We start from the raw sequence: 110,711 nt of genomic DNA on the forward strand, positions 1-110,711 counted from the left end.
TCTCCGCCTTCAGCCTCAAAGTCCCAGGCTTCATCGCAGCCCTCCAACCCTCTGGCTCCCCATTTGTCATCTGTTGCTCCAGCTCCTTCGCAGTCTTCCGGGTCCCTGTCTCCGACTCAGCTCAGCTGTCACATGAGCCATTAGCTCCACCTCACCCCTCCTGACCTCGGTTATCACCCCTAGCACTCTGATCCACCTTGGGCCTTCCAGTCCCTAGCTCCATCTAGGCATGAGCATCCCCTGTCTCCTCCTCCAGCCTTGGCTCCTTGCTCCCTCATCTCAACCATGGCTTTTGGCTCTGTTAGTCATCAACTCCACTCATCTAGCTTCATCTCGACCCTCCATCCCTCTGGCTCTGTCAGGCTCTGCCTTTGTGCTCCATTGCTCCAGCTCCACCACGATCCTTCTGGGTCCCCGTCTCTGCCTCAGTCACGTGAGCCATCAACTCAGCCTCAGCCTTCCGGTATCACCCTGGATTTCTGTCTGCTCGCCTCCACCTGGGTCTCCACCTCCAGCAGCTCCATCTCCATCGTTCGTCCCCATGGTGTCGTCAAAGCCTTTCCACCATGGTTTTTCCCTGTGTTTTGCCTGCCCCTTGTCCACCTCCAGAGCCCCCTCCCTCCTCAGATGTGCTTTTACGGGATGAGGAGCTGCTTTCCTGGAAGGGGTGCTGATGTCAGGGTTATATTCTGTTTTGATTTAGTTTTCACAGTGTTTCTGCTTGCCTATGTTGCCACAGTACCTTGTGATCTGCTATGTCATTTTAAGGCAATACTTGTGCAGATATTCTATTTGAACACAAAAACAAAATACTGATTTTTCATTACCAATATATATATTTAAAATAAGTGCAAATTATTGTCTTGCTGCTGTTTAGAGTTGGTGAATGAACTTTAAGTCAGCTGGAAAGCTCAAGTTCTTTAAATCCATTACAGCATGTTATGTCTATTAAAAAACAAATGTGTGAGGAGCCCTAACTGACTGTGTCACATTAGGCTAATAACATTATGTCATTATCAAGCAGAAAAGAAAAGAAAAGAAACATGATTTTCCTCCCAACAGTCACAGTACGTATTGCTTTCTTAGATGTCTTTTAAACCCCCTGTACTGAAATGAATGTTTTCCATCCATTTACTAAGGGCTACTGATTACACATATTACTGCCATCCTTTTCTTCTCTCCTCCTCTTTATTTTTATCCAAATGCTGGCATAATGTACATTTAAGAGGTCATGTAAACACTTAAAAAGCATTCCTACAAAATCTAAGAACTGTGCATTGTTACTGCCATCTAGAGGCAATTTGTAAAACCATTCGGTTTATTTTTCCTTTGACAGATTTGGTTTAATTAAAGGGATATCCTAAGAGATTTTTCACACTGATATACAGTCCTGTCAGCAGACTGAAAAGACAGCAAACATTTGCATTAACCAATTATTAGTATAATAATAAATATACTGCCCTAGACTGACACTAAACAAACTAAGTGAAACTAAGCAAACACATGGTGGCCTGCCAAATAGAAATGCAAATAAAATCTGTGTGCGTGTACAGTAAATAAAGGACAGGAAGTGACATTTTCATTTCCGCTATTAAATCTGACATACATCTAATATAAAGTCCTTATATAAAATCAGCAAATGAACAGCTGCCCAAAATATTCTAATAGTATTCATACACAAAATAAAGATATGTCATATATTATTAAAAAAATATTAACTATATTAACTATTATAAATAAAAATAAATATTATAAATAATATACTATTTATAATAACTCATATGATGATTGTGGTTATTATATTATTTATTACATTATATATAAATAACATACACATTTTATTTATATGGATTTACATTAATTGGGGCTAAATATTGTAATACACATAAATTAATATATGAATTATTATACAATAACATGATTAGTACTACTACTACTACTACTAATAATAATAATAATAGTAATGTATTATATTATAGTGTAGATTACATTGTTACACTATTGATGTACAATCATGTTGATGTACATACATTATATATAAACAATGTACATGATAAATAAATATATTAATTGCTAATAAATAACTGATTTCTATTTTAATATATTTTGAAATGTAATTTATTCCTGTGATTTCAAAGCTGAATTTTTAGTATCATTACTCCAGTCACATGATATTTCAGAAATCATTTAAATATTCTGAAAAAAAACAAACAAAAAAAAACATTTGTTATTATTATTATGTTAACAAAGGTTGGTAGAATTTTTTTTCAGGTTTCTTTGATGAATAGAAAGCATCCTTACTAAATAAAAGTATTAATTTCTATAATTTCTTTCCCTCCCCAAAAAAATAAAATAAAATACAATTTTATATAATATTATAAAAGCTTTTAATTTCAGATAAATGCTGGATCTTATAAATCTTTGGATCTTTCAATTCATCAAAGAATTACTCAACTGTTTAAATACTGATACAAATAATAATAATAATAATAAAAATTTTCTTGAACAGCAAATAAGCATATTAGAAGGATTTCTGAAGGATCATGTGACAATGAAGACTGTAGTAATGATGCTGAAAATTTAGCTTTGATCACAGTAAAATATATTTAAATATTTCATATTTAATATTTAATTCAAAAAGAAGTAAAAAAAATATTTTGTTTTGCCATACTTTGGATCAAATAAATGCAGGCTTAGTGAGCAGAAGAGACTTACTTAAAAAAAAAAAAAAAAAAAACATTAAAATCGTACTCTTTAAAAGCGTTTGACTGTTAGTGTACATTACACATATATGAATTATCATACAATATTATTATGATTAGTACTACTAACACCGCCACCAACAACAATAACATATTATATTACAGTATATATTACATTTTCACTATTGATGTACACTAATATACATTATAAATAAATATATGAATTATACAAAAACAACAATGTATTATATTACAGTAATAATGTATTATACCACGCTACAATAGCCTTAAAAGTTCACTGACCATAATCTGAACCTTGTTTTATTTGTGCACAGCCATGAAGAACTACCACGAGGGGGCGCAAAACACCACTTAATTGCAAACACGTTAATACAAGTGCGTTTCTTCAGTTTGTGCTTATAAAACATGTAACCGACTCAACAGGTATCCACAACTAGGACACCTGTGTATATGATACATATATTTTCCATTTCCGTCATGTCCTGTCGTGTTATGCTCAGTGTATATATATAAAAATCACTGGCCGTTTTTACCTCTGAGCACTTAACCGCGTGCCTTACGTGTTTCACCAGTTGCATGAACTGATGTCATAATTTGACGATTATTTCCCACGAACATGTCGAACAACACACCAGAGAAACGTGACGGGGCTGGATTTCCACCGAGGGGCCGAACCAATAGCGGCTCGTAAACCCGAGTCACTCATTCTGGTAATCCGTACACGTGTCATTGCTCTGCCCAATGGAAGAGACGAGAGGCGGAAAAATCAGCGCGTCTACTGTGACTGCTCCTCATCTCAAACTTCACAGCGAGGCATAATGGGCTCCTAGACGGCTGAAATCAGGGATTGTTTACGCTTCTGGACTACCATCGACTTCACTCAACCTTTAGGATGGAATAAAGTGCAGCTATGGTGGTGAATTCTGTGCATTGGTTTCGCAAAGGGCTGCGGCTTCATGATAATCCGGCTTTGCAGGAAACTCTCAATGGCGCGGATACTGTACGGTGTGTTTATATTTTGGACCCGTGGTTTGCAGGCTCGGCCAACGTGGGAGTTAACAGATGGAGGTTCGTGCCTTTTGTTTGAGTGTTTAGTTTTTAGTTAAAAACAGACATATGTTGGAAAGTTCAGCGTAATTGTGAACGCTAGATATGGTGGCGCGTAACTACGCAGCTCCTTTGCACAGCCGCTGTTATGTTTTGGCCCTGACATGCGCGGACTCAGTGTTGCATGGTGTTTTCTAGTGCTCTGCTATGTCATTTTAAGGCAATACTTCTGCGCATATCTTATTTAAGCACAAAAAGGAAGTACTGACTTTTTATTACCCATATATATTATGAAAAGCGTAAATTATTGACTCGCGTAAAGGGGCCCAACTGCTGTTTAGAGCAGGTGAACGAACTTTACAAGTCAGCTGGACGCTTAAGTCCAACTGCTCTAAATCCAATGGAGTATGTTAGTTCTGTTTTTAAAAAAAATCCGTGGTGAATTAATTAATCTTTAATTGCTTGAAATGTATATAATTGTGCTGGTGCCGTGACCGCGTTCTGACCATTAAGCTATATGGAAGCTAACAGGCTAGTCGTTTTGCTCACGCCCACTTGGTTTTATATAACAGCTAAAATTACCAATTTCATTACTGCGTCATTGAAAGTGTCTGTCGGTGAGGTCAAACGCACGCAGTTTGGAGAACAAAATTCTAAAAACGTGCGTGAAACAGATTCCAAATTCGATAGCGCGAGTCACGTGACAGAACGGTCCCGTTTTCACGTGTGCTGCCTTAACCACGCACGCTGTGAAATGAATTGTGTGAATGAATGAATAACCAAGCAATAAAAGAAGTATTTTTAATGTGTATCGGAGCATTGTCGTGAAATCTGCCAAAACGCGGTCAGGCTTTTGAATTATTTTATTGAAGATAGTTTGAGTTTGTAAACATCCATTTCTGCTTGTGCAATTATAAAACAAACTTATATGAGGTAATAATATAAACGCGGTGCATGCTGAATCCGACAATAAGAGTTTTATAAAATATATGTTTAAAACATTCTCGTTGGGGGTTTTGATTCATTCCAGTGACTCAAATCTTTTGAATCAATTGGTCAATGAGTCTGTCAGTTGGTGGCAACGACCAGTGTTTTATAAACGAGTCAATTGAATCATTCTCTCAAAAGATGAGATCAAAATACATTTTATTCACCGCTACCTATTTTAAATTGTATGTTAGAATTTTATTAAATGCAGGATGAATAGTATATGTGTGGCTTTCCCTGGAAATCCTATTTCAGTTTGGCCAACCACAAACATATTTTGTTCCTCAGACAGTTTTTTGCACTCTTCTCCTTGATTTGTTATAACTTTTGTCAGTCTGTAGTACTCCAAATTTTGTTCTTGGTCCGACCGATTAGTACAGCCCAAAACATGGCATTAATTGACCATTTTCAGTAGCGATATTCAGCAAAATATGCGAGTTTTGTTCGGTTTTGTGGCATTGTTTACGTTCAGTGCCGCCAATATAGCCGACTGATGAAAACACTCTATAACAACCGATGAAGATTTGAGTAATCAGTGCAATGTGCTATTAAATTACGCAACTTGTAGTAAATAAATTTCACATTTTCTCTCTGGCAGATTTTTACTGGAATCTTTAGAGGATTTGGACACAAGTTTGAGGAAACTGAATTCAAGGCTTTTTGTGGTGCGAGGACAACCAACAGATGTTTTCCCAAGACTCTTCAAGGTCTGTATTCATCTCAAGATATTTGTCTTTTGTCTTTTAGTCTCACTTTGGCTTTTAAAATCTAAACAGTTGCGTCTCATAATTTAAAACATGGCAAGTTTCCACTGGTTTCTGAGGAAATTCTGGTGCACAAGTTTTTTATGTCCAAGTGCGTACAATGGTTAGTGGATCTGGCGTAGCATATTTTAAGATAAGCATGTTTTTAATATATCTACAGTGATGTTAGTGGGGTTATCACTAGTTGGTTCATCTCTAAGTGATGACTTGTTAAAGTTTTTTTTCTGCAAAACTATTAAGAAATTGCAAATTTTTTTTTTTTTTTTTTTTTTTTGGTAGCCAGTTTAGCAGCCGGTTTAAACAGATAATACATTTGAACATTGATTTAAAACATATTACAAAGTATCAACCTCTGGCTAATTAGTTTAGCAAACATTAGGTCTGGTTTGGTTGCTATGGACCCATAATATACACAGTGCGGTGTAGTCTGCTGGAAAGAGCACAGAGGAAGCAGTGGGTGTTGTGATCACTGGTCCTCCACTGCATCAGTGTAAGAATTATCCTTAAGGTAGTACATTCATCAAAATAATGTTCGTTTTCCAGTGTTGCCCATTCATGCAGGACATGATTAAAGAATGCAATGTGACAAGGATGGTGTTATTGTTCTATAAAGATAAGACTAATAAAATCAAAGTGGTATGGTCTCCATGGAGGATGATGAGTTATTTCTCATGTGTTTGAGGTTGTCAACGAGTTGCATCATTTTCATTGCATCATACAGTCTGTGTTTTTTTTTTATATTACAAGTACACAGGCACTCACAATTGTGGGACCAACAAATTTTGTTAATTATCTTGAAATAAGTCTCTTATTTTCTCCAAGGCTGCAGTTATTGATCATAAACACAGTAATGCAGTAATATTGTGTAGGGCTGGGTTTTGACACACATTTCACGATTCGATTACCAACTCGATTCGATATCAACTAAAGCTGTAAAATATATATGAGAATCTTCAAACATGAATTAAACATTAAAGAACAATAAAAATAATGAATGTTATATGGTACATATATTTAGCAAAATGCTCCCTTTCTAGAGTTCATTTTTCTAGCTGACTAACGAGTTTATGCTCAGCGAATATGTTTTTTTTTTCTCTGAGGACAATGTGACATTACGAGACATTGTGTACAAGCTGTTATATTGACGTTTTTTCGTGGTTAAAACACAGATTGAGCGATTACATTAGACAGGATACGTATTTTCATTAAGTTGTACGCTTTCTTTTAACATACCTTCGGATGTATATTTATCTTTGTTTCATGCTGAAACTGATATTAAAGCGGAGGAGACGATCAGTTCAGATGCCGCTTCTCTTCTATTACACATTGTTTAAATGCGTAATAAAATGGACAGAATTTAAAATCTGAGACTTCGTTCATATCAAAAATAACAAAGCACAGAGCTTATTGCGATTTATTGGATGGGAGATGCGGTACAATGCTAACATTAACTAAAAAAGGCTAGACTAATCGATTCTTGTGATTTAGGAATTGATATTGTTTTGTAAAAACGACAATCGATTAAAACCAAGAAATGTAGATTTTTTTTTTTTTTTTTTTGACCCAGCCCTAAAATATCAGTTAGTGAAATATTAGAAATATATTATTCAGAAATCATTCTAATATTCTCATTTGGAGATTGAGAAACATTGATAATAGTATACTACTATCATTGTTGTAAATAGTTGTTGCTTAGTATTTTTGGGAAAACAGTTTTTACAAATGAGCGTAAGTAGAAGAAAAATCACTATAAAACTTAATGACTCTTCCATGAGTTAAGATTTAATTCATTTCCATGACATTTTCTATGAAATTGGATTTCAGCACCAAACTGCTTTGATTATTTTGGTTGAAACTGAGTTGAAGCATAACATTTTCAGAGTAAAATTTTGTGAGATGCCTTGTGTTACTGAATGGAAAAAAATAAAATAAATAAATCGATTAAAAAACATTTTCATATTAGAACAAAAGTTTGGGGTCAATTATTATTTTATTTAATTTTATTCAGCAAGATGCATTAAATTGATCAATGTGACAGTTAAAGACAAAATATTTCTATGTGAAAATAAATGCTGTTCTTTCAAAGTTTCTATTGCCCCAAAGAATCCTGAAACAAAATTTAACTGGCTCAAAACTGCTCACTCTGAAAACTGTGCAATCTCTATACATTTATTTTTCAAATCCTAGCCTTTTTTTCTTATTCTGTAATTATGAGCAACTGTAAAAGTAATGGAAATTCATTGCTGGAAAGGTGTGGGAACCCGGAGTAATATAAGTGTTTATTAACTAAGCTTGCTAAGGCAGTCATCTCTTTACTATTGTGCATCCTTGGGTTAGGGATTTGAATAGTTCTCTAAACCCAAAGTAATAAACCTCAATGCATCCCTCAGCTCTTAAATTTCTCATTTAGATGCTAAAGTAATTTTGTATTCAGCTAAACATCTGAGTCCTGATTGATTTACACCAGCATTATAGAGTAGTTTGTTACGAAAGATCTCATTTGCATGCAGTCGGAGCAGTATTCTCTCTCTCATGCACAGCAGTGCAACAGTCAAGTGGCTTGCTTAAACCCCTTGACTGGTTAATAGCGCTGTTTATGTAAAGGGGGTGAGGGTACCAGCACATCAACTCTTCAAAGTGCACTTGTATAACCAAGAAGTCACAGAATTAGCTACAGTACACTTCTTCTGAACAGCTGAGCAGCATGGCATCTGTTTGTGATGATTACCTGAGCGATATGTGAAAGGATATTAAAAATGGTTTTCCTTTTCAGGACTTTTTTTTTTTTTTTTTTAAAGTAATATAACACAGTTACTATATCACCAGATGTACTTGCTGTCAAAAGAAGCAGATTGTCAGTGATGTTAACTCCCAAGAATTTCAACATCAGTTTTATATAACAACTTTTTTTGTTTTTTTGTTTGTTTTTTAAAAATACAGTGATTTTTTTGTGCGACTAGAAATAATGGGTCAAGATACGACACCTTGATGTGGTTCTAGTTACTTTTAAAATTTGAATCATTCTTTAACATAAATCGAATCTGTCTTTTTCAGGAGTGGAATGTCACACGTCTCACGTTTGAATACGACTCTGAGCCTTATGGCAAAGAAAGAGATGCAGCCATCATTAAAATGGCTCAGGAATACGGTGTGGAAACCATGGTACGAAACACTCACACGCTCTACAATCCAGACAGGTGGGTACTTAACTGCACTCGCACCCATTCCTCACAGAAAACTGATGCGCACACACTCACAGACGCAATAAAATATAGGTGAAATTTATTTGTCTATAAATGTCTGTATTAAATTCACTCAAGTATTTTAGTATTTGACAGGTAGTGTATTAACATTTTTTATTGAGCTTGTTTTACTAGTGACGACTATTTATAAGTACTTTAAGAGGTTTTATTATGATTGTTCACTACTGTTTAAAAGTTTAGGGTCAGAGTGATTTTAAATATAGTTAAAGGAAATCTCTTATGCTCACCAAGTACTGTAAAATGTTAATATTGTGATATTACAAATTAAACTATTTTCTTACATATTTTAAAATATATTTTGATGCAAAGCTGAATTTTCAGCATCATTACTTGGGTCTTCAGTGTCACATGATCCTTCAGAAATCAGTTTAATATGCTGATTTGCTGCTCAGGAAATGTTAATGTTAGCCACATGTTTATTAATAAACCATATAAATCATAATATTATTTATATGATATGAAAAAAGCTCAATAATGAGTTTTTAATTGTCTACATAGCCTAACAAGCGCTCAAGTGCATGCTAAAAAAAAAGCTTTCCACAGCACACCGGCAGATACAATAATTATGAATGTGTCTGGGAAAAACTGCAAGGAGACTGCATTAGCGTTTAAATAATTTATTGATAAACTAGCATTTTCTTCGTTTTCGGCTTAAGAGATGAGGACACTGAGTTGTCATCTCTGCACTCTATATATATTTTTTTCTTGTCAGCAAGGCAGGTATACACAGAGTTTCGAAGTTTCGCACTGAAGTTCACAGAGACCGAGACGGCAGAAAGCGCATCCTTTTTGCTTTACTTATTTTACAAAAGCGCAAGTTTTGTTGTTAAAGTGAGTGCACAGATATAAACATAGTCTTTACAGATTCAAAAGATGTATTTCTTTTATCTCTATGGCCAAAAATGACGGAGTATTTTAAGAGCAAGTAATTGAAATAGAAATCTTTGGTAACATTATATATGTTGGTAACACTGCAATAAGGTGTCGTTTAGTTAACAAATTAACTAATGTTAATAACTTTAACAAACAATGCGTTTATTTCAGTGTTTATTAATCTTTGTTAACGTTAGTTGTAAAAATACAGTTGATCATTGTTAATTCATGTTAGTTCACAGTGCATGAACTAATGTTAACAAACAACTTTTGATTTTAATAATGCATTAGTAAATCCTGAAATTAACTAAGATTAATAAATGCTGTAGAAGTATTGTTCATTCTTAATGTTAACTCTTGAAACCTTATTGTAAAGTGTTACCTATGTCTTTACTATCACTTTTGATCAGCTGCTTAAAAAATATTTTTTTTTCTTCTTCCAAGGAAAAAAAAAAACTCGTTGACCTTATGATTTTGAGCAGTAGTTTACATGAGTCAGAACAGTCAACATAGACGTAGTGAGTGCTTTGATGTCCATGTCAGACATGCAGTCATTTTACAGTTTGGTGTATAGGTTTTCAAAAATAAAACATTTATCGCATTCTGAGTTTAGATAAATGAAAACATATTCCCCTCACAGACTTGATAAGCATGAGAGTACAGTATTATAATTCCAATATTGCATTATTTACATATTCAGATTTTCAGAAATGTGGCCGTCACAAGTGCAGCTAAATGAGTGCTCTCATCGAACAGCATTGAGAGACACTTTATCATATGACGCACTGCTCCAAACTCACTTGGGTCTCAATCCCCGTCATAGGGAATCTGTTTTAGATTCGTTTGAGTTCAGTGTGGCCATGGGTTTGACACGGCGCCTACGTTTCACATTTGCATGTCATTTTAGTCCGTTAATGACCAGCCGTTATATAAGAGTTATTGGAGAAACCAATCTAAAATTCATTACCACTTTCTGATTGGGCAGTTATTTGATATTACATAATTTCAGAAATTCATCTTTTGTTCATTACTCATGCACCTTTCACCCATCAGACTAGGTAGGCAATGTTCTATATTGGCTCTTTTTTCTGCATTATTGTTTTTACTAAAATCTGCATGAATCTCATTTAACCTATTAATGTGAGTAGAGAATGTGTCAATCATTGGTTTGATTTACAGCCATAATTGTGAGGTTTTTTTTAATAAGAGTTTAATAATTCAATAGTTTAATAATTTATCAATTTCATAGCTTTAATGGAGTTACATAGTAGTTTAATGGATAATACATAGTAGTATTATTTCCAGCTGTTATTTAGCTGGAAATGTATAGTTGGTAATGCATATGTGTGCAAATATATAGTATTATTTATTATTTAAAAAAAAAACACCTATTATATTTACAGTTGTATAATTATCAGCTATTATTTTATATAATTATAAAATAATTAAAAATGTATATATTTTATAAAACGGGTGTAATTTATAAATACTATATATATATATATATATATATATATATATATATATATATATAATACATATATATTATGTATGTATATGTATGTTTTTCAGCTGTTACAAGTTGTATTTATTTATCATAAATATATTTATGTATGTATTTACTAACATAAAGTTCAAATAAAAAATTGTATTAGGGACAGTGAAAATGTTGTCAGTAGGACAGGTACAAATCTGAACTTCTGAGCCAACTACTAGAACACGTCATGGGGCAGCGTTCCCTAATCATTGACCAGATTCCTCAGTAAACTTTGCCAGCACTTTTAGCATAATGTGACATAACACTGAACTATGTGCTACCGTGATCATGGCCTGCACTTGTTTTTATGTGCAACTCACATTCTGTATCTCATGCCTTTCTTGAGAGCATTACCAAACAGGAGAGAATGACTCTCCCCTTTTCAGATCATTGTGCAGATACCACTACTCCTGACGTGTAATGTAAAACAAGTGGCCTTTTGCGTAGGTTACATAAATGGGATGGATGTTGGTAATACGCCCAGACTCTACGTCTCATTCAGAGGGGAAGAGAATGAGCCAGCATGCATAAGCGTGTGTGAATGCATGTGCGGGTGTGCATATGACGTCTGTCGCTCTCCTGGAAGATATGAGACTCGCTGCTGCCATCTGTGGGTGGAAAGTGGCCCTGGCGGTCACACTGCAAAACATGTGCTGTGAGAGGGAGGGTGAAATAGCTCAGCATGCAAGTCACCACTGCAAACATGTGCGAGCTGAGCGCCGGGCTTTTCCTAACAAGCACGCGGGTGCCCCCTGATTCCACACCGTGCCGAGAAAACCGGCCAATGGTAGGGGCTCCACCCCTGACGGATATAGACAGTTGTATAAGATCAGGACTATAAATAAGGGACAGGCTGTTAATGTGTTAAGGCTGTTGTTTCTCTCTTAGAGGAGCCAATGAGACTATTAGCTCCACTCTTAGAGTCGGACAGGCATATGCGCTTGCATTTGGAGAATGTGGGGAAGTGTGTTACCTTCGGACACGCTGCCATGCAAACTTTCCTAGTTGATCAAATATGACTTTAATGACCTTGTTTCCTGAAGAATAAAACTGGGCTTTTGCCAAGCCGGGTATTTGAAACAGATCAGTATAATAGAATGTTCTAGAACTGGTGTGTCCTACAGTATAATCAAGCAAGGTTGTATTAATATCAATAAGGGCAACAAGTGGTTCAGATTTGTACTTGTCCCATCACATCATTTTATATTTTATTTTAAATAATATAATTAAATAATGTTTATTTAATTTATACTACCGTTAAGCAGTTCGGGTTTTTGTAGGAATGTTTTTCAAACAAGTGTTTTATACTCTACAAGGCTGCATTTATTTAATTTAACAAATAAAATACAGTAAAACTGCAGTGTTGTGAAATATTACAATTTGAAATGACTGTTTTCTATTTGAATATATTTTAAAATGTAATTTATTCCTGAAATGGCAAAGCTGAATTTTTGATCTTCATTGTTGTTAGATGCCTCATGCAATCATTCCCATATGGTGATTTGGTGCTTGAGAAACATCTATTTTTTTTTTTCTTTTTTCTTTCTTTCAGGATTTGATGAATAGAATGTTTAAAAGAACAGCATTTGTAAGATTAAATGTGTCTTTACTCAATAAATGTACTCCTTTCAAAAAAAAAAAAATCCTACTCAAAAACTTACCAGCCCATATATTCTTAGAGTAGTGTAATGTGCAACATTTGTTCATGGATGTTTAAATTAATTTATTACACTTGCCAGTAGATGCAAGTTAAATAATCGAGGGTCCCAGAATCAAGCCTTGAGGGACAACTCAAAAAAGTAATAAATGTACTTCTACTAGGACATTTGACTAAACTTATTTTTCTGATGATCTTAATGGTCCTTTTGATCTAAAGGTTGATGCTTAAAAGTAGTTGTGGAGATAAATATACGGTGTCTAAATTTGAATTTATTTGCAAAACTAATTAAAATCGATAAGTTGTTCCAGATGCAAAAGCATACATGGGAACTTCAGTGCTTATAAAGAAGTATGACAGGTAAAATGTGGCAGTAATGATATAGTATGAGAATTAATTATCAGTGTGCCCTGTGGAATATGTATGTATGGTTATAAAAGACATACTGTAGAACTGCCACAGCATAGTAAAAATAATTTTTGTGATAATTTTCACAACCTCTTGCACTTATCCAGCTGAGGAGATGCTCTAGTCCACCCCTCTCATTTTGTGATAGAATGTTTAAAAGAACAGCATTTGTAATATTAAATGTTCTTACCCAAAAAAATGTACTCCTGTACTCCTGTACTACCAAAAAAAAAAAAAAGTTACTGGCCATATATATTCTTAAAGTAGTGTAATCATTGATGTTTAAATCAAATAATTCCACTTGCTAATAGATGAATTTAAGTTGAATAACAGATGGGCCCAGAATCGAGCCTTGGGGGACACCACAAAAAAGTGATAAATCTACTCTACTAGCACATTTGACTAAACTTATTTTTCTTATGATTTTAAGGGGCCTTTTGATCTAAAGGTTGATGTTGAAATGCTTGAAAGTAGTTGTGTAGATAAATATACGGTGCCTAAATTTGAATGTCCTTGCAAAAGTAATTAAAATCGATATGTTGGTCCAGATAGTGATGCAAATGAAATATGCATGTCTAGTTATAAAAGACAGACTGTAGAACTGCCACAGCATGGTAAAAAGAATACTTTGTGATAATTTTCACAGTCCTTGCACTTGTCCAGCTCAAGAGATGCTAGTCCACCCCTTTCGCTCTTAATAGAATGTTTAAAAGAACAACATTTGTAATATTAACTGAGTACTTATTCAATAAATGTACTCCTTTCCTAAAAAAAAAAAAATAAACTTACTGGCCCCAATATATTCTTACAGTAGTGTAATGTCCAACGTATGTTCATGGATGTTTAAATCAAATAATTACATTTGCCAATAGATAGATTTAAGTTGAATAATAGAGGGGCCCAGAATCGAGCCTTGGGGGACACCACAAAAAAGTGATAAATATAGTCTACTAGCAACTTCACTCAACTTATTTTTCTTATAAAAAAGGTCATTTTTGAAATGCTTGAAAGTAGTTGTGGACATAAATATACATATGTCTATATGTCTAAATTTGAATTTATTTTCAAAACTAATTAAAATCAATAAGTTGGTCCAGATAGCGCTTATAAAAGACAGAACAGTTTATTCTTACAATAGTGTAATGTACAACATACGTTCATGCCCTTGAAGAAAATGCATTTATTTTTTGTAAATGTTGTTGTTGTTGTTTGATCCACAAAGGTAAAACATGTGACCCAGGTCCACAAAACCAACCATAAGGGTTTCATTTATTCAACTGAAAGTTGTCCAAGTTTTTAGCAATGCATATTACTAATCAAAAATTAAGTTTTGATATAATTACGGTAGAAAATTTACAAAATATCTTCATGGAACATGATCTTTACTTAATATCCTAATGATTTTTGGCATAAAAGAAAAATCAATAATTTTGACCCATACAGTGTATTTTTGGCTATTGCTACAAATATACCAGTGCTACTTATGACTGCTTTTTTTTGGTACAGAGTCATATATTGGGTCTCTGACAGCCCTATTAGTTCTCTCAAACTTGTACTGAAAATGAGCTCAGTTATGCCTTTGAATTTTTTTTATTTTTTTTTTTATCTACACTCTTTAAACAATCAGTCAACAAGATAAAATCCAAACTGGTTCAAAACGAAGACATTTCTCTTTTTGAGTTCTATTAATATTCAACTTTGGAGCGAAAATAGCTGCTTTTAAGGTAGTGAAATCTAAGACATGTTTTTGCTTTTCCCTCAGGATCATAGAAATGAACAACCACAGCCCCCCCTCTCACCTTCAAAAGATTTCAAGCCATTGTGAATCGACTCGAACTTCCCAGGAAACCGTTGCCAACCATTACTCAAGAGCAAATGGCCAGGTGTCGGACACAGATTTCGGACAATCATGATGAACATTATGGTGTACCCTCTCTTGAGGAGCTGGGTTTTAAGACTCAGGGTGACAGCTCACATGTATGGAAAGGTGGGGAGACAGAAGCCCTGGAAAGATTAAACAAACACTTAGACAGAAAGGTGAGACATTACGTTTTAATAATGACTGTTGACTTCTTAAGTAATGAATGAATGAATGGTTGTATATGCCTGTCAAAAATAGTTATTTTTCATTTTAATTATCTTCTTTTTTTAATATTTGATTTAATCACTTTATTTTGATGCAGGCCTGGGTAGCAAATTTCGAGAGGCCTAGAATAACCGCTCAATCACTGTTCGCAAGCCCAACTGGACTTAGTCCCTACCTACGATTCGGCTGTCTGTCATGTCGCGTGTTTTACTACAATCTGCGGGACCTTTATATGAAGGTAAGTCATCGCTATTTTATGGCATTGTTGGTAGTCTAGAGATGTGGAAGTTTAGTAGTTTAATTTTTAGCAGTAGCTGGTGTAGAAATGATGAATGCAAACAGTTGAGGTCAAAAGTTTTCATACACCTTGCAGAATCTGCAAAATGTTAATTTTTTTCCACAATAAGAGGGATCATACAAAATGCATGTTATAGTTCATTTAGTACTGACCTGAATAAGATATTTCACATAAAAAAACATTACATGTAGTCCACAAGAGAAAATAGTAGTTGAATTTATAAAAACGACCCCGTTCAAAAGTTTACATACGCTTGATTCTTAATACTGTGTTGTTACCTGAGTGATCCACAGCTTTTTGTGTAGTGATGGTTGTTCATCTTTGTTTTTGTTTTTTTTTAGCATTTTTGTGTATTTGAACCTTTCCCAACAATGACTGTATGATTTTGAGATTCATTTTTTTCACACTGAGGAACACTGAGGGGCTCATATGCAACTATTACAGAAGGTTCAAACGCTCACTGATGCTTCAGAAGGAAAAACAATGCATTAAGAGCTGGGGGGGTGAAAACTTTTGAACAGAAGATGTGTACATTTTTTCTTATTTTGCCTAAATATCATATTTTTTTCATTTAGTACTGCCCTTTAGAATCTACAGAAGATACTTACATGTTTCCCAGAAAACAAAATAAGTGACATTTCCCCTGATCTTCAAATTCAAAAAGTTTTCACCCCCCTCAGTTGTCCTCAGCGTGAAAAGATGGATCTTAAAATCATACAGTAATTGTTTGAAAGGGTTCAAAAACACAAAAATGCTGAAAAACCAAAGAATTTGTGGGACCTGAAGGATTTTCTTCTGAAGAACAGCAGGCAGTTTAACTGTTCTGGACAAATGAGGGACTTATGAACAACTATCACTAAACAAAAAAAAAAAAAAAACAGCCATGGAATATTTAGGTTAACTTTTGAACGGGGTCATTTTTATAAATTCAACTATTAATTTCTCTTGTGGATTATATGTATACATCTTTTACGTTAAATATCTTATTCAGGTCAGTACTAAATAAAAAACAACATGCATTTTGTATGATCCCTCTTATTTTGGTAAAATAATTGACAATTTGCAGATTCTTCAAGGTATATGTAAACTTTTGACCTCAACTTTGTTCAAATCAAATAATTACACTTGCCAATAGATGCATTTAGGTTGAATAATAAAGGGTCCCAGAATCAGGCCTTGGGGGACCCCACCAAATAAAAAGTGATAAATATACTCTACTAGCCAAATTTCTCAACACACCTTGACTGAACTTTATTCTTATGATTTTAAAAGTCCTTTTGATCTAAAGGTTTTGGAGTAGTTAAAATGGCAGTAATAATACAGTAAGAAAATTAATTATGGGTGTGTCCTGTAAAACTGCAAAACTGCCACAGCGTAGTAAAATGAATATTTCGTGACAATATTAATGACCTCTTGCACTTATGCAGTTGCGGAGACGCTCCAGTCCACCCCTTTCGCTCTTCGGCCAGCTGCTGTGGCGAGAGTTTTTCTACACGGCGGCCACCAACAACCCCAACTTTGACCGTATGGAGGGAAACCCCATCTGCGTGCAGATCCCCTGGGATCACAATCCCGAGGCACTGGCTAAATGGGCAGAAGGTCGGACAGGCTTCCCTTGGATCGATGCCATCATGACCCAGCTAAGACAAGAAGGCTGGATCCACCACCTGGCCAGACACGCCGTAGCTTGTTTCCTCACTCGTGGAGACTTGTGGATCAGCTGGGAAAGTGGAATGAAAGTAAATGAGATGATAGAACTTCCCCTTCTAATTTTTTTAATCTCCATTTCCCTTTCTTAAACTCTCTCTCTTTCTTTCAGGTGTTTGAGGAGCTGTTGTTGGATGCGGACTGGAGCGTGAACGCAGGCAGCTGGATGTGGCTGTCCTGCAGTGCGTTTTTTCAGCAGTTCTTTCACTGTTACTGTCCCGTGGGCTTTGGCCGCAGGACAGATCCCAGCGGAGACTACATCAGGTACACAAACCGGCCCTGAACCACACCTAAGCACGTCTTGCGTCACTGGCTGGTGTTATATATTTTGAGAGTTTCGTAGATTTGTGTTGCATAAAGGCTTATGTAAACCGCAGGTTTATGCTTTTCCACTGTGCATATTCAAAAGAACTGCTGTGACATTGTGAAGACTTCTAAATTAGAAACAACAGAAGAATACCTTGGAAAAGAACAAGCTTGTCAACTGTTCAGAAATTATGAAGTGCTTTTTATACTAATGTCATCTATTTTGCAATCTGTTATAAAACACTTACATTCTCGCTCACAGGAGGTACATCCCGAAGTTAAAAGACTATCCTAACCGCTACATCTACGAGCCATGGAACGCTCCAGAATCGGTGCAGAAAGCAGCCAACTGCATTGTGGGTGTGGACTATCCTAAGCCTATGATCAACCATGCTGAGAGCAGCCGGCTCAACATCGAACGGATGAAGCAGGTTTACCAGCAGCTGTCACACTACAGAGGCCTTAGTGAGTAATACACAGTGAACCTATCAATCATGACATAAGGTTTATTACAGCCCTCTTATAGAGGGAATAGGAAATTACAGCTTTTTTTTCAACAACTAAAATATGCTTCTAATGATGCTGAGTGCTTGTGTAAGGGGTTATTCAAGCAGTTTCAGTCATTTACAGTACAGTAATTTACTGTCATTTCTTACTAAATCTCTTTGACCCTGTAGCTCTAAGAACTGTAATTACGCAGTTTGTTTTCGACCCGATGGAGTTTGTAGATAGTTTGTGGTTAGATTGCATAGAGAAGCAAACATGCTTGCCTAACACGCAGTGGAAAATATTACATATGCACAGGAAGTATTAGCTCAAAATTGATTGCAAATGATGCACCAAGTAAAAAAGCTTTTTAAACCTGGCATTTTAAAGAAGTTCATTTCCAGAACAGTACTTTTTACAGATACAAAGGGGTACTCACCCCTTTGTAATCCAAGATGTTCATGTGTTTCTTTAGTTTTAAAGAAATTGTTTTTTTGAGGTAAACATGTAATTTTTTTTTTCTTTTAGTGGTGCCCGCAAGTTTGAACTTCCAAAATGCAGTTTAAATGCAGCTTCAAAGGGCTCTAAATGATCAACAGCCGAGGAATATGGGTCTTATCTAATGAAACAATCAGTTATTTTCTAAAAAATATTACAGTTTGTATACTTTTTAACCTCAAATGCTCATCTTGTCTAGCTCTGTGTGAACTCTGTGTATTCTGGATCAAGACCGTTAGGGTAGGTCGAAAAACTCCCATTTCATTTTCTCCTCCAACTTCAAAATCGTCCAACGTCACTGCAGAAGTACCAATCCAGTGTTTACGAAAAGAGCGTGCAAAGAAGATCAAACAACCTTTACAAAAAAGGTAAAACAGCAATGTAGGACTATTTTGAAGTTGGTGGAAAAAATGAGATGGGAGTTTTTAGACATACCCCAACTGTCATGAACCGGAATACACAGAGTTCACGCAGAGCTAGACAAGACAAGCATTTGAGGTTAAAAAGTATATAAATTGTCAAAGAATTTTGAAAATACCTGATTGTTTCGCTAGATAAGACCCTAATTCCTTGGCTGGGATTGTTTAGTGCCCTTTGAAGCTGCATTTAAACTGTATTTTGGAAGTTCAAACTCAGGGGCACCATAGAAGTCCATTATATGGATAGAAATCCTGAAATGTTTTCCTCAAAAAACAATTTCTTTATGACAGAAGAAAGAACACATGAACATCTTGGATAGGGTGAGTAAATTATCCGTAAGTTTTTGTTTTTGAAGTGAGCTCCTTTAACAGATAAAACATCTGCTTTGATTACAATTTTTAGATTGTTGTTAAATAACATTCTAAAAAAACGAGGCTTGTTGAAGCTAAAAGAGGTCTTGCTACGTAAGGACAGGTGATTATAGTGTGTCCTCGAAAAAAGATATTGCATTTCAGTAACAGATAAAATAGATAATGTCAGTAAATGTACAACCTAGTTCATCAAAGAGAACAAAATTTCATCAAAACATCCTCCTCTCTGTTCTCGGCAGGTTTGCTCGCCTCAGTTCCTACGATCCAGGAAGAAGCGGAGCCTCCCATGTCAGATGACTCTCAGGCCAGCAGCAGCACTGCTGGTGAGACACGTCAATCGTCTATCATACTTACAGGATTCAGTGTGCAGCTTTGCGTTTTTTCTTATGCTTTGTTTTTATCTGTATAGCAGTATGTAACTACACTCCCTGATCTCACAATTAAAGTTTTACAATGCCAAAGAAAATCGATGCGTAAATCAGATGTCACCCTTAAACGGATAGTTCACCCAAAAATGAAAGTTCTGTCATTAATTACTCACCCTCATGTCGTTCCAAACCCATAAGACATTCATCTTCGGAAAACAAATTGAGATATTTATAATAAAATCTGAGAGCTTTCTGACTCTGCATAGACAGCAATGCAACTGACATGTTCAAGGCCTAGAAAGGTAGTAAAGACATCATTAAAATAGTGTTGCAATATCGTTGCTGTCTATGCAGGTCAGAAAGCTCTTGGATTTCATCGAAAATCTCTTAATTTGAGTTCTGAAGATGAATTATTGTCCCTTTAATGTTAATAGCTAATCATCCTTTTGCTCCTAAAACTAAACAAACATTTATTCTTGTCAGGATAGTACCTTTGCTAAAGCACCATCATGTTTTCTACAGGTCAACCCTCCAGTCCCACCCCATCACCACACCAGCCCACGCCTGCACCATCAACCCCACCCAACTCGGAGCCCTCCACCCCAAACACAAGCCCGTCAGCGGCTGCCCCTGGGGCCCACGCCCAAAGGAAGAGGGTCCGACCCTCTGGGCTCCCGAGCAAACAGAAGTCAAAAGTCAAGCACACCAACCAAGCCAAAGGAGTCGAGCAGAAGACTGATGAGAAGCAGTGACCACAGGTACCAGCCAGTGTTATAAAACCTGTAATGTTTTTAGTGATTGCTGTAATGATGATGATGATGATGATGATGATAATAACTGTTTATGTAATCAAAATAACAATATTATTTTAATTATTAATGATTGTTAAATGAGCATAATATAATAATATTTTTTTATTTATTCATTTTTCAAAACAACTATTATACTTTAAAATAAAGATTATTAGACATTATAACTTCTGTAATCAAAATAACAATATTATTATTGTAATTGTTAAATGAGCATAATGTAATATTTGTATTTATACATTTTTCAAAATAACTATACTTTAAAAATAAAAATTATTATAATTGTATTTATATATACATAAAATATTTTTAAAAAATGTTGTTGTTGTTTTTTTCAAATTAAGAAGCACATTTAAAATGGGAAAAAATCCAGTTTTAAAACTTAAAATAATTAATATAAATGTTATAATATAAATTTAACTTTTTTCAAATTAAAAAAGAATACAAATAAAAATGTAAAGTACATATTTAAAGTTTAGACAAATCCACTTAAGTTTAAGTTATTAATAATAATAATAATTTTATAATAATTATTTTGTATACTTATATTTTTAGTTTTTAATATACATTTTTTATTTTACAATTAAAAAGCACATTTAAAAAGGAGAAAGTCCTGTTTTTAAGCTTAAAATAATACTTTATAATAATAAAATAATAATTTATAGTAATTATTTGTATATTTCTATTTTTTCATTTGTATTGTTTTTTTAATTTGAAAAGTGAAAAAAGCATCTGTATGAAATGGAGAATTTAGTTTAAAATATAGAAAATCCTTTTACACAATTTTTGTGTAAAATGTTTGTTAAATAATTCATAATAATTGTATAATAATAATAATAATAATAATAATTTATATATTTATATATATTTTTTTTATTTTACAATTTAAAAAGCACATTTAAAATGGAGAAAGTCCTGTTTTTAAGCTTAAAATAATTCTTCATAATTTATAATAATTATTTGTATATTTCTGTTTTTTCATTTGTATTTTTTTTTTTTTTTTAAATGAAAAAGTATGTATATGAAATGGAGAATTTAGTTTTAAATGTAAAATAATTCATAATACTTTTATTATAATTTGTTTTTATATTTAAAACTTTTTATTTTACAATTAAAAAGCACATTTAAAATATAGAAAATCCTTCTAAACAATTTCTGTGTAAAATTTGTGTAAAATAATTCATAATAATTTTATAATAATAATAATTGATATATTTATATTCATTTATTTTTATTTTACAATTAAAAAGCATGTATTTAAAATGAAGGATCCTATTCTTAAGCTTAAAATAATTCATAACTTCATTATAATAACTATTTCTGTTTGTTTATGTGTATTATGTATATATGTGTATGTATATGTATATATGAATGAATCTCTTGTTCATAATTGTCAACAAATTAAAAAGCATAATTGAGAAGTCTAGTTATTAAGCCTTGAAACTACTTTTTAAGCCAAGTCAGTCATTTTAATAGCTTCGGTTGAATGAATATGTATCTGGTTACTAGTGTGGTGTTTCATGATGAGGTGTGTGGGAGCTATTTCATAAACCAGCTTTAATTCTTTCTCTTTTTATTTGGCTAAATCCCACAACTCAATTAAGCATATACAGTTGGGGGTAAAATGAACCAACTGATAGTGATGAAGAATTATATTTCTGCCCCCTTCAGGATGAGACTGCATTTACGGTCCCATATCCAAGGAAGTCGGAGGCGTCCACCTCCTTGAACCATCCGACAAACAAACGGCAGGAGAAAAGTGTGAAATGGCGCCACCTTTCGCAGAAGAACAGAAACGGCAACAACAAAAGAATTAACGCTGCAGTTCCGTCAAGGCGTGTTACAAATCCAGGGCTTGTTTGTCAAACATCCATAATCAAAAAAAAGAGCTGCTTTTGTTTCAGTTTTGGCCTGCTCAACTAAACATGATTGTATGAAGATACAGATCTGTATCAGATGTGTCGTTCTCCCGGCACTGCGATCTGACAGAAATCTAACGGATGTCGCCGTCGAAAACGAGCGATTCGCCGACACAAGTATTGGTGGAATCTAGCCAAATTTTATGCAAGTCGAGTTTGTGGTTTGATAAGAGAAATGAGGGAACAGTTGAAGATGCGGCCTACAGTGTTCTGACCACGTGAATTTGAGAATTGTAATTTTTGTATGAAGTCTGGTGTAGATGAACTCTATAATTGCTTGCAAGCTACAAGCAACTAGTTCGCACAAGCAATGAAGAATTTTACTTCTTCGGTTTCTTGGTTCGGTAATTTATCCCTATCAATATCCGCTTTGTGTATGTAACTCCGAATGCAAACATTTCATTGCCACTGGCTGCACTAAAGTTTTCCATATTTAACAGTATCCTCAGTTTATAATTCAATAAGCTTGATTTATTTACCAAGTGATTCATTTGAATATTTTCTAACAGACGACGAGGATTAATTGTACATTCCACTAATGTGTGCGTTCATTATAATTTAACAGTTTAAGTTCTCTCCGGCAATGTGGAACAGCTTTATTTATTTTTCGTCCCTTTTTTTTCTTCTTTTTTGTATTGTATAAAAGAGTTTATTTTCATTAAAAGGCTGACGGGATTGTTAAGCTGTTCTGTTTGTAGGCAGTAATTTATTTAAGCCTTTTCACTGCATGCTTCTGTCAGCGACAAACAATGTTTCTGCGATATATTGCATCTACGATGTTTCGATGTAGATTACAATATATCAAATAAATTTCTTGAACCGATTTGAAACACATTTGAGGTTGTTTGTTTTTCTTTATTATGAAAACTTTATTAAGTTTGTTTGCTTGTAGAAGAAAGGTGTGCTTTTATTTTGTGATCAGAGTTTAAGTTTTTAAATGCATTTAGATTTTTAGATAAATCCCATGGATCTACACTGAAGGATGGACCAGAGCCATATCCAGGTATCACATGATCAGGGTGTGGGCACTTTTGACTTAACCACATGGAAACACCTAGCAACCGTTTAATAATTCCCTATCAACCACTCAACACCCCAGCATGCTGATGGAAACTCCAGCAGTCTAGTTTTAGTTGTGAGAAACACTTCAGTCAGCACTAGAGGGCGCCAAATGGACCTAATGTTTGTATTTTTTTAACAAGTATATGAAAAAGGGCTGCTCATTTGCATTAAGTGATTAAAATTGAATATATTTATAGTCATAAATCTGTTCATTTATACATTTTTCCAAATGTTCAGATGTCTGTTTTTATGGTTGCCCAGTCTCTCTCTCTCTTTCACTCTTGTGTGTGTACTTAAATATTTATATACACATATATACATATGATATATATATATATATATATATATATATATATATATAAAATTTTATTTATATTTATATATATGTATGTATGTGTGTGTGTATATATATATATATATATATATATATATATATGTATGTATGTATGTATGTATGTATATATATATATATTTATATATATTTATATATATGTATGTATATATATATATATATATATATATATAATTTTTATATATATTTATATATACACACACACACACACACACATATATATATATATATATATATATATATATACGTGTGTGTGTTTATATATTAATAGTTCAGAATTGAGATAATGATACTGAGTGAATTGCATATTACATTTTTATTTCATATTTACTTTAAACTCACTAAATTCTAGCCTCAGCACAATCAGAAGTACCAATACTTACATAGAAACCTATACAAAGAAGCCAGAAAGAAATGCTAAATGCTAATTTTTAAGGAAATACGTCAGATGGATTTAGAGGCTTTTGCCTCTGAACTCTTCATATATGTGTATATATATATATATATATATATACATGCATGCATACAAATGTGTGTGTGGATGTGGGGGGGTTAATTTTAGTTTTAAACTTTTATTTAAATCTTTATTTTTTTTTTATTTTAGTTCTGTTTTATTGTGAATATTATTTTATTTATTTGTTTGTTTTGGTCTTTGTTTTCTCTCTCTTTTATGTAATTCTATGTTCTGTTATTTTAGTACTGTTTTATTGTGAATAATATTTTAGAATATTCGCCTTTATTTTTTTATTTCTATTGAATTTATTGTATTTTTTCTATTTATTGTATTTATTCTATGGAGGTATGTATTTGTTTATGCATTTATTTTTGTTTTATTATTTTGTTATTTTTTCCTTTTATGTTGTGTTCTTATGTTTGTTTTTTGTTGTGTTTTGGATGTTTGTATACATACATAAATACAAGTGTGTGTGCATTTAATTTTAGGGGTTTTTTTATATATTTTATTTTAGTAATGTTTTATTGTGAATAATATTGTTTGTTTTATTTTAGAATTTTTTGCCTTTTGTTTTTTATATCTATTATAGTTTTTGTGTTTTTGTTTTTTAGATTAAGTATTTATTTATATTGTGTATTTTATTTCTGCTTTTTTTATCTTTTTTTCTGTTAAATGTATAATAATTTTAGTATTTTTTGGTATTTGATTTAGATTTTTTTTTATTTTGTTATTTTTTGTTGTTGTTGTTTTGGGTGATTATATACATACGTACATACGTGTGTGTGTTTAATTTTAGTTTTTAATTTTAATGTAAATCTTTAGTTTTTTTTTTCTAGTACTGTTTTATTGTGAATAATATTGATTTATTTAGTAGTTTCTTTTATTTCACAATCTTTATTTTTATTTCAATTGAATTTTGTTTTTGTTTTTTATTTTACGTGTGTATTTAGTGGATTTTGTATTTTTTCTTTTTTTTTTTCTCTTTCTGTTAAATTTATATTTTTGTTTGTTATTGTTTTCTTTTGTTTTTTTGTTGTGTTTTGGGTGCTTGTATATGTGCATACATAAAAATGTGTGTGTGTTCTTAATCTAAAATTTTTATTTAAATTTTTCTGTTTATTTTTTTATTAGTACTGTTTTATTGTATATAGTATTGTTTTATTTAGTAGTTTCTTTTATTACATTTTTTGCCTTATTTATATAGTTTGTTTTTGTTATTTCTACTTTTTTTCATTTTATTTTTATTTCTTTTACATTTATAATATTTAGTTAGTTCGTTTTTAATTAGTACATATGTCTACAGGCACCCAAAACACTAAAGTTAGTGTTTTGGGTGCCTGTATACATACATACAAATGTTTGAGGGTGTGTTTATATTATTATTTTAGTTTTTTACATTTTATTTAAATCTTTTTAATTTATCTATTTAAATTTGTAGTGTTTTATTGTTATTGTTATAGTTTTAATTTATTGTATATTTTACTTGTATTCATTTATTTATTTTCTGTTTTGTTTTTGTTTGTTTTGTTCTCTTTTTGTTGTTGTCTTGTGTTTTGAGTATTTGTTGTTCTGTCTTTTTCTTTTGTTTCTTTTCTTTTCCATTAGATTTTCTATCTCTTTCTCTTTCTCTTCTCTCTTTTTGTTGTGTTTTGGACTTCTTGTTGTTTGTTTAATTTCTTTGTTCTGTTTTGGTGTGTTTTTTTTTTGAGTTTTTTTTTTTGAGTTTTTTTTGTTTGTTTGTTTTGGTCTGGGGTTTTCTTTCTCTCCTTCTCTTTATGTTCTTCTACATTCTGTTATATTCCTTTTGGTTGTCCTGTTTTTTTTTTGTTTGTTTGTTTGTTTTATGTTTTGTTTTTTGTATTAAAGTCACAAATGCCTATTTATTTAAATTATTTAGAAATGAGTTGTTTTAAACTAGTGTATACACATCTGAGTGAACTGCTCGGCATCCAGCAGTGCGCTGGTGTGTATCTCAGCCTGGCGTTGTAGTAATGCAATAGAGCTGCTGTATGCAGAGCCGATGTGAACGGCGTCCTGTGGGAGCTGCGCTAATGAGGGAAGAGCTCTCAGCTCCTGTCCAGGTCAGCTAATGTCTGCTCTTATAGCGCATAATGACCAAAGAGAGACTCTTATCTCTGCCTCTTTGCCTGTTCCTCTCCCTTCATCCTCCATCTTCTGCAGAATCCCGCAATGAAACGAATCTCCTCCAAGTCAATAACACGTGTTATCTGCGATCTCCCCACCGCACGAAATGAAATAAGATGACGCACGTATGACCCATCAATAGCATCCTTGTTTTTCCATTAATGAAATGCAAGAAGATCTAAATGTAATTCACAAGGCTTAGGAGCAGCTCCTAATGAACTTTAATAACACAATATAAATCACAGACAGCCTTCCAGATATTTTCATCTGCTATCAATGCCATCGATTCCCAGCAGGTATCTCTTCGCCCGAACCGGCCTGCACTTGTGTGGAGGTGGCAACTTGAGCCCCATCGATCTGGACCATCAATCACTGGGGTGGCAGACCCTTTTAGTGGAGACTACGCCTCTCTCTCTCTTTCTCTCTCCCTTTCTCTCTCTCTCCCTCAGTCATCCGCTGCTGACTTTAATGGCTCCATTGAAGGACACACGCAGAGCAGAGCAAGGAGTGTCAGGGGTGTACAGTAGGATGTTTTCCAGGGGAAGTGAGGACATCCACCACAGCTTCCCGTGGCTGATGTAACCCCCCTCCCCGAGGACCCTCGTGGAGGACGCTTCTGTGTGGAGTGCCGGACGGCTGCTTGAGAAAGAAAGTGGCATAATTGTCGGCTCCATCGATTTCCCCCTCAAGAAGGGTCCAGTGGCATCCCGCCCTGCCCCGCAGATGGTGCTCAGCCTGGCCATGGACTCCAGAGAGGATGGGGACAGCTGGATGGAGGAACAGTGGGAGAAATGGTACAGTGTCCCCTACATGGCCTTTTTGCGCTGCACTTAACTGACCTTGGATCAGCTTGTGTGTTCTGAAAATAGGCCAAAATGTTACTTTGGAATTTAATATGCGTATGCAGTGTTTCTAATACAAAAATAGGCTTGATTTGAGTCTTCTGCATGATACAAAATCATAACTAAAAGATAAAATAACGTCTGTGGTGTGCAAAAAGACGTTTATAGTTGTATTAGGCGCATTCGCTTGACTCGATTTGTTGTTATCATGTTAAGTTGTCTTGTTCATCTTGTTATCTGTCTGGAAATGTGGGCGGATGCACAGTTGCAGGTATATAAACAGGAAGTACTGTGATTTTTAGTATGTCTGAGTGCTTTTGAAAGCTTAAATCATCAGTAAACGCCTAGCTTGCAGATTAAGGGTACGAACACTTAAAAACAACTTTGTTTCCAAACAATAGATTCGTTAAAGATTTGTATTCGTCATTGTTTAAGGTTCATATAGTGTTAAAAGAAATAAGCATTAAGCATTTTTAAAACAGATTTTAATTTGCATAACTTGCATCATTCTCAATGTAACTTAAGTTAGTCTTTTTATTTAAATAAAATTGTAAGTTTATTAAATAGACTTGGATAACTACATCAACTACATTAAATGACTGAAATACGCTGCTTAAATAGTGTTTAAATGTGTACATTTAAAGATCTGTGTGTGATACGCCTAGAAGTTTACAGCATTGCAGTAGTTGTGAAGTTATCAGATGAGCAGGCGAGCCTTGCCCTGTTCTCTGTATGATTGTCTAACGTTGGCCTCGTGGAGGATGACGTAGTGTGTGTCACTGTCTGAGTGGGTGTGTTGGCGCTTTGCAGGTTAACCCATGACATCAGTCTGAATGAATACGAGGACGATGACCTCTCAGAAGTGACCGAAATCACGGATGAGAACGGAATCACTCTCTGCCAGCTCGACATCGACCCTAAAGTAAGTCTGTACCCTCAGATAAACTTACTGTATAGATTTTTACTCTGTTTTCATAGCTGACATTAGGGTAAATATGTTTTCATATAATCAGAAAGGTACAAAAGCTGCGACTGGGGCGATACATTTTCAAAAGGTGCACTTTAGTACCTTTTTTACCATTTAAGGGTGCATGTTTGTAACTTAAGGGTACACACTACCAGTCAAAAGTTTTTGAACGGTAGGATTTTTTATGTTTTTTAAAGACGTCTCATCTGCTCTTTAAAATGTAATTTATTCCTGTGATATCAAAGCTGAATTTTTAACATCATTATTCCAGTCACATGATCTTTCAGAAATCATTATAATGTTCTGAATTGCTGCTCAAAAAACATTTATTAATTTTATGATGCTGAAAACAGCCGAGTGGATTTCTTTTTCAAGGTTTCTTTGATGAATAGAAAGTTCAGAAGAACAGTATTTATCTGAAATGGAAATCTTTTGTAACGTTATAAATGTCTTTATTATCACTTTTGATTCATTTAAAGCATCATTGTTAAATAAAAGTATTAAATCCCCCCATATATATATATATATATATATATATATACACACATATACTGACTCCAAGCTTTTGAATTCTATAGTGTAATAAATGCAGATCTTTCTATTCATCAAAGAATCCTGAAAATTTAGCTTTGATCACAGGTAATAAATTACATTTTAAATATATTCAAATGGAAAACTAGGGAATTTTAAATAGGGTAACTTGTAATCTGTATCCTATTACACTTCCAAAGTAACCGTGCTAACACTGCTAATATGTACATTTAAAGTACTAATACACTACCAGTCAAAGGTTTTTGAACAGTAAGATTTTTTATGTTTTTCTCTTCTGCTCCCCAAGACTGCATTTATTTGACCCAAAGTACAGCAAGAACTTCGAATTTTGAAATTTTTTGAAATATTTGTACTATTTTAAACAACTTTTCTATGGAAGCCCGTTTCCACCACTGAAAAAAATTAAAAAATGGTAATTGCGACTTCTTATTTCACAATTCTGACTTTTTTTTCCCCAGAATTGTGTCATATAAACTGCAATTCTGACTTTTTTTCCTCAGAGTTATTAGATATAAATTTACAATTGTGAGTTATAGTCAGAATTGCGAGATATAAAGTCAGAATTACAAGATATAAAGTCAGAATTATGAGATATAAAGTCAGAATTGTAAGGAAAAGTCAGAATTGCAAGATATAAAGTCAGAATTGTGAGGAAAAAGTCAGAATTGTTAGATATAAACTCGCAATTCTGACTTTTTTCTCGCAATTGCGAGTTCACATCTCACATTTCTTTTTTTTTTTCTCAGAATTTTCATATTAACTTGTAATTCTGACTTTTTATCTCACAATTCTGATATAAAGATATAAACTCCCAATTGCGGATTACAGACTCGCAATTCTGATTTCCTAACTTGAGTTTATATCTTTTAAATATAGATATATTTTTCTAACCCTTTTTCACCTTTTTTTATTCAGTGGCGGAAACGGGCTTCTATAGAAAAGTTGTTTAAAATAGTACAAATATTTCAAAATATTTTAAAATTTAAAGTTCTTGCTGTACTTTGGGTCAAATAAATGCAGACTTGGTGAGCAGAAGAGAGTTCTTTAAAAACATTAAAAATTTTGGTAGTGTATTAGTACTTTAAATGTACATATTAGCAGTGTTGGGACAGTTACTTTGGAAGTGTAATAGGATACAGATTACGAGTTACCCTATTTAAAATGTAATAAACAGTGTAACTATTTCAATTACTTTAGTAATGTAACTAATTACATTTGATTACTTTTACTTTTTAATTACTTTGTTAATTTTCTAATGAACGTTTTCAACTGTTAATCATTTTCAAGCATTTAAAGCAGGCTGGGTTAACCCTACTGCACAATAGTACTCAGCTCTGATTACTGTCAGACTTTCAAACCCTTCATCACTTGAATTAAGATTATAATAATTTAGCACTGGAATGCATTTTTATCACTTGACATTGCAGCTCTCAGACAGATTGTAGTCTAAAGCTTTCAGCGAATGAACATGGATTGATGAACAAAAGAACCAATCAAAAGCATCAGAATAGCATCGCTTTACTAAATGCCCTTTAAATGGAAAGAGGCTTCATGCACATCAAAAACAGGCAAAGCAACAAAATGTTGAATAATCAACATATCCTAGCTATTTACAAAAAATATTCAGATGTAACCCCCTTTGTAATCGTTAACATTTTTATAAGTAACTAATTTAATTACATTTTTCACTTTTACATTTTTTTCAGTAGCTGTAACTGATTAGTTATATTTATTTTGCATATTACACTGCACATTAGCACAGAAATGGCGCATATTAGTATTTTTTGAAAAGGTACTGCCCCAGTGACAGACTTTGTACCCTGTTTCTGAGAGGGTACCATTTATTTAGGGTATTTTAATTTAAATATATTTATAAATATATTTACTTGTGTATTTAAGCAATATATGTGTATGTAATTTTTTATCTTTTCAGTATTTTTTTTTTTTTTTTTTTTTTTTTTTTTTATTTTATTTTGGTATATTTGCTCAGGGTTTACTGTTTTCGGGAGGTGTGCCAAAGCACCACCTGTACATGCCTATACGGGTTAATTAACATCTGCTCTGAGCCTGTAGTTAATCTCCTGTGGGCTAAAATCCAGGTATGAACTTACAACTCACTACAATCTACTAGTTCCTGAGTCAAACGTTACACTTAAAGGTGACATATCATGAAAATCAGACTTTTTCTGTGTTTAAGTGCTATAATCGCAACCCAGAAAACATTAAAAAGACAATCCAGTAACTTTCTTCAGCAAGCTTGTGGAAAAACGAGCGTGTCAGATTTCGCACCCCCCATGACATGGGGGGAAACTTATAATAATATTACCACCTCTTTTGCACGTTTCCACCCACGGTGCCGTCATTTAGTTTTTGCAAGCGACAATGGTGCAAAAGTTTGAGCAAAGCATGCTAACTGTTCTGTCACTGGCTGCACAGACGAGCACAGAACACTATTTAGACTCCCAGCCTCAGATGAGAGACAAATATAAACATGCGATTTCTTTCCCAGCTGTTTACCTTCACTACATAACCGACTGTTCTTGTAACTCCTGTGTGTTTTTAACATAAGCTTCTGTGCATTTGACAGTTTAAGCGCAATAAGACATGAAAGAGGACTTCGTTTTGTACTCACATGTTGTTTGACAGCCGCTTTCTGTGCAGAAATGTGTGCACTCAGAAAACCCTATATTTAAAGGGGTCATCGGATGCCCATTTACCACAAGTTGATATAATTCCTTAGGGTCTTAATGAAAATTCTCAATGGTTGTGTAAAACAACACCCTTTTTACCTCGCCAAAATCAGCTCTGCAAAAATCATCCAATTCTGGTTGAGGCTGCATTAAATGCAAATGAGCTCTGCTCGCCCCGCCCCTCTCTTCTCTCTGTGGAGTGACGAGCATGTTTACTTTAGCCGCGTTTAGCCGCTAAACTTGCTAACTAGCACATTATTAGGAAAGGCGATCGCAAAGATTCATAAAAAAAACCTTATACTTCCTTCTGCTGTAAGTGAAGCTGGATCACAAATGATTTGCGCAAACATAGACGGATATATGTCGATCGGGAGGCGCATTCCCTTCACAAACAAACGTAATCTACTGCATCTTCAGCGGCTCAGATGTCGGGAGTAAATGATGACCACTACGTTCATTATTACATCCAGCAACACAACACCTCAATCGCTCAATTCTTGTGTAACTTACATCCCTGCTCCAGCATCAAAACATGGAGGTTGGACTGTTACAACTGATTTTAGGTAAGACACTAATGTCAATCAATTATCGTGGGAGCGGCCTCTGTGGGTGTGACACCACAACGACAGGCATCTGAGAATGGCTCGATTTGAAAAAGGGGATATTATTTTTACAGATGAATTAAAAACCACTGCATGGATTTTTTACATTATAGGGTAGATTTGTACATACACTGCCAACACACATTAATGTTCAAACAACATGTAAAAGTGAACTTAGCATCCGATGACCCCTTTAAGTTTAAACTAATATGGTTTAAAATGCATAAACATGATAATCAAAACCAAACAGATGTTTTTGGCAGAGTATCTGACGTACAAGCTGTGTGGGCACAGCCCTATTCTGGAAAAGGGGGTGGGGAGCAGCATTTCATTTATATTTAAAGAGACATGCGCGAAAACAGCGTGTTTCTGTTTCCACTCAAAATAGGCATTTTCAAAATGATATAATAAATGATCTGGTAGGGCTGCACGATAAATCGAAATGAATCTGGTGTATCTGGTGGGTACTTTGACCTGAAACTTCACATTCTGGGGAGAGACTTATATTACAGAAGATAATGGTTGGTAAACATCAGCCGCTAACTCTCAAGAGCAGCTTGAACATTCTGTGAAACAGCTCCTTTTGCTTTTTATGAACAAAACAAGTCCAACAGGTTTAAAATGCCATAAGGGTGAGTAAATAATGACCAAAGTTAACATTTGCATGACTATCCCTTCCATTTTTGGCCTGCTTTGTGTCTTCCCTTAATTAAAATGTATTTAAAGAGTATGATTAGAGTTAGACTATAGTAATCAGAGATATTTTCATTCAAAAGCAGTAGCCATCAACAGGCGGTCCCCACCACAAAGTAAAACGTGTATGTGTGGTTTCTATATCTCTCCACCCTAAAACCAAACAGTCACTTATCTTTCCATGAGACACAGTCTGGAGCTGAATGAGGAATCATCTGACGGTGCAGAGCTCAGCGAGCTGTTTACCCCACAGCAAAAATAGATTTCTAGGTCAAAGGCACATCATCTGTTTCCATGAATATGTGTAGAGATTGAGTTTTCAGAGATTTCAGTATTCATATGAGTATGAGTGAGTGAGGTCGCAAGAGGCTGTTGTTTTCAGAGCCAATTAGCATAACAGTCAATTAGCATTAGCATTAGACATGAACACCGAGGGAAGATGTCAAAGTCAATCACATCTGACTGTTTATCATCATTTAACCACTTAAAAATCCCTCACGTTTTATGTGATTATTAGCATACTGTAAGCGTTTATGCTAGGAAACAAGGCAGTTTAGCTTAACTGAACATTATTAATTCTCTGTGGTAATGCCAATCACATCTGATTATCATATTTTAATGTAAACAAAATACAAAATATCATCTAATGGTTTAACATGGATATCATTGTCTGACCGCTTAAAATCCCTAATTTATTATTTTACAAACTGTTTATGTGATAATTAGCATTTTAATGTTAATGACAAGAAGGCAGTTTAGCATAACAGCTTTGACAATTCAAAACATGCACATCAGAATCATGATTGTCTGACAACTTAAAAAAATATCTTGTTTATGATTTCACCGCCCTTTTAGTGCATTGATTAGCATTATGACATAAGAAAGTATGTGCTGAAAGATAAGATTCAGCGTAATTGGCTTTTACAGAATTTATAACGTTCAATCACATCTGACTGTTCGTCGTGTAAACCACTTAAAAACCCCTCATTTATAACTTAAGAACTTTTTATGTGATTATTAGCATTATACTATAAGTGATTATGCTAGGAGGCAGTTTAGCTTAACAACATTATAAATTCTCTGTCTTAATGCCAGTCACATCTGTCATATTATAATCTGACCTCTTGAACGTAAACAAAAAATTTCACAACCTCTTATGCGATAGTTAGCATCATAGCATAAGCGTTCATGCTAAGAAAAGCTGTTTTTGAAGACAGGACATTTAGCGTAATTGGGTTGACGGAGAAAAATTAGTCAGACACATCTGACTGTTGAGCATCATTTAACCACTTTAAAATCCCTCATTTATAATTTCACAACTTTTAGCATCATACTAAATGATTATGCTAGGAAATAAGGCAGGTTAGCTGAACATTATAAATTCTCTGTTAATGCCAGTCACATCTGACTGTTTGTCATATAATCTGACCTCTTAATTGTAAACAAAAATACCTTATTTATGATTTCACACCCTTTTTTATGCAATAGTTATCATCGTAAGTGTTTATGCTAAGAAAAGCTGTGTTCAATAAGGCGGTTTAGTGTAACTGGTTTGACAGAGAATTTAAATAGACATTCAGTCTAATCTGATGGTTTAACATGTATATCATCATCTGACCGCTTAAATCCCTAATTTATGATTTTACAACCTTTTTCTGTGATAATTAGCATTGTAAATGTTTATGCTAAAAAAAAGTAGCGTTTAATGACAAGAAGGCAGTTTAGCATAACGACTTTCATGATTATCATCATGTCCACTTAAAAATCACTCATTTATGATATCACAACCTTTTTAATGTAGATAATTAGATAACTGTAATTTAGCTTAACTGAACATGATGAATTCTCACTGTGTTAATGCTAGAGGATTAATAAGTTCGGTTACATCTGATGGTTTAACATTGATTTCACCGCTTAAAACCCTGGTGAAAAAACAGCATATGCTGGTAGGTATGTTTTGATGCTGGTTTAAGATGGTCCTTAGCTGGTTTATGCTGGTTCTTGACCAGCATAAACCAGCAAAGGACCAGCTTAAACCAGCATCAAAACATAACTACCAGCATACACTGTAAAAAACAATTTGTTGAGTCAACTTAAAATAATTTGTAACCTGGCTGCCTTAAAACTTTAAGTTCAGTCAACTCAAAAAAAGTGTATTCAACTTGAAATGTTAAATTATACTGAATGACAACTTAGATATTTGAGTTGAATCAACTTAAAATTTTAAGGCAGCTGGGTTACTTACCCATCTGTTAAGTTTAGCAAACACAAATATCTAAGTTGTTACTTAGTACAACTTAACATTTCAAGTTGACTAAACTTATTTTAGTTGACTGAACTTAAAATTTTAAGGCAGCAGGGTAACAAATTATTTTAAGCTGACTCAACAAATTGTGTTTTTTTATTTTTTACAGTGTATGCTGTTTTTTTCACCAGGGAAATCTCTAATTTATGATTTTACAAACTTTTTCTGTGGTAATTAGCATCGTAAGTGTTTATGCTAATAAAAGTGGCATTTAATGACAAGAATTATCATCTGTCCATTTGAAAATCACTCATTAATGATGAATCACAACCTTTTTAAAGTGATAATTAGCACTGACAAAATAGCAATTTAGCTTAACTGAACATGACGAATTCTCAATGTATTAATGCTAATCACATCTGACCGTTTATCATATTTTAATCTGACCTCTTAAATGTAAACAAAAATATCTCCTATATGATTTCACAACCTCTTTCATGTGCTAGTTAGCAATATAGCATAAGTGTTTATGCTAAGAAAAGCTGTTTGAAGAAAATAAGGCGGTTTAGGGTAATTTGTTTGACAGAGAGAAATTAAAAATTTAGTCACATCTGATGCTTTAACATGGATATTATTGTCTGACTGCTTAAAAAACCTAATTTATGATTTCACAGCCTTTTTATGTAATAATTAGCATCATAAGTGTTTATGCTAAGAAAAGTAGCATTTAATGACAAGGCAGTTTAGCATAACGACAATAAGGTGATTTAGTGTGATTGGTTTGACAGACAGAATTTCTAAGTTCAGTTACATTTGATGGTATAACATGTATATCATCATCTGACCGCTTGAACAGAAATCCCCAATTTATGATTTCACGACCTTTTTCTGTGGTAATTAGCATTGTGTTTATGCTAACAAAAGTGGCATTTAATGACAAGAATCATCATCTGTCGACTCAAAAATCACTCATTTATGATATCACAACCTTTTAAATGTGATAATTAGCATCGACAAAAGAGCAAATTAGCTTAACTGAACATGCTGAATTCTCAGTGCGTTAATGATAATCACATCTGACCATTATCATATTTTAATCTGATGATTTCACAACCTCTTTTATGTGCTAGTTAGCTATAGCATAAGTGTTTATGCTAAGAAAAGCTGTGTTTGAAGAAAATAAGGCGGTTTAGCGTTGTTTGACAGAGAGAAATTAAAAGTTCAGTCACATCTGATGGTTTAAAGTCCACTTCCAGACCAAAAATTGACAGATAATGTACTCACCCCTTTGTCATCCAAGATGTTCATATCTTTCTTTCTTCAGTCGTAAAGAAATGATGTTTTTTGAAGAAAACATTTCAGGATTTTTCTCCATATAATGGACTGATATGGTGCCCCAAGTTTGAACTTCCAAAATGTATTTTAAATGCGGCTTCAAACGATCCTAAATCAGTTGTAAATGATCCCAGCCAAGGAAGAGGGGTCTTATCTAGCAAAACAATTGGTTATTTTCATAAAAATAATACTTTTTATATACTTCTTAATGTCAAAGGCTCGTCTCGCTCTTCCTGGACTGTTTTTGTTCCGGTTCATGACAGTTAGGGTATGTTGAAAAACTCCCATCTCATGTTCTCCCTCAATTTCAAAATGGTCCTATATTGCAGTTTTACCTTTTTTGTTAAGGGTGTTTGATCTTCTTTGCATGTTCACTTTGCAAAGACTGGGTCGGTACTTCTGCAGTGATGTAGGGTGATTTTGAAATGATTTTTGAAGTTGAGGGAGAAAATACGATTTAGAAGATTTTGAGAAGATACGAGTTTTTCGACATACCCTAACTGTCTTGAGCCAGAATACACAGAGTTCAGGGAGAGTAAGACAAGATGAGCGTTTGAGATTAAAAAGTATTTAAATTGTAAAAAGTTTTTTTAAATGAAAATAGCTGATCGTTTCGCTACATAAGACCCTTTTTCCTCTGTTGGAATCGTTTACAACCGCAATTGGGGATCATTTGAAACGCATTTAAACTGCATTTTGGAAGTTCAAAATTGGGCACCAAAAAACATAATTTCTTTACGACTGAAGAAAGAAAGATATGAAAATCTTGGATGACAAGGGGGTGAGTACATTATCTGTAAATTTTTGTTGTGGAAGTGGACTTCTCATTTAATATGGACATTATTGTCTGTCCGCTTAAAAAAAAAATTAACGTAAACGTAATCTACGATTTCACAAACTTTTTATGTAATTGCGTTTAATGACAAGAAGGCAGTTTAGCATAACACACAGAGAGAGACAGAGAGAAATCAAAACATGTTAAATCAGATGATTTATCATGATTATCATCATCTGAAATCACTCATTTATGATATCACAATCTTTTGAATGTGATAATTAGCATTGTGTTTATGCTAAGAAAAGCTGCGTTTCAAGACAAAAAGGTGGTAGTTTAGCATAATGGCTTTGACACACAATTCAAAACATGTTCAGTCACAGCAAACAATTCATCATTATCATCGTCTGACCACTTAAATGATTTCACCAGGCTTTTAGTGCACTGGTTAGCATTATGACACAAGAGTCAAAGCTAAGAAAATCTGTGCTGAAAGACAATTGGCTTTGACATAATTTAAACATGTTCAATCACATTTGACCTTTTAGCATGGATATCATTATCCAACCACTTAAACAAAAATCCTTCATTTTTGAATTCACAGCCTTTTAATGCAATAATTGGCATAGTGAAGAGTTGCATTTAAAGACAATGAGGCAGCTTAGTGTAATTAAACATGTTATAATCTCTCTCCTTGTCATTTCTGGGTGTGTTTATTTTGCTTATGTCGTGTGACACGCCTCATTGTTCTCTGGGATTGAATTAGCTTTCCTTACAGCAGGAAGGGAGCCACAGGCTGATGTCATCAGCGCTCTCCGATTGGCCGGCTGCGTCTGACTGCAGCTCCTTTGCTCTCGCCTCTAAAGCTCTGCTGCCTGCTCTTCCCAGGATCACATGACTCAGCCGACCAATGGCACGCCGAGGAGCGGCCGGAGGAGGGGGGGTGGTGGAGCTGCAGACGGAGATGCTCCACTTGGACCTGATTGATGCAGAGGGAGGAATCTTGGAAGAAGAGGAGGAAGAGGAGAACGCCAGGCGGCCGGTTGATGCCGTCGATGACAACCACAAGGAAGAGCAGGGCGCAGGGCCGCCTGTCACTCAGCCTCAGCTAAAGGATTTCATCGCTGCCGTCGCCATGGATACATACCGGCCCAAGAGACCCACCACCCTGAATCTTTTCCCGCAAGTGCCAAGGACTCAGGTGAGACGGACTGTTTTGGCAGCGGCCTTTGGTCTTTAAGAGGCTTGTGATTAGGTCCCAAACAGATGGACGGGGATTAGAAATTGTTTTACAGTAAAAGTGATCATTTCCATACTGCACAAACAGGATCTCGAGCGATCGTGTCATTCCCCTGGAGGGATGGCGTGTATTTTCAGCGCGTATGTAAATCGGTGGTATGTAGCGGTCGGGTTTCTTTGATACTCCCGGCCGGTGATGCTGATGACGTTTCCTGTTTGTGAGCTCCCGCTCGGCCCACCTGCTATGAATCACTGCTGTCCGCCCTCCGTGTGTAATGCAATCCGACAAGAACGAGAGAGAGTGGATCGTTACTGTTGACCTGTGAGGGTCAAACAGCAGGGGCGGCACTTTAATGGGGTGATTTGAACAAAATATAACGAGGTGGGAGTAAAAACTCTGTTTTTTGGATGCCATATGTGGTGCTGTTTTTGAAAGGGTTGTGATTGACATTTTAGAGCAAGCTACTGTACTTGTTGATCTATGTATCATATTACAATAGACCAGGGCATGTTGTCACTGTTTATACCCCTGGGGGTATTTGTTGGCTACATTATCAAGATAGTTAACATTTCCACTATTATTGTCCTGGAAAAAGGATGGTTTTCCAGTGGAACTGGGCTACTTTAACACTGTTGCCGTGGGTTATTTTTCATGTCATGGGTTTAAGCGACCCCAATAACGTCATATTTAGCCCCTGGAATGCGAATTGCGGGCAACTTGCCAAAAAACGTGTTTTTAAACCCCCCGGACCTGATTTTTTACAAGGGGCTCCCCTCAAAACGTGATTGGGGTAGTTTTGGGCTAGTTTTGAGTACCAATTGGGTGAGTTATGTTGTGAAAACCTGGCAACCCTGGAGTTTTATCATGTTCAGTAATATGATGATAATGGAATTTAGTGGTGACAATTAAGCCCTGATTTTTTTTTATGCATTTCTGGAGCACTTAAATGAGGTGTTATGTGACAAACCATTTTGAGCTTCTTAATTAACTACTATTTGGCTTACAATTTGGTTGCCCTTAATATTAAATGCCTTAGTTTATTAAATTTTACAAAACACACAAGCGGTGATAATCACAGACATTATAAATCTAATAAAAAGTGATAATATTTTCTGTGTTATAAGTTTATTTACTGTGCATAATATTAACTGGTGTTGTTAAATCAAAGTAAAGCTATTAAAAATAGTTTCTGGTAATTAAAATAAAGCCAAAATAAAATAAATGTTAGATTTAAAAAAACAAAAACAAAAACAACAAATAAAATTTGAACTGTAGCCTAGGCAGCTAACCAAAATAAAGAAAGTTGTTGTTGTTTTTTTTACATAATATTATATGTGTCTAGTGTGTATATTTGTAATGTATATATAAATTCACACACGGTATATATTTTTAAAACTATTTACATGTATATATTTAGATTCATATAATTTATATTATATATAAATATTAGGGCTGTCAAATGATTATATATTATGATTATATATTAACTACAAATATTTTAGATTTACATATAAAATATTTATATTTATATACAATCGAAATTATGTACAAGTGTATATATACATAAAATATATATTTTTAATATATGTATGTGTATGTAATACATGTATGTGTGTGTATTTATAATAAATATACAGAGTAAACACACATATAGTATGTAAACATTGCCTTTTATTTTGGATGTGATTAATCACGATTAATTGTTTGACAGCCCTATTTAATATATTTCATAAACAACATATTTTTCTTAAATATAACCATGCATGTGTGTGCATTTATATATAACAAATATACACAGTACACACTCATATTTCATGTAAACAAAAACTTATTTTGGATGTGATTAATCATGATTAATCATTTGTCAGCACTAAATATAATATATTTAGTTAATATAATATATAAACAATTACTAGTAATAATATTAAAAAAAAAAAATTAAATACTACCATAATATAGGTAATATAGCTGGGGTGCACATAAGTGGTCTGCGACCAAAATAAGAAAATGCGTTGTGTAAATAAGTTCAGAGTGCGCATTTGCGTACCGACATGGTTGACAGCTGTTAATGCACAATTACCATTTTAGATTGACATACTGTAATACTGTATAAGATTTCTATTTGAATTAAAAGCATAATTATATGCTATTCGCTGCCATTTTCAAAGCGCAATGCAAAAATTTGACATTTAATTTACTGACGCTCTTCACTGAACACACTTTTCAGAAGCAGGGTTGCCAGGTTTTCACAATAAAATCCGCCCTATTGCTACTCAAAACTAGCCCAACTGCATTTTGTCACGTAAAGTCCAATGATATTATTATCACGATTCTTCTTTTTTTTTTTTTTTTTTTTTTTTTTTAGAGTTATATTTAGGACCAAACCCAGGTACTAAACCAGGCTAAAAAAGTTATGTGCACCACCCCAGAATATAGCCTTGTACTCTAACACTGAAATTACTTCAGTTTTTGAGAGTCTTCTTCCTCTGCATTTTGAAGTGCATCATGGGTAATGAGGCTGGCAAAACTAAATGATTTAGGTAATGGCCCAGCACTGATCTCCTGAAAAGACTTCCAAACCAGACTGTAATGAACTCAAAATGACCTTTTCAGTTTTACTGAAATAGTATTTGGTTATGTTGCTTGCTGTAATTTCCAATATTACCTTAAAATACATTTATGATCATAAAAATTCTAGAAATAATGGTTTTATGTGTTCCATATTTTCAATCTTCATCATCATTTACTCACCCTCATGTCAATCCAAACTTCTATCTTTCACAGAACACAAATAGAGATATTTTGCTGCATGTTCCAGCTGCTCCATTACATAAAAGTGACTTTATTCCAGATCAAGAAACGCATTCTTAATTTAATATAGGTCAACAATACAGGTTTGGAATGATATGAGGGTGAGTAAACAATGAAAGAATGTTCATCTCTTTAACATGTGCTGAGCTAAAAAAGGCCAATTTAACACAATGTGGTTTAATCAGGTTGTTCTGTTGTAATTGCATAACAATATTTACCATCTTACAGCATTAGTGCTGGCCAGTCCAGTGTGCCAAAATTCCCAAATCACCAGATATCCTAAAACCGATGGTCTTTATAAGTAAGACTTGCAACAGCCCACTTGTATTATATCGAATTATTTTGCCAACTGTTTTGTTATGCTGTTGACATGAAACCTCATAGTTACTTGTGTAAAAAAACAGGCTTTTGTTTGAATATTTGTGCATACTGAATCATATCCAGGTCAGCAGGCTGTTTTACGAGCATAGAAGATGGTGGATGACTGTAAATGTGCTTCCCTGTCTTTAATCTCATAATCTTGGCTTGTCGAATCTCTCTGCGTCTGCAGCATTGGCACAGCCGTTAGGCTCAAAGGGCATTTGAGGAATTAGCAAAGAGCTTTTCTACAGAAAGTGAACAGTTATTGGGTAATACAAGTAAACTGTAAGAAAGTCTGCTCTAAAAATATCTACATTGTGACAGAAATATTTCAGCTAGCAAGCTAGAGGCCTGGGTGCTGGCTGAAACCCTCAGAATCAGTGTGAAGTGCGACAACCTATTTATTGTACTTCTGTAATCTGATGCGTTTCTGAAAGAAATGGGATATTCAACCATTGAAAATGTAAATATAATGTTTTCTGGGCTTTGAACGTGGTAGTTGCATTGCTGTCTATGCAGGGTCTAGTATTTCATTCAAAAATATCTTCATTTGTGGTCTGAAGTTGACCTACGAGTTTGGAACGACAGTAGGGTGACTAATTAATCACAGAATTTTCATTTTTGGGTGAACTATCCCTCTAATACATGTCTGATATTAGTAGACCTACAGTAATAGACTGAGACTGGCTCCGATTAATAAACTGGATAGTGATGAACAGTGGAGATCGAGTTTCTCCCATCTGGTTTCTTTCCTCATATCGTTTTTAGTGTCACTAAATAGGAGTATCATATCAGCCATCTGTGTCTTCCTTCTTCGTCACGAACACTACTGTGTGTTCCCATCTACCCCCACACTTACGCACACACTGACACGCTCTCGCGCATGCCAATTCCTGCATCATCGATGGGCGCGTTGCTATGGTAACATAGGAGTGTCAGTGTTAAAGGTGCATTATAGCAGCGTGGTCAGTTGGTGAGTCAGCGACAGGAAAGAGCATTAATCTATCGCTCAGATTGCTCTTCCTGTAATTCTCTCGTTTTATGGACTGCAGTCACATATAGTTTCAGTTTCACTATAGGATATAAAAGCACCTAAAATGTGGTGACAATTAGTGATGCTGACAAAATCACGTGATTTATCCGAGATGGAGGGTTGTACACGTCTGCGTGTTTTTGTGTGAATGTTTTTACATTTTTATTTTTTTAAAAATGTAAAACCCTTTCCAGTAGTGACTGTATGATTTTGAGATCACTGAGGGACTCAAACACGATGCATTTGAATTTGAAGATCAAGGTAAATTGTATTTAATTTGTCTTCCGGGAAACATACAAGTATCTTCTGTTGTTTCCGAAGGGCTAAATGGAAAAAAGTGAAATTTAAAAAAAAATAAGAAAAAATTGGACATCTTCATTCGGTTCAAAAGTTTTCAGCCCCCGGCTCTTAATGCATCGTGTTTCCTTTTGAAGCATCAGTGAATGTTTGAACCTTTTTTTAATAGTTGTGTTTGAGTCCCTCAGTTGTCCTCAGTGTGAAAAGATGGATCTCAAAATCATACAGTCATTGTTGGAAAGGGTTTAAATATGCAAAAGATGCTGAAAAACCAAAGAATCTATCTATATATAAATATACATGACTTTTTTCCTTTTATTCTACCTTGCTATTTATGTTATTTTAAGGTTCTGTAAAGAATGCATTGTCTTCATGGTTGTGTCCAAAAAATGTTACCATGTTTAGTTTTGCTATTTTTGGTAAGTGTTTATCTCAACAATATTGACTCTGCTTTTTGTATATTGAAAAACTTAACCCTCATTCTTTTTACTTTAATCGCAGGACACAATAAATAACAATTCCTTTGGTGAGAAAGAGCGGAGGAAAGAAAAGAAAACCCATTCTTCATCACCGCACATTAAGGGTGAGTAATGGCCACTCGCACCACACAAATGAACATGTCTGAAGAATTGCTGAGACTTGAATTTTCCGATCAAGTAATTTTTCATAATCACTTTAATGCATTAGAGGAATTATCATTAGATAAAGGAAAGAAATACAAGTTGCAGGTGTATTATTGTTCATAATCGTAGGTGTTTTGTAGTATTTGCTTTCATGGAATGAAAATGTGTTTACGTGTTGTAATTAACTTAATGGGATTTTCGTCAATCTACTTACCCAGAGAGTTCATCAGATGTCACTTGTGTGTGACTCTCCTAGTATGAAAAAGGCTTGGATACCGTAAAGCTAATGTGTTTAATTTTTGCTGAAATACATTATTCTGTTTCAGCTTAATACATCAAGGAGTGTAAATACTATGGCTTTTTTCCAATTTGGATGGGTTTGGTATATACTAAAATTATATGCTTCACTGATAATAGGAAATTTGCATTTGGCATATGCAAGCATTAGCAGTGCACCTACTTATACGCCTTAGCAGTCTGTATGAAATAAAAATGTACACTCTTTTATAAACCCACGTTCATCTTTGTAATGCAAATTAAGGTATTTTTGATGAAATCCGAGGGCTTTCTGACCCTGCATAGACAGCAACACAACTGACACATTTAAGGCCCAGAAAGGTATTAAGAACATGGTTAAAGAGCAGGTCATATGGTTTTTAAAAGCGTCCTTATAATGAATTAAAGTCCCCAACAACAGGTTTAAATGCATCTACCATCTGTGTTGCCAAGTCTGCGGTTGTTTTTGTGGGTTAAAGCAACCCCAATAATGTCATACTTAGCCCCTAGAACCAGGGGAACCCAACAAAAAAAGTTGTATTTACACCCCGGAATCTGATTTTTAACAGGGAGCCCCCTCGAAACACAATTGGGCTAGTTTTGAGTAGCAATTGGGTGGGTTTTGCTGTGAAAACCTGGCAACCCTGAGCAGGAACCTATACATAAAACAATAATATAGTGCTCCAATCTGTTCTTAAAATAATGACATAAAAACATTTTGTTTAACACTTATGCAAGCAAATTTTGCCCACAGCTAAAGTTTAGCTGCTAAACTGTAAACGCATAACAAAACAATAATGGTGGTTATGTTAGCCGAGTGCTAACTTGACAAACTGATGAAACACAGTTTGTAAACCAATATATGTCTAGGTTACATTCTTCATTATTAAATTATAACAGCAACAGTCTACATTAATTGACACATTCTTAGGAAATAGTAGGTTCACAGCGAATTATCAGAACTATTTCAGCAAGGTTTACCTGGAAACCTAAAGCTGCACTAGGTATACATCACATATTAGCACAAAAAATAGACATTTTGAGCACTCACTTAGAATGTACACATCAATCTTACTTACAGGCTGTGATTTGGAGACGCTTGTTAGTCCAAATAAATTAGATTAGAAGCTAAAGAAGATAAAAGCCAAGATTAGAGAAGCCGTCCTCAACAAAAAGATGAGCACACAACAAAAGGATCAAATTGTATTGCTGTGGTATTGTGAAAAAAAATTAATTTTAACCACTGATTCTTCACATAATCATCTTTCAACAATGGAAACAAAACAAACTTGCTTTCACAGTGTAGAACACGGCGTCTTCTTGACATGATTTTAACACGCTAACTAGCGGAAGTGTTTGTGGGCCGGTCAGAGTGTTCGTATTTCACGGGCAGGCAGGGATTATGCTAATATGTCACCCAGTGACGTAGATCGGTAACAGAAGATTCGAAAAACATGACGACTCGTTAAGGCAATTCTGCGTCAACTCTTTCTTTTGAGACAATATCTTTATCTATAATGCACTTTTTTGTTTAACAACTTTGCAGACTGTTTACATTTAAGGATAGCTACATTGCAGACTGCAAAAAAATATATTTTTCAAAAACCCAGATGACCTGAGCTCAGTGGCTCAGAGCAATTCACAAGCATGTGCTGTGGTACTCTCGTGAACATGCATCAAAGAGGGACACGGAAAAGAAATTGTTAAATAGTTGTTATTTTTGTTTTCTTTGCACACAAATAGTATTCTCATAGCTTCGTAGCATTACGGTTGAACCACTGATGTCACATGGACTACTTTAACGATGTCCTTACTATCTTTCTGGGCCTTGATTGTGTCAGTTGCGTTGCTGTCTATGCAGGGTCAGAAAGCTTTCAGATTTCATCAAAAATATCTTAATTTGTGTTCCAAAGATGAATGAAGGTTGACATGAGACAAGTTTTGATCTCATATTATGTGATGGCACCTTCCTTAAGATGAAAGATTACACACTTCACCCTCAAAAATAATTAATTCCAATGGCATTGAGCTTTAGAAGAAAAAACTACATACACTGAATTAAAAAATACATTTGCTTTCTATATTGGTTTAAAAGTCATCAGGGTTCATTACTTCCTGTGCCGAGTAAAACTTAGCATTTTGTGTGGCTTTAACTGTGGCATTAACTACCATTTTTACATAATCCTATTCAGATGTTTTTCTCCATTAGGCTTATTGCCTAATGTATAATCTTCTGTGTGTGTGAAACAGGAGATCCGGTGGCCAAACCTGAGCAGGTTAACCTGACCGACGGGGACAAAGTTCAAGCCAGGGCTGACACCAAACCACGGGGCCCTGCCTCCTCTACGAATAAAGCCTCAGCCTTTCACACCAAGAAGAAGGACAAGTTGTCAGAGTCTTTGAACAACCCCAATGCAGTGGCGCCCCTCACACAGGCAGTCATGAGGGGAAAATCCACAGAAGTGACCCTGATAGAGGGTGTCATTGACATCCCGAACATTTGCAAGGAAAAAGCCCGGTATCACACCGTCAACGGTTATAGGGAACAAGTGCAGTATCCGGCGGAGAATGAAGGTACGTGTGAGCAGTTGATCGACAAAAACAAGGACTATCGTATTTCGGAAGGAAATGCAACAGAGGAGATCCACCTCACACCAGTCAACGGTGAACAAGAGCGACCATTTCTGTCCCAGAGCAGCGACAGCAACCGCATGTCCATTAGTTCGGACACGGAGCTTCCTCCCCTTCACTACTACCCATCGGCAGGTTGTCCGAACCCCTCCATTAGCGAGGAGGATGAGGTGTATCCACCCACTCCCCCATGCCGGACTGTCAGCCTCAGCGATGCGGGGGACGCTGGTCAGTGGGCTGAAACCCGCAAGCCTAAAGTGGTAAAAGAGGACACAGTAAAGGCGGTGGCGGTCAGCACGGATGCTTCGGGACTGACGTATGACTCTGTTAAGTACACCCTGGTGGTGGATGAGCATGCTAAGCTCGAGCTAGTGAGTATCAAGGACTGCTATAAAGGTTACGAAAGTGACAGTGACAATACAGTCTACGAGTCTGCCATTGATGAGGATGAGGAGGATCAGGAAGTGGATGAAGAAGAGGAAGAGTCGGGAGCGAGGGGCATGAGGAGAGACACTTCTGGTTTCTCTGCGGATTCCACCACAGACACCACTTCAGACATGCCCCGTTCCCGCAAGTTCATGAACGTCTTCGTGAATGGACGGTCACGTTTCTCTGGTGAGTAATTGGAGCTAATTTGGAATTTAAAACATCCTGTGATTAATTTAAAAAAAATAAATCAATTGTCTTAGCATAGGGGTTATTGCTGAATTGCACAGATCTTAAATATTGTAAGTACTCCTAAATTCGTTAGCCAGTTCTTGTGGTATTTTGGCTACTTTTGACCATGAAACACTTCCATTGTCCAAGTTTAGGAGTTTTGGCTGCCAGTATGTTACAATTTAATGTCAATTTAAACTTTCTAAAGACCATGTGTTCCCAGTAGATGATGGCTTTGTCGTAACTTGTCCTATACAGGGGTTAAACAAACAATATGTGACCCTGGACCACAAAACCAGTCATAAGGGTCAATGTTCTGAAATTGACATAGGACAATATTTGGGTGAGATAAAACTATTTGAAAATGCACAAAAATGGAGAAAATCACCTTTAAAGTTGTCCCAAAGAATTCCTTAGCAATGCTTAGCAATTACTAATCAAAAATTAAGTTTCAAAATATTTACAGTAGGAAATTTACAAAACATCTTCATTGAACATGATCTTTACTTAATACCTTAATTTTTTTTAGCATAAAAGAAAAATGGATAATTCTGACTCATACAATACATTGTTGGCTATTGCTACAAACAAACCCGTGCTACTTAAAACTGGTTTTGTGGTCCAGGGTCAGGGTCATATGCTTCAGAAAGAATATATGCCTTATACATTTACAAAAACTAGCTCTTCTTGTGAAGCTTAACATCCATTAACCTTCTATATGCAGTGGATACACCCAATAAAGGCAAGAGCGGTGTGTGAAAGGCTTAGAAAGAATGGCAAAGGGCCAAGTATTGAACCCTGCAGCACCCCTTCAGTAATACATCTGCCAAGACTTTGCAAGAACTACAGATTTTCCTCATTAATTGCTTTGCTAAAATCACACCCACCTTTTACCAGCCAGGGATCAAGATGATGAAATTCAGCCACCGGTTCTTACTGAAACGTCTCTATCCTTTGTTGTTCTTGTTGTGACAATGAACGTTTGTTCTCCCACTCAGGTGCTGAGTTTGGATTCTTCTCCTGTGTTATTAATGGAGAGGAAAGAGAACAAAGCCACAGAGCAGTGTTCAGGTAAGGATTCGATCGAATTCTTAATGCACTGTTGAGAAAAACAAGAAAAACCCTGTCCCAAATGGAACATTTAATGTGCACTTGCAGTCTTACGGACTTACAATGGCGTATCCATTAAGTCCACCGTAGGTCTCCGTCATTTTAAAGTTCAGAAGGGTGCTCGTGAGCGCCCCCCTTTGCGGCCTTCAATACGCATTTCTACCCGACAGTCAAAGCAGCATTACATCACTAAAGTGTGAACTCAGAGAAAGACCGCAAGGGTTTAGGGTGCAATTAGGGACCAAGTGACTTATAAGAGATACTAAAAAAATAACCATGCCGACTCTGCTCATGAGTGGTAAACTAAATTTTGGCTTGATTACAGGTTTATTCCTCGCCATGATGATGAGTTGGAGTTGGAGGCGGATGACCCCTTACTGGTCGAGGTGCAGGCTGAGGATCTATGGTGCGAGGCCTACAACATGCGCACTGGATCCAGAGGCATCTTCCCTGCATTTTACGCTGTCAAGGTCACAAAGGATGAACTTGTTAAAGGTAAACCTTGGCTTTGCTTTAGTATTCTAAGTATTTGAGATTTTCTGGACAGTATAACATTTTTTTTTTCACTGACAAAAATGAGACAATAATAAAATAAAACTCGTTTTAAATGACCACAACAATGACTAAAATCTACTGCCATTTTCGTCAACTAAAACAAACGAGACGAAAATGTTACTGAGGAATGATTTGGGAAGAGATTCATTCAGAACGAATCTGCTGCCTCCGTGGTTAGGAGGTTAGATGTGTATATTTGAACTGTATCACTGCCTATTGATTTATCTGGTGGGAAATAGCTAACATGCATTTGGTCATATGTTTGGTCATACGTTTGGTCATACGTTTCTCATCAAACGTTCAAAAATGTATATATCTGGGAGTAAGAGAAGAGGAGACATATGGATAAATTTGAAAAAACTCAATTCGGTCCGGTTTTCTGAGCATACACAGCGCACGAGTACTCTTTCATGTCTTGTGAACGGAGAAATACACACAAAATGATGTTGAATTGTCCTTTTGACAAGTATTCATGTAAACACATTTGGTTACGTCTTGGGTGAACGTAAACAGTTGGGAGACTATCAGACGTGTATCAGTACATTGCATGCATGCGTTCGGTTTTTTAAGGGACAGCAGCCTATTTTACTTGCTATTGTCTGTGACATTGATGTTAATCAAGCAGCAAAAGAAAGACAGATAATCACTTACTGTTCTTCACTGAATCACTTTAGTATCCTTATAAAGATTAATCTAAATTTATTTATATACATGTTATATAATTTTACTGTCAAAGCAGTAACTAAATCAGTATACTATCATCTCAAAAACATTGCAAGAATTAGATGTTTTGTTTCCAGGCAAGACTTGGAGAAACTTGTCCATGCCTTTATCACAAGCAGGGTGGATTATTGTAATGGTCTCCTCACTGGCCTTCCCAAGAAGACCATTAGACAGCTGCAGCTCATTTGGAACGCTGCTGCCAGGATTCTAAATAGAACCAGAAAATCTGAGCATATCACACCAGCCCTCAGATCTTTACACTGGCTTCCAGTTATATTTAGGATTGATTTTAAAGTACTTTTACTCATTAATAAATCACTCAATGGCCTAGGACCTAAATACATTGCAGATATGCTCACTGAATATAAACCTAACAAACCACTCAGATCATTAGGATCGAGTCAGTTAGAAATACCAAGGGTTCACACAAAACAAGGGGAATCTGCTTTTAGCTATTATGCTGCCCGCAGTTGGAATCAGGTTCCAGAAGAAATCAAACGTGCTAAAACATTAGCTACATTTAAATCTAGACTCAAAACTCATCTGTTTAGCTGTCCATTTACTGAATGAGCACTGCACTACGTCCAAACTGATGTATTTTAAATCAGTTTTTAAAGTTTTAAATTCTTTGTTTTATTGTTGTGATGATTGTTTTTCTGATTATTTTATTTCCTTTTATGTAAAGCACTTTAAATTGACACTGTAAAAAACAAAAAAACACAGTTTGTTGAGTCAGCTTAAAATAATTTGTTACCCTGCTGCCTTAAAATGTTAAGTTCAGTCAACTCAAATAAGTTTAGTCAACTTGAAATGTTAAGTTGTATTAAGTGACAACTTAGATATTTGAAAGCTGGGTAAGTAACCCAGCTGCCTTAAAATTTTAAGTTGAATCAACTTAAATATCTACGTTGTCACTTAGTATAAATTAACATTTCAAGTTAAATAAACAGTTTTAGAGTTGACTGAACTTAAAATTTTAAGGCAGCCAGGTAACAAATTATTTTAAATTGACTCAACAAATTGTTTTTTACAGTGCATTGTGTATGAAATGTGCTATATAAATAAACTTGCCTTGCCTTGCCAATATGAATATATGTCTGCTTGAAATAATGATGAATGTAGTAAAAAAGTTGTTATAAAAAATGCATAATTAGCCTATAAAACTATTAGTATTTAATTGAAAAGAAGACCATGTTCCATTTAATTTTAAAATAAAGGCATGTTGCATGTCACAGCAGTTAAATCTGTGTCTATCATGATAAAACCTTAATATCAAAATACCTATGTAATAAGTTTGTAAATTTTAGAGAAATGCTTAATAAATGCATTACACTGTAACAAAACCTATTCGATTTTAGCCAACTAAAATCTACTGTAGATTTAGTCGATTAAAAACTTATGATATATAGTCGACTAAAACTAGACTAAAACTATTCAGATGACTAAAATATGACTAAAACTAAATGGCATTTTAGTCAAAAGACTATGACTAAGACTAAATTAAAACTTGCTGTCAAAAATTAACACTGTTTGTGCATTGAGCAATAATGGCCTTCTCTGTCTACTGTGATTTTATTCAGAGGTCAAAACTGACTGGATGGACAAGTTCTGGGTAAAATTCCTTGGTTCTGTTCAAGTGCCGTATCACAAAGGGAACGACGTGCTTTGCGCTGCCATGCACAAGGTATACTAATCCGTTTCTGCATTATAATTCTGCCCTGCATTTCCACAATACATAATTAAAATGACATGATGTTGTTCATATGTAATCTGATGTTCATGTGCAATCTGATTATGTCAACAGATAGCATCAAACAGACGAACAACAATGCAGTTCAGCCCCCCTTCGCCTTGTATTCTGGAAATCAACACGAGAGGAGTGAAAATCATCGTTCAGGATGACTGTCAGACTTCTGGAAGGGTTTGTATACTGCATATTGTACTGTATAAGTTATTCAGTCAAGGCTTGAGGGTGTTTATAACCTTATTTAACCATTTCTTATATTTGAAGTTATACATATTTATCTCTCATATGAAATTTTCAACATTTTTGAAACTTTTCAATCTTGAAATATTATACTAATTTATATGATCTTATCAAAAATATTGCCTTGGCTTCATGTTGTAGCTAGATGTTGCCACCGAAAGACTATACACTCTGACGCAACACTTGCAGTCCCACAGTTATACAATGAAGCGTCTTAAGATCGAATGGTAATCTGTAGCTATAATGTGGGGGGATCTCGCCCCTTAAGCCCCTCTGAGTGAATTAGTGAGCGTGCTCAGTGATGTAAATCACAGGGTTCAGGAGTTAAGCGCACATACTGAGATCGACCTCACACCACACTGACATGATGTGCTTACACTAATGTGTTTTAATCCCAGCTGCTGATTAGACCAATCAGTCTTTCTTTTCATATTTTACAGGGTGAGAAGTGCTTTCACTTTTTTCAACTGAAAAACATCTCCTTCTGCGGGTGCCATCCGAAGAACAAGAAGTGAGTTTGAATGGAAATGCATGGTTTCTCTCAAAATGCTATTATTAGATTCTTTCTGTCCATTTCGACTAGCTCTGAAGTGAAAATAAGGGTGAATTAGTCAAATAAATTTTAAACAATCAATTATTTTTTTCATATAGTAATGTTGAAAACAGTTGTGCTGCTTAATATTTTTGCAGATATGTTTTCAGGGCTCTGGTGAATAGCAAAAGAACAGCATTTATTTGAAACAGAAATCATTTGTAATATTAGAAATGTCTTAACTGCCACATTTGATCAATTTAATGCATCCTTGCTGAATAATAAGAAGAAAAATTCAATGGCAGTGTAGATGCAGAGACTGTTTTAAGATTCTTAATCTGGGATTGAGAGTTAGTAGTCACTTACATAAAACTGTAAATACAATAACCCAATTTGTATCCATCTACAACTCCCCCTACAGGGAAAAAGAGAACATACAACGACAATACAAACACATTCTTGACAGTAAATCCTCCATCATATGTTTTTTCAGGTATTTTGGGGTAATAACAAAACATCCAGCATACCAGAGATTCGCCTGTCATGTGTTCTTCTCAGATGATACAACCACAAAGCTGGCTGAATCTATAGGGTGAGTTCTCTAGTCACTTAAAGATCCCACAAACACAATTTTCGATTTGACTTATTTTCTGTCGATACACTAACTCTTAAATTGTGGAGCATATCCTACTCATTTAACATACTGCTTTCAGCATATTGCTGTATATAAAAATACATATGTAACCCTGGACCACAAAACCAGTCTTAAGTCGCTGGGGTATATTTGTAGCAATAGCCAAAAATACATTGTATGGGTCAAAATTATTGATTTTTCTTTTATGGCAAAAATCATTAGGACATTAAGTAAAGATAATGTTCCATGAAGATATTTTGTAAAATTCCTACTGTAAATATATGAAAACTTAATTTTTGATTAGTAATATACATTCTTAAGAACTTTATTTGGACAACTTTAAAGTCCATTTTCTCAATATTTAGATTTTTTTGCACCCTCAGATTCCAGATTTTCAAATAGTTGTATCTGGACCAAATATCGTCCTATCCAAACAAACCATACATCAATTGAGCTTATTTAGCTTATTTATTCAGCTTTCAGATGATGTATAAATCTCAATTTTGAAAAACTGACCCTTATGACTGGTTTTGTGATCCAGGGTCACATATACAGTAGTATACATTTGATAATTTGCTAGGTGATGTTGCTAGTTGGTTGCAGGGCGTATCATCATTTTTCTAGTAAGCGTCTGATTGGGAAGTATAAAACTATTCATTAATATATAGTCTATTTTCCCACAAAGAGAGTTTACTTGCTTTTACTTGTATGCTTACAGATCATTTTTCCCTTAGTGAAATGAACTAAACTAGCTGGTTACAAGGTGAATCACAAGGTTACAAACTTTGATTTAAAGCCGAGAAGTATTTGAAACAAAGGTACAAGACTGTGTGGCTTTACTGAGGGAATGAGCTACAATCCCATGAAGCATTACGAATTACAATCAAATTAAAAACAATAGAAAAATATAAAACTATTGATTTAAAAATGCTGTAGTAGTTAAGTGGTTTGAGAGCATATGTAGACTGTGTACTTCTTTTGGTGCAATTTGTCGTGATTCACTGATTGGTGGAGAATTTCAAAAGAATCATGGGTAATGTAGTTTTTCACCAGGAATTCTGCTGTTAAACATGAGTGTTTTGAAAAGCATATAACAACGATTAAGGAATTCACCCAAAAATGAAAATTCTGTCATTAATTACTCACCTTCATGTTGTTGCAAACCTGTAACACCTTTGATCACCTTCAAAACACAAATTAAGATATTCTTGATGAAATCCAAGAGCTTTCTGACCCTGCATAGACAGCAACAGTCCTATCATGTTCAAAGCACAGAAAAGTAGTAAGGACATTGTTAAAATAGTCTTTATGACATCAGTGGTTCAACCCTAATATTATTAAGCTATGAGAATAGTTTTTGTGCGCGAAGAAAACAAAAATAACGACTGTATTCAACAATTTCTTCTCTTGTCTCTCTTCGACGCATGTTTACAAGAGTAACACGTCTATGCAAGGTCAGAAAGCTCTTGGATTTCATCAAAAATATCTTAATTTGTGTTCCGAAGATGAACGAAGGTCTTAAGGGTTTGGAACATTAAAAATCAACTCCAAAATGGGGAAAATTAATGGGGTTTGTACTTTCAGAACCTGACCGTTGAACTCTTATGTTAACATATGGCAGAACCCCACTTTTTGAGGCAAAAATGACTTTTGTTCTGTTCCGGAGTCAATTCTTGGAAGCATAAACAAAGACAAAACTCATTCTAGTTCTAAAATCACATCTACACCTTCCCAAAATGCAATTAAAATGCATATGGTATATAAATACTTTTGTTTTCACAGGAAAGCTTTTCAGCAGTTCTACAAAGAACATATGGAATATTCCTGTCCAACAGAAGACATCTTCCTCGAATGACCTTCAGTCTACTCGTATTTTTCCATTATCACATACTATATGAGGTGTCGCATGATGGTGGTTTTGAGCCTCTTTGTAACGTGTCATGTTGATGATATAATGTTGATGTCTATTTTAGACAAATGTTAAAATCAAAACAGATATCAGCTACAGCGCAACTACTTTCACATCGTACAGCTCGAGTATTAATGACTGGTGTAAAGCCTTACGAAGTTTAATAAAAAAAAAAAAAATGTTTGATGTGACTTGTAAAAATAACTTGTGCAAAGTTTGGTTTTGAATTCATTCGAAGCACAATGTCTGATGCATTAATGAAGGAAGAAACAACACATTACAGAAAGGAGATATTAAAACAACTGTATGTACGTTTTTTACCTTGAAATATCAGCTTCAAAACCGTGCTCACATAATCTGAGGCGAATGGTTTCTGTTTCCCGCGCTTCTCTTCAAACGCCTGTGAGAGGGTACAAAATACCGCGAAAATGGCGGATTGCTTAATGGCGTCAACAAATGCACGTGTACAGCTGTTGACTGTAATAACGACAGCGAATTCAACTCTTTTAACTGTAGGGGGCTCCAAAGTCGCAAAAAAAATACACATACAGTTGCTTTAAAGCAAGACTGGATCCAAAATCAAAGTTTATCTGAAACCAAAGCTATATTGAGCTACGTCCTTCTTCACTCAGAATGGATGTGAACCATGTAATTGAATTCAGCCCAGTCTGTCCATCTGGTATCCCACTATGTGAAACCCCAGGTTACAGACCACTTTCCAACCTTTCTCAAATCGTTTTGAAAGGGTGGTTAGCACCGCTTTGAACCCAAGGTTATGAAACCATGATCCAGAGCATTGCTGTGCCACAATTTCAAGTGTTGTATGTTAAATAGGGTAATTACTGACGTTTATCTTCAGTCAGTTGCGCACTATGAAGTCTCATCAATACAATAGGCATCCATGCTTATGTCTGTGAATGCTTTTTTCTTTTTGGTTCTCGTACTAAATGTTTATATGTGCTTATATTCCCATATGTTGCTCTGTTAAACAGAGCGTAGTCTGGGCTTATTCGCATTCTGCTTCAGTCTCAGTATCCCTGGCGTATGTAGCTGTGAAAACCAAATAATTTAATTTTCTTTTTACATATTATATTAAATATCTTATTTATAATTATATTGAAATGGAAAATCTTAAAATATATTATTCTGGCACTTGAAACATATATAAGGAGAGGATGCAACACTACTGTCATAATGACAGAAATGGTGCTGAGGAACACGGCTTTCTGGTAATGAACAATTTGTGCTTTCTCATTCAGTTTTTCTTTTTCCCAGATACAAAAAGAACAATTTTAAAGCCAAGGCCTAAAATGAATCCATCTTCACCAGTCCTTTCAAAATGGCACATCCTCACAGCATGCGCTTACCTAATATGCAATATTCACTAAACGAGCAGTTTTCATTGAATAGATCAGCAGGCCAAATGGTTTTCTGTACAACAGTGTGAAGATGTTTTGCTTGGTACGGCCATTTTGAAAGGTGGTATTCCGTTGTTAGGATCATTTGTGTCTGCAAAAAATATCTGCGAACCAATCCTGCAAAATCACAAGTTGTGCCTATTTCATTTATCACTGTACACAGTTTTGGTTTTTTTTGGATGATCATAACTGTTCTGTGGAACCCATAAAGTTAAATCCTATTTGTAAATGGTTCGTCTTGGTGTCTGATTATTATAAGTGTGTGTGTGTATGTGTTACATAAACAAAAGATTTTTTTTAACTCTTTAAAAGTTTGGGGTCTCTCAGTCTCACCAAGGCAAGAGTTTATTTGATCAAAATACAGTAAATATTGTGAAATATTATTACAATTTAAAATAAGTGCTTTGTATTTTAATATATTTTAAAATGTAATTTATTCCTGTGATGCAAAGCTGAATTTTCAGCATCATTACTCCAGTTTTCAGTGTCACAACCTATCAGAAATCATTCTAATATGCTGATTTGGTGCACAAATGTAGAAAATTTTGAAAGAACATTTATTGTAAATATATATGTCTTTGTAACAATTTAGAAGTCAAAAAGTAATTTTTGATGAGTTCAATGCATTCTTCCTAAATAAAATTTAATGAAATTATTTTAAACAAATATATACCCTATTGAACTCAAATATGACACTCTCTAGGCTTAACCTCTTAAAGTTAATTATTATTAAGAAGTTAATATAAAATATTTGTAATTTCAGACAATAGTGCTGACCAATGTGTTTATTTTTTTTAATTTATGCTTTAGCAATGGAAGAAGCTGGGTTACAGAGACGCCCACAGAACTGGAAGGTAGTGAACACAGACATGCATCAGCACTATTAAAACAACTTCTAATCAAATTAGTGAACCGGCACTAACAGTTATCTACAAAAAGCATAAAGATGCTAAAAAGCAGGTCTTTGCATGTTAATTCTCAGAAGAGTCTGTCTCCTCCGTGGACCCGTCGCTCTCCATTTCAATCCTCTTGCGTTGGTGCAGGGACTTGCGCGGTGAGGCCTTCTTGGACATTTCCTTCTGTCCCACAGCGCTGCTGCTGCTGTTGTTGGACGTCGGGCTGATGGCGACTTGAGCTATGCTGGAAGAATAACAGAAACGTACTATCAAATGCTAGTACATTAGTTTTAAAAAAGTATCAAGTATAAAAAGATCGTTAGCAAGCTCTCTGTCTTTTAATAACAGACGCAAGTGACTGTAATATACTCTTTGAAGCAAGTCCGTCTCTCTCACAGTCTCTCCAGCTCCTGGTCCATCTCTGGATCAATCAGCAGGTCCGATTTATTTGGAAGAGCACCTGATAAATATATGATGCAGGATGAGGCATTTATTTTAGATTTCTAATTGTTAAAAGTTACAAGTATTCAGAAATACATTTAAGCATCATCTAATGCTCACCGATGTCTTGGTTTACTCCCTCATGTTTGGTCAAGGCCATCAGGAAGCCATAGAAAGACACTCGCTGACCGCTCTCTAATATCTCCTTAATGGCAACAGTGGAAGGAAATCTGGGAATACATTAATAGTGAGTAGTGAGGATGGCTATTTTATTCATATTTAGTGATAAAGAAGTTTTTATATCCACCTTTTCTTCCTGTACGAATTGGCGCGGCCATTTGTACATTTTATGGGTGTGGCTTCCGGTCTCATCCGCGTCCAGCTATTTTTAGCTGTACAAAACTGTTCGTTTTGCTGCTTGATATTGCAAATTGGTGTGTCTTACTATATTATTTTAATGTATTATCTTAATTATGAACAATGGTTTGTAGTGCGAACAGTTTTACTGTTTACTGCATATTGTTATTCTTCTCGTTATTTCCCTATAGCAGATAATGAACCGGAAATCTCACCCATAGGCTTACTTCCACGTTAAAGAAAAAGGTGGATAAGCTTACTATTATAATTGTATCCATATTTAAATATGGATGCAATAATTATATTCAATTAAATATAATTATATTTATATATACATTGAATATAAAAAAATTAAATAGCAAATTCAAGAGTAAAAAAAAATATAGATTAGTTTTTTCTGACAAAATGCAATTGTATATGGTTAAATGTATTAAATGAAGCTAGTGTTAAAACTTATTTTAAACTTTTTTTTTTTTTAAATCTGTAATTTTATATAATAAATAATAATAAAATATATAAAATGAAATAAAATATTATATAGTTCAAAAAATTTTACCTTAAAAGAAAATGTAAAACTGCTTGTCAACTGATATAAATTTGAAGGTTGAAGTTAGGTATCTCACAGTATCAGTTTTTATTACTACACGATTATCATGGTAAAAAATTCACACTAATGATATAATCACAAATCTATAGAAATCTTGAAAAAAAGAGAATATTTTCTTATTATTATTTTGAAATATTATGGTTATCATTAATACTGGTAAATCACGACACCCCAAATTACACGATAACGATATTTCATTTTTTTTTTTTTATATCAGTATCTATATACATTGCTAAGTACTAAAATTGCTAAAACTGTAACTATAACAAAAATAAAGAAATAGAATTTTTTTTTTTGTCTTACTTGTGCTTGAACCTCTCACAAAGTCCCTCTATACATTCACAAAAGATGGAGGAGTCTACGCCTTCTTGAGGGTTCGGCTCTTCGTTGGCGGCGCTGGATAACTGCTCCACTGATGTGGAGGTCGGGACTATGACGGTGTTTGGGTTCTTCCCTGACAGCAGGTCTTGGTAAATCACAGACACACTCTCCACAAACTCTGTGAAAGTGAATGAGGATGAGATCATTCCAATGAAAGACAGAACCTCGGGTAACCATAGAAACGCTCTCACATGGTAGTGATGATGTCACGCTGGCCTTTTGTTACAACCGCTGTTAAACTCTCAAGGTCAGAACGGCTTTTGTTGTAAGCAAGACCTTTAAATATCACCAGTGCTTTTGTGATTGGATGCTTGACTAAAAACATTTTTTTTTTACATTAAGATTTTAGTTTTCATTTTATATGACTGTATAAAGAAAACCATATACACTACCAGTCAAAAGTTTTTGAACAGTAAGATTTTTAATGTTTTTAAAGAAGCCTGCTTCACCAAGTGTGTGTTTACTTGATCCAAAATACAGCAAAAGCAGTAATATTGTGAAATATTTTTCATATTTAAAACAACTGCTTTCAAAAGCCTGGAGTCAGTATATTTGTTTTGCTTTATTTAGCAGAAAATTGATTTAAATTGATTAAAATTTATGATAAAGAGATTTATAATCCTACAAAGGATTTCTATTTCAGATAAACGCTGTTCTTAAAACTTTCTATTCATCAAAAAAACCTGAAAAAAATCTTTTCAACATAATAATAATAAATGATTTTTGAGCAGCAAATCAGAATAAGTTACATTTTAAAATATATTCAAATACAGTACTTTGGATCAAATAAATGCAGGCTTGGTGAGCAGAAGAGACTTCTTTAAAAAAAACATTACAAATCTTACTGTTCAAAATCTTTTGACTGGTAGTGCATTTTAAGTGTTTTTTCAATATTTAATTTTAATTCACTTAAAATGTTTTGATTTTTGCAATAAAGTAGGTTCTGTGACTTAAAAACTTTAAGATCCTCAATACTTACAAAGTAAATAAACAAATTACAGTTGCAATTGCAGCTTGATATTATTTTCTATATTTTTATTATATTATATGATATGATATTATAAAGTTTATACCTTCATAATAAAACTGGATTTGGAATGAATAAATAAAATCTGAGAATGACATTAGACAGTCTGTGGCATCATCTATCAGGACAATCCTACAACAGAAAGAAAATATGAAGATTAATCACTTTCAAAGTATCAATGTGAAAGAAGGGAAAGGTCAAAGAAACAAAAAAAAACCAAATATGAATCTACCTGGCTGCATTTTGTACCATCTCAGTCGGAAAGTCAGGACATAACAGCTGTAAAAGTGAACTGTATTCTGACATCGCTAACAGATCTGCAATAAGAAACAGCTGTATTTATTCACTGGAAACACACCAATTCGAGGAAATAATATAAAGAATTATGGCTTGACTTAAAGGGATAGTTCACACAAAAATTAAATTTTAAGTAGTTAAGTAGTTTGAGAGCATATGTAGACTGTGTACTTCTTTTGGTGCAATTTGTCGTGATTCACTGATTGGTGGAGAATTTCTAAAGAATCATGGGTAATGTAGTTTTTCACCATGACTTCTGCTGTTAAACATGAGTGTTTTGAAAAGCATATAACAACGATTAAGGAATTCACCCAAAAATGAAAATTCTGTCATTAATTACTCATCCTCATGTCATTCCAAACCCGTAAGAACTTTGTTTATCTTCGGAACACAAATTAAGATATTTTTGATGAAATCCGAGAGCTTTCTTACGCTGCATAGACGGCAACGCAACTGCAACATTCAAGGTCCAGAAATGTAGTCAGGACATTGTTAAAATAGTCCATGTGACATCAGTGGTTCAACCATAATTTTATGAAGCTACGAGAATACTAAAAATGTACTCAACAATTCTTCTCCTTCGTGTCACCCTAGCACCATTTTGGAAAGTACCATAAAATGTATAAAATTATGGTTTAACCACTGATGTCACATGGACTGTTTTGTCAATGTTCTTGGTGTCTTTCTAGACCTTGAACGTAGTAGGGCCCTTGCTGTCTATGCAAGGTCAGAAAGCTTTCGGATTTCAGTAATTAACGAGTAATGACAGAATTTTCAGTTTTGGTTTCACTATCCCTTTAAAAAAGGAAAAACACCACATTTGCCTCTGCTTACCCCCATTCTTTCCAATCTGTCTGAAGCATTTCCAGAAGATATGGATGAAGGACTCTCTGTTATGAGGAGTGGCCTTGATATAACTGAATTCTCTGAAGAGCACATGATTTCCATTCTTCACACTGGTAAAACTGCAAAATGATATTACATTTTGGGTCATGCAACAACATGTAGAACCAAAATACGAATAATAAATATTTTATTCATATATGTAATGTTATTATTATTAATTTCCAGTAATAACTAAATAATAACAACTTACTATTCTGCAAAATATCGGACCACACCAAACTGAGTGTATTCCTCTTTATGTTCAAGCAGCTGTGTGACCGCATCGTTGAGATAGAAGAGCACATTGGTTTCAGCTGGAAAGTAAAAAGAAAAGGCAATGACAGTGACGTTAGCGTCTTAATTCTTTTCAATGCAACTGTCAATCATTCAAGAAGGCATCTTGGAACCGATTGCAGCTTATCAATCTGCGAACCAACAAGCAACAATAGCCCAAACATACCTAAATACTCGTCAACAGTGAGGCTGAATCGATCCGTATTCATTTTCATGGTGTTTTATGGTGTTAAATGATTAGTTCAGCCGGGATGCAGATGCGGTACATGACTCTGCTTGTATCCCGTTCAGAATGGAGTCTCTAAAGCTGCTTTAGCGGTCAGTGTGTCCACTCTGCACTGCGCCAGACGCCAGAGTTACAGTTTCTTAGGGTTAAGTTCTAAAATAACAGGTAAAACGTTATATTAATCCATTTAAATAGACTTTATTCTCTTATTTAAAGAATATAGACTCGTTATAAATCGGTATGTATTTTTTCTCCCAACGCATTTCTATTGTATTTGTGTAAGAACCTGTTTAAATACATCTAGGGATATAAACCAACCAATAGACGACGCGGTTGAGCAGCACGTGACACAACACGGAAGTGAGCGCTGGGTGGAGTCTCGCCCTCATTTTTGAAAAATGCTTGGCTGTGTTTCGTCAGTTTTGTTGATGCAGCCGCGGCTATGGAAACCCGCGCATGCGCAGCGCAGCTGTTTTACTGCGCCCATATGGCTGGCCATTTAAATACTAATCCACGAGGATCTGCAATTAAGTATTTTTGTGCCGCCACACTGCGTTGTGTATCCAGTTACAAAAGCATAAAATGTATTTAGTTAATTAAAAAGCTACACTTTATTTATTATAGAAGTTCATGCAAATAAAAAACCTTGATAGATTATGTAAAATTATTATGTATTAATTACGTATTAATATTAATTATTAATTTACATGAACTGTTTTGTGTATTCACAATGTTTCAGGGTTTGTATTCTTGTCGCAAAAATTGTATTCTTTACTGCAAACGCCATACGACCATATAAAGATTAAACATGAACATTTTAAATTGCCTGCTCACTTTATTGATGCACAAACATATTCAAACCCTAACGTACATATCCAATAAAAGCGTGTTTAACAGCATAAAAATGCACTCTACAGCCTATAACAAACGAAGTGGTGGTTTGAATGAAAGCTAGGCGTCTCCTCCTTCTGTCTCCCCGCCCTCGGAGGCGTTTCAAAGCCTGGAGAGTAATGACCAAATATCGGTCCCAGCTGATGAAGATCGCCCTGTCTTCCCTCTCTAAAAGCAGGTAACTGAAATTTATATATTTACGTGTGATCGGGAGAGATCGGAGATTGTTAGGCGAAAGCGTTTTAAGCGTTTTCCGCCTCGTTATTGGTTGCTGCGTTTTATTTGAGGGCCTCGGTTTTAGTGACGGACTGAATAATATCAAGTCGCTTTTATATCAGTGACAAACAATAGTGTGAGTCGGGTTTTTCATTTTATCGTCACATATCAGGTTAGATGAAACGACAAGGACCGATTTTGACATTTCAAACGTTGTGTTTGTGAAAATGGCGATATTTGGTTGAATCGCCTGATGGTTTAAGCTGTTGCAGGACTAACAGACAGTCAGTCAGGGCCGCGTATGTGCTAACAGCTAACCGGTATATTTAAATTTAGCCATATTTGCGCGTCGAAACTAAACAAACCATAGACGGAAATTGTTTTAGAAAGCTATAAGGAATAGATATGCTATGTCCTGATTATAATAGGGACGTTTTTTAACATTTTATCTTGTAAAGAGCGACGGCCCGAGCGACAGCAGCTGCGGGTCACTAACGGCTCTGCTGCACCTCGATAGTGTTTTCACATGTGATGCGCTGAAACCACTGTAACGTTTTTTAACCTCTCAAACTGCTTCATTTATCTTTATTTAAACTGTTAAGTCATTTAAACTGTACATATTACGTATAACACGACTTGTTTGCTTTTTATGTTTGTTTTGGGCGGGCTCAATTGGCGGTACTTTCTGCATCCATCATTTTTCGACACGTATCTATGGTGTTTTCCTCACTTAAAGCTTGGGCTTTTGTATTTAAGGATTTGCTTTTCGGCCCGGATCGATATGTAATATGAAACTAGCCTCTTCTGGGAGATGCATTAGTGGATGTTGCTCTGCTTTGGCTGCAGATCTGGATGATGTGTGCATTTGCTGTTGCATTTCTTCTGTCTGGCTGGAGGTTGTTGTTGTTGAAATGCATGTGGATGATGATCTTGCAAAGTTATTGTGACATGCTTGTTAAGTTTCCCGTGTCATCTTAATTACATTCGTTCTTAATGCTTTAGATGGTTGAGATGTTTGTTGCATGCATCAGATGAGCTCAAACGTGTCTATAAACATTTCAAATTCTGTAACCTTTACATACTTACTGCAGAAAGCTGTGATGAAGTGTAAAAGTTGGTTTGATTGCAATAGACTTTTTTTCCTTCTGCTTTGTATGCAGTGCCAGCAACCAAAGTTTCCCCTTCTTTTGTTTAGTTGAATAGATAAGACAGACAGAAAACAGCCATGGGGGATGACAGTGAATGGATGAAGTTACCCATCGACCAGAAATGTGAACACAAGGTGAGTGATCCTGGTTACTTTTGTTTCATCCCATCCAAAAAACCTCAGACGGTGTAAGAAGACCAGCTTTTGTGGTTGTAGAACTAAACTGTCAGCAGGTCGCTTGGTTGTTGCCTTTAGAGATGAATGCATGCAAAGCATTGAATTAAACACAGGTAATGTCTTTAGGGAAAATATAACACCCATGTTGTCAGCAATTTCATTTACAAGTGAACTTTACTATATGGGTAAGTCATTTTGTGTCTCTTGTATCCTAAAATGCATTTAGAGTTTATAATAAAAAACGAAGTGTTAGTTTGCAATCATATGATGTTTTACTCTATGGTTTTACCACTGCAAACTGGACATTTTAAAATCATTTTAGGTGTTTATCAGAGTGTATTATATATAAATAAAATGTATTAAAACACTGTTTTAAAACGTTATACTTGGTAATGTTGTGTGTATATATACACGGAACTGCTCAAGGAACGTTTATCAATGTTGAAAATGGTTATGCTTAATATTTTTGTAGAAACAATGGTACATTTTTCAGGATTCTTTGAATAGAAAGTTAAAATTGGAGCATTTATTTAGAATAGAATGTGAATAAAATGTGCTGAACCCAAACTTTTTGACATGAATATAATATGTGACCCTGGACCACAAAACCAGTCATGAGTAGCACGGGTATATTTGTAGCAATAGCCAACAATACATTGGGTCAAAATTATTTTATTTTTTTTTGTTTTTGTTTTTTAATGCCAAAAATCATTGGGATATTAAGATCATGTTCCATGAAAATATTTAGTAAGTTTCCTACTGTAAATGTATACACTTTTCGTAATTTGCATTGCAAATAACTTAACTTAGACAAATTTAAAGGTGAATTTCTAACATTTAGGTTGTTTTTTTTTTTTTTTTTTTTTTTTTTTTTTTTGGCACCCTCAGAATCCCGATTTTCAAATAGTTGTATCTCGGCCAAATATTGTTCTATCCTAACAAACCATACATCAATGTCAAACCTATTTATTCACATTCAGAAGATGTATAAATCTCAATTTCAAAAAATTGACCCTTATGACTGGTTTTGTGGTCCAGGGTCACACATAAATATAAAATATGTATATTACAATGTGTATTCCTTTTAAATTTTAGAGATGGGTTTTCTTTAAAGGTTATTTTAACTAACTAGCTGCTGGAGAACTTTCCTGAGGTGAAATGTAGTGTTAGGTGACACGTTGTTTACGTGTGACGTCTTCCCGCAGTTTAAACCGGTTGGACGATTGCATGATAGATAATGCGCTCCAGCCAATTGCACTGCTGCTTTCAACATACCCTTGGAAGTTCATTCATTTTTTTTCTTGCTGGGACTTGTAATAAAGAGGCGGGACAATCGGGGGGAGATGGTAGTGAGCAGTGCTCCTGTCTGAGTCCTCTAGTTCACTCTGAAAGATGAATTGATCAAGTTTCTTGATAAATTGTTTAATAACTAGTACTTTGCTTTATCAGTCGGATTTTTTGCATATGCAGCAGCACTTTACCACTCAGGATGATAAAGCATTTCATATACAGTGTCCTTGAATTCATGTGTCCTGTATTATAAATAATGGTTTTTAAACGCATGTCAGCCCTTGAAGAAAATGGGTCAGTTACATCAGCTCACAAGCTCATTTATTTGGTTGATCGCTGTCATCATTGATCTTCTGATTTCCCTTAGATTTGGAAAGCGAGATTAAATGGATACGAGGAAGCGTTGAAGCTCTTCCAGAGGATAGAAGATGAGAAGAGCCCAGAATGGGGCAAATACCTTGGACTTATCAAGAAATTTGTAACAGAATCAAATGCCGTAGCCCAACTCAAAGGACTGGAGGCAGCGCTTGCTTTTATCGAGAATGCACACGTGGCTGGCAAGTAAGTAGTCCGTCTTTGTCCCAAAATGGCAGAAGTCTTTGAAAATGGTGCTAGCCGCTACATTTCAAGAGAGTTTCACGAACCACTGATTTTGTCCTTGGAGGATTAATGGTAATGTTTTTTTCCCTCGATCCCTGAGCAGCTCTTTATTTTTCTGTGACCTGTTTTATATGGGATAATGTTTTGTAAGAGCTTTTTGTTTACAACTGAGTTTTGGAACAAAGCAGAAACATGATACCTGGTGAAAGTCTATTTCTGGATTGAGTGAGAGTCATCAGGCAAAGTAGGTGTCTTGTTTAGAAGAACACAGTAGTTTGAACCTATTCTGAAAATGTGGAAATGTACTTCATTTCCTTACTTTACATAAGGAACACTGCGATTTGCTAAATTGCTAGTTAACCCAAAAATGAAAGTTCTGACATTATCCACCCTTATTTAGTTTCAAAACCTTAAGACCTTTGTTCATGTTCAGAACACAAATTAAGATATTTCAGGTGAAATCCAAGAGCTTTCTGTCCCTGCATAGATAGTACCGCAACTGACACGTTCAAGGCCCAGAAAGGTAGTAAGATCATTGTTAAAATAGTCCATGTGACATCAGTGGTTCAACCATAATGTTATGAAGCTACGAGAATACTTTTTGTGCAGAAAGAAAACAAAACTAATGACTTTATTCAACAGTTTCTTCTTCTGTGTCAGTCTTCAAAGTGCATTTAAAAGAGTATCACACCTCCATGTGTTCTGTCTCTCTCTCTTAGTTCATCTGTATATTCTGGTTTAAATGAGTATAGCTGCAAGCAGCGATGAAGGGCCCAAGCCACCAGTGCCAGCGCCACCCTGGTGGCGGCAGAAAAAAACTGTACAGTACGCACATGCATGAAGGCTGGACAAAAAATTGCAAGTCATCCTCTCTGTTGACATCTTAAGACATTTTTACAAAGACTGTTTTATGCACAACATGCGTCTTCCTCTGCTTGTAAACGAGGCACAGTGCATATTGGTTCAACATCAGAATGTCTTGGTACTCTCATGAATGTGTGGCAGAGACTGACACAGAAGAGAAGAAATTATTTTTGTTTTTTCATTTTTGGGCAAGCTAACCATTTAAAAGCAAGCATCTCAGGAAAAAAAGGCCTACATTTCTGCTGCTCCATGTACTGCTTTCCATTATTGAGTTGATGTCTTTGTGACTGTGTCTAAATATAGCTGGACTGAATCTGGTCAGTCATTGTTAATGGTACAGTAAACTCTTTTGTAGAGTATTGATTGTTTTAATTGAGTAGCGTGCGTATATTTGTAGCAATAGCTGAAAATACATTATTTGGGCCATTTATCAATGTTTCTTTTATGCCAAAAATCATTACGATATTAAGATCATGTTCCATTAAGGTATTTTGTCAATTTCCTACCATAAATGTATCTCACCTTAGCTTTTGGTTAGTAATATGCATTGGTAAGAACTTCATTTGAACAACTTTAAAGGCAATTTTTCTCAGTATTTTTAGATTTTTAAAATTATCATTATTATTATTTTTTTTATTTATTTTTGGGGTTTTTTGGCACCCTCAGATTCCAGATTTTCAGATAGTTGTATCTCAGTCAAATATTGTCCTATCCTAATAAACAATACATCAGTGGAAAGCTTATTTATTCATATATGTCAGTGTACCCTTATGACTGATTTTTGAGTCACAATTGTCAGAAAACCTGAGAACATTACATTTAGACATTTAGCAGACACTTTTAACCAAAACAACTTTCAAAAGAGGACAATGGAGGCAATCAAAATCAATTATTATTTTTTTTTAATTATATAATAAATAGAAAACTGACAGAATAGAAAAACAAAAAAGCAAGCTAGTGTTCGAGGCAAAGAACAAGAATTTTGCCTGTTGAAATAAGAAAAAATTGTTGTTCTTCGCTGTCTGTGACACCAAAGTTGTCTTTAAATTGGTGCATTAAACGGGAAGCATACTTGGTGCAATGTAGAATAAATTTCTAGATGGTGTTGATTTTGTGTGGCCTAGTATCTATAATGTCTTAATAGGACCTAATGGAAAGTCTCGTCTTGCAGGACAACAGGGGAAGTGGTTTCTGGAGTGGTCTGCAAAGTCTTCAACCAGCCTAAAGCGCGAGCCAAGGAGCTGGGCACAGATATCTGCCTCATGTACATAGAGATTGAGAAAGCAGAGGTGGTCCAGGATGAGCTGATCAAAGGACTGGATAACAAAAACCCCAAGATTGTTGTTGCTTGCATTGAGACTCTAAGGAAAGCACTTTGGTGAGTAGGCAATTTTTAAACCTGTTAACCATAAGACTGGAGGAAATGCGGTCATCAAACACTTACTTGTTGGCACTTATTCAGCATAAAATGCTTTAAAAAAAATTTTTCAGTGAATTTGGATCGAAGATCATAACTCTCAAGCCTGTGGTGAAAGTGTTGCCAAAACTGTTTGAGTCTCGAGAAAAGGCAGTTCGAGACGAGGCCAAATTGCTGGCGGTGGAGATCTATAGATGGATCCGAGATGCTCTGCGAACTCCACTTCAGAATATCAACTCTGTACAGGTAAGACTGCCTTTCTCTATGAAGTTTACTAAGAAATGCGTAATGTTTTTGTATAAAAGTGTGTTGTATCTTCAGTTTTGCAATATTTATCTCTCAATGTTAATGGACTATGGAGGTTCTAATATTACTTATTTTAAACTTCTCTCAGTTGAAAGAGTTGGAGGAAGAATGGGTGAAACTGCCAACTGCAGCTCCTAAGCAGACCAGGTTCTTGCGCTCTCAGCAAGACCTCAAGGCCAAGTTTGAGCAACAGCAGGCTGCAGGAGATGAGGCGGACGGTGAGAATATACTGCAAAAAGCAGTCAGTAGTTCAAGACCATGATAAAGTTCAAATATCACAATAAAAAAGCGATATCAAAAGTTACATTTTTATAACTGACTGTCCCTACTACCATTGTGTAAGTAATGAAAGCAGATCTACTTGTTCAGATTGTGTAGTTGATATCTGGTATATCTACATTGGTTGCCAGCACAAAGCCAAGAGAATTGAGAAACTGTGAGTGAGGGGGAAAAAGCCATTTTACTGTGACTAAATCAGGCTTGTAATGTTAAATGTAGTCATTTGTGCCAGTTTGAATGAAGCTGTATTTTTGTAACATTTAAAAGGAATATATTGTACATTGTAAATGTACACTACCAGTTCAAAGATATTTAATGTTTTTTTTAAAGAAGTCTCGTCTGTGCACCAAGACGGCATTTATATAATCCAAAGTACAGCAAAAAAAGTCAAATTTAGGATATATATTTACCATTTAATTCTGTTTGAATATATGTTAAAATGTAACTTATTTCCTGTGATCAAAGCCAAATTTTTACATTTTCCTATTTATTTATTTATTTATTTATTTATTTTCAAAATCAGAATATTAGAATGATTTCTGAAGGATCTGGACTGGAGTAATGATGCTAAAAATTCAGCTTTGAAATCGCAGGAATAAATTACATTTTAAAATGTATTCAAATAGAAAGGTTTTAAATGGTAAAAATATTTCAATGTTACTGTTTTTGTTGTACTTTGGATCAAATAATTACAGACTTGGTGAGCAGAAGAGACTTCTTTAAAAACATTAAAAAAAAAAAATCTTACTGTTCAAAAACTTTTGACCATAGGAGACGACGATGATGATGCTGCTGACGCTCCTCAGGTGGATCCTTATGAACTTTTGGAAGCCGTTGAGATCCTGTCTAAACTTCCTAAAGACTTCTATGAGAAAATTGTAAGTCTGAACAACATAACGCTGATCTTTATAAATTAGATTGTGCCAATTTCATTTCAACGTCACTGCACTTTCTCATCACAGGAAGCGAAAAAATGGCAGGAGAGGAAGGAAGCTTTGGAGGCAGTGGAGGCTTTGGCTAAGAACCCAAAACTGGAAGCTGGAGACTATGGGGACTTGGTTCGGGCGCTAAAAAAGGTAACTGTCCTAGTGGGATTCTGAGTAATGGGATATTCTCTTTGAGTAAGGCCAGTAGAAAATACTCCCTTTTGTTGTTTTAGGTGATTGGGAAAGATGCCAATGTGATGTTAGTGGCCATGGCAGCCAAATGCTTGGCTGGACTGGCAGCAGGATTGAGGAAGAAGTTTGGGACATATGCAGGTCATGTAAGTGCTCACCATGGGAAAAATTGTGATGGTTGTTCAAAGTAAATAGACAGCAGGTTAATTTTTTTTTTCTTTTGAAGGTGGTGCCAACCATCTTGGAGAAGTTCAAGGAGAAGAAACCTCAGGTGGTTCAGGCCTTGCAAGAGGCCATTGATGCAGTCTTCCTTACTGTGAGTATTCAAAAAGCATGGTGGTAATTGACAGATAAACAATTTAGAAACTTGATCAGTTATTAAAAGCTATGAAAATGGCAACTGTATTCCAGACAACCTTGCAAAACATCAGTGAGGATGTTCTGGCAGTGATGGACAACAAGAATCCCTCTATCAAGCAACAGGCTTCACTGTTCCTCGCCAGAAGCTTCCGTCACTGCACCCTGAGCACATTGCCAAAAAGCGTTTTGAAGCCCTTCTGTGCAGCATTCCTCAAGGTATAGAGTCTTCACCAGTCAACACACTAAAATGTTTTCTGAAACATGTCAGTACTGCTGTCTTTGGGTCTTGAGGGACAACTTGTCTTAGTAAGTTGTCCCTTTTCTCCTTGTGCAGCAAGTGAATGATTCTGCTCCAGAAGTCAGAGATGCTGCTTTTGAGGCTTTGGGGACGGCCATGAAGGTGATCGGGGGAGAAAGCGGTCAACCCATTCCTGGCTGATGTTGACAAACTCAAGTTGGACAAGGTAAAAACAAGTTTAGCTTAATGTCAGTTGTCTTTTAAGAACCTGTAATGTGGAAAGGACAGTAAAATAATGATAAATATATATAGTTTATGTATTACAAATGGTTTTTTTTTTTTTTTGAAAAATGCTGAATGTCCCACACCTCCTTTGTACTGTCTTGCCAGTTTTGCATGAAAATGTGTCAGGCAGTCAGTGAACAGACTGTTGGTGGAACTAGTTCAAAAGTTCATGGCTCTTCATGTTTCATGCATAAACAGATTAAAGAATGTGCTGATAAAGTCGAGCTTGTTGGTAAGAAAGGAGGCGGCGGAGGTGGTGGTGGAGGAGAGAAGAAAGAGAAACCTGCTGCAAAAGCACCTCCACCTGTTGAAGCACCTGCCAAACCATCAGGGCCTCCTAAGAAAGCTCCTCCTGCAAAGGTACCATCAGTTCTTTTGTTGAAGTAGTTATTTTAAAGCAAGACAAATGAATTTAAACTTAACTGGCTCGTTCTTTATAAACAGGCTGCAGGACCTCCCAAGAAAGGCAAACCTGCCTCAGCTCCGAGTGCAAAGTCCAAGAAAGCTCCAGACACAAAGGATATTGTTGAAACAGAGTTATCTGTACGTCTGGAATTTTACATTGACACATTTAATATTTTATTAAACTTGACCTAAAGGTATTATGGAAGCACGTTTCTGCCACTGAATAAAAAAACAAACAAAAGATAATTGCGACTTTATTTCACAGTTGTGAGTTTGCATCTTTTCTTCTCAGAATTGCGTAATACAATCCCACAATTCTAACTTTTTTTAATTTCTCTAATTGTGAGACAAACTAGCAATTCTGAGGAACAAACTCGAGATTCTAAAAAAAAAAAAAAAAAAAAAAAAAACGAACTCGCAATTCTAAAAAATAAACTGAATTCTGTAAAACAAACAAACTTGCAATTTTGAGAAATGAGCAAGCTTACAATTCTGAGAAACTTGTGATTCTTTTAAAAAAAAAAAAAAAAAAGAACTTAATTCTATAAAACAAACAATTTTAAGAAACCAAAAACCCTTTCAATTCTGAGAAATGAACTCATGATTATAAAAAAAACTAACTTAATTCTGTAAAATAAACTCATTTCTGAGAAACAAAAAAACTAAATACTGATAAACTAACTGGTGATTCATTAAAAAAAAAAAAAAAATGAACTCTTAATTCTGTTAAACAAATGAACTCAATTCTGAGAAACAAACTCTCAATTCAGAATTGAGCTTGCGATTCTAAGAAAACAAACTAATTTCTGTAAAACAAACGAGTTCTCAATTCTGAGAAATGAACCTGTGATTCAAAAAAAATAAAAAATTTACGTTCTGTAAAACCAACTCTGTTTTGAGAAACAAACAAACTCGCAATTCTGAAAAACGAACTTGCAATTCTAACAAAATATGAACTCAATTCTGTAAAACAAACTCACAATTCTGAGAAACAAATGAACTTGCAATTCTGTAAAACAAAGAAACTCTCTGTTCGGTCAAATAAACTTGCAATTCTCTCAAATGAACTTGCAAATCTGAGAACCAAACTTACGATTCTAAAAAACGAACTCTCAATTCTGTAAAACAAACTCTATTCGGTCAAATGAACTTGCAATTCTGAGAAATAAACGAACTTGCGATTCTTAAAGAAAAAAAAAATGAACTCAACTCTATAAAACAATTCTGTAAAACAAGTGAACTCTCTATTGTCAATCAAACTCGCAATTCTGAGAAACGAATTTGAGATTTCTAAAAAAAAAACGAACTTGCCGTTCTGAGAAACAAACTTGCCATTCTATAAAAACAAAATTGCGGATAAACTGTCAATTCTGAGAACCTATCAGTCTTTTTACCCACAGAATTGAGCTTTATAACTCGCAATTCTGAAGAAAAAAGTCTGAGTTGCATGTTTGTGTAATTTTGAAAAAAATGTTGTGAAAAGTACCTTTTTTGTTTAGTGGCAGAAACTGATTCCATAGGTATAATGCAAAACAGTCATGTAATTGTTAGTTTATTTGTTAATCAGCCGGAAGTGTGCGAGGAGAAAGCTGCCGCTGTGCTCCCAGCCTCCTGTATGCAGCTGCTGGACAGCGCTAATTGGAAGGAGAGACTTGCTAGCATGGAGGAGTTTCAGAGGGTGACTGGATTTTGTATCATTTTGTCCTTTTTGTGCTGTTTTTAGCTTATTTAAAATTATTTCAACCTAAGGAACATGGCCTAAACTTGAATGTGTTCTGCTCAGGCTGTGGAGCAGATGGACAAATCTGAAATGCCATGCCAGGCTTTAGTCAAGATGCTGGCTAAGAAACCTGGATGGAAAGAGACCAACTTTCAGGTAGTCCTCTTAACCATGTAGGGCTTAATTCTCTTAAGGTTTGGTATTCAATGTGGTGCTAGTTTCCAGTATCTTTCCTTCTCCAGGTCATGCAAATGAAGCTCCACATTGTGGGTTTAATCGCACAAAAGGGATCATTCTCAAAGACATCCGCACTGGTGGTTTTGGATGGTCTGGTTGATAAGATTGGAGATGTGAAGTGTGGAAGTAACGCTAAAGAGGCTCTCACTGCGATCGGAGAGGCCTGTTCTCTGCCGTGGACTGCTGAACAGGTTTGTGTTAGCGGTGTGGGACTGTTTCTTCTTTTTAAATGAGCAGGAAATTAAAAAATCGTTTATAAATACGCTTGTTTCTTTATAGGTTGTCTCAATGGCTTTCGCTCAGAAAAATCCTAAAAACCAAGCAGAGACATTGAACTGGTTGGCCAATGCCATGAAGGAGTTTGGATTTGCAGGGTGAGCAGTGTGTATACCTGGCCTTTTTTTTTTTTTTTTTTTCTTTTTTTTTTCTCCTTCATACAGCTGATCCTCATTTCTAACTCAATCTAATTCCCCTTAATCCAGAATAAATGTCAAGGCGTTCATCAACAACGTCAAAACCGCTCTGGGTGCCACAAATCCTGTGAGTCATGGTTTTGGTATACATAATCATACTTCTGATGTGCCTTTCAATTGGATAGATGTGTTTAGTGGTGCCCTTATGTGTGATATTACTGGAATATTTTGACTTTATCTTGATCGTTGGTCAAACTGCACTACAAATCCTGATGTAATTGTGTAATGAGCTGTTTTTATGTTAACTTCAGGCTGTGAGGACATCAGCAATCGCTTTGTTGGGAGTCATGTATCTGTACATGGGCGCTCCCCTGCGAATGTTCTTTGAAGATGAAAAACCAGCCCTCCTTTCACAAATTGATGCTGAGTTTGAAAAGGTAAATATGGCCTTTTGAAATGCAGTAAGTTGTCTTGACCATCAGTGCGTTTTAGCTTGCATTAAAACCTGTTTTATGTACATAATCATTTGAACCACACCTGCTTATTCATTGTTTTAATTTGGTATGTCCAATCCCTCCCTACCTAGCTTATGTCAAAAACATAATAGGGGTGTGTGTTTGTATATTTGTACTGTTTCACTGTCTGTAATGCCCATGTTTGTCCATTAGTTACACCTTGTTTATCAAAGCAGATTGTTTCATACTGCACTCTTATTCAGATGTATTTGAAACCAGTTTCTAAAGGCATTTGTTGACTCTTTTTGACTTATTGATTGTAAGATAAATATCCAAGAACATTAAAATGAACTGTAAATAAACTAAAAACAAAGGTAAACAAAAGTACATGAAAGAAATAAAAACAAGTAACACAGTGTCCACACTGGATGTGACAAAATACAGTAAAACCCACTGTAATCAGTAATGCTGTATACACTAGATGTGGCGCGACATGACAAATCCCACGGTAAACTGCTGCCACGTTTTATAACGTGCTCATACAAAGGTCAAATGTTTTGCAACAGTCGCTTTGTCGCATCCAGTGTAGACGGACTTTAGCTGTTGCGGCGTGGCAAAATCAAGTAAATGAGTAAATGTGAGAGAAATAAATGAAAGGAAAAGAAAAACAATTATAAAACAAACAAGTAAATACAAGGGAAGCGTACAAAGAATTTAAATAACCTGAAAACAAAAGTACATAATACATTAAAGCGAATAAATAAACGAGGAAAAAAGAAAAAGAATTATACAAAGTAAATAGAGGAAAAACAGAAGTACATAAAAGAAATAAAAGTAAAAATGAAAAATAAAAGGAAAAACGAAGAATTAAACTACAAACAAAGGTAAATGAGAGTACATAAGAAAATAAAAGAGTAAATGAGTAAAGAGAAAAAAGAAACGATTATAAAAACAAGTAAATAAAAGAGAAACGTACAAAGAATTTAAATGAACTAAAAACAAAAGGTAACCAAAAGTACATAAGAAATAAACAAAAGCAAGTAAATGAGTACAGAGAAAAATAAAAGGAAAAAGACAAAATCGTAAAAACAAGTAAAGAAAAGAAACGAAAGAATTTAAGTAAACAAGTAAATAAAAGAAAAACAAAAACAAAAGCAAGTAAATGAGTAAAAATGAGAAATAAATAAAATAAGCTAATAAGAGAAATGTACAAAATTTCTATAAACCAAAAATAAAGGTTGACCGACGAATATAAAAGAAATAAACAAGCAAGTAAATAAAAGAAAGGGGAAAAACTTATTAAAAAAAAAAAAAATTAATAAATAAGAGATAAATTTACAAAGAATTTACACAAAAGACAAATATGAAACAAGTGCATAAAGGTAAAAATACAAAATTTAAACAAGAAAACTTAAATAAAAAAAATAAAAAAATAAATAAAAAAAGAACATTAACGGAATGCTAGAAGCAGGAAAAAAAACAACTAAAATATTAAGATCGCCTACTAAACTACTACATGGTAACTAGCACTAGTGGTCTATTCGTTTTTGTTGTTTTCCCCTCTTATATCTCCTGACCCTATTTATTTATTTATTTATTTATTTATTTATTTATTTATTTATTTATTTATTTATTTATTTATTTATTTATTTATTATAGATGCAGGGTCAGTCTCCTCCCGCCCCCACCCGTGGCACCAAAAAAGCAGGAGCGGATGAGGAGGGAGATGCTGCTGAAGAGGAGGAGGTGGACGGTGGAGCTGGAGACATCATGGACCTGTTGCCCAGAACTGATATCAGGTCTGTGAGAGTGTGGCAATTTTCTTTTTAAATGATACATTCATCAAGCCGTTATTGGATCTCAATGTGAACAAACAGTTCAAATTGACTGATTCTTATTCACAGTAATAAAATCACGTCACACATGGTGTCCAGTATCAGCGACAAGAACTGGAAGATCAGGAAGGAGGGGCTTGATGAGGTGGCAGCCGTCATTTCTGAGGCCAAATTCATCCAGGCTAACATCGGCGAGCTGCCGATGGCACTGAAGGGCCGTCTCAACGATTCCAACAAACTACTGGTAATTCAAATTACTTGAATGCACTAAATCAGATTAAAACATTTTCTTTCTGACATTAGTTCAAGTGCTCTCCATTGCCATTCAGACATGGCTGTAATCATGTAAAATGTGTCTGTAGGTCCAGCAGACTCTAAATATTCTGCAGCAGATAGCCACTGCCATGGGTCCATCTCTCAAGCAGCACGTCAAGAACCTGGGAATTCCAATCATTACTGTTCTTGGTGACAGCAAGGTATAAAACACTGGAAGTCTGTGGTGTGGCATTACACAAGCTTGTCTTGCTGTTCAGGTGACCTACAAATTTGCTTGAAATTTGACTTTTCAGCCTAATGTCCGTGCTGCTGCCTTGACAACACTGAACGCATGGGTGGAGCAGACTGGAATGAAGGAGTGGCTTGAAGGAGAGGACCTGTCAGAGGAGCTCAAGAAGGAAAACCCCTTCCTCAGACAGGAGGTAAAGCACTGGCAGTTTACCCTGAACTTTTAGACAACATATTAGAAAGGAGAATAAAATGGGATAAGAAAATATGGAGCTCATACTTATAGAAAAAACATGACCAATAGAGATGTAAAAATATTATCTATATTGTAATATTGCGATAGCAAAGCATGACCACAATAATGTTGAGACAGTGGCGATCTAAAACGATAAGTCTTCCGGACAAAAAGTGTTAAAATATTTTTAAACTTCTTATTCTAACATAAAAGATCTTTAAAGTTGTGTTTTGGGCCATTATGCTTTGGTACAGAATGTCGAACGAACTAAAACCGAAAACATATGTGACCCTGGACCACAAAACCAATCATAAGGGTCAATTTTTCGAAACTGAGATTTATACATCATCTGAAAGCTGAATACATAAGCTTTTCATTGATGTATGGTTTGCTATGATAGAACAATATTTGGCCGGGATACAACTATTTAAAATCTAGAATCTGAGGGTGCAAAAAAAATCAAAATATTAAGAAAATCGCCTTTTAAAGTTCTTCACAATACACATTACTAATCAAAAATTAAGTTTTGATATTTTTACAGTAGGAATTTTACAAAGTATCTTCATAGAACCTGATCTTTACTTAATTTCCTAATGATTTTTGGCATAAAAGAAACATCAATAATTTTGACCCATACAATGTATTTTTAGCTGATGCTACAAATATACCCCAGCGACTTAAGACTGGTTTTGTGGTCCAGGGTCACATATGGCAGAATAGAATTCTAAGAGAAGCGCGCACTTTATTCAGGCAATCAGCTCATGATCTGGTGTGTTCCGCACTTTGAAATCGAGCAGTTCATTCTAAATGAATACAATTAACTCATTTATTGTATGAGCTGTGAGTTTAGTGCGCGTTTGGGAGCGCAGTAGTTGCCAGTTGTTTGACTTCCTAAAACACAAGTGTGAATGTAATTTAGACTGAGACGACATATCACAAATAAAAATTCAGGTACAAGTCACTTTTTTCTGACTTAAGTTTTCTTAGAACATGGAGGTCTTAATTTTGAACTGTCAAAGTGCATTTTATTTTTTATCAAAAAAATATATATTTATATAAATATATATAAATATTGCATCGTGGACTTCATACAGTGATATTATTGTATCGTGAGATTATATTATATCATTGCGTCCCTAATGGCCAAAACACACAACTTCAACAGCCCGTAAAGGGGTGGTTCACTCAGAAATGAAATTGTCATTAATTACTCACCCTATTTCCGAACCCGTAAGACCAACCTTCATCTTCGGAACACAAATTAAGATATTTTAAATCTGACCCTGCATAGACGGCAACACAACTGACACGTTCAAGGCACAGAAAGGTATTAAGGACATCATTAAATAGTCCATGTGACATCAGTGGTTTAACCATTATGAAGCTAAGAGAATACTTTATTCTTGTATTCTTGTAGCTTCTTAACATTACGGTTGAATCACTGATGTAACATGGACTATTTTAACGATGTCCTCACTACCTTTCTGGGTCTTGAACATGTCAGTTGCATTGCTGTCTGTGCAGGGTCAGAAAGCCCTCAGATTTCATCAAAAATATCTTAATTTGTTTCAAAAATAAAGGTCTTACAAGTTTGTATCGACATGAGGGTGAGTAAATAATATCAGAATTTTCGTTTCTGGGTGAACTATCTTTTTGAATAACCTTAAATTATTGACTTTGAATAATCACAAGCTGAAATGCTGTTTAAATTCTGTAGCTGCTGGGATGGCTTTCTGAGAAGCTGCCCACGCTCCGTACGGTGCCTGCGGACCTCATGCTGTGTGTGCCTAACCTGTACACCTGCCTGGAGGACCGAAGCGGAGACGTGCGCAAGAAAGCTCAAGATGCACTTCCTACCTTCATGATGCACCTGGGCTACGAGAAGATGACCAAGGCTACCAGCAAACTGAAGGTAAGTGGGAGAAGTTCATGTTTAATTCTTTGAATATTAATGTCAAAGCATTTATGCTATTCTATTCAATTCAAATTCAAATTTATTTGTATAGCGCATTTCACGACGCGTATCGTTGCAAAGCAGCTTTACAGCAAATTAACCTTTTTACAGTATATTTAGTAGTAGCTTACTAGTGGTGACTGCCAAGTTGATGTATATGGCAGATATGTATGGTAAAGATCAATTAATGTAATCAAGCAGACAAAAAACACACTAAATTAGTAGCAAAATTTGGTAGTGCTGTATGATATTTCAGGGCATCATCTGAAGTCCTCTGATTTATGCATGCCTTTGCTGTCAGTTTTTGAGAATTCTAAATAAGTATGATTTTTGTGCAGCGTTATTTTAGATGGTTGAAAAGACCAAAATGCGTGGATAAACTTTTTGATCAAAGAAAAGCAGTTGTATGACGTCAGTCTTACTCTTGTCTTCCTGCAGCCGGCCTCAAAGGACCAGGTGGTTGGCATGCTGGAGAAGGCCAGGGCCGTGATGCCAGCCAAGCCTGCAGCTCCTGCCAAAGCTGCAGCTTCCAAACCCGCCTCCAGCGCCCCTGCTGCCAAACCAGCCGCAGGTTTGTGAACTTTCCCTTTAACCTCAGCTAACATAACCACCACTTCCTATTTTTTCCTGTATTTTGTCTCTTTCAGATTTATTGATTTGACAAAAATGTAATTTAAAAAAACTCTGATTTGAGGTCTATGATGCTGGACTCAACTTATGTCTATTTATTTTACAGCTCCAGCCAGGAACCAAAGTCCCAGTGAAGATTTCAGTGAACCAGAACCCAAACCAGACACTAAGAAAGCTAAACCAGCAGGTCCTGCGGCTAAAAAGGTGTGGCACATTTCAGTGTTTCTACTTTGACTGCTTTTGGAGAGTTGCTGCTCATGAAAGAATTAAAACCTTTTCCTAAACAGTCATCTGAAACATCAGGTTCATAATACACTAAAGACTGTTCTTTTAGAATTTGGTTTAGAATTTGACCTATTTTTCTGTAAATGTGAAAAGAGTCTGGGTTCTGCATTTTTGTTTTAAGTGAGTGTTGCTCTCTGAAGTGTCATTTTATGCGCTAGAGAGAGAGCATGGAGCTCAACGTGAAGGGAGAGAACGATAATGCTAAACAAAACAGGCTCTCAAGAGGGACGCCTAGCAGCAATAAGGTATATTAGAATCTCAGAGCATCAGTGGAGCTGGTATGAGGTGGCACGGTTTGGTGTGGAAGCACTGCATGTTATTTAAACTGATTCACAACCTTTTTGTGACGTCGTCTTTGTTATTCAGCTGTAATGGTCAAATCTAATTTCGGTAGTCAGTGGAAATTATTACCATTATTGTAATGAGAAGCAGTTATAAACCTGTTGGCAAAGCTTTTAAAAAAAAAAAAAAGAGAGAGAGAGAGAGTACAGCCAAAAATGAAAATTACCCCATGATTTACTCACCCTCAAGCCATTCTAGATGTATGACTTTCAAACTATCAAAGCCATATTAAAAAAAAATGTCCTTGCTCCCTGGAGATTTTAAAGTCCAATAAAGTGCATCATAAAAAGTACTCCACATGGCTCCGTCATATTTAAAACTTTAACTATAATCTAGAATTATAAAATATAATTCAGTGGATGACGTAGGCATAGCGTAAGCACTGGTGAGAATATGCTAGTCTTGTGAGGACCAAGTTTTGTTTACAGTAAAGGAAAACCAGTCTCCTCTTGGCTTGTATTGAAATTAATGAAAGCTACAGATTACGGTTGAAGTTTCAAATATGGATATTTTTTACACAAACACATCAATTTGCTTTAAAGGGTCTTTATTGGAGCTGTGTTTAGTACTTTTATGATGGATGGATGCACTATGTTAGTCACTTATGGTTCGTTTCCACCGAGCGGTATGGTTCGGTATAGTACGGTATGCAATTATTTCCTTTTCTGTTGTGAATGGTACCAAAACAGTGAACCGTACCACTTTTTTGGTACCTATCCATTGGCCAAAGGTACCAAAAGGGTGGAGCTAAACTCACTGCAGAACAATGATTGGTTGAGTAGGATCGTCATTTGTGCATGCTAAAAGGGGATAAAGCATCTCCTTCACTAGTTCCGCAATGCTGTTCATGCTTGTTTGGCCTATTTACCTCAGAGTGTTTACAAAAAAAATGCAGTGTAACAGTGTATTTTATAATTTTATATTTTCACACAGACCATAGCAGTTTCTCAATGTGTTCTTGTAGACTTTTGGTACCCAAAAGGTACCAACTGTGCTTTTATTTATTTATTTATTTTTTTGGAACTTTACTCTCTGTGTAATAAAAGAAACATTTTGAACATTATAGCCCTACAAACTTTTTTTTTTTTTTTTTTTTTTTTTTTTTTTTTTCTTCCAGAAATTTTAGTTTTAATTTTTCTGATAATCAAAGGCATTAAACATTTTATTTATTTTTAATCTAATTAATATTAAACCCTTTAATTTTTGGAAAACAAACAGAGGTTTACTGTTAAAATTAATACATGGAGGAAAATTTGTGTGAATATTGTTAACGTTTTAATAATAATTGTAGATTTTTTTTTTTTTTTTTTTTTTTTTTTTTTTTTTTTTTTTCTACAAGTGGTTAATCTGGTTGCAATATTTATTTCTATCATTTGTTTTATTTAAATAGGCCAGAAATATAAAGATATACATTTATACTGCACAAAAGTAATACAAGAGTAATATATTTGTTACACGTTAAACCGTACTTTTATTTTGACAGGTTGCCGTGAAGTTTCTGTGTTTATACAGTATCATACAATGCTAGTTTTCCCGAATGAAATGGTAAAATTCACAGGAAATGACTCTCACAGCAGCTCTGGAGATGAAGTTCATGTCGTCATGTAATTAAAGACAGAGGCTGAAAATCACCAGGAACCTCACGTGTGCTTCAGTATTTGTGTAGTAAACAAATGGTTTCTGCCATTCATACGTACAGAGCCAAGCAGAGCATGCAGGATTTATATCTAAACCGTCTTTTTGCGTTTTATCATTTACAGACATTAGTGCATATCGCGATTCAAATTAATTGACCGACCCAATTTTGATTTATTCATCCAAAAATTGACTAATTCCGTGCTATAGAGTAAATCCATTTTTATGAATGGGCCGCCCCCCTAATATAATGGCAGGGGAAACACTGGGGGGTAAGTGATTAATGACAATTTTCATTTGGGGGTGGAGTAACCCTTTAACAAAAAGAGGCAGAGTTGTGCTTTTACATCAATATTGAGAAGTGGCCATTGTCGCCGCTTTATCATTGATCGCTACTTTCCGGGTTAAACTGGAAAGCAGCGTGCATGCTGTTCTGTACTGTACTGACCTGTACCGCTCTGTGGAAACGAGCCATTATTTTGCTTCAAAATATGAGCCAAGTCTTTGCCTTTAGCAGGATTCGTAATTTAACCCTTTTACCAAACTAAAGCATATCAACGAACTTGTCAACATGAAGTAACAGAACTTAAGACTTTGAGTGTAATGATTGTTTTCCTGACCCTTTAGGGTGTTGTGGGTAAGAAACCTCCAGTTAAGGCTGGTGCAAAGGATGAAGAGGACAAATCTGGTCCCATCTTCATCTTTGTTCCCAATGGGAAAGAGCAGAGGATCAAGGAAGAGAAGACACTGAAGGTGAGCAACTTTGAACATTTGTCAGCGTAGTACCTTTTTGGAATGATTAGTTACCATTTCTAAACTCTTCTCCAGATTCTCAAGTGGAACTTCATCACTCCTCGTGATGAGTACGTGGAGCAGCTGAAGGCTCAAATGTCCACATGTCTGGCCAAGTGGCTCCAAGATGAACTTTTCCACTTTGACTTTCAGCGCCACGTAAAAGCTATTGGAACCATGATTGAGGTCAGTCATGTCGCAATTGGTGATTCAAATCATATCAGTCTATACTAGATTTTATAACTTGTGTTTTAACTGTACCTTCCAGCGCATGGAGCAAGAGTGTGAAGCTGTGATTGGCTGTCTAGATCTGATATTGAAGTGGTTCACCTTGCGATTCTTTGACACAAACACCAGTGTGTTGATGAAGGCCTTGGAGTTCCTCAAGCTGCTCTTCACCATGCTGAGCAGGAAGAACTACCAGCTCAGTGACTACGAGGCCTCATCTTTCATCCCCTACCTGATCCTCAAGGTGGGTCTTTATCCATTAACTTTGGTGAATCAAATTTGTTGAAACACAGCCTAACTTGGTGGTTTTTGGTTTCTTGTCCATCAGGTTGGAGAGTCGAAAGATGTGGTGCGTAAAGACGTCAGAGCTATTCTGACAATGCTGTGTAAAGTCTACGCAGCCAGTAAAGTCTTCCCCTTCCTTATGGAAGGGACCAAATCAAAGAACTCAAAGCAGAGATCTGGTAAATACACATGGATTTGGTTTCTCAAACAAAAACGTGTTTATGTCTTTATCGTGACCGTTTCTGACTTATTTGTTCTTCAGAATGTCTTGATGAGCTCGGCTGCCTGATTGAGAACTTCGGTATGAATGTGTGCCAGCCGACTCCAGCCAAGGCTCTCAAAGAAATCGCTGTTCACATTGGAGACCGTGACACTACAGTCCGCAACGCTGCGCTTAACACAGTCGTGGCTGCCTACAACGCCTGTGGAGATCAAGTCTTCAAGCTCATTGGCAATGTAAGATGCCAATTATGCCCTAAAACATGAACCTTTCACTTCTAAAAGATCTTTGGATGTCATGCTAAATTCATTTTTCAACCTTTTTTGTTAAGCTGTCTGAGAAAGAAATGAGCATGCTGGAAGAGCGAATCAAACGTTCGGCCAAGAAGACGCCCGCAGCCTCCGCCAAACAGGAGCGACCTCAGAGAGAGCATCCTACCAATCCCAACGCAACCTTCCTGCGCAAGCCTGCTCAAGAGGAAGTGCCCAACAAGCTCAAGTATGTACTGTTGTTTTAAATCCAATGATGATGTATAGGCAAGTTAGCCAAAATGGAAATACCTGGACCGTGTGTAATACTCTCTATATGCACATAGTCTCATTCTGTCCTCTTGTCATTGCATGTTGTTTCTTAATCCTGAGCTTTTCTCTTCTCCTCTTACTATTCCTTTCTTTTCTTCGCTGCTCTCCATGGACAGAATAATGTATCGCACTTACAGGATGTAAGTACTGCCTTACAACTGTAGCCACTGCTCACAAGGCACCTGACATCCTGGAGGTTTAGAGATCACCCAAAAAAAAAACTCTGGACTGAAATATTAGGGACATTTATTAGATCATATGGATAACTCGTAGAGCCAAATGTTTTTCAGCCTAATATTTCATATACCCAAGAATTTGCTTTGTGATTTAATGTAAGGAGTGTACACTAGCAGTCAAAAGATTTTTTTTAATACTTTTTAAAGAAGTTTCTTCTTGGTGTCTTCTGCTCACCAAGCCTGCATTTATTTGATCCAAAGTACAGCAAAACGGTGGGATTTTGATGCATCATTAACATTTCTTTTTGAATATATTTAAAAATGTAACTTATTCCTGTGACTATTTCAGATAATAACGTTTCATTAAATTTTTAACAAGTGTTTTTTGAACAGCAAATCAGAATATTAGAATGATTTCTGAAGGATCATGTGACTGGAGTAATGATGCTGATAATTTAGCTTTGATCAAAGGAATAAATTACATTTTAAAATGTATTCAACTGGAAAAGTTATTTTAAAGAGTTCAAATATTTCGCAGTTAAAATATTACTGCTTTAGCTGTATTTTGGATCAAATAAATGCAGGTTTGGTAAGCAGAAGAGACTTTAAACATTAAAAATCTTACTGTTCAAAAACTAGTAGTGTATAATAGTACAAATGTAGTTTGAAAGTAAAGCATGTCTCCACTCTTTCATAAAAGGAACACACAAAATATTTATGCGCTAATATGCTCATGAAATGTGTATACACACTACCATTCAAAAGTTTGGGATAGGTGAGGGGTTTTTTTGTTTGTTTTTTTTTTTCTTTTTTTTGTTTGTTTGTTTATCGAATACAGTAAAAACAGCAATGTTTGGAAATATTGTTTTTGTTTTTTTTTTTTTTTATTTTTTTTTTTTTTGTCTTTTGTAACAAAATGTTTTTACTGTGACTTTGACATTCAGAAAAGATGCATTACAATTAATCAGTAATTTAATTAAAATTTAACTCTTACTGACTCCATATTTTTTAAAGTGTGTTTATATACTTATGCAATATATTTGCATATGCAAATAGCTTTCCTAAAAGCTATGCAGTTTAGGAAACCTTTGCCTGAGGGCACAAATGAATGATTGAATCTGTTTCAAATGGTTTCATTTGAAGTCCGTTTGAACTTGAATAAATGAAGTTATTTATTTATTTATTTATTTATTTATTTATTTATTTTTATTTGGCTTATTTTAATTTTTTATTTAATATATATTATATTGTATTATATTATATATTATGTACATTATGTACATTTTATATATGTGTGTGTGTGTATATATATGTGCTAAACTTTTTTTTTTTTTTTTTGGTGTATTGATTTTGCTATGTTAAATGCTCCTCTGCTTGAAACACTGGTTAGTAAACTTAGGAGGCAGATTAAAAGCACATTTAAAATGGAAATATTCATTGGTGCTTTCATTTTGGCTGCTACTGAATCTCAATTTTGGGGACTTTCATTCATGTTGTGGGGATTATGTGGCATAAAACTGCAGCAGAAATGACCATTTCCCCCATTTTCCACAGACAAGCTCGGGCGCAGAACGCTCACTTGGAGCAGTCGGCTCCGTCCATCCCAAAAGAGTTTCAGCTGGATCTCGACGTGTTCGAGAACAACCACACATGTGCCAGCGATATCCCTGACCTGGTGCAGCACAAACTGGACGACGTTTTGGAGCCGGTCATGATTCCTGAGCGCAAGTAAGAGTCTTTAAGTTTGTTAAATCTACAACTTGATAAAACACTTTGGGTTCTGAAATGCCAAGGCGTTATCGCTCTTGTTAAATGATTAAAATGCTGTTGTTGTTTTTTTGTGTGTGTGCGTGTTTTCAGGATTCGTTCGGTCTCTCCTCATTTTGATGACATTCACAACAGCACTGCCTCCACCATCAACTTTGTCATCTCCCAGGTGGCCAGTGGGGACATTAACACCAGTATCCAGGCCTTGGCACAGGTGGGCATCCCGCTTCTACTGTATAGATTCTTGCATGTTATAGCCAGGCTCCGTTTCAAGCAATGAATCCTTTTTTCAATATATATTTTTTTAATTACATAAAAAAATGAAAGGGATGGTTCACCCAAAATTGAACATTCAGTCATTACTCACCTTGTCGTTCCAAACACGTAAGACCTTTGTTCACTTTCGGAACACAAATTAAGATATTTTTGATTAAATCTGAGAGCTTCTTGACCATGCATAGACAGCAATGCGACTACCACGTCAAAGGTCCAGAAAGGTAGTATGCACATTGTTCAAATAGTCCATGTGATGTCAGTGCTTCAACTGTAATTTTATGGAGCTATGAGAATGTACTTTTCTGAAGATGAACAAAGGTCTTACAGGTTTGGAATGACAGAGGGTGAGTAATTATGACAAACTTTTCAATTTGCGGTGAGCTATCCCTTTAATACTTTTTCCCAGCAATAATTTGCACATTCAGTAAGACATTTTCCTGTGTTTTTTTTCCTGCAGATTGATGAGGTCTTGAGGCAGGCAGACAAAGCGGAAGCAATGTCCGGACACATCGACCAGTTCCTCATCGCCACCTTCATGCAGCTGCGGCTAATTTACAACACACACATGGCTGACGATCGGCTGGACAAGGAGGACATCTTCAAACTCTACAGCTGCATCATAGGAAACATGCTTTCTGTGAGTGCTGTTTTACTTTTGGTTTGGGAAGAGAGTGTTTGCTTCAGCATAGAATTTCTGAACACATCTAGTATTGTGTTGCAAGAAACAAACAGCTTTTGTTTGCCAGGAAATCGTTTATGCATTTAAATGCATGCGACGCAAACAAAAGTCATTGTTCTTTTGACATGCTGAATCACTGTGCGTTTGTTTCCAGTTGTTCTCGATGGAGAGTCTGGCGCGGGAGGCCTCCATGGGCGTCCTGAAGGACCTGATGCACGGTCTGATCACGTTGATGTTGGACTCCAGAGTGGAGGACATCGAGGATGGACAGCAGCTCATTCGCTCCGTCAACCTGCTTGTGGTTCGAGTGCTGGAGAAATCCGATCAGACTAACATCCTAAGGTTAGCGCTGGGTCTCTCCCGGAACCTTTGTTTTGTGTACTGTTCTGTATACTTTTGGGCGACTGTAATCGATGGTTGTAGATTAAAGGTCATTGTTTTCTTTCCAGTGCTTTGCTGGTGCTGCTGCAGGACAGTCTTATCAGCACCGCCGGCTCCCCCATGTTCTCTGAACTTGTCATGAAGGTAAAACTGGTGCACTTTATGTGGGCACATATGCGTGTTGACATTTGAGCTACGTCATATTGTAAACAGAACTCTTGGCCCTTGTGTTTTGGGACTTCTGGAATCATGATGGATAAAATATTTGGCTCAGCTTGTTTTCGAATACACTTACTTCCACCCACATGCCCAGAAAGGTCTCTTCTGAGGTAGACAATATAAATTGACATGAACACATTTTATTTAGAACAGCATGCACTGATGAATCATTTTTCTGACTAGTAAACACCATTGTTGTTGAATTCATAATTGCAACTTGAAAACTTTATGAACGCTATTGTAACTTGTTAAAAAAAAAACACACAACCAGCTGACTGATCAGTTAATGGTAGATGGTGACTTCAACATGCATTTCATATTACTTATTAGCTGATTGTCTTTTTAAATGTGTTGTGGAAAAAACTTTTTTTTTTTTTTTTCTTTTTTTCTTTATGACAGTGCTAATAATTTAGCAGTGTTATTGTAGGCTCAAACTTTAAAAAATCATTTAATAAAATATGAATATTAGAGGGAAAACTTTTAGTTGCCAGCATTTCTAATTTTTGTACAAGCTGAGTGTGTCAATTACAAAACTGAAAGCTAAAAACTTAAATGACACAAGCATATTACAGATGTATGTTTAAAAGGCAGAAAATAAAGATAGAAGCTAAATAAAAATAAAACTGTAATAGTATATACATAATACTAAGATACTTTGGTTAGGTTCTGATATATTTTTTTTTTTTTTTTTTTTTTTTTTTTTTTTTTTGTTTTTGGCAAAAAAATGAACAAAATACTTCCGTAAACCTCTGTACACTGGAAAGAGCATGGTTTAGTATATGTCTGCTTAATGTTTCTTTTGAGAGAGGTTTAATTTTTTTTTTTTTTTTTTTTTTTTTTTTTTTTTTTTAATAATTTTATGCAAAATAGAATGAGTTTCATTCATACTGGACGCCAGAGGGCACCCTCGTGCATAAAATCTACATATGTGTCAAAGTAGTATCACTGATGTGTTCCTTTCCAGCTTGTCTAATGGATAAAGGCATTGCTATTGCTATAACTGAATAAAAACCATATAACGTTAAACGTTTTGAATGACGAAATGTAAGGACAATAAACGCTCGTCTGCAAAAATATATGGTTTATCGGTGTTCTTTAAGCCATCTCATGTATTTTCATAAGCCAATGCTAATTTACATACATAATGAGTATAGAATTTGTCTGTCTCATTCTGTGATGAGAATCCACATTAGATCACATGAGGAACTTATTTCAAACACTCAACAGATGTTGTGAATTAAAAACCAGTTATGTTTTTTATAACTTTTTTTTTTTTTTTTAATAAAACTTTTGTTGGACAACAGGTTTAAAAAGGCTTATTGCATTTCATTAGAAGGGAAGATGTTCTGCATTTGTTGCTTTTTCAAATATAAGCGGGGAAGCGTTTCCTTTAATTCCGAGAGAAATGAAACAAGGTAATTATTTAAATGCAAAACCGAAAAACCACAATTCACAAGCGCGTATTGAACCGTGGATGTCATACCAAACAGTTCGAAATTGAGTATTGTGACATCCCTAGTATGTTCATAATACCAAAATACCAAATAATGCTAAAAAAAAAAAACTTAAAAAAATAAAATAAAATTACCCTTCAAATTGTGTAAATTTAAAATTGAACATGTGGCCAATGGAAATGCATCAGTTTTACAAAAACTCATTTATCACAAAAGTTATGCTTGTGTAAAGTGTTTTTTTTTTCAGGCGATTTTAAAAAGGAATATTTTGCAAAACTGCAATGGCAAGAGGGGGTTTTTTTTTTTTTTTTTTTTTTTCTCCCACACTTACAGGTCTTTGTATAAAGAGAGAAGCAAAATAAAATTGTAATAGTATATACATAATACTAAAATGCTAAAAGACAAAAAGATTCCCAACAAAAAAATGCTGTGTTTCCATTACCTTTCAAATTGCGCAAATTGAAATTATGAATTGAATATACACCCAATGGAAACGCATAATTTATGCAACAACTCCCATTTATCACGAACGTTTTTGTGCTCACATGAGGTGTTTTTTTTTTTTTTTTTTTTTTTTTTTTTTTTTTTTTTTTTTTTTTTTTTTTTAGGCAATTTGAAAAAGTAATATTTCGCAAAACTGCAGTGGAAAGTTTTGCACATTTACAGGTTTCTGTATAAAGATAGAAGCTAAAAATAAGAGTAATATGCATAATTCTAAAAAAAAAAAAACCTGTTTTCCAACAAATTTTATCTTGTTTGTTTTATTTATTTATTTTTGGCAATTTGAAAAAGGAATATTTTGTAAAACTGTAATGGTATATACATAAACTAAAATACTAAATAATGCAAAAAAGCTGTTTTCAAATAAAACAAGTTATATTTCCATTACCCTTCAAACTGTGCAATTGAAATCAAATACAATGGGCTTTCCTTGCCATTTAAAGAAGTCTATTTCCAAACAAAGATTCACATAATGTACTCACCCCCTTGTCATCCAAGATGTTCATGTCTGTCTGTCTGTCTGTCTTCAGTCAAAAAAAAAAAAAAAATGTTTTTGGAGGAAAACATTTCAGCATTTTTCTCCATATAATGGACTGATATGGTGCCTCGATTTTGAACTTCCGAAGCCGAGAAAGAAGGGTCTTATCTAGTGTAACGATCGGTTAATTTATTAAAAATAATACAATTTATATACTTTTTAATGTCAAACGCTCGTCTTGTCTTACTCTGCCTGGACTTTACCCCCCTGCCCCCCCCAGCTAAACAGTTAGGGTATGTCGAAAAACTCCCATCTCTTCCATACTTCTGCAGCGATGTAGGATGATTTTGAAATGATTTCTGATGTTGAGGGAGAAAATACGATAAATATGAAAATACGAAATCTGTAATTGAAACGCAGCAATTGATTGCAGCATAAATAAAGCATTTTGGTCTCTTTTGCTTTATCTTTAAATAACACTTGTCTCTGTCCCATGCAGTGTCTATGGAGAATGATCCGTTTCCTGCCGCAGACCATCAACAGTATTAATCTGGACCGCATCCTGCTGGACGTGCACAACTTCATGAAGGTTTTCCCTAAAGAAAAGCTCAAACAGCTGAAGAGTGACGTTCCCCACCGGACGCTAAAGACGCTGCTGCACACACTCTGCAAGCTCACTGGCGCCAAGGTACACATTTGAAACTTTAAAGGAGCCTGAAAGCTCTTCATGAAACTTTTGGTTTATGAAAGTGATCTGTGAACGTATCTCTCTTATAGATATTAGATCACATGTCCATGATTGAGAACCGCAATGAGTCTGAACTAGAGGCACATCTAAGGCGGGTGGTCAAGCATTCGGCAAACCTCTCCGGATTCAAGTCCGACAAGAGCACAGAAAAGGGCGCCCTCAGATCGGTATGGGTCTGAACTGAAACCTTCATACTGATGATACTTTGAAAATTGTAGTGTTTGATTTGATTTTCCTCAACTGCGTTTTGATTCCGATAGGATGACAAAGTGATCAAAGCCAAAGTGAGCGACATCCTGTCTGAGATCTTCAAAAAGATCGGCTCCAAGGAGAATACTAAAGAGGTAACAATTCGTGAAAGACTTTTCTAGTTTTTGCAATCTAACCTAAATTATTTCCAGTTCTCAGTTCAGTACTTCATTAATCAGAACATGTTGTTTCTCAGGGTCTGACGGAGCTGTATGAATACAAGCAGAAGTACTCTGACGCAGACCTTGAGCCCTTCTTGAGGAACACGTCCCAGTTCTTCCAGAGTTACGTGGAGCGAGGACTCCGCATGATTGAGTCAGAGCGTGAAGGAAAAGGCAGAATCCAGACCTCCACAGGTGAGTTGCACTTTAACTTTAATAAAACATCTTTTTGTTGTGTTGTCTTGATTTTGTCCTAGCATACTGAGGTCTCTGTTGTGTTTCAGTAATCCCTCAGCACAGCACAGACTCGTATTTGCCGAGCTCCAGCACCGTGCCCATCAGCAGTAATGGAGAAGATCTGAACGCTGCCGCCTACTACGAGAGACTGAAGATCTTGCGGCAACGGCGCGGCCTTGAGAACTCAACGGTTTGTCTCTTATTAATACTTGAGTCAAGACACAGTTGTGACCCTGGACCACAAAACCAGTCATAAGTCACATGGGTATATTTGTAGCAATAGCCAACAATACATTGTAAGGGTCAAAATGATCGAATTTTCTTTTATGCCAAAAATCTTATGATCATGTTCCATGAAGATATTTTGTAAAAAAAAAAAAAAAAAAATTGCCATAAATATATACTAGAATAACTTCATTTTTGATTAGTAATATGCATTGCTGAGAACTGCAATTGGACAACTTTAGAGGCGATTTTCTCAATATTTAGTTTTTTTTTTTTTTTTTTTTTTTTTTTTTTTTGTTGTTGTTTTTTTTTTTTTTTTTTTTTTTTTTGCTCCCTCATATTGCAGATATTCAAATAGTTGTATCTCAACCAAATATTGTCTGCCTATTCTAACAAACCATACGTCAATGGAAAGTTTATTTATTCAGCTTTCAGATGATATATAAATCTCAATTTATAAAAAAAAAAAAAAGACCCTTAAGACTGGTTTTGTGGTCCAGGGTCACAATTGAATAATCTTTGGTTATGAAGCTATTATATTTAAAAAAAAAAAAAATAAAAAATAAAAAGCTGACTTAGGCAAATCCAGTAGTGTATTTGCTTGTGACACCTGGCTTTATATAATATAAAAATATTTTTGACTGATTTATCAATAATAGTGTTTTGTTTTTGTTTTTTTTTAAATAACAATGGTTTACTAATACCTTAATGGCAAAACAATAGTTTTATTAACAGTCTAGTTTTTCAACACAAAAACTATTGATATTTGATACATCAACTGATTCTTTAATTATTAAATTTTAGGATTTATATTATCTTAATAACAGTAGTTTTAATGTTTAACAGTGAATCAAACTCCTTTTTATTTACTTTTTTTTTTTTTTTTTTTTTTTTTGTAATGAACTGGGATTGTTTTTTTTTTTTTTTTTTTTTTTTTATTGGTTATTAAAACACAATTTATATTAATATTTAAAAGTGATCATCAAATATAATCAATTACAATAAAGCCATTTTTATTTACTTATTGAAATATTAGTCATTATTACATAAGTCCTAAAATTCAGTAACATTATTGTAATGCATCCAATATTACCAATTAAAAAGAAAATGTCAGAATTGCTTGTTTTGGTTTTTTTTATTATTATTATTATTATTATTATTATTATTATTATTATTATTTTTATTTATTTTTTTTTTTTAAAAAAGGTTGATTACCATGTTTTATTTATTTTTGCAGTGGTGGAAACTAGCTTCCATAATTAATACTTTCACAACTAAGATTTAGGAAGTTTATTTGTATTTGTATCTAAAATTGAGTTGTAAATATGTGTCTTTTGGCAGCCGGAGGAAGACCGACCTCCTCTCAGCTCCCTGAGACCGTCGGTGGCCTCCTCCACAGACATGCTCCACAGCAAACTGTCCCAGCTGAAGGAGTCCCGCGAGCACTTCCAGCAGGACCAGTCCCACTCCCACAGCCCCACCCGCTCCTCCTCCCCCGCCTCCAACCTCGACGACCTCAAGAAGAGGCTGGAGAGGATAAAGAGCAACCGCCAGTAGATCAGCGTCTCGCCTTCATTCTACGCTAACGCACTAGATAGCCAGCCGACTTCCCCCGACTCCACCATCCCAACGTTTTTCAGGGTAAACGCGTGCATAGATTACGGTTATGCGAAATAGGATGAAAAAATAAATAACTCGGTCTGTCTACATTGTATAATATTAAGTAAACATTTTCTGTATGTTAGTATTGTGCACAGTTGTTTTTGTACATAGTGGCTAACCACATCAGGCTTTTACGTGTCATTTAGGGTTTTCCGTGTACAGTTTTCCTGTGCAGAATGCTGTAATATGTGTAACTGAGGCTTGTTTCTTTTTTTAATAGACATTTCAGAGAAATCTAAATGTCGCTTTCACTTGGTCTCAACTTCTATCTGTTCAACACTGTTTGCCATTTTTGCTGTTTTCTTTCTGCCTTTTCTTTCTCTCTCTTCCGAGCATCTCTGAAGCTCTCATAACTTTTGAAGGATTGATTCCTTTCTTTTAAGGAGCATGGCATGAAGTACTGGATCTTTCTTTTTATGTAAATAAAGTTTGCATTACTAAAGGCTGTAAATTCCGTTTTTCTTTTAATATTCCCGACATTTTGCACACTGTAGTGGGATATTGGTTATTAATGCATTTTCTATTATCCAACTGGGATCAGTGTTGAAGTGTTGCTATTAAGTTTAAGTGTATAATCTATAGTAAAAATGGCAATAAAGATTTTTTTATATATATAATTTAACAAACTATACATTGCTCTTCTGAATTTTTACTTTAAGGGGCTAATCTTTTGATATAGATTAATGTATATAAATGCATATTGTGATTATTATTGTGCATTGCACAGCTCTTCAAAAAATGTGGGTATATATATATATATATATATATATATATATATATATATATATATATATATATATATATATATATATATATATATATATATATATATATTATATATATTTTTATTTATTTTTTTTTTTTTTTTTTTTTTATTATTTTATTTATTAAATAATTTTTTTTTTTTATTATATTATTATTATTATTAATTATTTTATATTAATAAAACAAATTTAATACTATTAATTATTATTTTTTTTTTTTATATTTTTTTTTTTGTATTAAGCAAGGGTGCAGTAAATTAAAACATTTCAACATTAAACATTTACAACATTAATAAAACAAATTTAAGACTTTAATTATAATGGGTATTGTTTTTTTTTTTTTTTTTTTTTTTTTTGTTCAGCATGGATGCATTAAATTAAAAATATATATTTATTAATTTAAACCAAAAATTTAAAACATTACTTTTTTTTTTTTTTTTTTTTGAATAACATTTTTGTCTTTGTTTGATGCAAGAATTAAATAAAATAAAAATTAAATTAAATTAAAGGTAACAGTAAAGAATTTCAGTTACAAAATAAATCAAATGCTGTGATTTTTATCTTCATTCAAAGCAGCATTGTTTATACAAATCATTACTTAAATATTTCTTATTTTAGTTTGAAGTACTAAAAAAAACTAAAACTAGGTGTTGAGAACAAAAATATTACAAATTATACCTTTTTAAAACACAAATTAATTTAAAATGTTTTAACTGAAATAAATTTATTTTTTTACTCTGCAAGGATGCATTAAATAAATTAAAAATGTAATTTAAACCAAAAAATTAAAACATTTAAAAAGTTTTTAAATTAAATAACATTTTTATTTTTATTTCTTTAATCCGCAAGGATGCATTAAATTAAAAGTAGCAAAGATTTTCACATTGTTAGAAAAAAATCTAATGCTGTAATTTGTCATTTTATATTAAAAGCAGTGTTATTGTTAACTAATTAATATTAATAAAAATGACAAACTAAAACTAGCTACTAAAAGTTACATTTTAAAAATAGAAGCAAAATATTTAAAAAAAAAAAATTTATTTAAATTATTATTATTATTATTATTATTATTTTAGCAAGGATGCATTTAATTAAAAATGTAAAATAAATGTAAAACATTTGGAGTAATGATGCTGAACATTCACAAAAATAAATGACATTAAAATGATTCAAGTTTAAAATAAAAATATTTCACAATATTACTATTTTTACTATATTTTTGATCAAATAAATGCAGCCTTGGTAAGTTTAAGTTTATCAGATAGTATCACATAGTTCATCAGACATTGTGTCTGTTTCTTGACCTTTATAAGAACAAAACGAAAATACCGTCACAATAGATGTAGACTTTATTAAGGTCATACGTGACAGTCTGGGATAGGTGGAGTCATATACTGGGATGCATTTGTCTTTTTACAACAAGTGACTGGCCAACCTTGGATGTCTTTTTAGTTTCTCCTCCAGTGCCAGATACTTCTGAGGCGCTCTTTCCTTGTGTCTACAAAAAAACAAACAAACATAGATTTACTCAAATGTACAAACACCCTTGTTTACAAGGCAAAGATCTGCCCATACCATCAAAGTTTCTTGAGCTGCTTGGGCTTTGTACCATCTTGAAAATCTAGATGTGTAATCATGATGTCATAACAGTATTATTCAGCAAATAACCTGAGGTGCATACCGAATGAGTCTCATTTTGAAAACGTGGATCCTGAACATGGCGTCAGAGCAGTAGGCGAGATAATCATCCTCGTCTTCATTGGACATGGTGAGATAGTTCTTCTGGTACCACAGCTGCTTCTTCTGCAACTCCTCTGTCTCCTGAACAAACAAGGTCACCAGTTCACTAGAAGCTTTTTCTGGCCTTCTTATTTAGGAAAAATTTGAAATAAACCAAATGTTGTGTTTCCGTGTCTTTAAGGAGTGGCTTTAAATTTTCAACATGGAGACTAACTGTCAAATTCATCCAATCAGATTGTAACAGTCTAGCTAGCTTCTTTGTATTGTTTAGGCCTGTCACTAAAAATTTAATCGAGCGATCGGTTTATAATAATTAATTCTTTGGTAACCCTGGTGAAAAAAACCATGATGCTGGGATGCTGGTTAGGTATGTTGTGGTGCTGGTTTAAGCTGGTCCTTTGCTGGTCTACGCTGGTCCTTTGCTGGTTTATGCTGGTCCTTGACCAGCAACATGACCAGCATAAACCAGCAAAGGACCAGCTTAAACCAGCACCAAAACATACCTAACCATGGATTCTCTTCCGTGGAATGCACCACTTCCGGTATTTTGCCGGTTACTCGACACGAGCAAACTGGATTTTTAAAACTCTTGTGCTCGAATTGAATCGAGGAATAGAGTGTTTTCACGACGCGTCATCAATCGTATCATATTGGCGGCACTGAATGTAAACAATGCCACTGAACCGAACGGAGTTTGCAATTATTGTCAAGTTTTGGGCTGTACTAATCGGTCGGACCGGGAAAAACATATGGAGTACATTCTAGACTGTCAAAAGTTATAACAAATCAACGAGAAGAGTGCAAAAAAACTGTCTGAGGAACAAAAGGCGTTTGTGGTTGGCCAAACTGAACCAGGATTTCCAGGGCAAGAATCTTGACAACATTCGTGTTTGTTCCAGTAGGAAGGTGAAATATTAGGCTAATATCTTAAGTAATTTTGCTTGTACGTATCTTTATCACCTATTCACTTTAGTTTGTCAAGATATTGTGCCCTTTCCTGCTTACCAAGTCCTTCTCAATATGATTTAGCGATTTCCACGCATTTTTTCCGTGGTTTAGACAGCATAAATTAGCAGAACAACCTATCCAGTTGTACATTAACCATGCAGGTAGTGCTGTTGTTCACATCCAATTATCTCCAATATAACTGTGCATCCCGTTAACTCACCAAACCGTGACGTAAGTGCAAACTCTCTATTCTAAATCTTGTTGAAGGAACTAACGTGCCTTTTCGATTCTGCTCTGGATGATGCTGGCTTTGTTAAGGAGCTGCTGTTTAAACTCATTCAGACAGTCTGTCTTCAGCTGGAGCGCGTCCTGGTGTGTGAGAACTTCTGGGAGTCCCAGTCGGACCTGGGATGGAGCCAGCAGGTCCAGCTCTTTCTCTTTCTGCCGCTGCTTCTTTTCTTCAGCCATACGTTCCTGAGGACACAAAAGAAACCAGAGGTAGGTGAAAGTTTGGATCAGTGTGATAAAAGTGGATGACTGATGACCTTGACACACCTTTTCTTCCATGTGCCGACGGGCCGTTTCGTTCCGCGTAGGGTTGTAGATAGAAATCAGCAGGTCAGTATTACTGTCCTCCTTTTCTCTTGAAGAAAGGATGGACCTAACCTGAAACACACATGCTAACGTCTACACGATTGCCTAGATGATGTTTTTATAATGGTGCTTATGAACTGTAATACCTCTTTTTCTGACTCTCTGATTTGAAGTTCAACATCTTCCTCTTCTCTCATCAATTCCACAAGCATTTCATACAACTTTAAGTTCTTGTAGGGCTTCACAGAAGGATCCACCTGAAGGTGCACAAAATAAGATTTTTGTTTTCTTTGCGCATAAAAAGTATTCTTGTAGCTTCATAAAATTAAGTTTGAACCACTGATGTCACATGGACTATTTTAATGATGTCCTTACTACCTTTTGCGCCTTGAATGTGGTAGTTGCATTGCTGTCTATGCAAGGTCAGAAAGCTCTTGTGTTTCATCAAAAATATTTTAATTTGTGTTCTGATGATGAACGAAGGTCTTAAGGGTTTGGAACGACTTGAGGGTGAGTAATTTATTTCTATGAAATCAACCGAAAAAATGTTGACATGTGACATCAGACCTGAAAGCCAGACACCATCTGTGGAGTAAAAGCTTGCGCTTTCTGCGAGTCTGCTGCTTCTTTGGGTTTGATGAAGTTGAGCCAGGCTGGGATGATCTTGTCGTCCTCTAGATGAAAGGTCACCTGGATCCGTCTGTCCGTCATCATAAAGATCCGTTCAGCCACATCTTTACTTGCCGCCTTAGAAAGATCTCTGTGAAACCGCTCCTCCACCCTCTGTTGGAGACCCCAAATAAAATTTAATTTACCCGTTTTTCCCATCTTTTCAATTTTTATTGTTAGCAAGGCCACTAGAAGCAAACTATGCAGTTTTAGTATATTATTAGTTGATGTTATACCAGTAAGATAATATTGACTTAAAGGAGAAGTTCACTTCCAGAACAAAAATTTACAGATAATTTACTCACCTCCTTGTCGTCGAAAATGTTCATGTCTTTCTTTCTTCAGTCGTAAAGAAATGATGTTTTTTGAGGAAAACATTTAACGATTTCTCTCCATATAGTGGACTTCTATGGTGCCCCTCAGTTTGAACTTCCAAAATGCAGTTTATATGCAGCTTTAAAGGACTCTAAACAATCCCAGATGAGGAAGAAGGGTCTTATCTAGTGAAACAATTGGTTATTTCCTAAAAAAATTGACAATTTATATACTTTTTAACCTCAAATGCTCGTCTTGTCTAGCTTGTGTGAACTCTTTGTGTATTCCATCTCATTAAAAAGTATATAAATTGTACATTTTATTAGAAAATAACTGATCGTTTTGCTAGATAAGACCCTTCTTCCTCGGCTGGGATCGTTTAGAGCCCTTTGAAGCTGCATTTAAACTGTATTTTGGAAGGTCAAACTCGGAGGCACCATAGAAGTCCACTATATGGAGAGAAATCGTTAAATGTTTTCCTCAAAAAACAATTTCTTTACGACTGAAAAAGCAAGACATGAGCATCTTGAACGACAAGGGGGTGAGAACAGTACCTGTAGAGGCCGTTGTTCAAGAGCCTCTCCAGCCCGAATCACTTTGATTTGCTTTCCATAAACAACACGTCGATAAAAGAGGAAGTCAGTGCGATCTTCAAAGGTTTCTGTCATTTCAAAAGGCTTCTCGATTCTTCTGGCTAGACCGTCAGTACGAATATGACTGTAGAAGTCCATCTGACGCCCCGTCTCAGGAACTAAAGTGATGTACCTGTGGTCTAAACAAAATTCAATTTTTAATATGCCAGGGCGTATTATTATTAATTAGTTATCAGTCACGCATTATGATTAGAATGAAAATGTGTGTTAGATTACATTTAAGAGCATCACTTCTTCCAGGCCTAAAATGATCAGTTGTCACATTGCTGTCTGTGTGTAGTTCTCTCTCATCAAGATGATCACTTTGATGTTTGAACCATTCCTTAATAGTGCTGGCTTGTGTGCCTAATGAAAGTGACAAGAAGAGAATCTGTATTCAGTGTCAACACACAGACTAAAAGTTAGATTAACATGTCTTTAAAAAAATAAATCAAGATTTATTTAGAATGTTTATACTAGTTTAATATTAATATGTATATTATTTATTTAAGAATGTAATAAAGTGAGAAATTGTACTCATTGTCAACGTAAAGTCTGAATTAACATGCTTTTAAATAAATAAATACAAATTATTCATATTTATAAGATTTATTTATGAAAGTAATAAAGTTAGACTTTGTACTTGTCAACACAGGTTATAAGCTAAACGAGCGTGCCTTTTAACTAAATAAACAATTAATGATTATTATTTTAAATATTTAATAAAGTATTATTATTAGGGCTGTCAAATGATTAATCACGATTATTTGCATCCAGAATAAAAGTTCTGTTTACATATGTGTGAATATATATATATATATATATATATATATTTTTTTTTATATTATTATTATTTTTTAAATATATAAAATATATGCATACAAATAGGTAGTTAATCACGATTAATTGCATCAAGAATAAAAGTTCTGTTTACATATGTGTGAGTACTGTATATATTTATAATGTATATATAAATACATACACATACATGTGTATATATATTTAAAATATCTGTTTATATATATTTTAATATAATTAAAATTATATATACATATTAATATTTTATATTTATATATATATATATATATATTTAATATATGCATACAAATGTGTGTATTTATATATACATAATAAATATACACAGTACTCACACATATATTGTGTAAACACAAACATTTATTTTTGATGCAGTAAAACGAATTAATCGTTTGACAGCCCTAATTATTACTAAATATAACTATATAATTATATAATTATTATTATTATTAACTTAAAGGTATTATTTAAATGCTGATTGCAATTTTAATTACAATTATTTAAATGTTAGCATATATTTATATTATATATTAATATGAATAATTAAGTTATTTAAGTTTAAGTTATTTAAGTTTGTATTTGACGTGCTTATAAATAAATATCACTTTTAATGGATTTGTTAATAAAAAAAATATTTCCTTATATAGAGCATCATTATCTCATAATTTATTTTATTTTACTTTTTAACTTTATTTTATTTACATGATGTCAGAATTAAAAATTTCAAACAAACTGTCTTTATAAGCATTTATTTGTTGATATAAATGTACATAATTGACGTGACAAGGAATGTTGGAACTAAAAACAAAAACATCTGCAAATATCTTACATTCGAGGTCTTTATACATGGTGAGTTTGGTCACAAGACCATCTTTCAGAAGATAAGGAGCAAACTTCTCCAGTTTTGCTTTCCTGTACTGGATAACCTTCATACCCCCTGGATAACGCATTTCCATATCTATAAAGATGCAAAATAAAAACAAGTATGATTAATTAACCTCAACAGATAGTAGAAAATGGATAAAAGGCTAAATGTGAGAGTGAGAACTTGACCTGCCGGTGAAATATCTATTTTAGTCACCCAAGATGGAGGCATCTCAAACACTTTCAGCCCCTCCATTTCCTCCTTAAGAAACAAAATAGGTAGTTAAATCGAGGGTGAGGGTAGAATAGGCCCTTCAACAGTTAAATCAATAATGGCATTAAAACTAAATGGAAAATTGGAAATAAAGAATAGTCTTTCTGTACTTCGTCCTCGTCCTCTGGCTCTTCGAGTGTCTTTGGGTCTGAAATGATTGACAGAGATTGGCTAGTAGGCCCACATAGCACATACTCCCACTTTGATAGATCGCCCATGTCAAAGGTCATCTCCTGCGGACACAAACAGACCCGGTAAACTTTCCAGTGCTTGTCATCTTCACTGAAAACATTTATACACATTAATATTAAGATATACTGACATCACAACCGAAAGTGCAATCTTGCTTGTTGACCCAGTAATTTCGATGGTTCCAGACACTCTCTATGCCCAGGAAGTTTTCATTGGTGGTGGAGTAGCTCTTGCCTGTCAGAGGGTCAATGAAGAAGTTCTCTGGTACCTCCCGGTTCCCTGAGAGCACCAGAACCCAGCAGTGAACTCTCAAGCCCCGAAGAGGGTCAGGTGATGGACGTTCTTGTTCCTGTTTAATAACAGAATAACATAGGTTTCATAGACAATTGGACAAGTTTTTGGGGCAGACCTGACCTGTTGAAAAGAGATGGTCTTCATCCCTCCAGGGGTGGTGCTGCTCTTCTCTCTAGTAATATGGCATATAGTCTTAGAGTTTGCACTTGACTAACTGGGGCCCAGGTCAGGAAGCAGACAGACTGGCTAATCCGACCGTCTGCTAGCCGCCTCACGTCACCAGAATCAGTTAATTCTCAGCACATAGAGACCCTTACACCTAGATATCATGCTATAGAGACTGTGTCTGTTCCCCGAGCTAGACAATACAAAAGACGTCCAAACCAATTTAAGAGTAACAATCTAATCAACGTTCAACAAATAAAAAACTTACATAATACAGAGAAACAAATGATAAAACTTGGCCTTTTGAATATCAGGTCCCTCTCTACAAAAGCGCTTTTTGTAAATGATATGATCATTGATCATAATCTAGATGTGCTATGTTTGACAGAAACCTGGCTAAAATCAGATGATTACATTATCTTAAACGAGTCTACTCCTCATGATTACTGTTATAAACATGAGCCACGTCTAAAAGGTAAAGGGGGAGGTGTTTCTACAATTTATAGAAATTATTTTAGTGTTTCACAGAGAGCGGATTTCAAGTATAACTCATTTGAAGTAATGGTGCTTCATATAACATTATCCAGAGAAACAATTGTTAATGATAAATCCCCTATGACGTTTGTACTTGCTACTGTATACAGGCCACCAGGGCACCATACAGATTTTCTTCAAGAATTTGCTGATTTTATATCTGAGCTGGTGTTGGCTACAGATAAGGTCTTAATAGTAGGTGACTTTAACATCCATGTTGATATTGAAAATGATGCGCTGGCAGCTGCATTTACAGACATTCTAAATTCTATTGGAGTTAGACAACACGTGTCAGGTCCCACTCATTGTCGAAATCATACTCTAGACTTAATACTGTCACATGGAATTGATGTCAATGCCGTTGAGATTCTGCAGCAAAGTGATGATATCTCTGATCATTATCTAGTCTTGTGTATTCTCCAGATGACTAAAACTGTAAATTCAACTCCTTATTATAAGTATGGTAGAACCATCACTTCTACTACAAAAGATTGCTTTCTAAGTAATCTTCCTGACTTATCTGAATTCTTCAGCATGTCCAATAGCTCAGAAAAACTTGATGAAGTAACAGAAACTATTGACTCTCTCTTTTCCAGGACTCTAGATACGGTCGCTCCTCTGCGCCTAAGGAAGATTAAGGAAATTAGTCCGACCCCGTGGTATAACGAGCACACTCGCGCCCTAAAGAGAGCAGCCCGGAAAATGGAGCGCAGCTGGAGGAAAACAAAATTAGAGGTACTGCTTGGCGGGAATGTACCCTATCGTACAGAAAAGCGTTAAAATCGGCCAGATCTGACTACTTTTCGACTCTTTTAGAAGAAAACAAACATAACCCTAGGTATTTATTCAATACAGTGGCTAAGTTAACAAAAAATAAAGAACCAACAGGCACTGACTATGCCCATCAGCATAGCAGTAATGACTTTATGAACTACTTTACTTCTAAGATCGATACAATTAGAGACAAAATTGTCACTATGCAGCCGTCAATTACAGTGTTGCATCAGATAGTGCGCTATAGATCTCCTGGGGAACAATTCAACTCATTCTCTACTATAGGTCAGGAAGAATTGTATAAACTTGTTAAATCATCTAAACCAACAACTTGTATGCTAGACCCTATTCCATCTAGGCTACTAAAAGAGATGCTTCCAGATCTCATAGATCCTCTGCTAAATATTATTAATTCATCACTGTCATTAGGATATGTCCCCAAAACCTTCAAACTGGCTGCTATTAAGCCTCTAATTAAAAAATTTTCAGTCAGGTTTTAGACCGTACCATAGTACTGAGACTGCTCTTATTAGAGTTACAAATGATCTACTCTTATCATCCGATCGTGGTTGTATCTCTCTGTTAGTGCTACTGGATCTTAGTGCTGCGTTTGATACTGTTGACCACAACATTCTCTTGAATAGACTTGAGAATTATGTTGGCATTAGTGGTAGTGTATTGGCATGGTTCAAATCGTATCTATCTGACCGCCATCAATTCGTGGCAGTAAATGATGAGGTATCATATCGATCTCAAGTGCAGTATGGAGTACCACAAGGCTCAGTACTAGGGCCGTTACTCTTTACGCTTTACATGTTACCCTTGGGTGATATCATCAGGAAATATGGTGTTAGCTTTCACTGCTATGCTGATGATACCCAGCTCTATATTTCTTCGCGGCCTGGCGAAACGTACCAATTTGAAAAACTAATGGATTGTGTAGTTGAGTTAAAAAATTGGATGACAAGTAATTTCTTACTGCTAAATTCTGAAAAAACAGAGGTGTTAGTTATTGGGCCTAAAACCTCAGCGTGTAATAACCTAAAACACTGTCTAATACTTGATGGCTGTTCTGTCAATTCTTCGTCATCAGTTAGGAACCTAGGTGTGCTATTTGATGGTAATCTTTCCTTTGAAAACCACATCTCTAGTATTTGCAAAACTGCATTTTTCCATCTCAAAAATATATCTAAACTACGACCTATGCTATCAATGTCAAATGCTGAAACATTAATTCATGCGTTTATGACCTCACGGTTAGATTATTGTAATGCTTTATTGGGTGGTTGTTCTGCTCGCTTAATAAACAAACTCCAGCTGGTCCAAAATGCAGCAGCTAGAGTTCTTACTAGAACCAAAAAGTATGATCATATTAGCCCGGTTCTGTCTACACTGCACTGGCTCCCTATTAAACATCGTATAGATTTTAAAATCTTGCTAATTACTTATAAAGCCCTGAATGGTTTAGCTCCCCAGTACCTGAGTGAGCTCTTATCGCATTATAGTCCCTCACGTCCGCTGCGTTCTCAAAACTCTGGCAATTTGATAATACCGAGAATATAAAAATCAACCGCGGGCGGCAGATCTTTTTCTTATTTAGCACCCAAACTCTGGAACAATCTACCCTACAATGTTCGGGACGCAGACACACTCTGTCAGTTTAAATCTAGATTAAAGACCCATCTCTTTAACCTTGCTTACACATAACAAATCCACATTCTTATAATTCAAATCCGTTAAAGGATTGTTAGGCTGCACTAATTAGGTCAACCGGAACCGGGAACACTTCCCATAACACCCGATGTACTCGGTGCATCGTCAGAAGAATGGCATCTACGCTAATATTAGTCTGTTTCTCTCTTATTCCGAGGTCACATTAACCACCAGATCCAGTCCGTATCCAGATCAGATGGTCACTGCAGTCCCCCGGATCCAGTCCGAACCCAGCCCAGACGGTGGATCAGCACCTAGAGACGACCTCTACAGCCCTGAATGTCAGCGGAGTCCACATCAACTAGATGAGCCCCAGAGACGGATCCACATTAAAGACCACATCACCTAGACGGCTGTCGGCACAAGACCACGGGAACTTTGGCCAGAGGAGAACTGGCCCCCCGACTGAGCCTGGTTTCTCCCAAGGTTTTTTTTCTCCATTTGTCACCGATGGAGTTTTGGTTCCTTGCCGCTGTCGCCTCTGGCTTGCTTAGTTGGGGACACTTTCTCTTAACACAATATTGCATTTTATTTTATTGTTTTTGATTAACTACCTTTACCTATAATGTGAGTGTTTAATGTTGCCTTTGGCATTGTTGATGTACTGTTTCCTATTTAATACTGTACAGCCGCCTTGTCACAATTCTGTATTGTTAAAGGTGGTATATAAATAAAGGTGACTTGACTTGACTTGACTTTAAAAGGAACCGTTGAAATGCAAGTCAAAAACAGAACAGAATTTCATCAACACATTGTTTGACCAACCTTCTGAAGTCTTTCTACATCCTGTTGTTTCTTCAGTGCGGCTGCTTCAGCTTCTGCATGCTGTTTCTGCTCTTGACGCTTTTCGAAGTTGCTGTGCAAATCGCGTACGGGTTTTACAGAGTATTTCTGTGTTGGCTTCTTCGGTTCCTCTGTTTTATCCTGAGCAGGTTGTGCAAAATCATAAATGATCATGAATAATAGATCTTGTTTAGATTTTTAGAAAGAACTGATTTCAACCACTTAAGGAAATTTGTGTTTTCACACTGTGTTCTTCAACAGATGCTCTACAACCTCTAGGGTATCTGTGGAAATACGTTTGTGAGGATGCCAATTATAAATTGATCTCAAACTAAATTTTGCGAAAATACATAAAACATGTATGGAAGGCCGTTTCTGCCACAAAATAAAAAAGGTAATTGCAACTTTTTAAAAACTCACAGTTCTGAGAAATGAAGTCAGAATTGCATGATATAAACTCGCAATTGTGAGTTATAAAGCTAGAATTGTGAGATATAAACTCACAAATCTGACTGTTTTCAAAATGTTGTGGTATAAACAAGCAATTGCAAGTTATAAAGTCAGAATTGCAACTTTTCACTCAGAATTGTGAATGTGAATCTCGCAATTCTGACTTTTTTCTCACCACTGCGCAATTCTGACTTGCAATATAGAAACTTGCTGTTCTGAGAAAGTCAGAATGCATGATATAAACTCGCAAATCTGACTTTTTCTCAAAATTTTGTGGTATAAACATATAAAGTTAGAATTGTGAGATATAAACTCAGAATTCTGACTTTTTTCTCAGAATTGCAGGTTTATATCTCAAAATTCTGTGAAAAAATAAATAAAAAGTGAGAAAAAAGTCACAAAATAAAAAATGTTCTTGCGACTTTTTCTGACAATTCTGACTTTTTTTTGCAAGTTTTTTCTCGCAATTGCAGGTTTATATTCAATTCAACGCAATTCTGGCTTTTTTTCCACACAATTCTGACTTTTTAAATCAGAATTGTGAGATATAAACTCGCAGTTCTGAGAAATGAAGTCAGAATTGCATGATATAAACTCACAACTTCGAGTTATAAAGTCAGATTTTTCTTGCAAATGTGAGTTTGTATTTTGCAATTCTGACATTTTCTTGCAATTGTGGGTTTATATCTTGCAAATCTGGCTTTTTTTCACACAATTCTGACTTTTTTTAATCAGAATTGCATGATATAAACTCACAACTTCAAGTCAGAATTGCGAGAAACTTGCAAGTCTGAGTTTTCTCAAAATTGCGTGGTAAAAACTCATAATTCCGAGAAATAAAGTCAGAATTTTCTTGCAAATGTGAGTTTGTATTTTGCAATTCTGACTTTTTTCTTGCGATTGCGGATTTATATCTTGCAAATCTGACAATTCTGACTTTTTTTTTTATGAGATATATACTCGCAATTGCGAGTTATAACATCCAATTTTAAGGGGGAAAAAACACTGATGTTCTCAAATTTGCAAGTTTATGTCTTACAATTCGGACTTAACTCACAATTGCATGTTACAAAGTCAGAATTGCAAGATATAAACTCGCATTATAACTTTATTTCTCCTAATCACGCAATTCTGACCTTATAACACACAATTCTCATAAAAAAGTCAAAATTGCAAGTTAATATCTTGCAGTTCTGAGGAAAACATTTGTTTTGTTGTTCTTGTTGAATTTACACGATGTCAGCCAGTAGATGTCCATGTAGTGGAATAACAACAATGTGTAGTCTTTTTTACTGCAGCTTCAAAGGAGGCAAGACAATGTTGTCAAAACTAGCGCTGATACCTGAGGTAATTTTTTGTTATTAGGTCTTTTTTAGAGCGTTATCCTTACAGATATAGATATCGTTCTTGGTGTGATGTAAGTTGTGCTTACTTGAATTTGAGGCTGCAGTAGGGGACACTCTTGTCGTGACTGATCAAGAAGACACATCTCTTTTGTAGCGTAGCCACTGACGCAGTAAGCGTTGTATCCTGCGCCCAACAACAGGCTACACAGCACGATGGAGAAATCAAAACATGTGCCTCTCTGAATCTGCAGAACCCAGGTGGGCGATGACAGCTGCTTGGGCTAGAAAGAACAGAAATAAAATAAAAACATGTTTTTGAGTCAAAGATGCAAAAACAACCATCATGAGTCAAAGCAGATTCTCACAAGTTCAAATGGTGGATCCAAGAGCTCCAATGAGAGATAATCAGCCACAAAACTGGAACATCCCTCCCAGTCATACAGCTCAGGATATGGCAGCAAGGTGCTTCGCAAGGTAGTGCTTACAAATTTCTGTTGATATACATTGGAATAAGAAAATGTAATGGAAAATAGAGTATTCAGAACATTTGTGGTAATGTTGCCGTGTCTGGTAAACATATTTGCTGTATGCACCTGAACGCCGCATTCGTTCACAGGGCACAGCAGAAGCGCTTTGTGATCAGGGTACAAAAGCGCATACTGCTGACGAAAGTTTTCAGCCATTGCTAGCATGAGCTTCTCCTGTGCAGAGTTCTCCTTGTATGAAGATGGACATTTGGAAAGGTCAACATGAGCTCTTGGCCTTGCCCTGAAGAAATAAAGAAAAAAGACCAACAATCAGAATAATTTACTTACTTACTTACTAACCAACCACATACATTTAGAATTAATAAAAAAATTACATAACAAAAAAAAATTATAAAAATAAATAAATAATAATACATAAAATGTAATACATTTATTTAATTTCTGTATTTATTATATATTTACAATTTAAGCACAATAAAGCATAGAAAAATATTATTATTATGATACTTTTTACATATCATAGGCCAGGCTTAAAATACAAATTTCAGTTTATTTATTTATTTACCAACCACATACATTTAGAATTAGTTAAAAAATGAATAATAATAATTAATACAAAAATAATAAATAAAATTAATAATGTATTTAATTTATATATTTAGCATATATTTGTATTTAAATTGAATGAATAAATATATTTCATTTTTATATTTATTATATATTTGCAATTTAAGCACAATAAAGCACAAAAAATATATTATTTTTATTTAATATTATTGCTATACTATTTACATGTTTTAAGCCAGGCTTAAAATACAAATTTCTATTTATTTATTTATTTATTTACTTACTTACTTACCAACCACATACATTTAGAATTAATAAAAAAAAATATGTAACAAAACAAATAATAAATAACATTTATAAAAATTAATAAATTTGTTTAATTTAGATGTTTATTACACATTTGCAATTTAAGCACCATAAAGCATAGAAAAACATTATTATTATGATACTATTTACAGGTCATAGGCCAGGGTTAAACTACAAATTTCTATCTATCTATCTATCTATCTATCTATCTATCTATCTATCTATCTATCTATCTATCTATCATCTAACCATGACTATCTATCTATCTATCTATCTGTTTACCAACCACATACATTTAGAATTAATATAAAATTTTAAATAAAAAATAAAATAATGATAAAACAATAAAAAAAGAAAAATAATAAATCTATCTATTTTATTTATGACTAACCATTTCTTATTTTTTCATTTAATTTCTGAAATATGACCTGGTCAAGTGTTATTTTATTATCATTGAAATACTATTATAGTTTTTGTTAATACCTTGAATTAGTTTTATTTTTATATTTTCAGTTCTTATATTAACTCCAGTCATTTTAGTTAAAGCTTTAGTTAATTTGTTGTTTTTGCCACTTTATTAGTATTTATGTAGTTTTTAATTCACTTTTATTTTAGTTTTAGATATTTTATTACTTTATTGAAAATGAGAAATGTTGCCTTGGCAAATTAGCTGAAATAAAAGTTTTAGATTTTATTAGTTTAAGATTTTTATATTTGACTTTATTCCGTTAAAGTTTATTTTATTTCAATTATTTTTTACTTCTTTTTTTATTATTGATTTTAGTTTTAGTTACCTATAATAACCCTGACCTGGATGTGTTATTGACAGGCTTCATGAGATTCATTCTTGTAGATTTACAATATAGCACACTATATAATGAGGCCACAGTGGGTTTTAAGTCCCCACTATCTCCATGCACTAACGTACCCTATCGTTTTGTTAAATAAAAAACTGAAGGTGTTTGACCTTAGTCTGCTACCCCACAACTTCATGACCTGATAAACACCCATGTTTGTGGCTAATGATTAAGACCACTGTAAACATCCAGCGTGTACACGTGAAAGAAACTCCTATGGAGAAGCGCTGATCATTGCTTTAACATGAGCTAACATGAGTTTACCACATGTTGATGAACTTTAGTAACCTCACATGTGTGTGACTGTAGGGTTTATTCGTATGTTGGACAGGCTGCTCTCCAGATCCCGAAGACCCTCCAGATCCCGCGCGCTCTCTTCATCATCCTCTTCATTATCTGTTATAGTAACGTCCTCTTCACAGTCCACCTCCGGTAACACTTCCATCTAAAACAAACCATGCACATATTGAGGAATGTACGATACATTTTTAAACGAGGTGCTGCAACAAGAAAATATCTGACAGATGGTTTAAAACGACATGTTATCGTTTTTATGTCGCGTCAAGCAAGATATCAGTGCTTATGAGGACTTACAGTTTAATAAAGTGAATCTCCTTTGCCTTCGGCTTAAAATTTAATTTCTAAATCTAAGTTTATAACCATTGGCAGCAAGAGAAACCTTTTAGTTGTTTACGTCCGGCAATTTGGTTTCCATAGAGAGGAGTCGCTGACGTATCAATACGAGGGGTGGAGTCGACAGATCGCTTTCTCTGAAATAAGTTAATTTATTTATTTATGTTAATAGTTATTTTGAATTAAATTTAAAACGTTATGTTTATATATATATATATATATATATATATATATATATATATATAACATATACATTTTTATATTTGAAAAATACTATAATATTATATATATAAAAATAATATTATATATTATTTTTATATATAATATATATTATATATATATTTTATATATTATATATATATATATATATATATAATAACTATTAAAAAATACAAAGAATTCTAAAATTATTGTAAACATCCTGCTGAAGATCCTGCAGCAAACTCTATTTAGACTACTTATTTTACCTTTTCACATATTAATTATTTAATTATTTCTTTATTATTAATTAGTTAACTATTTCTTTTTGTTGTATGTGTAGTCTGTTTTTAATGTACTGCCAGATTGTACCCAGCTAACAAAATCATTTCTGCGAACGTTTTCCTAACGTTATCAGTGAACTATAAAAACATTATTTTTTTAATGTATTCTGAATGTGCAAAGCATCGAGTTTGTTTGTTGTTGTTTTTTTTGTTTTTTTTTTTAATGGGTTTAATCGTTTTTCCCCCTGGTTATACACTACCAGTCAAAAGTTTTTGAACAGTAAGATTTTTAATGTTGTTTTTAAAAGAAGTCTCTTCTGCTCACCAAGCCTGCATTTATTTGATCCAAAGTACAGCAAAAACAGTAAAACTGTGAAATATTTTTACTATTTAAAATAACTGCTTTCTATTAGAATATATTTTAAAATGTAATTTATTCCTGTGATCAAAGCTACATTTTCAGCATCATTAGAAATGATAGAAATTTATATTTTTATTTAGCAAGGATGCTTTAAATTGATCAAAAGTGATTTGAACCTCTAACCTTATCAAGGAAACCTTTTTTTAAAAAAAATCTACTCAGCTGTTTTCAACATAATAATAATAATAATGTTTTTGAGTAGCAAATCAGAATAATAGAGTGATTTCTGAAGGATCATGTAACTGGAGTAATGATGCAAAAATCAGCTTGGAAATTAAAGGAATAAATTACATTTTAAAATATATTCAAATAGAAAACAGTTATTTTAAATAGTAAAAAATAGTCAAAATTTTACTGTTTTTGCTGTACTTTGGATCAGAACTTGGTGAGCAGAAGAGACTTTTTAAAAAAAAAAAAAAAAAAAAAAAAAAAAACCATTAAAAATCTTTTGACTGGACGTTAAAGCATGTTCTGAAACAAGTGGT

The 110,711-nt window shown here is 34.8% G+C and overlaps 5 protein-coding genes across 6 annotated transcripts; 3 read left to right on the forward strand and 2 right to left on the reverse strand.

The window, feature by feature from the left end:
• Window positions 1-3,399: 3,399 nt before the first annotated feature.
• On the forward strand, window positions 3,400-23,361 carry cry2 (cryptochrome circadian regulator 2). The gene is given in 12 exon segments (XM_051099785.1): window positions 3,400-3,791; window positions 5,356-5,464; window positions 8,576-8,718; window positions 15,022-15,046; window positions 15,048-15,296; window positions 15,443-15,583; window positions 17,071-17,382; window positions 17,463-17,614; window positions 17,919-18,121; window positions 19,671-19,754; window positions 20,322-20,557; window positions 22,280-23,361. Coding segments are annotated over 11 exon segments (1,806 nt in total). The 5' UTR covers window positions 3,400-3,633; the 3' UTR covers window positions 20,552-20,557; window positions 22,280-23,361.
• A 3,756-nt stretch (window positions 23,362-27,117) lies between these two features.
• mapk8ip1a (mitogen-activated protein kinase 8 interacting protein 1a) lies at window positions 27,118-54,598 on the forward strand. The gene is given in 13 exon segments (XM_051100003.1): window positions 27,118-27,334; window positions 28,193-28,304; window positions 38,130-38,180; window positions 38,182-38,442; window positions 43,484-43,565; window positions 46,132-47,127; window positions 48,168-48,240; window positions 48,605-48,774; window positions 51,138-51,241; window positions 51,362-51,478; window positions 51,985-52,055; window positions 52,570-52,668; window positions 54,493-54,598. Coding segments are annotated over 13 exon segments (2,280 nt in total). The 5' UTR covers window positions 27,118-27,263; the 3' UTR covers window positions 54,566-54,598.
• A 2,209-nt stretch (window positions 54,599-56,807) lies between these two features.
• cstpp1 (centriolar satellite-associated tubulin polyglutamylase complex regulator 1) lies at window positions 56,808-61,600 on the reverse strand. Of its 2 annotated transcripts, none has more exons than XM_051100004.1 (9): window positions 61,389-61,600; window positions 61,140-61,242; window positions 60,878-61,008; window positions 59,979-60,063; window positions 59,793-59,878; window positions 58,642-58,837; window positions 57,495-57,604; window positions 57,330-57,393; window positions 56,808-57,177 (listed from the first exon to the last, which is right to left on the reverse strand). In XM_051100004.1, exons 1-9 carry the CDS (start codon window positions 61,435-61,437, stop codon window positions 57,009-57,011), a joined length of 993 nt encoding a protein of 330 aa, XP_050955961.1. In that variant the 5' UTR covers window positions 61,438-61,600; the 3' UTR covers window positions 56,808-57,008. The 2 variants fall into 2 exon arrangements, with proteins under 2 accessions (XP_050955961.1, XP_050955963.1); XM_051100006.1 differs by having other exon boundaries at window positions 57,051-57,177; window positions 57,303-57,393; window positions 61,389-61,595.
• A 931-nt stretch (window positions 61,601-62,531) lies between these two features.
• ckap5 (cytoskeleton associated protein 5) lies at window positions 62,532-93,234 on the forward strand. The gene is given in 45 exon segments (XM_051099380.1): window positions 62,532-62,691; window positions 63,751-63,837; window positions 65,537-65,730; window positions 67,805-68,011; window positions 68,125-68,296; window positions 68,445-68,574; window positions 69,407-69,513; window positions 69,598-69,711; window positions 69,795-69,899; window positions 69,980-70,069; window positions 70,165-70,329; window positions 70,448-70,519; window positions 70,521-70,577; window positions 70,835-70,996; window positions 71,081-71,179; window positions 72,609-72,719; window positions 72,825-72,917; window positions 73,004-73,189; window positions 73,278-73,372; window positions 73,481-73,538; window positions 73,723-73,848; window positions 75,526-75,665; window positions 75,771-75,945; window positions 76,064-76,177; window positions 76,271-76,399; window positions 78,158-78,352; window positions 78,833-78,965; window positions 79,131-79,228; window positions 81,914-82,039; window positions 82,115-82,264; window positions 82,347-82,550; window positions 82,635-82,770; window positions 82,854-83,047; window positions 83,143-83,309; window positions 85,123-85,296; window positions 85,429-85,549; window positions 86,069-86,248; window positions 86,445-86,632; window positions 86,740-86,815; window positions 89,823-90,011; window positions 90,101-90,238; window positions 90,332-90,415; window positions 90,517-90,676; window positions 90,766-90,908; window positions 92,285-93,234. Coding segments are annotated over 44 exon segments (6,030 nt in total). The 5' UTR covers window positions 62,532-62,691; window positions 63,751-63,780; the 3' UTR covers window positions 92,501-93,234.
• Window positions 93,235-94,735: 1,501 nt separating this feature from the next.
• On the reverse strand, window positions 94,736-109,390 carry ccdc135 (coiled-coil domain containing 135). Its single transcript, XM_051100378.1, has 18 exons — window positions 109,285-109,390; window positions 108,984-109,135; window positions 107,066-107,240; window positions 106,838-106,963; window positions 106,559-106,753; window positions 104,659-104,817; window positions 100,544-100,762; window positions 100,332-100,454; window positions 100,137-100,209; window positions 99,913-100,041; window positions 98,505-98,633; window positions 98,190-98,407; window positions 97,219-97,434; window positions 96,798-96,908; window positions 96,613-96,723; window positions 96,337-96,531; window positions 95,051-95,190; window positions 94,736-94,867 (listed from the first exon to the last, which is right to left on the reverse strand). The coding sequence occupies exons 2-18, from the start codon at window positions 109,133-109,135 to the stop codon at window positions 94,783-94,785; spliced, it is 2,556 nt and encodes an 851-aa protein (XP_050956335.1). The 5' UTR covers window positions 109,285-109,390; the 3' UTR covers window positions 94,736-94,782.
• Window positions 109,391-110,711: the final 1,321 nt, after the last annotated feature.

Source organism: Labeo rohita, chromosome 25, assembly GCF_022985175.1.
Source record: "Labeo rohita strain BAU-BD-2019 chromosome 25, IGBB_LRoh.1.0, whole genome shotgun sequence".
NCBI lineage: Eukaryota > Metazoa > Chordata > Actinopteri > Cypriniformes > Cyprinidae > Labeo > Labeo rohita.

Coding starts and splice junctions, on each gene's coding strand:
- cstpp1 (XM_051100004.1), bottom strand. CDS start 61,437: ATGAAAATGAATACGGATCGATTCAGCCTCACTGTTGACGAGTATTTA. Junction 59,879..59,978: donor ATGGTACAAAATGCAGCCAG/GTAGATTCATAT, acceptor TTTCTGTTGTAG/GATTGTCCTGATAGATGATG. Junction 58,838..59,792: donor AATCCAGTTTTATTATGAAG/GTATAAACTTTA, acceptor TCACTTTCACAG/AGTTTGTGGAGAGTGTGTCT.
- ccdc135 (XM_051100378.1), bottom strand. CDS start 109,135: ATGGAAGTGTTACCGGAGGTGGACTGTGAAGAGGACGTTACTATAACA. Junction 100,210..100,331: donor AGCCAGAGGACGAGGACGAA/GTACAGAAAGAC, acceptor TTGTTTCTTAAG/GAGGAAATGGAGGGGCTGAA. Junction 95,191..96,336: donor TCCAGAGCAGAATCGAAAAG/GCACGTTAGTTC, acceptor TTGTTTGTTCAG/GAGACAGAGGAGTTGCAGAA.